The sequence below is a fragment of the Zootoca vivipara genome, chromosome 2 (genome assembly GCF_965207765.1).
Source record: "Zootoca vivipara chromosome 2, rZooViv2.hap1.1, whole genome shotgun sequence".
NCBI lineage: Eukaryota > Metazoa > Chordata > Lepidosauria > Squamata > Lacertidae > Zootoca > Zootoca vivipara.
This window is the reverse complement of record NC_142584.1, coordinates 31,053,757-31,175,861: the sequence shown is the minus strand read 5'-3', so window position 1 is coordinate 31,175,861 and position 122,105 is coordinate 31,053,757. Positions and strand designations below refer to the sequence as shown.

Genomic DNA, 122,105 nt, shown 5'->3' with positions numbered 1-122,105 from the left:
CGCTGAGTATCTTTTCTCGATCAGCCCTCACCTGCGAAACAAAATTTAAAAAAATCCTTCCGGTAGCACCTTAGAGACCAACTAAGTTTGTCATTGGTATGAGCTTTTGTGTGGTAAACCTGTTGACCACACCTATCAGCCAATCACCCATTCCCACCACCCTTCTGAGTAATACCCCTCCCCACCCTCTCACGATATACAAGGGCCTGGTGACTTCTGTTTCAGTGTATCTGAAGAAGTGTGCATGCACACGAAAGCTCATACCAATGACAAACTTAGTTGGTCTCTAAGGTGCTACTGGAAGAAAATTTTTTAATTTTTTTTTCCTACGTCAGACCAACACGGCTACCTACCTGTAACTAGCCCTCACCTGCGTTAGGAGAAAGCTCACCTGGTTCCTCTTAGAAATCAAGCATTAGCTATAGGCCCAATTCTGCAAATAACTTGATGGAGTTGTTGACCTAATGTGCGGCAACTGTAAAAAAAGACACAAAAAACCCCACCTCATGTGAGGGATTATTAGGAAAAGGAATTAAAAATGAAATTGCTAATATGCCGTTATACAAATCTGGCTGCACTTGGAATACTGTAGTTGCCATACCCCAAGAAGGATATTTTTTTTGATATCCTGCAAAAGAAGTTCCAAAAAGGGCAACCGAAAAGATCGAGTGGTTGGAGTAATTCCCAAATGGGGGAAAAATCAATATGCTAAGCTTTTTTAGTTTAGAAAAAAGGCACATAAGTAGATGAAATGACAGATATGTACAAAATTATATATTGTGTGAAGAAAGTGGATAAAACTTTCTCCCTTGCTCATAAAACAAGAATCAGGGCCCAACCAATTAACCTGAATTTTGGAAGATTCAGAAAGACAAAATGAAATACTTCTTCATAAGGTGCCTGGTTAAACTATGGAATTATCTACGACAAGATGACTTACAAATGATTTTAGACTGATTCATGGGTGACAAGGTTATCAGTGGCTACCAGCCTTTATAGCTATACAGTATACTGCCTCTAGTATCAGAGGCAGTGTGATTCTGAATATACGTTGTTGGGCATTACAAGTGGTAAGAGTACTGTTGCCCTCATTGGCATCTGGTTGACCACTGTGAGAACGAGATGTTGGGATAGATGGGCCTCTGCTTTGATTTAGCAGGACTCTTCATTTACATATGAGCCTTCAATCAATATTGATAACATATAAGTGGTGGGTGATACAGAAGGAAGAAGGAAAGATGAATGCTGGAAACTGAATAAAGTAGAAATTAAGAAGGATGTGTGTGAAAATATATATCTTGTCAATTTTTACTATGGCAAAAGAAGAGTAGCTACCACACTTGGTTTATACACAAAGTCATTAATGAGGACAATTCAAATTCCCTCACCAGCCACATATATACTTTAAGGTAGGAAAAGAGCAGAAGGAACTATTTTAAAGGTCTGGCCGTATTCTGAAGCAAACCGTGGCAATTGACTTGGGTAGCAAATTTGGGACAGTGTGCTAATCATCTCTTAAACAGTTCCTTATATTTGTGTACTTTTTGCCTATGTTGCCAGAACATAGGATAGGTGGGTACAATTTTATACATACCAAAATCTCTCGGGCCAATCTTGCCATTTAAAGTTTAGAAGGGAGTGGAGGATGGACCAGATGAATTAATAGTGGGAGATAAATACCGTATGTGGAAGATAAATAGGTTGAACAAGTGGGGAAAGGGTGAATGCATATACCGGTACAGTATATGGGGCTATTCTGTGCAAAGGACCAAAAAGCCAGTCATGAAATACTTTGGGATAGTAATTAAGAACAGGCATAGGCAACCTTGGCTCTCCAGACGTTTTGGAACTACAACTCCCATGATCCCTGACAACTGGCCTATTAGCTAGGGATCATGGGAGTTGTAGTTCCAAAACATCTGGAGAGCCAAGGTTGCCTATGCCTGATTAAGAAGATGATGTACTGTAGGGCTCCAATCTTATACACATTTAAGGGGAGGATGCCCTCCTCAACACAGTATGAAAACATATAGAACTAAACTGCAAGGCGGTATAAGGGAGGGGGGAACATGGGGTGTGCATGAGGCAGGAGCGCGGGAAATTGTGGAGGCTGCAATGAGAAGCAGGCGGGGCGAGGGAGCTGGGAAGAGGTCTGCGCTTCAGGCAGAATTGAAGAAAAACCGAGAGCATATGTTTTTTAGTGTGGAGCCGTGCGAAGAAGGCGTCACCACAACTGAGCAGAAAGGCCTTTTTGCCCAAGAAGATGGAGGGATGCATGATGCGCGCGTGCCTAAGGACCAGAGGAGCGATGCTGATGGAAGAGAGGGAGGCGGGCTTAGCGTGGCTTTTTTCCCCGATCAGGGAAAGGGGCGGCTGCTGCCGGGGACGGAGGGAGGCGCGAGGAGGAGCCGCCTCTCTCTGACGAGAGAAGGCGGGATCAGGACCAGCAACAGCATCAGCTGCTGCGCGGCTCCCTTTGACAGGGAGGGAGGGAGGGAGTAGCAGCCTCCGCCGTAGGGAAGCAGGTGAGCGAAGCCGCCGGGATGGAGCCCGCAGCGCCGAGGAGAGGAAGAGGTGGAGAAGGAGAGGAGGGCTGTTAGCGGTGACGAGCGACGAGGGAGGAGGAGGAGGCTCGATCTGGCCCGCCGCAGGGAGTGAGCAGGTAGCGGACCCGGATCCGGGCGCCGCGGGAGGATGGGCAACGCCGACTCCAAGCTCAACTTCAGGAAGGCGGTGATCCAGCTCACCACCAAGACGCAGGTGAGGCGGGGGGGGGGGGAGCGCACCTGAGCAGGGCCGGCCTGCGAGGGAGGGAGAGAAGAAGCACCCCTTAAATTAAAGGCATCGGCGGCGAGGCTGGCTCACTCCTCAGGCAGGCGAGGAGGAGAGGCGTGCAGGGGGCTTGAAGGAAAGGCCTTTCGAGGTGGTTGGTTGGTTGGGGGGATGGGGTTTTGATGGGCAAAGGGTCTCCTTCCTGGACAGGGACATTGATCCAAGGAGAAGCCGTGGGGCTGGGGTTTGACAGAGGATCCAAGAGGGAAGCTTCTGATGTTGGAAGATCCAACACCCCCCCCAATTTTCTTCCTCTGGGGGGCGTTGACAAGCGAGTCTGGGGTAAGCCCACCATCCTGGGGATCTAGGTGGGAATGGACCTTGTGTACAGGCACCTGAAAAGTACTGGGTTTGCAAGCTCTCTGCAAAGTGGGTCTTAAGTCAGTTTATCTTCACAGACATTGCTGTGTTGCAAACCATTTGCTTGCTGCCATGCCTTTATTTGTATTCCCCCCCCCCCTCTTATCGGTGTGCTATCTCCACAACCCACAGGATTAAACTTGGCCTCTCACATAGGCAAGGCAGCCAAGTAAAACCTGCGGTGCCCACAGCTCCATATATTCTTGAATAGAGGCTGACAGAGGTGGGCTGCCTCAAGGATTTGGGCCTAACAGTCGGAGAAGGCCTCACTGGAGCAGAAGGCCTGAGGAGAATACTGTAGTTGGATGCATAGGAGAAAGTTGGAAGGGTGCAGACTAGTAATATGATGTGGTCAGGCCAGATGGTAGACGCTCTCCCCAATCACAGTTTGTGGTAAAGGAATCACAACTGGAGTAAAAGAATGAGCATGATTAGGACCGAGGCTCAAGGCTGTGCCTGTTTGCAAAATGCTGAATTGTTTTGTTGACCTATATGCATCTATTTCATAGCATCGGGTAACTGAATAAATCATTTGGATACACACATCCTTGATGCATAACTTTCTTTTACCCTTTCAGGGAAGCTTGGGGAATTAGTGGTTACACAGCATATGGTGTTCGGCTAATCGGGTTATGCCTTTTGTTTGCTTGCCCTTAAATTTTAAGTCAGGTGCATGGGTACAAAAAAAATGCTGTTACGGAGAGAAGAGGTAATGAACTGCTAGCCTGCAGGCAAATAGTTGAGTGAGTACTGGAAAGTGCAGCAGCTGTCGCAACTTTAGAAACATCGCATGAACCAGACAGGTTGGACTACGTGAGGTGGTGCTTATTGACAGGGAGACAGGAAGGGCCTTGAGATCTTTTATTTGTACTTGAAGGGTGAAAGTTACAGCTAGTGAAAGGGTCTCAACAAATATATTCAGCAAAATTCTTCTCTTTACCCTGCTTGTTGCATAGTGGCCAAAATGCAACAGCTGGTGAATTTTTGCCATCTCCAGCAAAAAAGCATAGGACTCTAGTAACCATGGTTAGAGACAGGTACAGTGTGAGAATGCAGAGGCTGTAAAAAAAAAAACCACCCACCTCCTTTAGTTGGCATATAACAATGCTGCTTAGGATTGTCAGTGTAAGTATCCTAGTGCTTGGGCCTGCAGATATGTAAAAGTAAGAGATATTTTGAAGCTCTGGTGACATGGATTTTCCAGACTTATTTTGATTTGCTGCAATGTGGCAGTGGAAGGCCTGCTTGGAGCAGAATCATGGTGACATTTTTGCTGTATGGAGTTTATGATAAAAGGAGGGACAAATAGACCTTCGGAGCAGGCGTTATATGTTCAGATCTCATGATATGAGAAAAAAGTTAACTTTCTTTTCTTGTTGGTTCCTTTTCTACAGGTACCAACAAAGGAGAAAAGAATGCTAATAAGGGCACCCATTAGGGATCATGAGAGTCAAACATTCCTTGTCCCATCACCAAATAATTTGATTTGTACCTGCAGGTGCAGTATGCATGTCTAGGCTTTCTTGTGCCTAGTCCCACATTCCTTGTCCCATCACTAAATAATAATTAGATTTGTAAAATCCGTAAGCCAGCTTGAGGTTAGGACAAATATTTTGAAAGATAATGGGAAAATATAAATCAACATTTTAGGTTTAATAGAATATTATGTACTTTTTTTCTTTTAGTGCTAATGTGGTGTTCTGCATTACTGTATGTATGTCCTTCAATTGGGTAAAGGAAAAATTAAAAACTCATGTGTATGCATAAAGAGACTATAACATTTGCAATTTTTGACATCTACACTTAGAAATAAGCTTGATTAAATTCAATGAGTCTTACAACCATAAGTATAAAAAAGTCTCATTGGGTTTCACAGTCTGAGCATAGTGCTATGGTAGTAGTACACACAGTAAGGAAATAGGAGTCTTTTTTTTGCTGACTTTATAAGTTCATTCCTTTTATAAAAGTGAACGGTTGGTGTTCCTAGCTTGGTTTGTTTAAAGCCTCTATAGCAGTACTGGAGAGATTATGCCATGAGGAAAGGTGGGCGGAGGAGATGGAACACCCATATTTACATACTTGAGAAGGGCACTATAGTACCTGCAGGTGCAGTATGTATGACTAGGCCTTCTTGTGGCTAGTCACCAAAATATCGGTGTAAGATATAGCACTGCCTTATCAGCCACATTCTGTATGTAGCATTTTGGTGCTGCTGTTTATTACATCATTATAAGAAAATGTAGATCCTTCATATCAGTCAGGGATAGGTGAATTGAAGTTTGATGCTGTTGCTTTTGACTGTTTTGTCAAAATGAAAACTATACCATGAATGCGCCAGTCATACTGTTGTCCAGACTGACAAAAAAATGATCATAAATACTACATGTACTCACAACACACCCTTGCGTAACCTAATAAATCCTACTATTTCAAATTTCTTTTTGTGAATGTCAGGCTGCAGATCTGAACCAACTGGACTTAGTGCACATGAGTGGTTTCTGTTGTCTGTGTTTTCTAATTGTAATTAGATAATTTTCAAAAAGCCTGAATAGTGACCAAGTACTGTATGAAAGGCTATGTGCGTCTGTAACCTGGGGGCTGGTGTTTTTACTATGTTAATATAATTAGTACAAATTGCAAATACGGTAAGCAGTGCTATCTTTTCCATAGTACCTTTGGTGATAATATGCTGCCTGCCATTGCATTCTGTCAGTGTTGGTGGATTGCTTTTTATATTGCAACTGGAATGCTTGCTCCAGAGAAAATGATAGATTTATTTTTTAATCGCATGCCTTCCTTCTTCCTACTGTCTCCTTTACTGATGGGTAGGATTAGCAAATATAGAGGCATTCATTTTAGGCATTTGAACTCAGCAAGGCAACTGCCTTAGACACGAGAAGCAAAAGTTACCGGTATTTGGGCAGCTATGGTCAAACTAGGCTTTCTTGCTTGACAACATTAAGTACAATTCAGCAGGTTGTTTCCCCTCAAAAAGGGCTCTGGACAGTTACAAAGCATCTTATTATTGCACCAAACTTATAAGTAGGCTAGGAGATGGTGATTTTATCAAGACCACCAACTTCAGCAAGGATTTGAACCCAGATTTCCCATACAAGTCCAAAATTCTGCATTGCACTATCTTTATTAAGTTACCATTATTTGAAAATCTAGCTAATGCTGATTTGGAAGTGTGTTGTTGCCTTTTCCTGTTTCAAAGAGTAGCACTATTCTCTTGTTTCTGCAGATGTATCCTGTTTCCTCAGGAATCTTGTGCAGAGCTGTTGATTCTCTGTAAATTATCAGGTCCACTGGAATTTAAGTAGCTCCTTTCATTTCTCTCAAGTTAAAGCAAAACTGTTAAGACAGAACTAAAATGCACAACACACCACTTGATACACACATTCACTTTCCCTGGATTAAATCTCTTGCTTTATTTTATAGCAATTGTTGTTGTTTAGTCGTTTAGTCGTGTCCGACTCTTCGTGACCCCATGGACCATAGCACGCCAGGCACTCCTGTCTTCCACTGTCTCTCGCAGTTTGGTCAAACTCATGTTCGTAGCTTCGAGAACACTGTCCAACCATCTTGTCTTCTGGCGTCCCCTTCTCCTAGTGCCCTCAATCTTTCCCAACATCAGGGTCTTTTCCAAGGATTCTTCTCTTCTCATGAGGTGGCCAAAGTATTGGAGCCTCAGCTTCACGGTAATTTATAGCAATTACCGGTACTTTAAACCTCAGCTATGTTTCCTGGCTCTAACCCCTTTCCTTAAATACTCAACTAAGGCGGCAATCATGTACCTGCTTACTTGGATATAAGTTCCCTTGAACTCAATGGGCCTGCCTTACTCTGTGGCTCTTACTTACAAATAGATATTTAAATCATTACACTGTAAGATAATAGTTACTTTTGATAATGAGCTCACTTATAATACCCTTGGTCCTCTTAGGCTTTGCAGACATATCACAGCATGTCCGTAGCAAGTGGTTATGTTGTGTTCAGATATCTTTGTCTGCAGTGCCTTTTTATTTCAAGATACATTTTAATTCTAATGGAAGTGGTAGAAACTTTTTGGCACATCAAGGATGGCACAGCTGAACATAGGTCTGGTAGCAGCTTAAGGTAATTTCGTTGGTCTCTGAAGCTTATTTTGGAGGTGACCTAAAAGCATAGTTCTCAAGAATGTTCTCCCCTGCCCCCAACTTGTCCCATGTTTTGTACAAAGAGTATTGGATCAAACATACTCATGATATTGTTGAAACAGTTTACTATACTAAATATGCCAAATAATTATGCCTGGGGAAAGATTCTGTAATGCAAAAACTTGCTGTTTTTTTTCAGCCAGGAAACTATTCAGTGTAAGGTAGAACACCTGCCTTTTCTGCTGAAGTGGCCCCTTCCCCTGGCGGTCATCTGACCAGGACATTCTGCCTAATTCCCCGAACGATATCCAGTATTTCCGGAAATACTGCATTCCAGTGAAACAGAGGATAGATCTGGAATCAAACTGTTTTGTTTTTTTAAAGTTTTATATTCTATACTTTTATTTTACATTATTTACAAATGTAACATTCAATATGGTTTTTATATATACTACAGCGATCCTTACATTTTCGTGGTTCTTAGTGGGGGAGGGGGAAAATAAAAGGAAATTAATATTATGTGGTGGGATAAATAGGTGCACAGCACTGAATTCTCTCCACCCTCCTCATGTAAATAAACACTCTTCCAGTGCACAACCTTCTCAGCAGAGTCCCTGGTGAATCATTGCCTTGAGAGCATATAATACTGTACTTCCTTCTCTGGCTTCCTCATGACCATCTGGCTAGATAAGTTTGCAGAGGAATTTTTTTTTAGGGGTGTGGGGGTTCATTTAACACAATTTAGTGGCTGGAAAGTACCGTATATATCAGCTAATAGCAAGGGGCCAGTGCTCGTATTAACCCCCCCCCCCATCCAACATGGATAGATCACAACCTACCTTGAAAATACTGCTTGGGGTGCATACACAAAATGGCCACCCTTTCATACAAAGTGGCTGTTCTGGGAGTTGGGAAGGGGATTTTGTAGGGTGTGGGACGGACATCATCCTAAGGGTGTGAGAGAGGATACTATGAGGGGGTGGAGCTTAGGGAAGAGGCAAGGCTGACACTTCTTTGATGAGTGCTGTGTCTACTATTCTAATACACTAGATTTGATATTCCTTCCATTAAGTTTTGCATTCTTCTTGCCTTTTCATATCCAGCATCCAGCATCAAGTCACATTTTTAATCCATCTGCATTGTGGGTGATTTGCTCATTAGTTTTTCCCAGGGCCATGTTGAAAAGAGTGTGGTAACTTGAATATTTGTCAAGGTAATGGATGTATTTGAGTTGCATAATACACTGCACCCCAGTTATACCAATCCTATTTATTCTGGGTAGTTGTTACTATAATAATAATAATAATAATAATAATAATAATAATAATAAGCCACTCTGGGCGGCTTCCAACACACATCAAGTCAGGGGCCACTTCTTTTCCTAAATACTCGGTTATATCATTCTGAATGTCAGTGTAAATGCATTTTACACCTGTGCACACAATCCACTAAAATTCCTGATTCTCAGTAGTTCAGTGCCATGAATATGCTTTCCTGCCAAATTTATTTCTGATTGTTCACTCTGTTTTCCTCTTTCCTCGCTGAGAAGGAGCTGAATGCAGACTTGCTGTGTTGCCCATTGGTTAACATGCAAATACTTTCTGGATTAAGGCAATCACCTGTGATTAAGTGCCTACTTTTAGAGAATGCAAAGGGGCTCATTTTATGGATGTTAAGGATGGTGACAGGGAGGTAGTTGACATTAGTACGGTATCTCATGGGAATATATAACCACCATAGAACAAACCTGCTCTACCAGTTTATGCTTTGCTTACCTGCTTCAGCTTTCTGGTCTCTGTGTTTTAGGGACACATCGCCTATCGATAGCTCAGGTGGTACTCCTTCATCACAGCCAGTTATTAATCAGAAATGACAAAGTTTCTTGCTGTCACTTAAACTGTTCTTTAACAATATTGGCATTGGATGCCTTTATCTGCTGTAAAGCCAGGAAATTGGAAGCCAGGAAATTGTCTTTGTTTAAACAAGCAGTCATCTTTCCTCTCCTCACCCTTTCCAAACACAATTTGAAATTGCCGAATGCCCTGAATAACTTGCTATTAGGCAAGAACTGCTGTTTGCTTTTGGAGCTTTTACTAGGTCAGTCACACAAGATCATGATAGAACATTCGTTTTACCTGATGTCTTGACTTGTCCTGCTGAGTAGTATTCAGTGAGTCTGTAATGACTGAAATTTATTTCCTTTATTAGGAGAGAAAACCTCCTTCACTTGGTATACTTAGTACAGTATTCTTAGAGTGACTGTTTGTGTTGGCACAAAATAATCAAGTATGCTCAGTATGACTTTTGTGGTGCCTGTATAATAAACTATATGCATGTAGATGTGCACCCATGTCCAGAACGCTGTGTGTTACTCTGCCTTTGTATATAGCTCTGTTCCCATACATGCATTGGTTTCTATTAAAGTGTCTGTCAAAGCGTCTGTCTTGAAAGCTGCAACGAACGAACAAGAGATGTTGGTGTAGCTTCATAGGGACCTGCCGATTCTCACCACAGCTTCTTGCCCCTTCCCATTGGCCCTAAGTCCTTGCCCTTTTGCTCCCAGCTTCTCTACATCATTTCCCTTCAGTTTTTCTACCCTACTTGTGTCTCTCCAAGATCCTCTATTATTTTATTAACAATGCATTTACATTTGTCCAACTGATCAGTAGTATTGGGTTGATTTGGTTGGATGGCTTTGGATGTTCCTTGGTCATGGACTTCATTCAAATCTCTGCTTGATAAAGTGATCACATCAAGTATTCAACCAGTAACTCAAAAACCAATGTAGGTTATAATTGTGTTGTGGTGTTTTTAACCTACTCTCTGCCTTCTGATCAGCCTTCTGTGGCTCTTAGCTTTCCCAAAAGTCATTCCCATTTCCAGGTTTTGTACGTTTTCATTAAAGACCACCTGACTACTCCCACCTGCCTTCCCAGGTTGTGCTGCTGCATTGGGCGAGAAAACCCCTTTCTATAGGAGTTATGTCAACTGGCACTGGGCTAGTGCTTAGCAGTCATTTCTGATAAATTATTTTTGAATAAGCATGGGTTTGTATTGAATGTCTTTTTTATTGGTCCGCTTTTGCTTACTGATGTGCTATGATTATACTGATGGATGTGTTTTTGGATCTTTATTGTTGTGGGCTGCTTTGCCCTCAACCTTGCTGTTGGAAAAAGCAGCATAAAAATACTGAATCAATTCAATCCTTTGATATTTGTGTCTCTTCAGCCTGTAGAAGCAACAGATGATGCGTTCTGGGACCAGTTCTGGGCAGATACAGCTACTTCAGTCCAAGATGTTTTTGCTCTTGTTCCTGCTGCAGAAATCAGAGCTGTGAGGGAAGAATCTCCTTCAAATTTGGCTACTTTGTGTTATAAGGTAAAATGCATTCTTCTTCCTGTATTGCCCCCACTGTGAAATTTAGTTATACAAATATTAGCTCATTCAAAGGGGAGCATTTGGCCAAAGGTAAATCAATTCAGAATGAGATGTCCTTCACTCTTAAGTAGAGACCACTGATCACGTGGAATGCACGTGGAATGTGTCCAGGGCAGCTGTCTACCAGCTCCATCTGGTACGCAGGATGAAACCCTACCTGCCCGCGGACTGTCTCGCCAGAGAAGTGCATGCTCTAGTTATCTCTCGCTTGGACTACTGCAATGCGCTCTATGTGGGGCTACCTTTGAAGGTGACCCGGAAACTACAACTAATCCAGAATGCGGCAGCTAGACTGGTGACTGGAAGCGGCCGCCGAGACCACATAACACCGGACTTGAAAGACCTACATTGGCTCCCAGTACGTTTTCGAGCACAATTCAAAGTGCTGACCTTTAAAGCCCTAAACGGCCTCAGTCCAGTATGCCTTAAGGAGCGTCTCCACCCCCATTGTTCTGCCCGGACACTGAGGTCCAGCGCTGAGGGTCTTCAGGCGGTTCCCTCGTTGCGAGAAGCTAAGTTACAGGGAACCAGGCAGAGGGCCTTCTCGGTAGTGGCACCCGCCCTGTGGAACACCCTCCCATCAGATGACAAAGAAAAAAACAACTACCAGATTTTTAGAAGACATCTGAAGGCAGCCCTATTTAGGGAAGCTTTTAATGTTCAATAGATGTTCAACAGATGGGCGGGGTATAAATAAATTATTATTATTATTATTAGTTTTTGAAACGACTCCATAATTCCAAATAATCCTAAATTAGCACCAAGGCAATAGAATACTTCAGTAGATTCATTGTTAGTTGCGGTTTATGGTAATCTGAAAGAGGAAATAGTATCAAACTACCAATACCCTGCAGGGTAGGCAAACATGAAAGCTGTAGTTAAATTTCAAAAGGATTAACTATGGCAATCAGTGTTGGACAGTAGTAGCCTGCAAGGCAAGAATAAGAGTGCAAGGATCTGAATTCCAGTTATAAAGCTCACATGTGTTTTAACTGTAGATACCTAGATATGCATATGATCAAAGGATCCAGACAGACTTTTGCTAGTTTTAACTGTGCTCAGGATTTACGTTTACCAGGTGAATTTTAGAATACCATCTTCCTAACCCTCCCCAAGAAAGCAGACCTAAGGGTCAAACTACCGTAGATGTGACCTTAGGTATGCCTCTGAATCCCATTATAGGGACTCTCATGTTCTTTTAAGCCTGGAGTCCACCATGTGGTGTCTGCAGGCAGCATGGTGTCCTTGGACCAAGACCCCCTGCCTCTCCCAATTTTTATTTTATTTTTAAATTAGGATTAAGAACTATTTTTAAACGCTTGGTGCTGGGCCAGGTGAAAAGCAAAGTGCAGGCATTCAACCACCTAGCCTTCTTCCCTCACTTTCCTTAGAGTGCCTTTGGATGGTCCCAGAGGTTTTCTCCAGAGAAAAGGAAAGGCCAGCTGAAGACCAGTGGCTGTGCTTCCAGCCTCTCCCTAAAATGCTTTGGAAAAGAAAAGGCCACCATTATTACCATGGATGAAAAACTCCTTGTACCTGATTGCTCAGAGGCTAAAAAAATGCTGCTGGAAATGCTTTTCTGGTTCTGAACATGATGTAGTGATGATAGAATAATATTGGTGAAAAGGAAAACAAGTTAGAAATTGGTGAAAAGGAAAACAAGTTAGAACTTGCTTTTCTAGTAAATTGCTTGTGCCTCCTGCAATGGACCATCTTACAATGCGAGAAGCCTGGTGATAGGGTCTCTGCAAAGTTTTAGGTGCCAGGTTAAAGCAGTTCTATTTCAGGAGGCCCAGGCACTATGAATGTTGCTATACTATTTCCATTTTCTGATGTGGTTATCTATTTTTAATTATATATATTCTGCCACATTGAGACATATATTGCAAAGCAGGTGATACATTCCTTAAATAAACAAACAACACTTCCTGCCTCAGAAAATTGTGCCCCAGGGCAAGTTCAGTATTTATAAAAATGCACTTTGTATTATTCCATTTTGTATACCAGATTTAAACCCTTGCATTATAAGTTGAAGTGGTTGTTAAAGACTTTGGTTTCATCTCTTCTTGTTTAGGTTTTCTTATTCATTATAGCAGAATATTTGTAATTCTCTGTCTAACAGAGAAGACTTTAACAGCACAAGGGTGTCTTGAACAGGGGATATGCATCACATTTGTAGTTTCCTGCTTTCAGTTATAGAAAATAAGCAAGTGGGTCTGTCTTTTTCCTATACATGTATGTGGCACAGTAGCATATTATGATAATTGCATATCACTAAGATGTATCATCATGCGAAAGGCTGGACTGGATGAATCACAAACCGGAATTAGGATTGCTGGAAGAAATATCAACAACCTCAGATATGCAGATGACACAACCTTGATGGCCGAAAGTGAGGAGGAATTAAAGAACCTTTTAATGAGGGTGAAAGAGGAGAGCGCAAAATATGGTCTGAAGCTCAACATCAAAAAAACTAAGATCATGGCCATTGGTCCCATCACCTCCTGGAAAATAGAAGGGGAAGAAATGGAGGCAGGGAGAGCTTTTACTTTCTTGGGTTCCATGATCGCTGCAGATGGTGACAGCAGTCACGAAATTAAAAGATGCCTGCTTCTTGGGAGAAAAGCAATGACAAACCTAGACAGCATCTTAAAAAGCAGAGACATCACCTTGCCAACAAAGGTCCGTATAGTTAAAGCTATGGTTTTCCCAGTACTGTAGTGATGTATGGAAGTGAGAGCTGGACCATAAAGAAGGCTGATCGCTGAAGAATTGATGCTTTTGAATTATGGTGCTGGAGGAGACTCTTGAGAGTCCCATGGATTGCAAGAAGATCAAACCTATCCATTCTTAAGGAAATCATCCCTGAGTGCTCACTGGAAGGACAGATCCTGAAGCTGAGGCTCCAATACTTTGGCCACCTCATGAGAAGAGAAGACTCCTTGGAAAAGACCCTGATGTTGGGAAAGATTGAGGGCACTAGGAGAAGGGGATGACAGAGGATGAGATGGTTGGACAGTGTTCTCAAAGCTACCGATACCAACATGAGTCTGACCAAATTGCGGGAGGCAGTGGAAGACAGGAGTGCCTGGCGTGCTATGGTCCATGGGGTCACGAAGAGTCGGACATGACTAAACAACACCAACAAAAGATGTATCTCAGGAGAGTTTTCCCATATTCAGCAACAGGAACTTCACCTGCTCTAGTCTGGAATAAATAATGACAAGCAGTGTTTCTTTCAGACATTGAAAATACTTTCAATATTCCCTTTTTTTTTACTCTTTGGTAAATGGAGGAAAGAGGAACCTATTTGTATCTACTGTACCACCAGTACTTTTAGACTGGACTATTGCTAGTCCGCTATGCAGTATTTACTTGCAGAGCACTCTATTTAATATGACTTTACATACCTTGCAAATCACTGGGCTGGATGCATGCTATTCAAACTATGTAAGCAGTCATGTTAAACAATTTCTGATAGTTCTCCAGGAGCTGGAAGCAGCATATTGATCCTCAAAATGTATTATGCATTTCCAATTCAAATATGAGTTCATTTTCAAGAGTAATGTATACCATACTGCGGACCGAAGCTTTTCTCCCACCAAAAAGGTATCTGGGAATATCAGATAATAACTGCAAAAATAGAAGCTGGCATGGGCTGCTGCTGGTAGGGTTATACTGGAGTCAGTGACCTTGTTCCTGAAAAACAGTGATGTTAACTTGATCTCAGGTATTTTTCTTGGAAGTCTGGCATGCCCTCTCCCCACACTTTACAAATATATTGACCAGTTGGATCCATATTTCCCACCTCTTCCATTATGCTTGGCACTTGTTAAGAGCACTTCTCATAGAGCAGCACATTCATCTGTGGAACCTTCAGTCATTTTTCAAGATCAAGGAAGAAAGTAAGATTTTGATTAGGCACTTCTAAGTCTTGAAATTCTTTCTCTTCCCCGGTCTTTACTAAATTGTCACATTTTTCAGTATTGGGTAACATACAGCACTGCATGATCAGATTTAAATGCTCACAAAAGTATTTCCCTTTCTTCTTCTCCCCCCCCCTCAAAATCTGTTCCAAAAGAAATTTGGGTGGGGGAAGGCGCTAGAAGGGCAAGTTCTGTTAAACAAATGGAAATCTGTTGTGCAAATGGGATGGAAACATTGGATGTTACCTATTACGTTCAAACAGAGGCCAGCACTAATAATAAATAAATATGCATTTATTAAATGCTGCTGCTGCAGTAAGCCATTTGAAAACATGAATTATCTGTGGCAATATTTGGTGTCTGCATGCCAGTACTGTAGTTCCTTTCATTTGCTTTACCTTATTTGTTCTAGGCAGTGGAAAAGCTGGTGCAGGGAGCTGAGAGTGGCTGTCACTCTGATAAGGAAAAGCAGATTGTCCTGAACTGTAGCCGCCTGTTGACCCGCATCCTACCCTATATCTTTGAGGATCCCGACTGGAGAGGCTTCTTCTGGTCAACCGTTCCTGGGGCAGGTCGAGGAGGGGTATGTATCTATTGAATTGTACTATTGCTTTCAAACAGATGAAGGAGGCAGGACTTCTTAATCAAAGTGTAATGATTAATTTATTTTAACTACTAAATTATATTTATCTAAAGGTAGGAAAACTTCACCCAGGCCCAGGGATGTCTGCACTGTGTTGCTTGGTTTGCTCTGATCCTGGCAGCATTTCTGCCTTCTAAAATGAAGCACTGAAACACATTTAACGGAGGACTGGAGGCTCATAATGGAAAGACTGGTAAAGCAGGCACCTTGTTTTGTCCAAGCCTGTATCTTTTAAACTATCTTTCATCCATGGGCATCTCAAGGAAAAGCTGGTCATTCTCAAAAGGATACCTGGTGTGGAAGAACTGTCTTGAAATTCATTCTATCTATAAATGGGGTGGAAGGGAAGAAAATTAAATGAACCTGGACTAGTGATGTCCTTGGAAAGACAACGTAGGGTGCTTTTTGTTGCTGAATTTTGCATCTTACTCAGCATCTGCAATAGCCTGCTCAGGAGTAATTTTGGTCTGCAGTGCCAGTGAAAAATGGCAAGGACTGACTGTACTATTGATCTCTTGTTTCAAGTCATGCTTATTCAGAGCCAACAACCACGATCACAATAGTTTCCAGGGTTCAGACATATTATCAGTAGTTTCAGTTGTTGTTATTTACAATAACAACATATATGATCATATATACATATATGATCAGCTGGGATATAGAAACTTCAAGTTATCATGGTCCCAAGCTGTATAGGGCTGTTTTCAAACCCATTTCCTTCACCTGAAGAGATGGCTGGTGGCATTCTTAATTTATTTTCCTCCAAGACTATGTGTGCAGCCCAAGTGTCTGTGGGAATAGGGTTGTGATGGGTGTAAATTGTGTTGAACACTTGAAATGTGTTCTCTGCATTGGCCTTAGAAAATAGGACTTCGAAAATGTGCAGGAACTACTGAAGAGGGCTAACCCTAATGCAACACTAAGTGGGGCGGACTTCTTAATATTGTCTGGAAGCAATCAGTTTGTGAGTTGTTTTTGCCCACTGTCACAGTGGCCTGGGTGGGCTACTTCAGAGTAACGACTCCACACAGCTCTGCATTTTATCTTTTTATTGGTGCTGCGTATTTACAGTGCTAAAGGCAGTACTATTTACAGAGACACATCTTATCCGCTTGAGTCAGAACCTCCGAATGGCGTTTGGCGCGTTTTTCTCCAACATAACAACTTGGGGAGACCCAGCCTCTTCCCCCTACGTTTTCTGCGCAATTCCGGAGTTGGGGGGATAGGTCTGCCCCCCTTGCTTTCCCCTTCCTGTGCCACCTGGGACGATGGCTCCTCTACCCTGCCTGAGCCTCGGACCCCACTTCCTGCTTCCCCACTTGCGTCGGAACTCTCCCTGCTTTCCCCTGCGCTCGGGGATGGGCTGGAACTCAGGAGGGGAGGGACTTCGCGATATCCCCTGTCCCTCACACCCACTTTCCCCGAATGCGTAATAAAAATTATTTGCTTTTGAGTTCTATAATGCCACTCTAGTCTCTAAACCTCCCATTTCTGTCAAGGAATTTAAATCTGACAAAGCAGGGAAATGTCTGCAACCAAATATTGATCATTCAGTCACTTTGCATGTTTCTCATTTGGGTGTTGCTTGTAGAATTTGGAAAATTTTTGTTTTGTTTCACAAACTGCAGTTTTGTAGTCATAAGCAACACAGGATGAAACCGTTTTATGTGTTTTTTTGAGTTGTTGGTGGGATTTTTGTTTTTGCAAATTGTTAAACTGAGAATGCCATAGAAATCTGTTTCCACGCCATATCTTCAGAATGACTTGCTTAAAAATAGTCCCCACTGCCAATTACAGCCTGTGTACAGCATGGTGGGGATTTCTTGCCTCATTTTGCTTTAGGCCTACTATAGTTCATCCTCATACAGACTGTCAACCTATTTAAATGTGTTCACTTTCCAATAACATTTTAAACGATTAAACTGATCAAATATTGCAGTAGTTGAAATATTGGGAATACGGTATGTATGAAAATGTTTTTGTTGACTAAATAACATCAAATAATTTATGGGGATCAATTTATGGGCTCTGTTCTTTTTCAGGAGCTGCTTCTAGGCTAGACCCATTAAAACGAGCAGGAGTTATAAGAGCACAACTGTGATAGTATATTCTGCCTATTCATTTCAGCGGAGCTTAAGCTGGAGATTGTAATTGGTGCTTACCTCAAGAGCTGTGCATTGTATGTTCCACTGAAGGCCACGGCTCTGTGTTAAATCCATCCCATGTTGTCTGTGATTAATTGATTTGATGCTTTTGCCCTTAAGATTCTTAGACACTATTTTTCCTTCTCTGATTTCAAAGCTGAATGGAAGGGCAGCCAGCCGGTCTTCATCTCTTTTGTTTTCTATTTCTGCCCTTGGTATGCTTTTATTGGTTGCCCCGATATGGTACTAGACGATGTCGGATCAATGCAGGTCATTATTGTAGTCTAGCCTGCTTGCCATGAGTGAAGGGCTCTGTGTCATGCACAGGCTGATACAGTACAGGCCTGGCTGTCACAGATAAGCCCCTGTCCCTCCCCCTCTGCTGGAAGAGAGTCTGAGATCCAGGATGAGCTTTGAGTGGCAGTTCTACAGGCCCACAGAGGGGATGTATGGTTCCCTTGGAAACAGCTGCAGACCTGTGACTGAAGCACCAGTGCTGAGATAGAAGAATAGGGCTTGATTTGGATGCCTGGAAGCACTTGGGCCGCTGAAAGAACAGACTTGCTTTGCCCCAGCAAAACTATTCTCCTTGCTGAATAACCCCCTGCCTCTGTAACACGTTTCAAACAGATCATCCAGCAACATAAGAACTATATGCTTCTGTTTAAGGTCTGCTCATGCAATGACTAGAAAAATGTATTTGAAGCCAAAGTGGCCCTGATGTTAAATTATTTGACCAAGGACATTTGGGCTCATTTGCAGCCATTTTTGGGCAATGCATAGTCTACATTAATTTGTACTTTTGTGAGATATTTTTGGATATATTGTGTTCCACTGAGCGAAAGCCCTATATTTTCTATGTGGGGAAGATATTTATAATAATTGTAGATAATGCATCAATAGGTTTTGCAATTCTGATGTAGATCATGGGCGGCACGAATGCTACTTTTTCTTCATATGCATAGCTTGTGCTAAAACATAAGCATTGGCTTGTTAGGCAGCTAAAGGTCCCTGTAGCTCAGCATTTTGTTTCCAAAAGTGGCTAGCCGTATGCCCCTGGGAAGCTTGATGAAGATAGCCATCCCCTCATTGGGGTGACTTGCCTCTAAACATGGAGTTCCCATTTTCAGTTATTATGGCTGGTAGCTACAACCATATTCTACTATTTGCTCTTAACCACACCTGACCATTGTGTGGTTTTAATAACAATAATTCTTGTTAAAAAATTAATTTGCCTGTTACATTTCCCCCCCCCACTCCAGACTTTTATTTCCAGTTAAATAACTCAGTCATTTGCTTACCTATCCAGGAGTATTTGGCTGTGCTTGTGTAATCCCATCATTTTTAAAAAACAAACTGGTAAGGTGCACTTTCCAGTTCTACTCCTCTAAGAATAGCTTTATATTTTATCCTGAGTTTCAGTTACATGGAAACTTGTACATGTGAACTTATTTAGAAAACTAAAAAAACAAGGGAAAGAGCAGCAGCACAAAGCTATTCACTTGCCAAGGAAAACTTCTGGACACAGTAACATGCTTCATGTGGTCTGCAGAGCAAAGGTGCTCAGAAACTGCAGATAGGTAATTTGAGAGAAAGCTGTGGACAATATGTAAAGAAACCCTTTGTTTCAATTCCTACCTTGGTCAGGCTGCCATTGGGTGGTCCTGAGAAAAAACGTGCTTAGACTTACCTCCTCAGCTCGAACATGGAAAAATCTGTGTCCTACTCCTTCTATTTATCCTATAAACACACTTTGTTCACAGCCCTTACCCATAGAAATAGGCCTGGTTCTAAATAAAAATAAACATGTAGCTTCACATAGCTCAGTAAAGGTAGGTAAAGGTAAAGAACCCCTGGATGGTAAAGTCCAATCAAAGGTGACTATGGGGTGCAGGGCTTTATCTCACTTTCTGGTCAAGAGAGCCGGCATTTGTCCACAGACAGCTTTCTGGGTCATGTGGCCAGCATGACTAAACCACTTCTAGTGCAACAGAACACAGTGATGGAAGCTAGAGCGCACGGAAACGCCGTTTACCTTCCCGCCACAGTGGTACCTATTTATCTACTTGCACTGGCATGCTTTTGAACTGCTAGGTTGGCAGGAGCTGGGACAGAGCAATGGGAGCTCACCCTGTCGGGCGGATTCATACCGCTGACCTTCCGATCGGCAAGCCCTTGGCTCAGTGTTTTAGACCACAGCACCACCCTCTCCCTCAATAGCACTGCTTCTTTTAGGGCTTCCCTCTGTTGCATTTTCTCCTCCTCCATAGTTTCAGCATTTTCTGAATCCTCCATCAGTGCCTCTTGGTAGAACCTATTCCAACGCATGTGTTTTGTGTGCTTCCAAAGGAAACTAAGTGATCTAAGTAATGTTGCTTTGCAGTCAGTGTCAAGATCAGATCTAGTATGCTATAACTTATCCATTGATTGGCAGGGAGACGAAGATGATGAAAATGCTAGGCCTCTCGCTGAGTCACTGCTTCTGGCCATTGCGGATTTGCTCTTTTGTCCAGAATTCACTGTCCAGAGCCACCGAAAGAACAATGTGGTGAGTTCAATAATTTGATTTTGTTCTATCCTGACGGGTTAAGGCTGCAGCTCAATAATACTTAGTAGACATGATTAGGATTGCACTGTGAGTTTTGAATAAAGCCCTGCTTAGAATGTTAACAGAAAATATCCACACCTATAGGCCCCAATTCAGCACAGAGCTAGGCATGCTTACCCAACAGGTTTGCCTAACTCTGTGTTGGATGTAGGGCATAGTATGCTTCTCCATGAGTTTGTATTTCATTTGCAAGTAGCATGGTGAACATAGTGCATTTAACATTAGACTGATGACCCAAAATTTGATGAACCCATAAAAATCATAATTGTGAATCTTTCAGATATCTGTTTCTTTTAAATTACGTTTCGGTTTCTGATCCTTTGGCACACCCTGCAATAATATCCAAAAGATTGTTTTTACATTTCTTTCCTTGTCCTTTCTTTCCTTTGTCATATTTTAGCATATTTAAGTAGTAACTCATCTTGAGGCTATTTGGTAACAGGCATGCATAATATGCAATAATTAAATACTGTTAGCAAGGACTTTTTTAAAAATAAAAATGGATGGGTGACTTTGGGCTCTGTGGAAGAGCCTTGGTACAATATGTGTAGCCTGTGGTTTCTTTTGATGGCAAGGGTTCTTGCACAGACCTCTTCGCGTTGGGTGGAAATTACTCTTGTCATAGTGCGTCATTCTAAGGGCCTCCAGCAATATTGAAGAGCTGTTGACTGCAGAATAGTGACTCATGTGTGGGAAAATTAGTGTGACTAATGCTGAATCTACCCCCTGTGCCTTCCTATTTGGTGGGGTGTGCTTGAAAATAGTTTTCTACATGGCTAGCCTCTGAACACCTGCTGTAACTAGAGATGGGTGAATCAGTTTAACATGCCAGTCTCTCATACATTCATAAATCCATTATATTTACTCATTAATCTGTGATTTTTTTAAAAAAATAGACTACCAAAATACAATACTGTAAGTGCATTTCTAAATGGGTTTTTTTTATCCCAAAATATGCTTTTTACACATTTCATATACTTTCAATTCAAGAACTAGGTCATGAAATTCATAGAAGTGCAAATTTAAATATACAATTATTTCCTTACCAGCGCATATTTGTGCCATTTGCTTAAAATGCATACTGGATGAAATTGCCCTCCATCCTCAGCTATAGCAACCCACCACCCTGCAAAGGCTAGCACCAGTTATTGTGTTCAGGAATCTACACTGGATTAAAAACCAAGTTGGTTGTAGGGGTTCGAGAGCACCACATGATCCTTCTGCCTCTCTTGCCCACTACCACTGCATGATGCTTTCAAGCTGCAGAGGAGTAAGTGATGTAAATAGAGTCTGACTATTTGGCCTGTTCTGTCAAATTAGGAAGCTTTTCTCTTTCATGACAGTTTTGAGCTGTTCTTGGAAAAACTAAATTGGAGCAGCCTGGTACAAACTGTCCAAGGAGTGTTGCTGGCGGAGTGTTGTGGTATTGTTGAGTGAACCTTTAACTGGGTTGCTGACACTGTCCCCATTACTGCATCTCGGCCATTGTGATCATTGCACCATCTTGCTTCTTGCATTGGCGTTCTAATTAAGGGAAGGTTAGCTCGGCAGAAGTATCCTTTAGCTTGCTGGACACATTTTCTGCCATGCTCGTTTTTTAATTCTACTGACTGAACTTACATCTGAGAGAGATTTTTAAAAGCTCTGAGTGACTAACAACAACAACAACAACAACAACACAACTTAGGTATTTGATTATTTGCCTTCAGTGAAATGTTGGCTCCATGGGGAGATTGCAGCTGTTGTATTGATCTTAAAAGTTGTACTCCTCTTACAGAAGGTGATGCTCTGCACAATTGTGCCTTAGCAGGCAGGCAGAGTTGGCTGCCACTCCAGCCATTCAAACTGTTGTCCTGTCTCTGTGTTGGGATGTGTCAGATTGACCGTTATATAGTGGAAATTCTGAGGCATTGGGCAAGAGTTGTAAATGCCACTCCGTGTGTGCCTGGGAAAGGATAGCACAGAACTTTCTTAATTAAAGCACCGGAATGATTTGTTTTAATGATGCCAGATGCCCTTAATTTGAGCACGTTAATCTGAGGCCCCTTTTGCCTCAGCTGCTCCTGAAAAGTAAAATAAAACGCCACTGTATTCAATGGCTGCTTGTTTCCATAAAAGTGGTCCCAGTGATTTGTTTGTGGCACAGAATAGAGCGTGTTGCTGCCAAAAAAACAATACTGGGAAAATAAGAGAAGGGCAAAGTAGTCAACCTTAATAAAGCTGGTTACAAAGGAAAAGCTGCTTAAATTTATAACTGTTTTCAGTGTGTGCTGTGGGAAGGGGGTCTTCATGTGAGTAATGATTTATTGGCCTCGAAAAGCTCACGCCGAAAAAAGACAGCAAGAATATGGATGAACTAGTATTGGAATGTGCCCTTTTCTGTATAGAAGAGCTATTAGTGGCTAACTATACTATTGTGGGATCTGTTTGCTACTAAACACGTCTGAGACTACCTGATTTGTCCTGGATGATAGTCCAGAATGCAAGACTAGAAATAACAGAGTCTTGTGGCATCATTTCTTGGACCATAAGCTTTTTTGGACCTGATGCCACCTTCCCAGGTGCATGACGTGCTCATCCAAACAGAAGATTGAAAATAGCCACACATTTTCAGTTCTATTCAACGGAATCATCCCATTAGCACAAGGACTTCCTCCTGCACAATAGGGCTTCCCTCTCACCACACACCCCTGTGCCCCCCTCATCTCCTTTGTGGGTGTGATTGTGGGTGCCAGGGGCACATGGGGAAAGGAAGCCCTGTGGTACTAATGAAACAACTCTGCCTCTCTATATTGTAAACTAATATAAATGCATACATCATCAGTTCCTGCAAAAACAAAACATAACATGGCTGTGTGTTGCGATGTGTGTCATTCAAGACTGGAAGTGAATTTTGTTTGTTCTGCATTTTTCAGTGACTTCACTTACGCCTGCTGGGCTAATATGCAGATTGGAACATGACTATGTTTTGGATTTCATGCTTTCCAAGTTTTGCAATACGGTTCTTGGCTCAAAACCGTACCAAAATTTGTTAACATGTGTTTTAGGATAAAATACGATTAGAAATTTACTCATTGGCATGAACTGTGGGAGGAATTCAATCTTGGGCTATTACAGTTGTTTTGTCAATGCAAACATTTCAGCTTGCCAGATAGAATGTGTTGTTTTTGGGGTTCTCCCAACCCCCACCTCCCCGAGCCAATTTTGAATGAGAGGGAGGAAAGAGGAGAAGCCCTATTGTACAAGTGGAAGTCCTTGTGCAGGCTTCTGATGGGATTCATTAGTTAAATCCTGCTTTGTGTATTTACCGTAAATACCTAGGTCATGTGGCCAGTCATGCTGCAAACCAGAGCAGTGCATGGAAACGCCGTTTACCCTCCCATCAAAGCGATACCTATTTATCTACTTGCACTTCGTGCTTTCAAACTGTTAGGTTGGCAGGAGCAGGGACCGAGCAACGGGAGCTCACCCCATCGCAGGGATTAGAACTGCCGACCTTCTGATCAGCGAGCCCTAGGCTCTGTGGTTTAACCTACAGCGCCACCTATTTTATAAATACCTATTTTGTGATAAATATGTATTTAATTATGTAACTGAATTCATGATATTTTTGTATGGATTTAAAAAACTTTGGAAAAGGGCAGACAACAGACTTCTGAACAAACACATAGTAAATCAGCACCAACTGGAAATAGACTGATTGGTCTATCCCTAGTAGCCCTATATCACTTCTCTGCTGCTTGAACCTCTCAGATCCTCTTAATCTATATAAAAGAGAACCTTGGCATAAGGAGGTATTTACCCAGATCTTGGTTATCCTGGCCATTCATTCAGCTGGAAGATTCAGCAGGAGCCTCTGCTAGTAAAAAGACAAAGTAAATCCCACTTCCAATTTGCATGAGTATCTTTAATCTCCTGACTTCTTTTCCAGGACACAGCTGAGGATATCCATGCAATTGACAGCTGTGAATACATCTGGGAGGCTGGTGTTGGGTTTGCTCACTCCCCACAGCCCAGCTACAACCATGATTTGAACAGGTAAGAACATCAAAAAATACTCCAGAAGAGACAAAAGCAGAGCTGGCAGGATGATTGGCACTATACAGAAATGTGAGCATCTCAATAGGCTTTTCTTTGTAGGAGCGAAAGCTAGGTGCTAATAACCTTATGGTATTGAAGACTAGGACTAAAGGCATTTTAAGAATCTTAATTTCATATATGGGGAGGTGTTTTCCCCCCCTATTCAAGTCTGCATTCTAGATGGTCTCTGATAGAATATGAAAACCAAGGCATCATCGATATATGAAGTTGCACAAGCTAACAGTGCTAATGCAAAGGCTACATCGGGCATTGCATTTTATTTCCCGCCGTCACTGTTTTGCTTAGATGGGCTCCATGGAATAGGGCCAAACAAAAGACACAATGCTAATAGCTACTTATTGTGAATTGGGAGAATGCCTATGTGGCCTGTGGCTCCTGATGGCTAAAGGAATAGCGCTCCTAGAAAAAGCATATATTTGATAAGAGAGAAAAAACTACTCATTGACCACTTACAAATGCCAACATGAAGAAAAATGCATTTAGTACCGGTAATGTATATTAAGCTGGTGGTTGGTGAAAGGTTGCTCAGTTGACATTGTAACAGAGAATCCGAAACTACCCCTCCATTAGCTTCCCCCCCCTGCATTCCTTACAGCCTCAGGCAACTGGGATTTTATTGCTGTTGTGTTTTTCAGGACAGAGCTCCTGAAGCTCCTGCTGACTTGTTTCTCAGAGGTCATGTACCTGCCTCCCTCCTCAGATAGCAGCACGAATCCCTGGGTCCAGTTTTTCTGCTCCACGGAGAATAGGTGAGAGGTAGCTGACTGTATGTGGTGGATACTTTGGAGCAATATAGTTTAATCAAAATCTGTTAGCCTAAGAAGTTCTATAGCAGGCACCCCCAAACTCGGCCCTCCAGATGTTTTGGGACTACAATGCTCATCATCCCTGACCACTGGTCCTGTTAGCTAGGGATGATGGGAGTTGTAGTCCCAAAACATCTGGAGGGCTGAGTTTGGGGGTGCCTGTTCTATAGACATGGTATCTCTCTTCTGCATGTCAACCCCCCCCCCCCTTTGTGGGTGTTTCACTATATCTGCCTTAAGGATATTATCCACACTTGCCTAGGTTTATTTACAACTCACACACGTTGCCCAAATAGGTGATATATTCTACGCCTCGTACTGGAAGTTGAAGTTTACTGTACTCTAATTTCTGAAGTACTGTATAAGAAAGTAGACCGGGTGGACTTTCTATATTGGTTTCCAATTGTGGCTTCAAATATTCTTGACCACTGTACCTTGTTGGTTATACCTGGATTGATTGCTGGTGAATGCCTGCCCTCTGGTGTCCATCTCTTGCAGTCTTCTGCCTTTCAAAAGGCTTAAGCGCCGACTCTAGAATATGACTGGATTTATCCAACCAACACTCCTGAGCTGAGTGGTATCGCTTTTCTTTTGCTACATCAGTTGATGTGATAAAATGAGTTGCTGGCAGCTTTTTTTTATGCCTGCCTTTGCAGATGATTCAAAATGGTGTTTTTTTATTCTTAGTACTGTGGTGGAGCAAGCTCCAGTGACAGTGCTATTTCTGTCCCCATGTAATGGAAGGGAACAAGTGCCAAGTGTGTAAGTAAGTCTTGTGCCACTTAAAAAAAGACTTAGTCATGCACACAAAGCAGTGTTGGAGAGGAAGAGTGTGTAGCATCAGAGAATTAGAACAAAACAAAAGGCAGCCCTTCGTTGTCTACGAAAGAGGTAGTTTTGTTGATGTCCGCTTCTTTCCCCACTGCCCTTAAAAAAAGAGAGAGAGAGAGCAATAAGAGCATTTCACTGCCTGTTACCATGGCAGGAGGAACGTCTCTCTAAAGCAGGAAAACGAATAAACTCCTTTACGCTCATAAAATTGCATGGTATATGAGTGGGTGCTGTTTTTTATTGTCTGTTGTAAATTGCTTTGAGAAAATGTTTTTTTAAAAAAGGGATAGGGTATGTTTTAATTGCATATTGCTAGTGATGTCACAAGCACTTTGCCCAACTATTTTATAAAGTAGAAGGTTGGTATGATAGCGGCACTTAAGTAGGGATGAAATAATATTTTATTTTTATTACAGCTGTGGCACTGTGGGTTAAACCACTGAGCCTAGGGCTTGCCAATCAGAAGGTCGGCAGTTCGAATCCTCACAACGGGGTGAGCTCCCGTTGCTCGGTCCCTGCTCCTGCAGTTCGAAAGCATGTCAAAGTGCAAGTAGATACAGTGGTACCTCGACTACCGAACAATTCGACTTCCGAAGGTTTCGACTTCCGAAGTCGACAACCCCGGAAGTCTTTTTGTCACACGCGCGTTATGCGCCTTTGCAGAAGCAACGCTTCGACTACCGAAGACTTCGACTTACGCAGATGGCCGCGGAATGGATCGTCTTCGTAAGTCGAAGTACCACTGTAAATAGGTACCGCTCCAAGCGGAAAGGTAAATGGCATTTCCGTATGCTGCTCTGGTTCACCAGAAGTGGCTTTGTCATGCTGGCCACATGACCTGGAAGCTGTACGCCGGCTCCCTCGGCCAATAACGCGAGATGAGCACCGCAACCCCAGAGTCAGTCACGACTGGACCTAATGGTCGGGGGTCCCTTTACCTTTACCTATGGGTTATAATGGTTCAATTCAAGTTTATGTTGACACACTTATGGAATAATGCTTCATTTATCTAGATGGCTAGGAAGAATACAGTGGTACCTCGGTTTACAAACAGTCCCGTTTACGAATGCCTCCGTTTACGAACGCCGCGGACCTGGAAGTGTTTACATCCGGGTTCCACGGCGTCGGATGCCCAGAAGCGCTCTATCGGCACTTCGCACATGCGCAGAAGCGTGCCTTCGGGGAGTGAATGCCTCCGTTTACGAATGCCTCCGTGGAACGAATCGCGTTCGTAAACCGAGGTTCCACTGTAATCTAAAATATCAGACGATGCCTCAGAGTAAGTGTCTTTCCCCCCCCTTTCACTGATCCATGCTGTCCCTGAGGCATACAGGTTTCTACCCTTTCACATAGTAGCGAATCAATGCTAACAGAATGCACACCTTATAGAAAGTATGGCTGCCTTTGGAAAGCTTTGAAGAGTTTTTCATCGCCGGTGCAACTTCTTGAGCATGTTGGATCCTCTTCTAGGCATGCGCTTCCACTGTTCACTTCCCTCTTGAATATCGTCTGTGCTTATGATCCAGTGGGCTATGGGATCCCATATAACCACTTACTCTTCTCGGACTATCGTGAACCCCTGGTGGAGCAGGCTGCCCAAGTCTTGATAGTCACCCTGGACTATGACACTTCCACCAGCTCCAGCCCCACAGTAGATGGAACTACCACTGGAACAGTCATGGATGATGCTGATGTGAGTTGCTCCCAGGTTTAGCTGTGTTTCTTCTACTGAGGGGAGGATGGCTTCCATTTCTAGAGAAGTTCGTGGGAACACACTCATTTATTTTATTTATAAAATTGATACACCTCAAAGAGTAACTCTCCAGCTGGAATTTTTTGTGTTCCCGTGTTCTGTATTTTCTGTATGTGTCTATCATGAGACCAGTCTCAAAAATTGCCCAGACTCACACAGGAGTCTTTTTGGTCAGGCTGAAGGGCCTGAAGTAGTTTTTTTTGGGGGGGGGGAGACAGTTTTGTTGCAGATGAGCATGGGGAGAGAGTTTGTATGCAACATGTAGTTTGGGTTTTGGGAGAAGATCAGGTGGTGTCTTTGAGCAAACAGGTAAATTGATTTGTCCCTGTCAAAAAGCCCAATAAATTCACAAAGGGAAGTTCAAAAACTAATATGTATATATCATAAATTCACCACAATGTGTAGCGGGATGACTGACTTCCACTGACGTTTGAGTAGTCTGCCCTCTCTCAGTAGTGCATACTTCAATATAGTGCTGTTTTCTAGAGTCCAGCTGGGTTTTTAAAAACCTCTTTTCAACCTGTCTTTTGCTAAGAGACAATTGTAGTAATTGTGGTAAATCTGAGACATGAACTCCCCATCATCCTAAGAGCTTAGTGGTGCGTTTGTTTCTCCTTAATACTGAACTAACTTCTTCTGAATCCCTGACCTGAATTAATGTGCATACTAACTAACTCGTTTCAGGGCATTTCACACACTGCGGTTGTAGCAAACGTGATTGTTTTGGTTTCACTCTGCTTTTATCCCATGCTCGCTCTCAAAATGAGCAGAGGTGAAAGAATCACTCTAGCCCTTCCTTTTCTTGCTCAGGTGAAGGAGCTAACTGGTCTTTATTGGAGGGGAAGGTCATCTTTGTACTAAAACACTCCTTTTGAGCCAAACTGATGCTCAGTCTTCAAATCTGGGAATGCTTTCAGCTGTCTGTCCCTACATACTTTGTACTAAGAATGATCTGAAAAGTATTGCAGTTCATACTGTTCTGTAGGGCAAACTGAAACCCCAATGTCATTAGTGTTGAAAGGAAATCAGCTTTGGAGGTGGGGGAAGGGGGAGGGCTTATGCCTTTCCCCTTTACAGTCATTCCCCCCCCCCCCAAACCAAATCACACATCCTCCATTGTTCCTCCCCTGTGCGGCCCTGGGGATGTCAGGGAGGGAATTGCTTCTAGCTCCCTTCAGGAGTGTGATTTGGAATGGGGGGGGGAAATGGCCTGAGGAAAAAGGGGTGAAAACTAAAACAACCCCACTGAGAAGTTGCTCTTCTTAAATAGTGTTGGGGCTTGCATGTGCATGTAACATGTAGCTTGCCCCTGAATATAAGAGTCAGAATTTGAAATTGTTGGGTGTTAGCAGAGGTAATCCATTTTATAGGAAAATTACTGCAAGCCTTCTAACTTTGCAGAGCTTTCCACTCCAAGCAGAAATCTTTGTGTGACAATTAAAACCTTGCATGCTATCAATAGTAGTATTGGGAACCACTTCCTATTTTTGTGTGCAAGTCAATTTTTTAGAGTTAATAGCATTCCCTATATAATAAGTAAAGTAAGTAGCCTAGTCTATAGATGCTAAGCATTGACTTTGGGCAGCAGCACTACTGTATGTTGCATCCTCAAAATGGAAGGTGTATCACTTGGCTTGCTGCTAAATTCTATGAATGGAAGCACTTTTGTACCAAATCCTGTTCTGTGTATCACTGATCCCTAACCGAGTGAATTTGTCAAATAAATATTAGAATTTTCTGACAATTTGGTGAAAATGTCAGCTGCCGGAGAATGCAAATAACTTTTTATATGCCCTTAATTACCAATGCAAATGCTGAGATGTGCTATCTCAACTTCCTTTTAATGCAGCCTCCGGGACCAGACAACCTGTTTGTCAATTACCTGTCCAGGATACACAGAGAAGAGGTATTGTGCCATATTCTTCTTTTGACTACTTACTGGGCTAGCCTTGAGCCTATTTACATTATCTTTGTTGACAGGACTTGTTTATTCCATTTACATTATCTTTTTTTTGGAAGGATTTTCAATTCATTCTGAAAGGAGTGGCCCGTCTACTCTCCAACCCACTGGTCCAAACCTACCTGCCAAACTCTACCAAGAAGATTCAGTTCCACCAGGAGCTCCTGGTTCTCTTCTGGAAACTCTGTGATTTCAACAAGGTGCACATCTGTTGGGTCTGCCAAAGAATCAAGAGGGGGAGAGATCTGTGCCTGCTGAAAGCAAGCAATTGAATAAGGGAATATTAGTGATAGCAACTAGGGATGTGTGTGTTACCTAGTTGGCAGTTCTCCTCTTTCCCCTGACCTCCTTCCCCCTTGGCTGGTTTAGCACTGAAAGATGCAGGAATGGGGAATCACTGAAGGGAAAATATACTGATTAGCATCGTTCTTTCATTAACTGGTGACTATGTGGGACCTTATACGTAATCCTTGCTAATACTGCTGGTTTGCTTGCATCTGGTTGGACTTGCAGAGATCAGCATAGGTGTCAACCCAATCCTTATGTGAGTTTCAGGTTCCAGATATGCTGAATCAGCACACCTGACACTTGAGAAGCCTCCAACAGAAAGCAGCCTATAAGGGGGAAAACAGGAAATTTTAGTGCCAGATGTTTGCTGATTTCCTCACATAATAAACTGTTTGCAGAGCATGCTTTTCATTATTCAATCAAGACATTTAACATGAAAATAAATGTGGGATTATCAGTGCAAATCCTGCCATGTCTATTTAGAAGAGAGACTCATTGAGTTACTAGGACTCGCTCCTTAACCTTTTTGTGCTGCAATGCAGTCAGCAGAAAGCAGAGTTCTAAAACATTAAGCAAGTGAAAAACTAGCAGGCACTTCTGAACTTGTTGGTTTGTATGCTATCCCTCCTCTTTGATGCATCTTCATAGGAAGCATCAGCTTCTTTCAGTTGGGCCACTGGGCCGTGGCTGGACCTGTAAAGTAGATAAACTGTGTAAAGGCGTTCAAGTCTTTATCTTTCCCTTTCAGAAATTTCTCTTCTTTGTGCTGAAGAGTAGCGATGTCTTAGATATCCTGGTGCCAATTCTCTCCTTCCTGAACGATGCCAGAGCAGATCAGTGTAAGTTTGGTCTTGTCTGTTCTCAGAACTCAGGCTGATAAGGCTTGCTTCTGCATTCATTGTGATTGCTTGTGCAGTCACAGATACTGGAAATAACTTCAGTTGGGTCCAGTTCAACTGAAGTGGTTGTGCCTAGAGAGTATGTGAGCCTGGAGATGCTGGGGATTAAAACTGCATGCAGCGCAGACGTTCTACCACTGAGCTGTGGCACTTTTCCCTGTGAAACTGCTTGGGTGTCAACAGTGAAATGGGTCTATTTGATCATAAGTTTCTTTTGGACCATTGCACTGAACAGTAGTAGAGTTGATGTGCAGGAGATTCTTCTACAAAATTATTTGCGTTATCTCTGTTACAGTGGTACCTCTGGTTATGTACTTAATTCATTCTGGAGGTCCATTCTTAACCTGAAACTGTTCTTAACCTGAGGTACCACTTTAGCTAAAGGGATCTCCTGCTGCTGCCGCACGGTTTCTGTTCTCATCCTGAGGTAAAGCAGAGTCTGTAACCCGAAGTGTTTGTAACCTGAAGCGTTTGTAACCCGAGATACCACTGTAGTTGATTGAACGTCAACACTGTTCTTCTTTTTACAGCGCGAGTTGGGCTTATGCATATCGGTGTCTTCATCCTACTGCTGCTGAGTGGAGAGAGAAATTTTGGGGTTCGGCTGAACAAGCCGTACTCCGTACGAGTACCAATGGATATCCCTGTATTTACAGGGACACACGCGGATCTCCTAATCATTGTGAGTGTCGCAGTTGCCAGCCATGCCTGTGGGTCATCCACACTTCCCTTTTCCCAAGGAAAACCCACAGTTTAATGCTGAATTAGAACAAACGGCAATTGGGTTTTCCATGGATTGTTATCTATTCCAATTTAGCACTAAAGAGCCGGGTTTTCTGGGGGAAAGCGGCAGAGAAAACAGACCACCGCTCAGAACCATGCCTAGAAAACGCAGGACGAGTGGAAGTGTATATGAGCCCCGTGTCTTGCTAATAAGAAGTGTTGTATTTTAGGAGAAATGGGCAGGAATTTTGTGAACTGCTTCATGGTCGACTTAAAGAATTTCACATGCTACATTTGTCCTTCAGTGGTGGGAAAAGCCAGCACAGGAGTAACATGATAATTCTGTCTGCACCTGTTCATTGCCACTTTCATTCTGTGTTCCAGGTCTTTCATAAGATCATCACCAGTGGGCACCAGAGGCTGCAGCCCCTCTTTGACTGCCTCCTTACTATCATTGTGAATGGTGAGCTGCCAGAGTGAACTGCATTGCAACGCTTGCTTAGTTATGGAGATTTATGTTTAAATCAACAAACTCCCCACAAAAGAAACCTTTGGTACTATAATAGTCCAGCAGCGTTTCTCTCTACGTCTGAAGGAGCAGACAGCTGCTGGTATCCTGCAAAACAGATTGTTGGGTTTTGGCATGTGGTGGAGCTAACCTTCCCTTCCCTCCTCTGTGTCCCCTTAAATCAACTTCATGGCGAGAGAAGAGGGAGGGGAAGTTATGTTGTGCAGCCAAAAGAGCTTGCGCTAGTCGTGGAACTGTTTAGTTGGATGCCACCCAATATATGCAGATGTTATTTCTGGAAATCTTCATTCTAGTTCCTTAAACTCAGTCGGAGAAGACCATTGTGAGTGCTCTCGTTTGAGACACATCCTACGGTAATTTGTGTCAATCTGTACAATAAGCATCAAAGTAATTTTATGTGGAGCTGGAGAAATGGCGCAATACCGTCTCCACTGCAGTAGATGGCATTAGCTTCCTTCCGTAACAATATGCAGTGACTTAGAATCAAGATTTGTTTCATATTAAAGGAAACCTGTAGAATTTTTTGGAGCTGCCTTTTTCATAAATGACTTAATTTTTCTTTACTAGCTCTTGTATCCTGCACCTTTGTTACAGGATTTTGTTCCAAATACCATTTTAACAAATTTTAAAAACACAATAAGAGTATCTTAAAGGCTAAAGTAGTGTCTGATCAGATTTCCTTTATTTTACAAGGCCCCATATGGAGCACATATCTCCTAATTCTGAAGGTAACAGCTATGGAACCCTGTGTAACGAGGCACTGCAATTTGCCTTTCCCTTTATGGAACATACATGTTGTTGTTGTTTAGTCGTTTAGTCGTGTCCGACTCTTCGTGACCCCATGGACCATAGCACGCCAGGCACTCCTGTCTTGCACTGCCTCCCGCAGTTTGGTCAAACTCATGTTCGTAGTTTCGAGAACACTGTCCAACCATCTTGTCCTCTGTCGTCCCCTTCTCCTAGTGCCCTCAATCTTTCCCAACATCAGGGTCTTTTCCAAGGATTCTTCTCTTCTCATGAGGTGGCCAAAGTATTGGAGCCTCAGCTTCACGATCTGTCCTTCCAGGGAGCACTCAGGGCTGATTCCCTTAAGAATGGATAGGTTTGATCTTCTAGCAGTCCATGGGACTCTCAAGAGTCTCCTCCAGCACCATAATTCAAAAGCGTCAATTCTTCGACGATCAGCCTTCTTTATGGTCCAGCTCTCACTTCCATACATCGCTACTGGGAAAACCATAGCTTTAACTATACGGACCTTTGTCGGCAAAGTGATGTCTCTGCTTTTTAAGATGCTGTCTAGGTTTGTCATTGCTTTTCTCCCAAGAAGCAGGCGTCTTTTAATTTCGTGACTGCTGTCACCATCTGCAGTGATCAAGGAGCCCAAGAAAGTAAAATCTCTCACTGCCTCCATTTCTTCCCCTTCTATTTGCCAGGAGGTGATGGGACCAGTGGCCATGATCTTGGTTTTTTTGATGTTGAGCTTCAGACCATATTTTGCGCTCTCCTCTTTCACCCTCATTAAAAGGTTCTTTAATTCCTCCTCGCTTTCTGCCATCAAGGTTGTGTCATCTGCATATCTGAGGTTGTTGATATTTCTTCCGGCAATCTTAATTCCGGCTTGGGATTCATCTAGTCCAGCCTTTCGCATGATGAATTCTGCATATAAGTTAAATAAGCAGGGAGACAATATACAACCTTGTCGTACTCCTTTCCCAATTTTGAACCAATCAGTTGTTCCATATCCAGTTCTAACTGTAGCTTCTTGTCCCACATAGAGATTTCTCAGGAGACAGATGAGGTGATCAGGCACTCCCATTTCTTTAAGAACTTGCCATAGTTTGCTGTGGTCGACACAGTCAAAGGCTTTTGCATAGTCAATGAAGCAGAAGTAGACGTTTTTCTGGAACTCTCTAGCTTTCTCCATAATCCAGCGCATGTTTGCTATTTGGTCTCTGGTTCCTCTGCCCTTTCGAAATCCAGCTTGCACTTCTGGGAGTTCTCGGTCCACATACTGCCTAAGCCTGCCTTGTAGAATTTTAAGCATAACCTTGCTAGCGTGTGAAATGAGTGCAATTGTGCGGTAGTTGGAGCATTCTTTGGCACTGCCCTTCTTTGGAATCGGGATGTAGACTGATCTTTTCCAATCCTCTGGCCATTGCTGAGTTTTCCAAACTTGCTGGCATATTGGGTGTAGCACCTTAACAGCATCATCTTTTAAAATTTTAAATAGTTCAGCTGGAATATCATCACTTCCACTGGCCTTGTTATTAGCAATGCTTTCTAAGGCCCATTTGACTTCACTCTCCAAGATGTCTGGCTCAAGGTCAGCAACCACACTACCTGGGGTGTATGAGACCTCCATATCTTTCTGGTATAATTCCTCTGTGTATTCTTGCCACCTCTTCTTGATGTCTTCTGCTTCTGTTAGGTCCTTACCACTTTTGTCCTTGATTATGGTAATCTTTGTACGAAATGTTCCTTTCATATCTCCAATTTTCTTGAACAGATCTCTGGTTTTCCCCATTCTATTGTTTTCCTCTATTTCTTTGCATTGCTCATTTAAGAAGACCCTCTTGTCTCTCCTTGCTGTTTTTTGGAAATCTGCATTCAGTTTCCTGTATCTTTCCCTATCTCCCTTGCATTTTGCTTGCCTCCTCTCCTCCGCTATTTGTAAGGCCTCGTTGGACAGCCATTTTGCTTTCTTGCATTTCCTTTTCCTTGGGATGGTTTTCGTTGCTGCCTCCTGTATGATGTTACGAGCCTCCATCCATAGTTCTTCAGGCACTCTGTCCACCAAATCTAAATCCTTACATATCTCTGTCCACCAAATCTAAATCCTTACATCCTTACATTTTATGTATGGAACATACATAAAACCCCTAAACTAGTTTTCAAGATATGAGGCAAACTTCAACAAAGTTTCCTGCTTCACCTTTTCCTAGAATTAGATGTAAACTTCTTTATTTTTATTTAAGGTTTTACATTGCTCCCTGTTACAACTGTGACCCAAACATCACAAAAGACTGAGTGAACTAGTAAATAGGTGCCTCCCCAAAATTCACCCCTACTGTGAAGCCTTTGGCTTAATCCTCACGCCCTGCAGTAATTTAGGATGTATGATAACATTTGTTCACATCCATCCTTTGCTGTCTTTACCTGCCCCATGATCCTTCCCCACTGTTAAAATTTAGATACTTCTCTCTCTTCTCTCTCTCTCTCTCTGTTAAAGTGCCATGTATGCCGAAGATAAGCAATCATATAGGAATTACTGTCACCCTAATTTTCTTTTCCCCTTCTTCCAGTATCTCCGTACTTGAAGTCTCTTTCCATGGTAGCTGCTAACAAACTGCTGCACTTGTTGGAAGCTTTTTCAACCACCTGGTTCCTCTTCTCCACTGTCCAGAACCACCACCTTGTCTTCTTTTTGCTGGAAGTTTTCAATAATATCATTCAATATCAGTTTGATGGTGAGTAGCTGCTAAACAATAAGCCGGCCCCATACCCCTTTCTGATTACTTATGCCAAGAATGAAGAAAATGTATTACTCTAACTATAGTAATAATAAAAAGTGTTGTCGCCCCCCCCCCACCCCCACAGTGGCGACTAGACATTTTGTTTTGGCACCCACAACCCAGGTTCCAGAAGCCATTTGACTCCCAGCTTTTCTATCCCAGTTTCTAATACTGCTTTTGATCCTTGTCACTATAGCTTCCATTTTATGCACTGGGCACCAAGGCTGAGAGCAGTGACTAGGCCAAAGTCTCAGTAAGTTGGTAGCCAAGTAAGAAAGCAAATTCAAGTCCAGATCCTGCATGCTGCTCACTAGGCTTCCACTTCCTTCTGCTCTGTTATTGATCTTTAGTCATTTCTTAGCATTGCCAATTGGGTACCCTGTTGAAATTTCTCCTGAGAAAATACCCAAGCACTCATAGTCCTATTGCTGCTGACAATTCCATGTGCTCTTCATTGTGCCAAAGACTTTGTCCTGCCCTAGCTGATGTAGAGTAAGTGTCTTGGTAGGGAGTAAACAACCCAAGAACTGTGATTTTGCTTTGTGGACGAGATCTTGCGCGGTCAGGCGGAGACCCCCCAAACCCCAGATGACGTTCTAAATCTAGGGGATTAAAATTGGCCTGCAATGTAAGCATTAATTTTTTGGGAGTGGAGGGTGGGAAAGCTCTGGAGCCGCCGACTGCTTCCCAGGTATGTCTCGCCTTCTGCTGTGGGCACTGGATGGTTACCTCCTCCTACCTGGCCAATCCCACCCTGGCAACACCTCCCCTGGCCAGATTGGATGACTGGCTGTGTGGGTGGGTGGAGACCACAGGTATCCAGCCCGGGAAGGTGGTGCCAGCCTCCGAACTGCTGGGGGCTGCTTGAGGCTCCCAGGGTGCTACGCATGACCGTGCAAAATGCACACCCCTTTTATATGGGGAACGGTCATTGTTCCTAGAGGTAAGATAGAAGAAAGTAAGGAAAGATGTTCTTGATACAGGACTGTAAGTAGCATACAGCCTCCCAGGCTTATTTGTAGGTCTTTTTCACTCCCCACACCCTGCAAATAAAATTACTTAATCGTGGTTTTTTCTCCCTTCTGCTGCTGTGATTTCCTAGGCAATTCCAACTTGGTCTATGCCATTATCCGCAAGCGAAATGTGTTCCATCAGCTGGCCAATCTGCCTACTGACTTGCAGTCCATTCAGAGAGCTTTGCAGCGCAAAAAGAAAGCTCCCGAACCTATATCTCGCACCAACTCTCAAGACGGAGTGTCCATGGAAGGATCTCGACCAGCTGCACCTGCTGAGCCTGGGACACTAAAGGCCAGCTTGGTAGCAACTCCATGTCAGTCTAACCTTTATTGTTGTATAGTTGCTTAAATAAATTGTAAGTTCAATTCAAGATAATGAATTGGATCAATCTTTGATGTCTTTCCTGATGACAAAGATCATTTAGGGAAATAACTTAAGCTCCATGTTATGAAATGGCTTTGTCAGCCAGGATATTGCCATAGAACCCTCATTTGAACTGGGCTGTTTTGTAGCTGCCCACAAATGATCAAATGTTCAATTCTTGGTTTCCTAGTCTCTAAGCTTAATTCAATTATCGGGGAACTTGCCTACCCCACCCCCCATCATAGTTCTCCTTTTTCTAGAAAGAGGTGCTTTCTGCTCTGGAAAGAGTGGTGGGAAATTATGTAACAATATTTATATAACATTAAAGTTACCGATAAAATCAGATGTTAGCCTTAAAAATTTCAAAACAAAACCAACAGTTAAAAATATACGTTATAAAATACGATTGCATGTGTTACTGGAAATCTCCCTTGGACAAAGGGCTCCCTTGGACAAAGGGCTCCCTTGGACAAAATAAGACTCCAGCCAAGAATATCAGAGCAAAACAGCAGCCAGTAGGTTTGGTCTTTATTAAAGAAAACTACTGTCGCGATGGGCCCCACCTGCAACAAGGTGAAGCAAGATGGAGACCCAGAACAAAAGAGAACCTCCACTTTTATCAGTTTTCCCATCACCAAGAAACACCCCCAAAATACATCATTCCTACATCACAGCTATATAATCAATACCTCACAAAAAGGGAGGGTTCAAGGTTCAAGGTAGAAATCTGAGCACCTTTGACACCTCTCCTAGTCCTCCTAACAGTTTCCTAAGAGTTGATCACTGTCTTTTGTTCGGAGGAGTCTTCCATTGTGAATGAGATGGCTAGCAGTCTGGCACCATTGATGGGGAAATATCCAGTTGGCAGAGCCTGTGTAGTAAGGCTTAGAGGATTATGGCTCCCAAGTCCCCCTTTCGATAGTCATGTGGAAATGTGTGTGTGTGAGATTCAGTGGGGTGGGGTGGGGAAATTCCTACAACAGCATGTTAAAACGAATGTCACATGTATATGTCTTGATATGTCGGTTTAAACATAAGCAAGAAGAACGTACTTAACAGAAAGGCAAGTAGTGGGAGTTGTGACATTTAGTCTAAGTTATATTGTTGACCGCCTCCGAGCCTTGCTTGGTTTCCTCTTAATGCTGTCTTCCAAATTCAGGTATTGACAAGCTCACCGAGAAAGCCCAGGTGTCTGAGGATGGGACGATGCGCTCCCTGGAGCCAGAGTCTGCACAGTCTGCAGCGCAAGGCAGCCCCCCTGGTGTAATCAGTGATACAGAATCTTGGAGTGCGGTACGACTACATGTTGCTCTTGGGCTTGGACACATTCTGATTATTATTGTCTAAACTTGCATAGCTAGTACAGTACTGTAGTTGTAATACGGGTACTGTACTGAATAACAGCATCTGGGGTAGGGGTTCTCAAACTATGGTCCTACAACCATGAGCTTCATTCCGATGGTGTGTCTACGGATTTGCGGTTGAAGAGGAGAGACTGCACATCCATCTTCTTAAACATTCTTAATGATATCTAATGGTATTGTTGTTGCGCCTATTATTTCTCATGTTGTATTTTATTGTACAAGAAAAAGCGGTGGATTCTCCTTTGTGGAGCTTTTAAAGCAGAGGTTGGGTGGCCATTGGTCATGGATGATCTAGCTGAGATGCCTGTATTGCAGGGGATTTTACTAGATGACCGTTGGGGGTACCTTTCAACTCTACAATTCTATGATTGCATTATAATTTGAATTCCATAGAATTAAAATTTTAATACCGCTTATAAGAAATAAAAGAAATAATGAAAACACCATTTAGAAAACCATCTAGCATAGCACATTACAATTTCTACAGCAGGCAGAAAAATCATTAAGTGGTCCATTAAATCTCTCGGCCATTTTCAAGTGGTCTGGGGAAGGTGCAGGAAGGGGGAGTTTAGGATCCACTGATCTAGTGCTATCCTTGATGCAGTTCAAGGACATTGTTGCCCTTGGCATTAAATCCACTAAAGCACATTTGGTAAAGTGCTTGTGTGTGTGTAGAAAATGAGGTGATTCAAAATGGGTTTCTTACATATTGCAGTTAGGAGTCTGCATTTTTCTCATCTACAAAGAAGCTGGTGGCATTTCAGATCCATACTTTAAACCTGAGTAATTCTTTTATCAGCGGGACAAATCTAGCAAGTATCTCCATTTGACACATTGTTGTGTAGATCGTATAGAATTATGCTGCAATAACCTCTTAAAATGTCAGCTTTGTGGACATTTGCTGATGACGGGGTTAAGGTTCTCATGCTCTGGGGGTGGAGGAGGGCATGAACAGGGGCCCCAAACAGGTATTTTCATGGATTTATTTGTGGAAACTTTATTGGGGGTGTCCGTGAATCTACATACCATAAAGTTAATGTGCCTGTAAATAATGCTGGATTGTGTTATCACTATATGGTGACAATAAATAAATCCTGGAGGCAAAAAAAGATAGAGACTCAGGTCATCTTGTACCTTGTTTGCTTCCAGATAAGCAGCATTGCACTTCTGTTGGTTTAGAGCTCAGTGTAGTGTTTCCACAGATGAAGGGTATCAGTGAGGAGTTTTTGCAACTGCCCACTTACACGTACTTGGAAGTGGATGCTACACTACAGCTTTGTCCTGTAGAGGTGCTTTTATTGAGGCTTAAGTGTAGAGTGGCCTTATGTCCAGCACAAAGGCCCTACACAGGAGCTGAAGGTCTCCTAGTAACAAATTTGGTTCAGTATAGTCAGTGAACATCCATGATGCATGTTAAGACACAGCTGCTAGATTTCTTGACCTTAGAGGTGAAGAATACAAGCCCCTGGTCAAGGGAGGTGGGGACTGCCCACACCATCTAAGGCAGAAAGTGGGGATGCTGCGCCAGCTCACAGACTGGCACTGGGAAGAGGCCTGGATTGGGTCCGTTTCTATAACAGTAGCAGGGCTAGCTCAGGATCTACTGGATCCTGTGCCAGCTCAGCTCTCTCCCCCTACCCACCCACCCCATGCCCTGTTTCTAGAATTTCTGCTGCCTTCCGCTTGTAGGATTACCACCAGCAATAGATTCCGCTCACAGTTTTGGGTACTTCTTGCTGGTTGAGCTCCTCCTCTGGAAGAGGCCAGCAGACTTTTGCAGGCCTGGGTGGAGGGACCTCTCTACCTCATCCAAACCCTCTTCAGCACAGCAAATCAGGGGCATTGATTGCTCTGCCCATCTGGAATGGTTAACCTCCAAAGGTGAAAAACTGCAGTAAAAAACCCAGAGTTAATGAAAAGGAATGTGTTGGGGAAATTTGCATTTGCAAATTGTCAGGCAGCATTAGTCAGGCAGTAGTGTGGTGCAGATAAGTTGTTAAGGGATATGGTTGTGTCCCTTTTCCTCAGGAATCATTGCAGCCCCGGCGAGAACGACGGCGTCTGTCCAGTGCATCCTCTGTTGGGCAGTGGAATCCAACTCCTGAATGGGTGAGAGGAGTCTGTGCTCCATGATTCCTTTTCCTCGCACTCCCTATTGATTCAGCAGGAGCTGAACTGGGGCTGCTCCTAGTCAGTTAAAGTAAACAGGCGGTGATTAAGTAAAATGCTATGTGCATTAGAGCAGATGCCCACCCTGAGCCCTTTTTACAGCAAGTGTGATGCAGTGGGGGGGGGGAATGGGATGTGTGCTTGTTCCAAAGTGATGAAGCAGCATTCTACTGCCACCTGGACCTGAGCAGAGAGACACTGCAAAGAACAGCAAGCAGGTGCTACACTTTTCATCCCTCATTGGGGATCACTATAGTTTCTGGTCCTGCTCCATTGCTCCCTTCATTGCTTAATGAAGCAGGAATTATAATGAACTTTGCACACTACATGCGATAAAAAGCTTTTAATATATCAAAATTATTAATAGTTAAGCAGTCTTTCTTAGCTTTTAAGTATACGTTATTCTTTCCGTCTGTGGAAGGGTGGGTTGCTGCGTGTTCATTTTAAATGACGAGGATTTATCCCTGTGGTGGCCTGTGGCTTTCTCTGTCTTTGTAGGGACAGAGTACAGTGGTACCTTGGTTCTCGAACTCAATCTGTTCTGGAAGTCCATTCGACTTCCAAAATGTTTGAAAACCAAGGCACACCTTCTGATTGGCCCCGGAAACAATGCCGACAGCAGAAACGGACGTTCAGCTTCTGAAAAACGTTCACAAACCGGAACACTTACTTCTGGGTTTGCGGCGTTCAGGAGCTCATTTGTTCATCAACTTATCCGTTCGGGAACCAAGGTACCACTGTACTCTTCTTTCAGAAACCTACAGTGTTCAGAGCTTGTGTGGTTATGTTTGAAGATTTAATTCTCTTATAGTTTGTAGGTGCATGCTCTAATGTTCCTGTTCCTGTTAAGGACAACCTAGTTTGATATGCTTGACATATTCTTCATGAAAATGTTCATCTGTATGCTCTCTGAGTTGTTCAAAATCACTGATTTTATCTTCTACTCCTTTTCTTTGTAGGTCGTATCTTGGAAGTCAAAGCTGCCCCTACAGACAATCATGCGGCTGTTACAGGTCTTGGTCCCCCAGGTAGAGAAGATTTGCATTGACAAGTAAGTGTCTATGGTCCTTTGAATATTTGGGGGCGGGGGCAGAGGGGAGTTGTAAAGTGATATGATTTATAAAGAAGTCATTACTGTGATGATCAGGACATGCCCTCTGCTCACTTTTCTATAGGAGTTTGGATAATATCAAATTTGGCAATAATTACCCAAAGTATGGACCCAGGTGGCGCTGTGGTTAAACCACTGAGCCTAGGGCTTGCTGATCAGAAGGTCGGTGGTTCGAATCCCTGTGACGGGGTGAGCTCCCGTTGCTTGGTCCCAGCTCCTGCCAACCTAGCAGTTCGAAAGCACGTCAAAATGCAAATAGATAAATAGGAACCGCTATAGCGGGAAGGTAAACGGCGTTTCCATGTGCTGCTCTGGTTTGCCAGAAGCGGCTTTGTCATGCTGGCCACGTGACCTGGAAGCTATACGCCGGCTCCCTCGGCCAATAATGCGAGATGAGCGCGCAACCCCAGAGTCGGTCACGACTGGACCTAATGGTCAGGGGTCCCTTTACCTTTACCTTACCCAAAGTATACATGCAGTCCCAAACATCAGAGAGAAGGCCATCTTTATTGACTCAGTGTATTTGTAATATGGGGCTCTGCACTAATTTTGCAGCTTCCAAATTGTAAAATGAGCCAAGGGGTCCAGTTTTAGACTGGAACTGCAAGGGGTGAGGGTGGAGTGGGGTTTGTAGGAGACTGAGCCTTTCTCCATGTGCTGTGGCCCCCATTCAGATCACCTGTAGGAAGGGTTATACCTTCACCCCCTGTGCCTGACCTCAACTGTAAATGTATGGTTGCTTTTACAAAAAAAGACATTGCCTTGGACCTCCTGACGCAGAGCTCCGGCGTTATATGTAATTTAGCCCCTTAGTGTATTGTAAAAGCTTGGACCAATCAGTGGCGGAGCTTCATGATGGTGCGTGTCCTGGAGGCAGGGTGTGCCATCCGCAGGGGCATGGTGCACGTCCTGGGGTTGTGGCGCCCAGCGCGGGCGGGGTGGGGAGCTGCAATAGCACCCCACTGGGATTGCGCTGCCGGGGACGGTGCGCTCCCCCCGCACTCCTCCTCCTCCGCCAGTGGGAACAATACACTTGGACTCTTCAATATGTTCTGCAGGGAATTCCTGGCAGTTTTAGAGAATTTCTAATGCTCTTTCATCTTGCCCTTGTCCATGGAACTTGAGTGCACATCAATAAAAGGAAACTCTGTGGGTCACGTTTAGTCTTCTGCAGCATCCATTTAGCATTCTCTCTTTATTCCAGGGGCCTCACAGATGAGTCTGAGATTCTGAAGTTCTTGCAGCATGGCACATTGGTGGGGCTGCTTCCTGTTCCTCATCCCATCCTGATCCGCAAATACCAGGCTAACTGTGGCACTGCTATGTGGTTCCGCACTTACATGTGGGGAGTTATTTATTTGAGGTAAGTCAGCCCAAAACAACCCAAATTCATTTTTCTTCACTGATAGCATGTTGCTGCCGAGTGGCCTGCCTTGTTTTCTGTTAAGTGGTTGGTACTAAAGGCTGCCTTCATAACCATGAGCTGGAGTTAGACTGTTAATTTTAAATTTTGCACAAAGTAGTGGATGCCAAGTCTGTCATGAGTCATGTTGTTAGATTCTGTACAGAGAATGACATTTCGTTCTCAGTAAGATCACTTTGAAGTGTAATCAGGGTTTTATTGGCATCTGAGAGTAACATACATTTTAGTATTGAACTGGACTTAGAAATTGAAAACAAAACGACAATTCAAAATGATGTTTAGATATTGGAAATATATATTCAGATTTACTGAATATAGTATGGAGAGCATGGGGTCAAGATACAGGAAAGTAAATTTAAGAGAAAATCCATAATGGGTCATGTTGCCTTGGGGAGATGGAAAAAAATCCTCTTCATAATAGGCATCTATTCAGCCCTAGCCCATCTATTCAACTTTCGGTTCCGAACCTTTAAGAAATGCTGCCATTTCATTTTTTACATCTTTTACCCTCGGGCATGGGTGCTAAACCTGTGTGTATATTTCCCCTTCTCCGCTAAAGAGGGATATTTTCAGGATTTAAATAATACAGTATATTAAAACACAGAATGCCCATCCTGGCGATATTGAATAGTTTAATAATACTGCCATGAATGAACTTGCAGTTGCTACAACAATTCCGTGTTTCTCATATTATAAGACACGTCTTATATTTATTTTTTCCTGAAAAAAACACAGCATGCCTTATTTTCAAGGGATGTCTTATTTTTTAATTAAGTACCGGTACCGGTATCTGTACAGACCACAGACCTGCTCCCACCGAGTCTTCGCGCGCGGCAGGTGAAGGCTGCATCCGGGTCCTGGGGCTGCGCGCGCGGCAGGCGAAGGCTGCATCCGGGTCCTGGGGCTGCGTGCACTGCGCGCTGAGGCTGCATCCAGGTCCCGGGTGTCCGCGCGCAAAGGCTGCAGCCGGGTCCTGGGGCTGCGCGCTGAGGCTACAGCTGGGTCCCGGGTGTCCGTGCGCGGTGCGCAAAGGCTGCAGCCGGGTCTTGGGGCTGTGCGCGCTGCGCGCTGAGGCTGCAGCCGGGTCTTGGGGCTGCGCGCGCTGCGGCTACAGCCGGGTCCCGGGTGTCCGCGCGTGGTGTGCAAAGGCTGCAGCCGGGTTCTCTGTTATATAGATTACAAGTGGATCTGAGAGGTTGAAGCAGCATAGGAAAGAAATACTTTTAGCCAGCTGCAGCAGAGAGTTTACACTGTATACACAAGTTGTATATGTTTCGATGATCTGCACCACTTTGATTTGTTAACATTTTTTCGTGGAATATTTTAAAGGGGAGGGGGGTGCCTTGGAGGAGAAATAGTTACGAAGCCTCACCACTACTGGTCTTCCACAGTTGTGTTTTGTAAAAGAAAATCTTTGGCATCTTCATTTTAGAAGGATCAGAAAGCAGGTGGATGTAAAATACTTTTATACATCTGAGACTCTGGAGAGCTGCTTCCAGTCTGAGTGGAGCAGAAAAATAATGAAGAAATAGTTGGCTGAGCATCACAAACAGTGTGGCCCTCAGCAACCTGTGTCTATTGACCTCATGCATTTGCAAATCTGTCAAAGTTACGTGAATGTTGTAACTATTCTAGATGGGAGAACGCCAGGATTTGTGCTTGCCGAATAAAACAAACTTCTGTTTCTCTTCAGGAATGTGGATCCCCCTATCTGGTATGACACGGATGTAAAGCTGTTTGAAATTCAACGAGTCTAAGGAATAGGGGAGAGAGGGAGAAACTTGCCTCTGTTAAGAGGGAAACACTGGAAACGAGGATCTTGCTGTGCGCTTCTTCATCACAGCTCTTCCTTCATTTCACTGCCTGCTGAGTGATCCAAAGGACAATCACCTCCATTTACTGACCTGCCACTTTAAAGCCTCTTAAAAAAAAAATTCCTCACCCCCAGCTCCCAGGGAACTTTGATGGAAGAATGTGCAAGAAAAGCTTTGGGTGGTTGCACTGAAAACCAACCCATATATCATCATGCTGTTCTTCTGCTTCTGGGTGGGGTTCTGAACCGGACTAGCTAGAGAAGCGATCTTTTCATTCCCTGGTCAGATTCAGCCTTTAGATTTAAAATATGCTGAATGTAAAGAGTTATATGAAACTGGACCAATGAAGGAAGTGCTACCGCAGAAGGTAGCTCTGTGGTGTTTTTTCCCAAAGAATGTATCCTACCACCACTTTTATGTTGCCCACCTTGCTGGTGTTTTGCTTTATTGTAACTGCCCAGGGTGGAGTAGTAGCTTTTATTAGGTGGCTGTGGGGTTCTATTTATTTAAGTCACTTCAGGTTAATCTTCTGGGTCTGGTTGTTTCTTTCCTGTCACTGAAAATGTGCTTAACTACTTTGTACTGGTGCTGTAATGTAGCATCCACATTCCTCTTCCCTCGTCCTTCCTCCCTTTTAATGGTGGATGTATGTCTAAGATGCATCATCACACTGTGTTTGTTGCAGGAATTGTTTCTGGGGAAGCTGTTCTGACGTGGGACATGTGGCGAGAGGGTGGGAGGGGGTGGACCCATGCTCTTTTTCAGGGATTTAGAGAATCATTTTGTTGTGTTTAATGATATCTGTAGGCAGTAAGACTGCTAGAATGAAGTTTAATTATTTAAGAAGCTGCGCCCTGTGGCTTCTGTTCTGGGTTGCTTAAGCTAGATTTATAGATTCCAAGTTGGGGAGGGGGGGAATGGGAATTTCTCCCTAGCAGAATTCATGAGGGACTGGCAAAGGCTGGTCAATAGACCACATGCCTTTGGAATGTGTCTCTGAGGAATCAACATGAATTTGAAAAGTGTTCTTACAGAGGAATGTGAGTTTTCTATTTTCAGAATTTGAGATTTATGCTTAGACCTGGGTTAGGTAACATGAGTTAAATTAGTTTTGTATCTTATGATGCAAACCAACATCCCCTTGGAAATATGGTCCTGGAATGACAGGTCCATTTCTGGCTGATCACCGCTTGAGTCTAAGATTCTTCAGACTCCCCAGAAGGCTCTCAAAGGGTCCAGGGGCTGCCACCACCAGTTTGGAATCACAGTTTTTGTTCACTATGGGTAGCCCTTTCTCACTTAATAGGGAATGGGAGATGTGTTCTGCAGTCATCACCCCTCTGCCAGCTTTCACCTGACCCTTAACTGGAAGTTCTGCAATTAGGAAGGCATTTTCCGGGGGGTGGGGTCCCCTCTTACGGATTGCTTTTTCTCAAACTTCCAGGTTGTTAAAGATTGGCAACTGATGTCATAGAAATGTATGGCTACGTCTGCAGAATATAATACCAATGTGGTTTGATTATTTTGCTCAAGAACAGAACGTATATCTTAGGTTATCCTAAACAGGGTAGGGTAGGCTAGGCCAGGCAACCCCAAACTTCGGCCCTCCAGATGTTTTGGACTACAATTCCCATCTTCCCCGACCACTGGTCCTGTTAGCTAGGGATCATGGGAGTTGTAGGCCAAAACATCTGGAGGGCCGCAGTTTGGGGATGCCTGGGGTAGGCTATCCTGGACAGAATGGGCGAATTCTAGGTTTTATCTGGAGTTTATTCTAAATATTTAGAAGATGAAAATAGATGAAGAATTTAAAGGACAAATATCCTTTATCTCACTCCTTTCTCATTGGAAAAACTAATCTATTCATCTCACCTTCCACCTCCACTGGCAGACTGATGTTCATACTTTCCCTGGAATGTCTTTGATTTCTCAAATGTGATTTGGTAGTGCTCTGGCAAGGGTCTGGCTGAGTGTATCACATTTGCTCTCTGTACCAGACACTGATTTATCTCATTCCTTTTCACACAGAGACGCTTTTGTGAGCACCCCATATTTTTATTTTGTGTTAATGTGGTTTCTTCCTTGTGAATTTATCTTGACTTTTGCATTCGTTGGTGTTGCAGGTCTGCTCTTTGTTCCATGAAAAATCAGAGTTGCACTGTAAACTATTTGCTTTACATATAGAGATAAAATTATCTTAAAACACCGCAATGGGCTTTCCTCTGTGTCTGTATCTCCAGAAGGTTTATGAGCTTGTTTGGTACTGTTTGATTTATGATGATCTGGCGTCCTTTGCAACATGTAACTTTCCATTAAAGGCATGGCTGCACAGGAGTTCCCGATTCAACACGACTGCTAAACTGGAAGCAGCACCTGGAGAGAGATGGCACAGATAAGTTCAGAGCATTTGCACAGTTCCTTGCATTGATTAACAGAAAGCCATAGGGTGAATGTAGGCTCCAACTGGGTGCCATATTTATTCAAGGATCTTTAAACTGCTTCCCAACAAACGTTTCTGAAGCAGCGTTCAACAGAAATATATTTTAAAAATTCATAAGCAACAAAATATACACAACTGTTTTTTAAAGCGTATATTTAAAATGTCAAACTGTAAAATTCTGTGTAATATCCAGTATGAAATGGCTGGGTCATTTTGACTTCCTTAAAAAGATAAGAAAAGTCATAAAAAGATACTAAGTGTTCAGTAGCTGCTAAAAGTAAAGATGCTAAGCACATGTCTGTTCAGTGGGAAGCTGATTACTTAGAGCTACAGCCACAACACTAAAGACCTGCTTCCCAAGTTGAGATCAAATGTATTTCTGGGATATTCGGAACTCTTAACAACGCCCCATCAGAGGAATGCAATTCCTGAGCAAGGATATACATGGCAAGATAACCCGGGCCCAAGTTGCATAGGGCTTTAAACACTGGATGCAAACTCTTGAACTGAGCCCTATAGCATTTTGGCAGTCAGTGCAGTTCTCTTAGCGGGAGGTGCTATATGCTGTTGGGAAGATGTTGCAGTTAACAGCCTGGTTGCTGCATTCTGCACTAGCTGCAGCTTTCTGGGAATCCCCCACATGCAGTGCGTTGCAGGCATCCAATCTTAAGGTCCCTAACTCCAGTGTCCACTACAGTCTTACCAGATGAAGCTGGTAAAAGGCACTCCTAGCAACCGAGGCTACCTGTACCTCCAGTGATAAAGAGGGATCCAGGAGCATGGCAGGACTCCATTCTTGTTCATTCAGAAAGGAGTGAAGCCCCATTTCTTGGATGCAGGAGCCACTCGCCCACAAGGCCTCTGTCTTGACAGGGTTTAAATATATCTTAGGGGTCCTCATCCATCCATTCCTCCACGCCTGCAACGAGCTTACGGGTTTGTCAAATTAGGGTATGCAGAAGAAGTCCATCTGCAAAGCAATATGGGAAACCAGAAGCTTTGAACATGAACATGTTCTGATAGGAATGTGGGAATTTGAATGGGATGTTTAAAATCCTGATCAGCTTATGCAATGGATCTGTTTGAACTTAACTGTTGTAGGACACGCCCAGCTCCCTGTGCATATACTCCAGTCCAGACAGCCTCCCTTGCATACACAGAGTTCTTTGTTGCAAATTCTATAACCCTTTCCCTGATTCTTCATTTAATAAGAGGACTAACCTTCAGTAAGCTCTTTTGATGGGATCCTGTGCTTTTGGCCATGAGGATTGGGGTAATAATTAACTTTTAAGAGTGCTAATTTATCCAGCTTTTATTTCTTCTGACAGTTCCTGTTGACATAAGGCTGGGTAAAATTAACAGAGATGCAAAGTCCAAACACGTAAGACCTTTTGCCCTATAAGTCCAAGTGAAATAGTCTCCACACTGTTGGACAGGCATGGGAACCTGAGTAAGACCTGCGCACCCTGTTTTTGCCTCTCAGAACTCTTATTTTTTTTTACAAAAGGAAGTCAAGCCCATGCCTCGACCAAGAAATTGCTTGAGAGTGGTTTATTTTGCAAGAGAGTAATAAAACGAGATGTTTACAGTTCCATCTATTAGCCTTCGGCAACAAGAAGGATTTAGATAGTGCTAAAAGATGAATTGATCGCAACGCCGGGAGCAGCTTTTAATCCTTTATATAATGGATCATCAGGCTGAGCCAAGACCTGTTATAATTTAGAGGCAGCTTTTCGTTGTGTTCTACTGGCTTTGCTGTGTCCTGAACATGGGTGAAATGCAGATGGCACATGCAATAAACTTTGAACATTTAGCTAGCCATATTACGGTACTGTAACTACTTAATGATGTGGCTTTTCAAGGTTCGCCACAGTGCTATCACTCTTGCTAAAGATCGAATGCAATGTCTTCAAAACTATACATCACATCTCTTAAAATCTATCTGTTCCTAGTTCAGTATTACTAGATATATCATGGGAACAGAATTAGACTATTGGTCCATACTAACTTAAAAAATGTGTGATTGCATTCTGAACACTTTATACTCCTTGTCTTATTCCATCATGTCCTGGGGACGTCCTCTAAACAAGGCTTTCCGGTGGGAATGGGACAACTGTTGGGGCAATGTGAGTATCCTGAGGGTACTTTGTCCCTTTCCACCCCCCCCTAAAGTCCTATTAATCATTGTAAACCCCTGACAATAAAAGGATAATAGCCCAGTGTCAACAGAGATCAGAACTCAAATCATCTTTCCCTCAAATACAGTAGTTACTTTGAAGACAATATTGGAAAACTGGTGTTACAGATTTCCTGCTCCTTTTCTGCTTGATACCAGGTTATGTTTCAGTCTTAGCGTTACTACCTGCGCTATATAAGCCCCATTGAGGCAACATGAAGAACAGAACTCCAGAAGCGTCTCTGGAACTGCCAGACATGCATCAAATTCAGACATTGTGGTTTCTTAACTCTTTAGATGTGGATGGGTGTTAACACGAGTATTCACTTACCATGTCCTTTTCAAAATGCCTCTGGGACCCGCTTCTCAGTCTCTGAAGGCTGGTTCTTGCACCCCAAAGGATTGACATATTCATGGAAGGTGACAGTTTTTCCCAAGGGATTGTTGGGCCCAGCTCAGTTTCTCATTAATGGTTGTTTAGCATAATTGTAAATAGAGGTTATACTGCAATGTACATAGAATGAGTCAGTTCTATAATAATCTGTTATGGGATGTGCATTCTTACAAGACATTGTAGGGTATGTACCAAGAAGGTTAAATTTGCTTTTGTCCCTGTCCCCCCGTGTCATAAACTGTTTAAACCGTAGCCACAATTTCCACTTTTTAATGTCATATTCTCATAACAGTTACTGGTTTCCATAAATATTTCAGTGAGGTTTTCACTCTGCTGTCAATGTATGGAGGCTTGAGTTGTGTTCAAGCAGATCGGTACACCTCCAGAAGGTCGCCAACGGAATGCATCCTGTAGAACACACCCAACGGAAGCCCGAAATTAACAATAACAAACCAGGTAGAGTAGCCATAAAATGATTTCTCTATTCCATTCTCAAACACCGGATGTGCTCCAAAAGATGGCATGATCCACAACTGAAAAGGGATGTGAGAAGAGCAAAAATCAGAGAATATTTGTCAATCACACCTCAGGGAAGGGGGACAGTTAATATAGAGATACCTCAAGGTATTTTTTGCCTTTGATTTAGGCCCCCACTTCCTGTTCCTCCTTTTCCAGTGGCCTGAAAATCATAACCTTGGTTCCATGTGCTAAGGTTGTCTCCTGCTGCTAGTGTGATCCCATATACAAAGGTCCATCAATCCTCTTGTTTTCTTAGCACCCCCCCATACTGTTTTCCTAGAAAGATATGCCAGAGCTCACCATGAACTTCTCCCTTGTTCTCTTAGAATGGCAATGACGCCCACCTGAAGAGGTGGCAGAGCTGAGCTCCGGCTGGAAAAAAAAGCCCTGCCCTGCCCTTATATTTAGGAAGAGCAAACCATGTTCTCATGCATTGCGGATTTTAGAAGAGATATTTCATGGGTGCCCTAGGAGGTACTAACAGGCACAGTGGTGCCCACAGACGGTGTGTTGGCAAACTCTGCCCTAACTAATATTAACTGCTTGTAGCTTTGGGAATTGTCTTTGTCTCAAAGTAAGAGGGAAAAGTGAGGGCTGGTGGGAGTATACCTCAAGTTTAGAGATGGGAGCTTCTCGTGTTCCTGGGCAGGCTTTGGGGCTCTTCACTACAATCTGCACCTCAGTTTTCTATATGCAGTGAAGTCAAGCACTTACTATGATGTTGCACATGATCAAGAAGCTAGAGATCTCTTTCAGAGCTTTCCTCTTCCAGTTCAAATGGCTGTAGGTCTGCATGTAGGTCTGTGAAGCTTTCCGGATGTCCTGCCTTCTCTCTGGGTTGCAAACTTTTGGGGCGCTAGCATGTCCGCATTTCTCCCCTTCATTTGGATCTGCCTCCTTGTTGGCTGTGGATGAGACAGGTTCCTGACAGCCAGGGGATGCAATCATGTGTTCACTGGGTGGGCTCTGGGTTGAGGTTCTGGAATGTTCAGCCTGGCTGCGACCTTCATTTACCGGCAGTGGCTGTCTATGGAGCCCCTCAATAATGAAGATGTTCTGGGTGATGTGCTGAATGATGAGGCTCACCGAATAGGCGAGGATGATGCCGTTCAACAAATCCGTTGGGTCTGTGGCCACAATGGCCACAATGGAAAAGTAAGAGATGCCGATCTGGCCTAAGGCTGCTCCCATGAGCAATATCACATCGAGGCTTCGTGTTGGGTTTTTTAGTGTGTCCAGCTCTCTCTCTTCTAAGCCATGGGTGATGGTTCCAATTAAGGCCCCTAGTGTCATCACAGGCAACAAAACGATGTAGTAGGAATAATAGAGAATGAATGCTTGATGGCTCGGGGAGGAGCTGGTGGCTTGGATCTGATACGCCATGAAAATGCAGATGCCAGCGATCACTGCGAAGATGCCCAGCAGCGGCCCAAAAATGACCCCATGGGGTTTGAATCTGGGCTTGGCACAAGTACTATGGTGCTGAGCTATGCGCCGGCCCACGTTCTTCCACATGACATAAAGCATGGAGCAGCAGATCAGGCAGTATTCTGTGTTGAAGGGGTACAGCAAAATATAGCCATTCTGGAAGACCTTGCAGCCTGTTGTGTTGGAGCACTTGCAGGAACTGGTCCCATTGCCTGGAATAAGATGGGGAGAATGGCAGGATCTTGTTAGAAGACTTTTATGAAGTTTAGGGACACGGGTGGCGCTGTGGGTTGAACCACAGAGCCCTAGGGCTTGCTGATCAGAAGGTCAGCGGTTTGAATCCCCGCGACAGGGTGAGCTCCCGTTGCTCGGTCCCAGCTCCTGCCAACCTAGCAGTTCGAAAGCACGTCAAAGTGCAAGTAGATAAATAGGTAAACGGTGTTTCCGTGTGCTGCTCTGGTTCGCAAGAAGCGGCTTGTCATGCTGGCCACATGACCTGGAAGCTGTATGCCAGCTCCCTCGGCCAATAACACGAGATGAACGCCGCAACCACAGAGTCTGTCACGACTGGACCTAATGGTCAGGGGTCCCTTTACCTTTACCTTTATGAAGTTTACACATGGAAAGGTGCTGGAACCGAATGCTGATACTCAACCTGCATGGGGCGATTCTGTCTTAATGCATCAATATTGGCACACATTTCTTTTTAAAAGGCACATGACTCTATTTCTGTTCTTGGCTCCTTGTGAATTGCACCTGATCGCTGCTCTTGTCTGTTTAATACTGGCATTTTAAGTTATCAGGATAGGCACAGATCAAGTAATCCAGTGATTAGGCTATAGTTTGTCACACTACGAGGAAACTGGACATATCTGGAGCCACCAATCATGGTACTACTGTTGGACCATTCTCCCTTCTCTCCTACTCATTGAGGTACAGGACTGGAACTCTAAATTCTGCAATAGAGTTGGGAAAGGAAGCATCAGATTGACTGGGTTTCTATTCCTCCTATAGGTCTACAACAGGCATGGCCAAACTTGGCCCTCCAGCTGTTTTGGAACTACAACTCCCATCATCCCTAGTTAACAGGACCAGTGGTCAGGGATGATGGGAGTTGTAGTCCCAAAACAGCTGGAGGGCCAAGTTTGGCCATCACTGGTCTACAAGAAGCAGGACCTCTCCACCCCCAAAATGGTTTTGTATCTAGAAAACCATTTGTATTGTCGTATTCATGTTCTGCTTTTGGGCTTGGCTACGTTGAAAACAGGATGCTGGACTATAAATGATCCATCAGGGCTCACTTAATTTCAGTGAGCAAATAACCCACCCTCCTTTCTAATCACCTAAGCTATCAATAGAGTTCATAACCTAGGTTAGCATCTTATTGCATGTGATGTCTTCACAAACACAGTTTGTGTGGAAATATGCAAAGCTTTCTGCTCATCTGGCATGTTCCCCATTCTACTTCTCTACCCTTTTTAAGAAGATGAAGAATGTATCTTGTTTTTGTATCTCTTCTCCACCTTAAAATAAAATAAAATAGAGAATGAACCTTGCCTTCATCTCTCTGCACGGTATTGTTTTGTTCTGATTCAATTTCCTTGTGAACTGAGTCATCGGTCACTGCTAAGAGCCACAGCAAGAGGTTAATGGCCAAGGTCAGCATTAGCCCACATCTGTCAAAAAAGAAACACAAGTCTTTTATTAATGAAGCTGTATTCTACCTGTTCTCACAGTATTGGTATTCAGTTCTCTTGTTGGTAACTGAATGGGGAACTTGGCTGACCTTTCAGTGTATGAGTCAACATAGCAAAGCTAAGGGCTCACCCACACTCCCGCTTGTCCCATGCCCAGAAAGCACAGGTCCAATGGATTTTGGCTTTTCCCAGGACCCCCCCCCTCTTTTAATTAAAGGCTTTCTTGGTTTACAAAGATATGTGCAATGTCTCTCATAACATTTTTACTAATCAGTTTCATTTGTTGAGACATTGGGAAGAAAAGGGGAAGAGAGGTAGGTGGGGGGAGGGTGGGTGGGGGATGGGATCGGGTGATGATGTTTGTTTCTATTTTGCTTAATATGTGTGGGGGTTTTTGTCAGCGTCGCTTGTGTAGGTTCTCTGCTGTTCGCTTGTGCCTTTGGTGGTGAGAGATGTTGGGGTTGGCCTAGGATATGGTTGTTCCTTTGTGAATGTTGGCTGTGGTGGTCTTTGTTTTGTGTGTGAGTGGGGTGGGTGAGTGTTTTGGATCAGGTTAGCCATATTGATTTGTATGCTGTTGGTGTATTTTTATCATTGTCTTGTTGGGCTGTGTATGTGATAAAGGGGAACGATACCGGGGTGAAGCCATCTTCTTCTATTTGTCCCCGTGTCAGTTTCAACTTATTGGTTAATTTTTCTAGTAGGGCTGTTTCCCATACTGCTTGGTACCATTGGTCCATGTTTACTTCTGACAGGAAAACTCGCTCTCTATGGCTAAATCGGAGCAAACTTCAGTCTGTGGAAAGACCAATTGATGTTTTCTCTGATTCAGTGGTAAAGAGCGGAGTTTACCTGGGGAAAATTGGCAGGACAAGTAGATGTGTGAAAGTCCTTAGCTGTGTGGCTACTGCAATCCAGCTCCATGATCCCATTCCAGTTGTGGAGTCTGGCATCGGGAGCAGAAATCAGCACCCTGAGGGCTTCCTCTTTCATTAATGAAAAGGTTCCTACCTAGCGTGCAAAACTGCAGAATAAACTTTGAATGTAAACGTTTGTGAGTGAGAGAATGAGTAGGAGATGGAGAGGAGGGCTAGCCCAGGGCCGTCTTAAGCATGCCTGGCGCCCTGGCGCGACGGATCCCTCCGGCGCCCCCCACCCCGTTTCCCGACGCAGCAGGTGCAGCATGCAGCGCGGCTGCCATCTGGAGGGCCAGCACCCTGCGCCATCCAGCCTGGCTGCCCCCTGTTGTGACGCCCCTGCGCACGGCGGAGGCGGCCCCAGGCCTGCGCACCTCCGGAGAGCGGCCTGAACAGCTGAGAGGCGCGCCTAGGGCTGCATCCGGCGCGCCTGGGGCGGCCTCTGCCGCGCCTCTCAGCGGGTGCAGTGGTGCCCCTGGTGGCCTGGCGCCCTGGTGCCCCGCGCCACCGGACCCGGGCCTAGAGACGGCCCTGGGCTAGCCTAAGAGAAACAACCTTAATGCCATTTCCTTGAATCAACCTCTGATCATAAAACTTCAGTTAATACAGTTTGGGCTGCAGACAACTAAGTTCTACTCAACGTAGACCCATTGAAATGGCCAACCCTTCGTTATGCCTATTAACTTCTACCCTTAGTAGGGCAACAACTGGATGCAACCCTATATAACTAGTGCTAGATTCTGCATAGCAAAAGCCTCCTGGATCAGGCCGGTGACCTATTTGGTCCAGCACTCTATTCTCACAAGGGCCAGCCAAAAGCTTATTGAATACCAGTTGCCCCAAAGCAGGACTTGAGTGCCAGTCTCCCAACTTGCAATTCCCGGCAACTGGTATTCAGAGGCCTACTCTGATGGTAGAGGTAGAATACAGCCATTGTGGCTAGCAGTCACTTATTGTCCACAAATTGGTCTAATCCTCTTTTGAAACCATCTCAATTGGTGGCCATTGCTACCGTACCAATGGGAGCAAATTCCATAGTTTATGCGACAAAGTACTTACTTTTGTTAGGGGTGGGGAATTGGTGGCTCTATGAGATTAGAGTTGGGGCCATAACATCTGAAAGGACACAGGTTCTTTGCCTCTGTTATGAAGTGAACCCCCACTGCTCCCGTTTCACCATTACGATTTCTAAGGGTTTCATGCTGCTTCTGTTTTCCTACCTTGTGAAGTTGTGGTGAACCTGGGTGCAGTCCTTTGCATGGCACCATATAAAGTAAGTCTGAAATCAATGTAGAGAGGAAAATTAGTGTGGTGGCAAGAATAAAAACAGTTTTGTACAGATAGCCAACATGTAAAAACCACTTAAAGGCTTTCTTACAATCAAGCAGTATATACCGTATTTTTCCGTCTATAAGACGCCCCCATGTATAAGATGCCCCCTATTTTGGGGGACTCCAAATTAAGAAAACACCCCTTAGCACTACCTGTGTATAAGACAAGCCCTAACTTTCAACCTAATTTTTTACTTAAAAAACCCCAAACCCTAGTCTTATACACGGAAAAATACGGTAAATCTTGTTAAATAAAGTAAACACGTTGCTTGTATTTTTGTACAAGTCATAGAATCATAGAATCATAGAATCATAGAGTTGGAAGAGACCACAAGGGCCATCCAGTCCAACCCCCTGCCAAGCAGGAAACACTATCAAAGCATTCCTGACAGATGGCTGTCAAGCCTCTGCTTAAAGACCTCCAAAGAAGGAGACTCCACCACACTCCTTGGCAGCAAATTCCACTGCCGAACAGCTCTTACTGTCAGGAAGTTCTTCCTAATGTTTAGGTGGAATTTTCTTTCTTGTAGTTTGAATCCGTTGCTCCGTGTCCGCTTCTCTGGAGCAGCAGAAAACAACCTTTCTCCCTCCTCTATATGACATCCTTTTATATATTTGAACATGGTTATCATATCACCCCTTAACCTTCTCTTCTCCAGGCTAAACATACCCAGCTCCCTAAGCCGATCCTCATAAGGCATCGTTTCCAGGCCTTTGACCATTTTGGTTGCCCTCTTCTGGACACGTTCCAGCTTGTCAGTATCCTTCTTGAACTGTGGTGCCCAGAACTGGACACAGTACTCCAGGTGAGGTCTGACCAGAGCAGAATACAGTGGTACTATTACTTCCCTTGATCTAGATGCTATACTCCTATTGATGCAGCCCAGAATTGCATTGGCTTTTTTAGCTGCTGCATCACACTGCTGACTCATGTCAAGTTTGTGGTCTACCAAGACTCCTAGATCCTTTTCACATGTACTGCTCTCAATTGTACTGCTCTCAAGTGATTGGGGCGCAATACTTTCCTTGCCCTGGGCACTGGCAATTCAAGCTACGCCACTGGGAGGGAGTGGGCCACTTGTTCTGTGTTTGACTACAGTTACTTGAATGTAACCTTGACTACAGTTACTTGAATGTAACCTTGTTAGCATTTGAACATCTGAGATATAACCAAATTCTACACTATGGGTCCTGAAATCTAGGAGCAAGTTTTGTCTATGTGTAGATAATTTTCGAACTGCTCCAATTTTTGTCTGTTTCTTAGAATTACCAAGCAATGCCAGGTACAAGGCTGCTAGTACTTAATATAAAACTGCAGTTTTGAAGGGCACTTTTGTGTAGGTGGTGATCCTGTGGTTTTCTGCTCCCTCCCTGTGTGTTGTAACTTTGCAACTTTGTGTTTTGCCTGTCTGCCCTCTTCCCACTTTGGGAGTCTCCTGCTTGCTGCGGTGGATAAAATGTGAAAGGACCAGATTAGAAATGGGAGAAATGACAGCTGTTTCTTTTCCCCCTCCTGAAAATCTAAAGCTCTGGGAGAAAACTCAGAAGTTGAAGGCAAGCAACCCTGTGTGTGTGTGTGTGTGTGTGTGTGTGTGTGTGTGTGTGTGTGTGTGTGTACAACTCTTAGAATGGCAGCATATAATATCATTGTTTATACAATAATGTGTATATATAATTTTTATACCAGTGATAAAAGTGAGCTCTGGAGCACCCTTTCGTTAGCAAAGAGGCTGGGCTGTAGCCAAAGCAGGAGCTAATACCTGAATGCAGATGAAGAGGATTCCTATGGATGGGAACAAAAGGGCCACCTGGGATTTACACTGAATATGGATAATGTTGTACCCAATCCGGAACATGTGCAGGAGGACACTGCAAGCGCCAAACAGGATTAGAGAACCTGTATGAACACACAAATCAGCCATATTTTGTTAAGAGCAAGCTAATCAGAACAGTCAGCCTGCGAGGTGGGGGTCCTGTTTCAGCCTGAGCACTGCATTCCCTTCTGGGAAACCAGTGGTGAGTGGGGGACAGAGGCAAAAGTGGGTGGAGCATTGAATGCAGATTTTACCTTTGTACAGGTGGCTGCTTTCTCTGAACCTGAGATCTCCCACCCCTGTTATTAAATCAAAGCATCTTTAAAAAACCAAGCGCAGTGCAAAAGGGAATGCACCAACAAGGTGTGCGAACGTCCCCAGAGTTTGTAGTATGTGTCTTTTTTAATCTGTACTTCTTCTTATGCTGCCTAAAAACAATTAGTGAACCATCTCTACTAGAGCTTCCATAGCCCACCATTAAGGTTTTCCCAAGATGTGACACCGCCCACCTGAGAAAACAGGTACTTGGGTCTATTAACCAGGTAGGCGCCTTAGGGGCTGTGCTTTGATCCTGGTATGTGAAGTACTCTAGAACTGACACATTGTCAGGATGTTGGAGACTGTGGCAGCACTGCTTACCTTTAACCCACATGGGCCCCGCATGGGCATCCCGATACAAGATAGCGTGTGGCTTCCTCCTGGTGAACAATAAATAGCTTGCCATCCAGCCTAAGGCCAGGATCTTGAGGATGGAGAGGAAGATCCAGACGTCTTCCAGCGTAATGACCACCTTGTTGAAAATCATGCTGCAGATGAAGGCACTGCCCAGGAACACCACGTTCATGGCCATCAGTCCTGAGAAAAGCCGCCCAGCCTTCTGGGCCTGCTTGTCACGGAGGAGCAAGGAAGAGCAATGACGGTGTAGCCACGACTTCTCGTAGTTGATCTTCCAGCCCTCTGGGTTGGGGGGAGCAGTCTCATTATCTCCAGCTTCCTGGGGATGGGGTCTCTGACGCACTGTTGCTTTGATATCCATGGCTGAATGATGCTTTGGCTGCTGGGTAGGAAGGAGAGTTTGCTTTTAATCCTCCTAGACCAGGGGTTCCCAACAAAATTTTCTCGAGGACCCCTCATCGAGCCGCTATTGTGACAAGGACCCCCGTTAATTCCTAATCCTAAAATTAAAAAGTGAGAGCCAAATTAAGAGTCTTTTTATATTTTATATTTATACGTTTTTTAGTTACAACAGAGTACTCCATCAGTATACAGTTAGTTTTAATTTTCAGTTCTTAATGAGATGAGTTAAATCTCTCCTTTGAGTCCATTATTTCTGAAATATTAGGTTCCAAACTTGAAACTTTCACTCTGAAATCCGACCGCATGTCGAGCCGATTCCTATATTTGTTTTTCATGAAACACATGGAAGAAAATGCTTGCTCACACCGATATATGGTTGCAAATGGAAGGATCTTTTTCATTGCCTTATCTCCAAGTTTAGGCTGTTCCTCAGGTCCAGTGACCGTAAAACCGATTTCCAAGTAATCAGAGTTATATTTTCTAATTTTTCCAGTAAGCTTAACACAGATCTTGGAAGGGTTAGGTTCAAGGGACGCCGACGATTTAGGTTCAATGGACACTGACAAGATCGGTTCGAGAGTCACTGACTTACTCGCTTGAACATCAAATGCATTCTCTTCCTCTTCATCTGTAGGCCTTTGTCGTTTGAACGAACCACTTTTTAACCCACGGTCCATTTTTAACTACGCGAATTGTAGCTTCCGCGAAAAACAACGCTTTGTGGACAAACACGGCGGTTTTGCAAAGAGGCAGCGCGCGCCAGGGAGGAGGGAGGGGAATGGAGAAGACAGGGGACCTGCGCAGTAGCGCACAAATGAAGCCGACGCGCGCAAAGCATCTTGGGGAGGTGAGCGTTAGTAGAATGCGCACGCTGCCTCTTTGCAAAACAGTAGTGTTTGTAAAGCGCCACCTAACGGCATACAGCAGAACTACTGCCTCTATCTAATTCTAGTTTTGCGCTAGACTCTGCTCATGCAGGAAGCGGCCAAAACAAAAAATCTGTTATCATACGAAATAGATTTAATATATTTTTTATTCTAATAGCATCTTGCGGACCCCTCTGGCATAGCTCGCGGACCCCTGGGGGTCCCCGGACCCCCTGTTGGGAACCACTGTCCTAGACATTTAACAATGGTTGGGTCATTGATACCATAAGTCCAGGACCAAGAGGTGGTTGTTGGGCTAGACCAAGTCTTTACCCCAAAGGAAGCTGCAGATGCTAGTGGAATAGGTTCAGGGTGCTTCGTATGAAGCTTTCTAACACTAAGATCAGCGATCTACCTCCTTCGGCATTGTCTATACCAGATGTGGGAAACCCTTTTGATCCTGAGAGCTATTTCCTCAGGGGCAGCCTTCTAGATTATTATGATTATGATTTGCAGGCACTGCTTTTCTTATTCTAGGTGACTAAATGAGTTCTATCCTCTGTGAAATCTACCTCTCCCTGGATTCCTGTTTCTCTTAAACCCCAAATCCTTAAAAGCAAATCAGAATTGGTCATTTAACATGCTGCTATTGTTTTCCCGACTTAAACACACCATGACGGGTTTTATCGGTTTAATATCGGAAACCGTCCAATTACATTTCAAAAGGAATGTTTAAAATGCATCCATCTTCTTGTCACCCAGCTCCCAGAGCCACAATGTTTCTGGGATCCCTGATCAACCCTAAAGCAAATCCCCAGCCAAGAAGGGAAGATCCAGAAAATGCAGTTTAAGGAATGTGACTTCATACTTCTTACCTCGCACTTGATCACTGGCAGCTTCAGCAGGAAAACTGGAGTCGTGAGAGACTGTCTTATCCTACATCTTCCAGGGAAACATAACTAGAAACAAGTAAGGGTAACAGTAGTAGTAGTAGTAGTAATAGTAATAAAAGGCATTCCTTATCCAGGGCTGCGAAGCCTTTTCCTCTCAGAAGGACTGAGAAATAGTCACAGGCAAGCAGAGCTGCCAATAAAAAGTGTACCTTAGTTTGCATTGATTTTTCCCCCCTTGTTTACTTTGGGGATAGTCGTGTCATTATATTAATTACCAGGCTGAGAGGTTCATTAGAGCTGGAGAGTCCAACCAATGGGATCCAGCCACCCTCATGTACACCTGCCTGGTCAGCCCACGTCAATAGTTTAACTCTGCAGCGCAGGATGTGCTGAGTGCAAAACCACAAAGCTCCATGACTAATGCCGCCGAGTCTGCAATTTGAGAGGAATCCAGGGCGCGAGAAATGGGCCCGTTCTAGGCTAACTGGGTCATCTGAAGTTTAATCGCTGTGGGCTGCTACATGATCAGAATCTCTGGCCCATGTTCTTCAGAGGTTCAGAAGCTCTCCCTTTGTTATCGTGGACTCTTGTTTATTTTCAGTAATCCCTTTGAGGAAAGGTTGCTTGACCAGAACAATGGAAGATTTGCAATTAAATTAAGGAAGGTATCACCATAAGACATTGGTAAAGATGGAGCAAGGATCCAACAGGGTTTGATTTCTTGACATGCGTTGGGACAGGAGGGGAAGGAGGCAGCGGCAGGTGCTCTCTCAATGTCCTAGCAGGGCGTTCCTTGTTATCAAGGCTGAAGCCCCATCTGCAGTATGCATTTTAAGCATTATTGTAGGCCAGGGAATGGCTGGGCACTGCAGAGGGGTGACTGGATACTGATATGTGGGTGCCGGGAGCAGGGGAGTTGGAGGCTGACTTGGAAGAAGGGATCCATGACCTGGGGGAATCTGTAACAGCCAGGAGATGGGAGTCAGAGGGCGGAGAAGCAGCAGGATAGGGGAGTAAAGATCAGGTGCAGGAGGTGGGAGAGAGAGGTCAGGCTGCTGTAGAGTCAAGGCCTTCCACACCTCCTGCCCCCAACGTCTGCTGCTCCACTGTCTCCCAGGACCAGAACAGGATTGAATAGGGAGAAGCTGAAGGTTACATGCAGGTGGAGTCTTTGCCTGCTTGCACACAACAATGTGTCAATAAAAAAATCAGATCATGGGAAGTTTATGTAAAGCATCAATATTTGCTCAAGCGGGTTGCATAGATGTGATCATATTATAGAATATGATATGCCTAGGACACTCCAGTATGCATCGCTTCATATTGCTCATTTTGTCTGTTTGCAGAAAACTCCCCCCCCCCCAGTTCTTAGAATCAATAGTCTCCAGCTTTGGAGGTGATTTGGGTGGTGACCAGGGACGGAGCTTTGTCAATGATGGTTATCCAGTTAGGTCCCTGAACACATTTATGTTTGTGTTTATTCTCTTTAAGCACCAAGTGAAAGTCGTTTTGTTTAACCAAGTTTTAGCATGAGCAGGGGGAAGCTACTGAGAACTATATAACCTTTAGAATACATCTGAAGGCAGCCCTGTATAGGGAGACATTTTAAGGTTTAATGTTTTATTATGTTTTTATGTGTTGGAAGCCTCCCAGAGTGACTGGGGCAACCTGGTCAGAATCCCTGTGACGGGGTGAGCTCCCGTTGCTTGGTCCCAGCTCCTGCCAACCTAGCAGTTCGAAAGCACGTCAAAATGCAAGTAGATAAATAGGAACCGCTACAGCGGGAAGGTAAATGGCGTTTCCATGTGCTGCTCTGGTTTGCCAGAAGTGGCTTTGTCATGCTGGCCACATGACCTGGAAGCTATACGCCGGCTCCCTCGGCCAATAATGTGAGATGAGCGCGCAACCCCAGAGTCGGTCACGACTGGACCTAATGGTCAGGGGTCCCTTTACCTTTACTACTACTACTACTACTACGTACTACTACTACTACTGTTGTTGTTTGTTGCATTTGAGGAGGACACGGGACAGCACCAGAGAGGGAATGGGGAGTGCTTCATATGGTCCTTGGGTCTGAGATTCCTCACCCATGTTTTAGCAGCGTTTGACTGGATTTTGCTATATTATGACACCACTGCTTGTGCTCTCCTTTGTAATTCTGTTAATATTGCCTTTGTTTGAAAGCAACATTGTTTTGAACAATGGTTTCAAAAGCCACGTTGGGGACCAGAGAGACTCCAACCCAGGAGCTGCCTGGTTCAAGCCTTGTTCCCGGGTAAGTTCTGGCAGACACTGTCAGGTAGCAGAAATCAATAGCATCTCTAAGACCCCCCCCCAAAAAAAACATGTTCATATTGCTAAGGGTGCCACACAGCAGTGATGTGCATTTGCCTCTCATTTTCCCAAGCACGCTGGCCTTCTTGCCCCTGTTTGCTGGGCAATTGTATCTGCAAGACCCCTAAGGCCGCTGCCTCTTCTTCTGAGACTGAACTGTAAAGCAAACGCACACATGCTCCACACACTTAGGGTGAAGAAATTGGGGGAGACAGCTTGTGTGGTTCTTGTGTTGTCTATCTAACAACGCTGACATGGCAGCTAAAGTATGAGAGCTTTCTTATCGCTGGCCATTAGCAAGATTAGAGCCATTGTTAAGTAATTAGACGGTGAAAGGTCTTGGCTTTTGTGTTGGCCTTGGTTCAGTCACAAGCGACTAATGAGGCCGCTTAACAAACCTTTTCTGCAGGGCTGGCCTGAAGCAGAACAACAAATGTCACTCCCCACACCGACCCCAAAAGTCAGGTAGCTACAGGTGGCTAAGTTATTTTTGGCATCTGAGGCAGAACAGTTCAGACATACCTCTCTCTGGCAGTATACATATAACAATGCAGTTCAATTCCTTCAGTAGCACCTTAAAGACCAACTAAGTTTTTATTTTGGTATGAGCTTTCGTGTGCATGCACACTTCTTCAGATAAGAAGAATCAGATAAGAAGGTATCTGAAGAAGTGTGCATGCACACGAAAGCTCATACCAAAATAAAAACTTAGTTGGTCTTTAAGGTGCTACTGAAGGAATTTTTTTTATTTTGCTTCGACTCAGACCAACACGGCTACCTACCTGTAACTAATGCAGTTAAATGTCTTACAATTTGTTGGCCTTTTGTGGTAATCCAAAATTAGGGGCCTGAGGGCCACCTCATGTTGCCTAATGGTATAGCTGGTCATCTAGGGCCTTTCTGTAAGTACGGTAAGCATAAATGTATATGTGTTTGTGTAGACATGAGCTGCTCCCCTCCTAGCTCCTAGGCACCCACTCATTTACCCATAAACCGAGGCAAAAACGAATAAAACCTTGGCTGTAGCTTCATACCAAGGGGTGGACATTAAATTAACTCACGGGTCAGCAACCTTTTTCAGCCATGGGCCGGTCCACCGTCCCTCAGACCATGTGGTGGGCCAGACTATATTTTGGAGAGAGGAAAAATGAACGAATTCCTATGCCCCACAAATAACCCAGAGATGCATTTTAAATAAAAGCACACATTCTACTCATGAAAAAACACGTTGATTTCTGGACCATCCGCGGGCCGGATTGAGAAGGCGATTGGGCCGCATCTGGCCCACGGGCCTTAGGTTGCCTACCCCTGAATTAACTGCTGCTGGCACAACTAAATACCTCACAACCTTCAAAGCCCAAATGTGACATGTTAGCCCAAGTGAAAAGGTGTTGTGTGTGAGTGCTTCCGAAATAATACTACCCAAGTGTGCCTGTGGATAGCAGTGTGCCACAAGGGCGCTATTTGAGATGCTCTTCTGAGGTAAAATTCATGACAGGGCAGGGGGAAATGGCCTGTCTGTTAATCATGTTGGATCTTGAAAACTTTATAGGCCGAGAGCAGCCCTGAAATGTACACAGAACACTACCAGCAGCTACACACGAGAGCAGCCTCTGCAAACCTCATGCCCCTCTCCAGAGGTTTTGGACTAGAATCGACTGTTGCTCTCTGGGGTTAGTGGGTTTTTTGGTCCAAAACATCTGGAAGGCACCAGGTTGGCGAACACTGCGCTAGGGCCTCCTGCAAACAAAATGGCATGTAAGGACCATCAGCAAACAGTGTGCTTAACTGTGTCCTTTATAAACCTTCTGCTTAGTTCTTTTTCTAAAATATTACTCCCCATCTTTCCGTTGAAACTCTCAATATGAGGTAAACAATAGATATTTGTAAAAATGCATGATTAAAAAAAGACTTCAGAGATCAGAAGAAGACAGCCAATAAAGATTGAACAGTAACTGGGCAGGTAGAATTCATGAGGTGAAAGAGACCAATCTTTGCAAGCTGAGAGAGAGCCGCTAGAGATGAGGCTAAGCAGGCCTCCCTCAGAAGGAAATTCCAAAATCTAGGTGGAACTCTACAGAATGCTCTCACCTGCATGCCAGCCAAATGCAACTCAGTTGTCTCTTTACAAATGCTTGAGGGAAGCAGGGCTTAACTTCAGAAAACAAAATCGGGTTTCATTGTACATTTGACAATATAACCAGGATTTAGATAACGAACTATGGTTCGCACTGCCCATGGCTATGTATAATGTCTGCAAGGGCCAGGAGCGTAGCATGGGACAGGGCAAAGGGATCATGACCCTGGGCATGGATTTTTGAGGGACCGTGAAGCTGTTTTGGTGATTTCTTCTCAGCAGCCTCAATGTCCTATCCTAGGGTGTGTTCACATTAGCACCTTAAAGTGCAGTGAAGGTGTTTTCCCCTTGATAGGACAGGATGCCTTTACCCTGTGCAAGAGTGTTCACACTTTGACCAGAGGTGAATTAGGAGTGGCTTATGGGCTCCATTTGATGTGTAGCTGGTTTAAGAAACAATGCATTAAACAACGGGATCTCATAATGAAGTACAGGATCCGTATACATGATGGGTGATGTCATGCGAACATGGATTAAAATCCCAGCACTCGAAACAACGTGAGTGCCTATTAAACGGGAATGTGAACACAGCCCCACATAGCCTAAGAGAGGTTTTGGAGGGCATGTAAGTCCCTAAAGTGGGAACCTTCCTTCCATTAACTTATGCTGACTCTTAGGATTCCAGCTAAATTATTTTTCCTACTGCGCAAAAATGTTCCTTTCCTCCAGCTGTATCCATGGAAATGTAGACTCCAAACTTCTATATGACTTTTGGTATCTGACACAGTAAATCAGCTCAAACTCCAACCCAACCATACTCCTCTGCATTGATCATTAAGGCATTTCAAAAGAAGAGAATAAGCTCACCCAAATCAAACACATGATTTTCATTTATTTGTTCATTTTAGATTTTCCAACACCCGCCCTCCATGTTTTAAGCAGCAAAAGACATTTCTTTCCATTGTGAATACAGTTACATGGTTTTTTTTTTTAAAAAAAATTCCTGCCAGTGCATGTAGGTGTGTACCTAGTAAATCTGGATCTACAAACATTTGGGAATGGAATCAGCTGACAGAACCATCACCTCTGCTCTCCATCTTAATGTTGCAGCTGTGGCTTCCAGTGGAAGAACGTCACTAAACCATGCCATAGATTTAGACGGGCTAAATTTTAACCACAAGCGTACAAGTTTCTATCTGGGCTGCTTACATGTTGACAGTCATTCAAAATTCATGGGGGCGGGAACGCTTAAATAACAACCGAAAAAAGAGCAGGGATATTCTAACTGAACGAGCCTCGAGACTTTCCATTGAGAGAATATTCCCTGTACTGTGTAGTGTCTATGAAGGATTTGTAGCATATATGATAGCCCTAGCCAATATGGAAGAGCATTTTGAGCAGGTTAGGCTTTCCAAAGCTTTGCATTGGATTTGAACAGCCTTCCACAACCCTGATGCACTCCAGATGTCTTGGACTACAATTCCCATCAGCCCTACAATGGCAAGGGGTGATGGGAATTGTAGTAAAAAATAAAATAAATCCAGAGGCCTCTAGGTTTGGAAGGCTGGACTAAAAGCTGCTGGTGGTGGAGACTTTGAAAAGCCATCAAATCCTGCCGTACGTAGGACACATTTGCAGACACCTCACCCAATAATTGTCAGTCGACTTTGAAGGCCAAGCAAGGATAACAACAAACACCCCACTTCCTACATCATCTGAGCTGAGGAAGAGGCTCTGACCTTCTAGGCACTGCCAGTGTATTGAGCTCAATGGTGATTGCCTCAATGCCCCCATTCAATCGTGTGTGTGTGTGTGCTGTCAGAATGAAAATCAATAAATATTTTTTCATATAAAAAATAGACTCGTTAAAAAAATTATTAAGCTACCTTTAAAAACTAACATATCTCAATACCCTTTTGAGAGCAGAACCCTTACACTCTTGCACACTGCAGGCCCTGATTCAGGACAGCAAGTAAGTTTCACTGAAAGCTCTGGGACTTCAGCCTTATACTTATCGTGTGAGTTCCAACAGGGTCATACTCCCCAAGGCCGTTCATAGCCGCTGGATTTAGTCTCCGTGGAGGGGGAACAACAGGAACCTACAAAGTCATCCAAACTACTGCGGAGTGTTTTAACTGGCTTCAACATTCACTTGATTCTTCTTTCAAACTGACCTTCCCTCCTAGACTGGTTGACTGAACAGGCCTTAAACCTGACCAGGAATTAGCCTCAGGCTACAAACAGTCCATGTCAGCATTTTGTGGTGGTGGTGGTGGGGAGAAAAGTAATCAAAGATGAGGAACCCTTAGTAGGATGAAGGAAAGGGGGAACTTAAATAGAACGGGAAAACACATACAGAAAATCAAAGAAACAAACAAAATCCCTAGGGTACATGTGGGCTATTGCCAGCCCACTAATCACCAGGGTCCAGGGGTGTCTTGCACATAGAGGCAAGTGGCACAGGGCACCAGGGTGCCAAGTTCGCGCCAAGTTCTGGAGGGCGCCTGGGAAGAAGCAGAGGCCGGATGCTGTGCCTCCTGGTATCAGCTCACTGCCCTCATCCGCCGCGCCGAAACAGCGCCGCGCCCGGAGCCTCCATCTCTTCCCCGCCGGAGGAGCCGCCTTCAGCCGCTGCCTGCCTCCTCCAGCCCCGCAAAGCTGCCGGCAGCGCTGTAAAAAGGTCAGCAGCAACTATGGGAACCGGGGGGGGGGGGGGCGGGGCGCCAGAGGGATCTTTGAACCACGGCGCTGGATAGGCTTAAGACGGCCCTGCCAGGGTCTGACATAAAAGTGAAACTCAACCTTCACCCCCCCCCCATTAAGTGCATCATCCAGTCCTGGGAGGGGCATGATAACATGGGTCCTTATAATAAACTCTTCATTGTTCCGATTAAGACATGATGTAGACTTCCAGTAGGCTAGCCACTGCATGCATTCTGTAGAAGATGCCAAATGGCAGGCAGATGTCCACAATGGCAGCCCACATGGGATAACCGTAGAACGTGAGCTCCGTTTTGTTGTCAAACTGTGGCCGGGCTCCAAATGCTGGCATGGTCCAGAGCTGTTTGGGAAAAGAAAGAAAAACAACAACACGAGAACATTAGGAATCTGTAAGCACCCTCTGTATTACATAGTTTATATCAGCAAGCTATAAAGGGCGGAAACTAGGCTCTACAAGAGTCCTGGAGCTCACTTCTCAATAGCATTTAAAAATAACAGCACAGGAGATGATGCCGTCATGCTGTGTTTTCTAGGCACAGATCCAGGATTTCCAGGTCCACGTCTGAGCACTTGTTTTGGTCCCACTGTTTTCCCTGGGAGACCTGGGTTTTGCCACTGAATCGGAGCAAAGGTTTGTTGGATTCAGCAGGAAAACGCCGGTTTTCCAGGGGAAAGCAGTGGAAGGAGGTAAAACAGCTTGGAAATTCTGGATCTGGAAATCCTGGGCTTGAGCCTAGAAAGCATGGCACAGAAGGAAGTGTGGGTGAGCCCTGTGTAGAAAAAAAAATACAGTGTAATATACAGTACTGTATTTTTCCATCTATAAGACACCCCCATGTATAAGACACCCCCTATTTTGGAGGGCTCAGATTTAAGAAAATGGGGGGAGATGGCCCGGTGTATAAGATGCCCACTAATTTTTGACATTTTTTTTATAAAAAAAAACAAAACCCTAGTCTAATACATGGAAAAATACAGTATGTTTTGTTAGCAGAGAGAGAGAGAAAGCGCGCTGTTACTAGAGTTCCATGTCTCTTGTTAATACCTAGTTCTATCAGAGACTCTGCTACACAGCTACATCTTTTGTCACACATGAAAATGTGTTGGTGTAATTAACATGACCGCAACTGGTTATAAAATGAAATACTGAAGATGTACATCTACATTTACACACACACACACACACACACACACACACACACACACACCCCTCAGAGCAGGAGTTCCTTGCATGCTTTGCCTCTATGTATTTCCCCCCGAAGGAATAAGAAAATTTCCAAATTAATTAGCTGCTTTACTTACAATGGCATTCCCCAAGAGCAGAAACACTGAGATCTCCTTTAGGAATCTTCTTCTCCAGTTAATTTGCTTGGAGGCCTTAAGGGACCGCCTCGCTTCAGAAGTCTGAATGGCTAACCCTGGCAGTGCGCTGGGCGGCAGAGCACTCAAACTCTCAGGGACACGGAGCGATACTGCATTCATATTGACAAAAGTGAGCCCATAGATATCCTTCTGCTGAGGGTCAACTTTGTCTTCCTCTTCTGGGGGTTGCCGGTGCAGGCCTTCAATGATGAAAATGTTTTGGAAAGTGGGCTGAGCAAGCATCAGTAAGGAATAGCTCAAGTTGAGGGCATTTATAGTGTCCCTTGGTGAACTGGCCACTGTGGCCACAATAGAGTAATAGGAAATGGCATATTGCCCCAAGGCTGCACCCATCAATAATGCTACATCCAAAGTTCTGGTTGGGTTCTTGTGATGGTCCATGTCCCTCTTGTCAAATCTATAAACAATGGAGCCTGCGATGCAGATGATGGACATCAGGCTCAGGCAAACGATGTTGAAGCTGTAATACATAGTTAGCATCTGGTTGGTCTTCTTAGAGTCTGCGTTTGAATTCACCTGAATCTCATACACAATCAGGACCGCTATGCCCGTCACAAGTACCAAGAACCCCACAATGGTGCCCAAAAAATAAGTCCTTCTGAAAAGCTTGAACTTCAGCTGGTGGATATGGTTGTCATGGGGATCAATGAGGCGGCCAACGTTCTTCCACATGACGTAGACCATGGCGGAAGCAAAGAGGCTGTACTCAATATTGAAGGGGTACAACCAGTAATAGCCATTCTGGAAGATCTTGCAGAGTTGGCTTTTACAGGCACAGCTTTCTGATGGCGAAGCCGCCCTCATCATTAACAGAGCTGCAACAAAGAGAAAACAAAGCTTGTTAGGGGCTAGTTACTGCTCTTGTTCTTTAAACAACATAGGACTCTGAGAAGAAACGAGCCGAAGATTGCAATATCTATGAATTTTGTTGGAACGGGATTGAAACGAGAGCTGCCACTTCAGAGCCATCTCCGTGATTCTTTAAGTCCTCTCAAATCTCTACAGGTGCTTTGTGCCTTGCATTTATATCTTGCTTTTCCTTTGTGGTGGTCAAAATGATACACACAGATGTCCCCCCTCCCAACAACTCTGAAACTAGTTAGGATAAGAGGTGGGGGAAGGGGCAGGTGTGGGTGTGTGATTATTTTGGGCTTCTTTGGATGTTATCATCCTCAGAGAGGGATACTGAGAGGGGCCCTTAGGTTCACTCACACAAGCCCATGCTCTCCCTCCCAACCCCTTTTTACAGGAGCTAAATGAGAGACGGAATGGCCGACTGCCCTTTTAGAAACAGTTTATTTCCTTGGGGGCTGGGGAGATTTCTTGTTCAAATAACAGCAGGCCTCCTTTGTTGGTGATTCACTCCTCATACTTTCCAGAATGGAGTAAGAAGACCAGGGAAGGGAAGGGAGACATGTTCCTGATGCCTTCCCAGGAACAATCTTTTATTTTGTGAGTTGTGGTACAGAAGGGGGACAATAATCTATGTAGCACCTCACAAAACAAAGAAACACCACCACCACCCAACTAATTTTCCCTGGCCTTAGAATGTTCAGGAGATAGGGCAGAAACAGGGTGGTTAAGAAGTGGGGACCCTAATTTACTCCATGGAAGCCTCCACTGAAGTCTGCTTTTGGGTACACTGCTCTTTAAAATAAGCAAAAGGAAAAGAAAATTGTAAAATGATCCACTATGAAATTGCTGCTCTGTTCACTGCACTGTAGGCATGTCCACACATTAACATTCAACAAGCGTATAATCTGTGTACATAAAGGGCTGAGCTTCACATCTGTAGAATTATTCACATATTAACATTCAACAAGGTGTGCAGTCCATGTACACAGTAACTGAGTTACGCAAGTCTACATTGCTTCATGCAACCACTTGTACATGTGCAGAGACAGCTTGTACCTGAGTTCAGTGTAATGTGTGAGTGAGCAAGCCTTGTGAGTTTTAAGCTAAGTTGTTCTAAACGGGTCGCCTTTCTTGAGCCACTTACCCATTCTGTGTGTAACATTTGCAACTGCGTTCTTTGATTCAGCCTTATGCACTGACTCATCTGTTACAGCTGCCATCCATACTGCTAGGTTGGTGGTCAACGTGAGCATCAAGCCACATCTGTAGGAAGAGAAAGCGTGGAACCATGGAGTTAAACTCTGTTCATTACAGGATTATACACCACTTTCTGGAATAGCAAAGCAATAGGACCGGCCATGCTTATAGAGGTATTGTAAAGATTACCATGACAATAAATGCAAGAGGTGTTTGTGGGGTTTTTTGAGCAATAAGAAAGAGCTCAATATAAAAATTCAAAGCAGCTGTTGTTGCTGTAAACTATTTCCATCAGGAGGGCTAAGACCAACAACGGCAACAGGCAGAGAGAGGAGATCTTCCATAATGTGTCTTCCATCATGGGACCCTCGTACCTACGGGACCGCCTCTCCTGGTATGCCCCACCTTAAGTTCCACAGACAACAATATTCTGGAGATCCCGAGCCATAAGGTGGCTAGATTGGCCTCAACTAGGGCCAGGGCCTTTTCAGTATTGGCCCCGACTTGGTGGAACGCTCTTTCACAGGAGACCAGGGCCCTGCGGGATTTGTCATCTTTCCACAGGGCCTGCAAGACAGAGCTGTTCCGCCTGGCCTTTGGGTTGGATTCAGACTGACCCCTGTGTTTTCCTCCCTCATGGTTTTGATTTATGGACTACTTAAAATGAGGCTGCATTTTAAATTTTAATATTGTATTTTAATCTGTATTTTAATTAATTGTTTTCTTTTCTTTTATGTCTTGTTGTAATTTTATTGGTGTTAGCCGCCCTGAGCCCGGTTTCAACTGGGGAGGGCGGGGTATAAATAAATAAATAAATAAATAAATAATAATAATTTAGTTATCCTTTGGAGTCATTAAAGAGCAGGAACTTGCAGAGGACACCCACCATTAGGGAGAGCAAGACAGCTACTTCAGGCAACCAATTCTGGGATTCATGAGAAGGCAACAAGTTGTTATTTACTTATTATGATTGTATATTTACTGCCAGGGAGGGGGAGAGATACTTGTGGGATTTTCTGACTCAGTTCCCAGAATAACTTGGCTGGTCTTGAGGGGATGATATCATTTGCTGTTCTACCTCAAGCAGCAACATGTCTTTGGCTGGTCTTTTCAAAGAGCCCTTTAGGACTGAACAGGATCCTGCATTTTGTTGCAGATCCCTGTCTTTCACTACTGATGATGATGTCATGGCTAGCATGTTGGGATTCGGGCCTCGTCTCTCTGTTCAGCCAGCCTAGGCTGAGACTTAACAAAATGGCAAAGCAGCATGGATTGGACAGACTCGGCTAGGTGGCCTCGCCTGGATATTTACCTGGTAAGATTCAGGTGCTTGTGGATGCAGTCTTGGGCAGACATCCAGAGGAAGACAGTCTAGAATGGGGGGAAAGTATATATATTTAAAATGGCATTCCAAAGTAGGTAGGAAATGAAGTGCAGGGAATGAATGGAAGAGGCAAAAAAAAGAGAGAGCAAAGAAATTTGATGTCACATTTACTCTTCTTATCCTATTTAGTAACTTCTGTCCATTCACCCAGCTTATAGAGGAAATATTCCTTCCACTTCTAAGCGATGCAAATTTGCAAACTCCCAAGGTATCTGAAGAAGTGTGCATGCACACGAAAGCTCATACCAATAACAAACTTAGTTGGTCTCTAAGGTGCTACTGGAAGGAAATTTTTTTTATTTTGTTTCGACTACGGCAGACCAACACGGCTACCTACCTGTAACTAAAACTCCCAAGGATCACTTTGGGGCCTTAAAAGCATGGCTAGTCTTACTAATATCCTTGCCCTTCCAATATAAAATGGCTGTAGGATTCATTTCCCACCCAGGTGTTTCTACACATCATTCCTGTAGAAGAGTGTTCAACTAATGAAGCAGGATGCTGTGTGGACGGCCAAGTATAAATCCACCACTACACCACTAATGCACAATTGCTGCATCAGTGACATGTTGAAGAATACACTCAGATCTCTCCCCCCCAAAAAAATCCCATAGTCTGGAATTGTCCTGGATCTAATTAGTGACAGATTCTCCTGCGCCCATTAGAATGTTTCCACAGGAATGTTAACCTTTCCAGGTCTAAAAGTAATCCAAAAGACAGATAAGAGGCTCTCCAAGTATATTAACCAGGCAGCTGTGAGGCCACACAAAAAGGAAACAGTGGCATAATTTTATCCAGTCTCCTCCTAGCAGACAAGGTCCTAACTAAGAACAGTCTCCAGTAAACACAAGCACAGCTAATGAGGCTAAAGAACTTGCCACCATCCATTCCTTTTGCTTCCTCATCTCAGCTAAGGTTGCTGCATGTGCTGGGTTCAGTAAATCAGTCGCAGCAAGATCTGAACTCCTGCATCTACCATGAATGATCCCACAGACCAGGGGTAGCCAGCATAGTGCCCTCTGATATGCTTGGGCTTTAACTCCCATCTTCCCTAAGCATTAGACATGCTGGCTGGAGCTGAATGGGATTTGGGGTCCAACAACATCTGGAGAGTCCCAGGCTGGCTTCCCCCACCATAGACCACTTCCTATGTACCCCGAAGAAGAGCCCAACTCACCTGAGTGATCACAAACACACCCTGTACCACTGGAAACATTATTCTGATGGGTGACAGGCACTTATAGTAGCTGGAATAATATCCGGTCTTAAAAGCATCCATTACCAGCGAGAGGACTGCAAACAAGACCAAGCCTCCTGTTTTGGAAAGAAAATGCAATCACATTCTGTGCACACCAGATTCCTAGACTCCTATAGTTTCTCTATTTTGTCTTTTTACCCACAGCCATGGATCCTTTATGCCAGCAGCCCACATAAGGTAACAATAATGGAATTTCATGCACAAGGTACCAGTCTGCTGAAATAGGAGTCTTACTGGGTTATTTTTGCTTTTATAAAATGGAATTGCCTCAAGCAAATCAAGTCCAAACTCAATGTCAGGGTGCAGAATCCGTCTCAGTAAATGGAGCTCCAACTCTTCCAAGTCCTTGAATATACAGGGGTAGGTACTCAGAGCTGGCTCCAGATTTCTGCTGGGCCCCTTGGCAAAAGATCTGTACCGTGCCATTTTCTGTTTGGCCAGACAAGACATCTCACTTGCTTCTGTAATTCTTAAATCCACCCTCCTTAATGCTCTCCAAAGCACCGGAGGAGAAGTGTGTGTGTGTGTGTGTGTGTGTGTGTGTGTGTGTGTGTGTGTGTGTGTGTGTTAGGGATTGTACTGGATCGAAGGCTTTGCTTTGAAAACTCATGAACCTGGGTTAGATGCTCCAGTTCCTGGCATCACCTCTGGCCATCACACCAAATGTGACATAATTTTTTAGCTAGCTTTCTTCTTGGACACTGGAGGTAATGCCCACTAACAGCTCTCAACAGAAGAGTAGGTCTCGCAGAACTTAGAGAACAGTTGAGATTTTTGATTAAATATAGGCAGGACTGTGCTTGGCCACTGTGAGATTAGGTTGATGGACTACAATGGGCTGCTGGCCTGATCCAGCTGTCTCTTTTTATGTTCTTATGAATGTAGCAGAACCCCTTCATGGATTTGCCCCATTCCCATGGGATTAAGACCCACTTTCTCATCATGTTTACGCTTTGTCCTCCCCACCCAACATATAGCTTCCTGCTTACCTCTCAGCCAGATGGGCCCTGCATGGTTGTCCTTGCAAGGAATGGCACCCGGCAGCCTGGAGGTTCTGAAGATGTAGAAGAGCATCCAGGCAATGTTGATCAGCATCACAATGATGAGCATGAAAAAGACATCATAGTCATGCAGCTTTACATCTTGGAAAGCCCCACCGCTGACCAGTGTGCAGGCCAGAAGCACCAAATTGATGGCCAGTAGAATGGAGAAGACACGCCCTCCTTTCTTCCAGATTTCCTTGGAGCTGTGCGGCGAGGGAGACGGGCACTTGTGGGAGCCAATGGAAGAGGTGGGAGATAGCGGGTCAGGTCCAAAGCTGCCCTTGTCGTCCTTGTGGCCAGAGCCCATAATGGAATCCTCACGTCTGATCTCACAGTCTTGCCACATTGATACTTCGGTCATGATTTAATGGGCACCGAGGAGCTGCTGCTGCTGGCCTAAAGGTGGGGGCAGGAACAGAGAAAATGTACACACCTATGTCAGTGAGTCCAGGCATCATCCAAACAGGAACAAAGTTTAAAATTATGGTATTATTAGAAAAAGGGGGGAAATGCACATAAAAAGAGAACAGTAAGACCTGCAAAGGTGGGCTTCGAGGTACAATCTTTCACTTTGACTTGGCCATGAATTTCTCAAGCTGCTCTTTCCACAGCAAGCTCCCATGTTGTTGTAAAAGCCTATTCTGTTATTTTGAGGGATTTGCAAGCAGCAAGAACTATCTAGTTGTAGTACTGCATTGTGAAGAAACAGATCAGCGAGGGGAGTACATCTGGGGTGCCAATTTGAATAAAATATCAATCACAAGACATAGTGCGCACACACCATTTGAATGGCAATGCCCATCAACTTTTTGGTGGGGAGGCTGACCCCTTCAAATATTTGGCTCCTACGAACTCCATTAGCTCCTACGAACTCCATTGAAAATACACTCCAGCAGCTATATTCCTCTACATAACCTGCTTCTTCACAATGCAGCAGTACAGTTGGAGAACTTTGCTTTTCTGTGTATCAAAGAATGAGGACCTTAAAAAGGCATCCAATCAGTAATAGTCTCCAAAGGATTCTTAACCACTTCCCTTCCACCTGCAAGCATCTTACAATGCAAGTCTATGTGCATATCTGCTCAGAAGTATGTCCCACTAAAATCAGTGAGAGTTTGTTCCCAGGTGCAATCGTATGAGCATTAACCTGGGAATAAGTCCCGTTGAAAACAAACTGAACTTACTTTAGATGCATGGGATTGCGCGTGGTGCTGTAGTTAAGATTTGTTACTAATATTTCCAAGTTGGTATTTTATAACTAGACAAGAACTGTAATCACAACAAAGAACAAATGCACCTACCTGTTTTCCGCCCGCAAGTCGACTCTCTTTCCTCACCGCTGTTTTTGCACAAGCTTCCTTTCCCCCCAGCTCACAGATGCCCTGGAATTTATATCTGTCCGGATGCCTCTGTGATTTACACCACCAGTGATAAACTTCTCAGTAAGGCTCACACGATCCATTTTGTGCAGTAGCTAGTTTTAGGGAAGAAAGGATGAGGAAGAGAGGGTCAAGGTCACTTGACAGTAAAAGTGGTGGGAAGGTAGGATCTTATCGAAAAACATACTGTACAGGTCACATTTCATTTCATTCTTCTTCTTATTTTTAAAAAAGCATGACAGCAACAATTGGCCTTGGCTTAGAATCAACCTGCCAGTCTTGAGCTGGAAGTAAAACCTCCTTAGGCTGAAATCCTATACACACTTGAACTTACTGGGTTTTCTGAGTAGGTGTGATATATAAGGATTGCATTGTTGGTGTCTTATTTCCTGCATATTTTTAGAGTTGGGGGCCAGATGAAAAAGAGTACAGGGCTCTTGTGCCTGTAATAGTTATGCAGGGGGAGGGGATTTCAGTATAAATGGCAACAAAACAAAATCACAACCAAACCCTTTTCCACACAACTATTGAAGACAAAGGAGCCCCTTTTCACCTGACTATGAAATGCCAGTGTTGTTTCCTGTGGGTCTGTGTTTTTGTTTGTGCTTAAATATCAGTGTCCTTTAGCCAACAGTGCACAATTCAGATTAGTTAGAAGATTGCTGTTATTGCACTGTAGGGAAGGAGCCCTGGCAATGAGTTGTTCACTGACTTTACTAGATTCACTTCTTTACTAGATTCACTAGATTCATTTACTAGATTCACTTCTTTACTAGATTCACTTCACCATCCACCGTCCACTTCACCATCAAAACCTCTAAGCAGTTTACATCAAAAGATAATAATCCATTACATCCACTTATGCTATTGCAATAGAATGCCATCTGAAGCCATTTGTCCTAAGAAAACTGCAGGAGTGAATCATCCAGTTCCATGCTCAATAAAGTTGGAAGGAAACAAACATTTCTGGACGCTAGTCCATGACAGCTTATGCCACTTATTTCTGGTAGAGTTTCTAAGTGAATTTCATTCTCTGAGCAACAGATGGCGCCAGAAGACCAGGTATTCCCAAAGAGAGCCGGAAAGAGGGAACTAGTGGTCACTCACAGCCCTTTGAAATTCAGTTCACACTGAAATGGTTGATGCAACAAACAGGTGTCTGGAAGCCCATGCGTCGTACAGGCACCACATGCGCAGATGTGGGCACACACTGCGTAGTAAACAGGCATAAAGCAATTCTGAAGAACATTCCTGGAAGACGGCTACTGCTACTCTGAAATTGAGCCTTCTCACTTGGGTAAACACTGGAAGAAGTGCCATAGCACAGCCGGTGGTGTTTTTCATGCAGAAGCTCCCAGGGCTATTGCCCACCCCTCCCAGGTAGGACTGGGAGAGACCCCCTGCCTGAAGGCCTGGACAGCTGCCAGTCAGTGCAAACAATACTGAGCTAGATGGTGCAAGGGTCTAACTGGTTAAAAGGCAGCGGCTTTGCTGCTTTACACAGAGTTCTCGGCTGAGTAGAAATTGTGGAGGGAAGCCTTTTCAAAAGTGGATTTTTGTATGTGGCAACTACCCCTCCCAGAAACTTCCTTTCAAAACAACAACACCACGGTTATCTCAGATTTGAAGGGGGGGGGGGCGAATGTCTCAGGATAGCAGGTAGCAGGCAAAAAGTTTTAAGTCCCTTTAAGCAAGAACTTAGCTATTAAGGCAACAGCTGAGCAGAGAATTCCCCAGTGTTACCAGCCCATTTTGCTGCTAGGAAGGGGACAGAATGAGTGTCTTCTGCAAGGGGTTTGCTAAGGTGAAGTGCACACCAGGGAGAGGCAAGGAATCCTTAGGACCCAGGGGAATCCACAGAAACTAATCTCATGCATTCAATATGAGGAGTTCCTCCCCTCACTGGTCAGGGATTCTCAGGTGTCCAAGTAACAAAGCTCCCTCCTCCTCCTCCTCCTCCTCTCTTTTCTCAGCCAGCTGCTTTCCTGGAACTCTCTCCACTCAGCCTCCATGCCCGTCCTCTTACTATCCCCTCTCGCCCTTCCCAATGAAGCGGCCAGGGAATAAAGCTGCACCATGAACGACCACTACCACCGGGCAGCCAGGGATGGCTACCTCGACCTGCTGAAGGAAGCCACCAAGAAGGACCTCAACTCGCTCGATGAGGATGGCATGACCCCAACCCTATGGGCCGCCTACCATGGCAACTTGGATGCGTTAAGGCTGATAGTTAGCAGAGGGTAAGTCCTGCCTTCTGCCCTGTTTTGACTTTGCTGTGATGCAGGGCTCAGCGAAAAGTCCACGGCTCTTTCCCTTGGCAGGCCACACAGCCTTGCAGGGAATGGAAGCCAGGCAGGTGGATTGAGCTTGCTTGTTTCTCCACCCTTGGGGGGGGGGATGTGTAAATCTGTGCGAGTCTGAATTTCCCACATGGACATGTTGGGAAAGCAGAGGAGCTTTTGACTCGGTACAGCTGTGGTGTTGGGTCAGTGGGCAAGAAAAATCCCTCCCCCATCACCTTATCCCATCTTTTAACCATTGTCTATTTCACTGCCTGTGAATGTCCTGGATTGGTCTCCCTCCCCTGCAGATTTCACCATTAAAAATATCATGAATGGACGGACCGCAGCACAGTGTTTTCTCAATGTTGGTTAAGATGTTTTGTGCCTGGCTGGCAACTCTAGCCCCGTTCTCTTGTTTTATCTGGCGAAGGCAGGGGTTGCTAACCTTCTCCTGTTATGTGTGTCAATAGTTTTAAAGAGACATGAAAGTGGTTTTTTTAAAGCATTGCTTCCTCCATGCACTCACATTTCTATTACCTCTAGGTTTCGTGTGCATTTCGAGGCACTACAAAAACCTACCAAACCTATTAGATGTGGGAGTTGGGTGGAGGAGATCTCTCGACACCCCTCTCTCCCCAAAGCGATTTGTTTTTCGAGCCAACTCTGGCTCCTGAGGCATTGATGGGGATGTATTGACGCTTTTATTATAGTTTGAAGAGCGAATTCGTTATCTACGCACCCCCTCCAAAAGACAGTGTGCTGAGAAGGATGGAGGAGGCCTGCAAAATAAGTGTGCTAAAACACAGGTCAGACCTATGCTCTTATCTTCTGCATCACAATCCCTGACGGTATAGAAGCTGCAAGAGGAAGAATCTGAGAGGCAGAGAGGGATCAGGATAATTCGATCCTCTTCCTAGATTATGCTGCCTGAAGGCAGGGCATAATCTCTGTGTCCCAGAAAAGCTGAACTTTTACAACTTGAAAACAAGTGTTTTGGTTATCTATTGAAGATGCGCATTGTGCAAAGGCAGCTCCATCTATTGGATGAAGGCTATGAGTTCTGTGGTAGTTCTGTGGTGAACAAATAATCTAAAGTGTCCTCATTTCAGCCACCACTGTTCACAAATCAAGATTGGTGTGCTGTTGTTCCCATTCCCCAAATGAACTGAGGCATAGGAATGGAAGTTCACCTGAGGCCAGTCAGTGCAGAGCTCCAGCATAGATCAGTTGACCAGGACCATAGCTAGTACAGTACTGTATGAGGTTTACCAAATTTGCTTAGGCAGGTGTTGCTGGACTATTAGAAATTCAAAGTATTTATTTATTTAAGGTATTCATATACTGCTTAATTGCTGAAGTGTCCAAGCAGCTCTCAGATAGCTCCAGTGTGCAGGAGAAGCACAGGGGCCTATAATCTTTTGGGCCAAAGCACAATGTGCATCCCTTTCAAACTGTCTTTTGAAATCTCAGCTTTCGCACAGAAAGCAAAGGACAAGTCATTCCACTGACTTGCCTTACATTGAGGCTTTTTGATTATCATGATTGCTAATGCACACATTTTTATATGTTTCTCCTCACACTTAATATAACTGCTCTCATTATTATCTGATGGGTAAGCTGCATTCCCCTAATTTTTCATTGTTGGCTGCAGTTCCATACAATTCTGGCACCCCCAAAGGGGCTTAAATGTGAATTTCTGCAGAAAGGTACCTGATGATACATTTGGACTGGAATATAGATGGTTCCCAGATGAGCATCTTCCTTGCAGCTCAGCTAGTGTTTAATGAACTGAAAATACTATGTGCTTGCTGTCAGTGGGGAGGATATAGTAGAGAGGAATGCTCATGCCCTTTTAGTGATGAATGTTATTAGGAAAAGACAGATGAGGCTGGCTCTTTAAAAGGTGCTTTCATCATTGGCCACAGTTTGTCAGAGATAGAAGAAATATACCCTGGCGCTTAATTAAAACAGCACGGAATTTGCAAGAGGGAGGGAGGAGGCCTTGCTGCGCTCAGAGAAGCAAAATTATTGATGCTCAGTATTGACTGGGAAAGTTTACATGCATCTGCAATGTCACTATTCCCCCCCCCCGTCCCCCAATTAACGACAATAACATATCCTGTATTGGCACAGCTGCCTAGCTGCCAAGCAGAAATAGAAAGGGAACTTAACTCTGTTGTAGAAGATTATGAGCTCCAGTCATTTAGGTCTCCTGTTGGACAAATACTTTTACACAATTGCAACTACTGTACTGTAATTCCTGCAGTCATTTATGCACCAGTAATCAGTGGCTGAATGTGCTTTGGTGTGCTAGACTGGAGGATAAATTGCTGTCTGGACTGCTTCCCTAAGCTTTTCCAAAACGGATACAGTGGTGCCTCGCAAGACTAATTTAATTTGTTCCGCGAGTCAATTCGTTTTGTGAAAAATTCATCTTGCGAATCGTGGTTTCCCATAGGAATGCATTGAAATTTCTTTTTTTGCCCATAGGAACGCATTAAATTTCAATGCATTCCTATGGGAAACCGCGATTCGCAAGACGAATTTTTCGCAAAACGAATTCGTCTTGCGAGTCACCATCAGATCGCAAGACACATTCGTCTTGCGAAAAATTCGTCTTGCAGGGCATTCGTCTTGCGAGGTACCACTGTATCTGGTGAATATGGAGGCTATGATCATAGGCCTCACTCCCAAATCTTATATCAGCTGCATGCACCACTTTATCCTCTCAATGTACAACGTAGGGAACAATGAGGCAATACTACTGTCACACAGGAGGGGTTTGTCTGTGTGCGCAGCTCTGCAGAAACACCATGTTTGTATTTTGTGCAGCACCGGCACTGGGTGAAGGCAGGATTGTGGGGAAGACAGAAAGATTTGGTGGTAGATCTGCCCTGTTCATTAGTCAGACAAAAGGCCTCTTTCATCCTCCTGGCTGTGCACTAATGAGGGAAAGGAACACAATCAATGTGATGGTTGGGGAAAGGGAGGCAAGTTGGCATTTGGTGCCACATCCTCCGAGAGAGACAATTGCTCTTTAGTGTGAGTTTTTGACAAGCTCATCAGCAGCAGTGCCCAAGATGGGAGATGAGCCAGCTTATGATGAGCTGGGCTTCACAATGAAGGGTTTCATGAGATGAGGTGGCAGTGAAGTTGCCTTCTCTCCAAGTGGCAGTGTGCTACTTTGGCAACAACACACTCATTTAAAAAATGTGTCGTTCCCCCCTGTTTGTTTTATTCCTGGGTGAAGGCCGGAGATGCTCTCTTTTCATAATTCTGTTGTAGACCAAATGCAGTATGCAGTTCAGATTGCAGGATGCAGAGAGACCCTGATCTTAGCTATACTTCCTGCTCTGGATTTGAATTCATGGTTTCAGCTTGATCCCGCACTTCCTCACAGGAAGCAAACACCATGAGGCAGGCTCTGGAGTACAAATGCATTGAACTCCACCTGGGTGACCTGATCTAGGCAGGGCATAACCTTCAGCTGGTGCTAATCCAAAGTAAGTGGGGAGGGAAACAGCAAAAGGCTTTCAAACAGTTCTGGAAGTTTTGACGGATCTGGGACTCCAAAACCCAGCAACGCCTGTTGCCATAGTGACACCAGTTGAGTGGCAGGTGGCCGGCCTGCCAGCCTTGTATAAAAGTTCCCCATCCCTGATATAGAATGTTTTCACATTAGTGGCTTAACACACACAACAAGGTCGTTTTGCAATCTGCTGTCTTCCTTCCATTGTACCCTTCCTCCACCCCACATTTTGCACAATCTCACAGCTTCTCTCCCCTGCCTCTTCATATTTATCCTGTATACTTGCCATGCATGCATGCTACACTCTCCCATCCTTCCATTCTCCAGCTAGGCACACTTGTTGGTGCTTTTTCCTGCCTTAAACAGGCAGCAGGGAAAATAATATAAGCCGCCTTGCTTGAGCCAGTCTACACCAATTATAAATTTAATTTGACATTTTTATATCGCCTTCTAGGGCAAAAGAGGCAGAAGTCTTTTAAAAAGTTAGACAGACGCCACTGCCAAGATCATTTCCCTGTCTGGCAACTCATGGCAATAATTGATCCTTGCCCAGAATCTGAGTTAATTCTCTTCGAAGTCAGGACATCAGTAATTTGCAAGGCAATATTTTTAATTACTGAGTAGTGATTGTGAGGATTGTAGACATACAGAAAGGAGTGAAAGGGGGGTGAGATTCAGTTTACCAGATGTTGTAAAGACACTTGAGCCTTTATACTCAGCCTTGCTAACTTCTGCCCACTGAAAAAAATCCCCACAGTGGAGGATACAGATAGACACTTACTCCCCACTTAAAGATTACATGTTTCCAAATACTACCCTGTTACGTTCCCCTCCCTCTCAGATTTTGGCCTGTTCTAGGAAGGCAGTTCATGAGAAGCCAGCCGTGCAAGGAGATAGATGAGCACAGAATGTTAGACATTTGTTTTTTGTTTACAAAGTTCCAAAAATGTGTTGGATGCGAGTGAATGTGCTGGCTAGAGCAGATAAAAATAAAATCCACGGTGGCCCAGTGATCTGTACAGACACTTCAATAGAACTCAGTGGTTCCCTTTAATGTAGTTGTAGCATCCTTTTCTGTATTTATTTTACATTTAGATGCTGTGATCCCATACATTCAAAAGTGTCAGGAAGGAGCAGAAATTCAACAAAGGCCTTTTTACCCTGTCACGACAGCATCACAAGGCTGGGAAAAGCTACAACCTTAGCATTTCTGCCTATCACGTGTCTCTTTAAGGCATGGAAGCCATGGCGACAAAAAATGGCAATCCTAAATATTTGTGATTACTCATAAATACTATGTATGCAAATAGTGAGGGCCTGATTTATAGCTGTTGCATCACTATATGTGGCAACAAACGGATGGGGCTGAGGTTTACAGAAGATAAAAAGCGGCTGCTCAATGTAGGCCACTTGTTGGGTTAACAAAAGCAGGCATTCTCAAACTACCTGCTCCCTAGGACCCATTTGGAACAGGCGAAAATTACTGAAGCACACCCATCACAAAATGGTGGCAGATGGATGCAGACTTCAACAGAAGCAGCTCGCCGTTGCTGACATCACTTTCTACTTACACCTACTCCATCTTTTGAAATGGCCTACTTCTTTGCCACAGCAATTTCCTTGCGTCAAGGAGTTCCATAGCTCTACTTACTACAGATATTTGCTCTGGAGGTATGGTGTACCTCAGCCTAACTAGAGAACTTATTTTTCTTTTCTTTTATATTTTTATCATCCCAACTCCGCATGCCTCTCAAAAGTATTTTTGCCCATCTCCTGCCCATCTCCTCCCTTTCTTTCACACTAAACTTGGACCCAAATGCCATTTCACCAGGTCCTTTCATGTAAAACAGCTTTCTTCATTTCTATTCATAAATACATACAGTGCTTTTTTTTCTGGGCACCTCCTTTCGCCCCAAATGTTAAAAGTGTGGCACCTGCTGTAACAACTTCATGGTCAGTACCGACAACTTTTCTTATTTTTTTTTAAAAAAGTGGTCCATACGTACATACCTAATTTTATTTGTACGCTGCTCTTCCACAGTTCAAACTATTCTTGGGGCAGCTTAAAACAGAAAAAAAAAACCTACCTACAACATATCGAAAGTAGTTATAAACAATAAATAAAACATTAAAAAATACAAAACCGAAACCGAACAATTCCCACATGAATCACAACAAAATCGAATATAAGGATGCAGAAAAACAAGAGCAACCACCCCCCCCTAAAAAACAAAACACCCCAGTCAGAGTCCCCTCCAGATATACTAGTCCCAGTTTGTTCATTACTACTGCTAGCAGCAGCAGCAACAACAACAACAACCACCTTTTGTCTGACTTTCTAATTTCCTCCATCACCTTCCCTGGTCCTTTCTTCTCAGAGGAGGGGAGGGGCATTTCTTTCCTCCTCTCCTCTCCTCTCCCCCCCCCCCCGTCTCCAGCCATGGTTTCTCACCATGTAAGCAGTTGGCTGGTACTGCCATTGGTCCATCCAAAAGGGTATGTCATGGCCAAGGAGCAGGGAAGGCAAGTGAGGAAGGGGCAGTGGGCAGACTGTGGCATTAAGGCCCACCTGAAAGCGTCCCAAGGCCCACTGGTGGGTCCCGGCCCACTCTTTGAGAAACAGTTATCTATAGGGTATTTTGGTGGCACTTTTTTTTTTTAAGGGAAGCGCTGCAAGTGCTTTGAAGCTAGGAAGTGGCAATATGTCACAATTAAGCAAACATTGCAGCCAATCAGATTATTATTAACTGTGATTAAGCTTGGGCTCACATTAATTGGAGCTTGCTGCAACCTTACCCCTTCCCATGCACTTCCCCCAGTGCCAGCCGGGAAATGTTCCACCTAGCAAAGGGATTTCCCCTTGGTTCCTGGTTCTTGCTGACTCCTGCTTCTGGTGTTTTTGTAACTGCCGTCAGTCATTGCACCTAATTATGTTTTTCCTGCCTGGATGTTGTTAGCAGGGATTGCCGAATTTCCCATAGAGGATGATCTGGTATCAGTCAAGTGGGAAGGAGGTTTTGGGCAGGCCTCTTCCTCTCCCCTGCATCACATGGCTACTTGGTCTCTTGCGTTCCCTGTAGTCCTGCTCACGCACCCTGTCCCACATGATGATGGTGTCCAGCCGTGTTGCTGAAGCACTTCACATCATACCAGACAGAGGAGGCGGCCGTGCAGTGAGGTTGCAGAAATCCTACGCTGGAGCAGAATGGAAAGCACACCAATCTGGCACATGGCACTGAAACTTGACCTAGTCGTGGAGTCTGTTTGCAGCATGAGAGCCCTTCCAGTGTGGGAATCAAGCAATTCCGGAGCCAGGGCTGGCTCAAGTCGTCTTGCTGCCTGAGGCAGACAAGATGGCGTCCCTCCACATTCCAAGCGCAGAAACCAATTGGAATGGCAGTGGAATCTGATATCAACACTGGGGTTGCAACAGCTTTCTCCACTGTATCTGAGGTATCAGGCCACAGTAGCATGCAGGACAAGCAGTGTGGCAACAGGAAGGAATGGCAGAAGGGATGTGTGCTCAAGAGGAACACTCAAGGGCTGCCCCCTGAGGCGGTCCCCACTCTACCTAATGCCCTGCCTGGAGCTGCCAGCACCCCCCATCTGCCTCGAGTACTAATCCACACCTTACCATTTTAATCTAAAGACCCTTCTCAAACATTGCCTCTCCAATAAGTTATTTTCATTGAAACAAACTTCCAGAGGGGTAGCTATGCGAGTCTGTTGCAACCAAAAAAAGAGAGTATTGTGGTAACTTAAAGACTAAACATCCTATTTAGTAGTAGTGGTGGTGGTGGTGGTAGTTTTAAGCTTATGCTATAAAACAGGCACCCCCAAACTGTGGCCCTCCAGATATTTTGGCCTACAACTCCCATGATCCCTAGTTAACAGGACCAGTGGTCGGGGAAGATGGAAATTGTAGTCCAAAACATCTGGAGGGCCAAAGTTTGGGGATGCCTGCTATAAAAATATGGTTAATCTTTCAAGGCTCCACAAGACTCTTCACTGATTTTCCTTGAAGAGGCCCAGATTGAAGAATGAACAAACCAACCAATCCCTTACAACCTGCCTCAAGAAATCATCCGGCAGCGGCAGAAGTGCTATCCAAACTGAGGCCTACCTTTTAGCAGGAGGAGGCAGGTCACATTGGGCACTAGATTTCAAAATACAATTTAAAGAGCAACAAGCTGTCAGCTGTGTCGTGACACTAGCCACTATTTGGGGGGGGGGCGTAGGTTCCACTGGGATTTTTCCTGCTTCAGGCCCTAACATGTCTTGGGCTGGGTAAGCAAGTGGGTAAATGTAAGAGAGGACAATATGAGGCATGGTGCTTCTTTCCAGCCCTGATACTCTATGGTTTAGCGGTTAGATTTGTATTGCGATTTTCAATAAAGAGGGGCTGCAGTACAATGCGGTGCGAGGAACAGTTGCATTGTACTTCACAGCTCCCAACTTGAAAGGACTGGAAAAAATTCATGGAAGATAAGGCTATTAATGTCTACTAGCCATGATGGCTATGCTCTGCTTCCATGGTCACAGGAAGCAATGGGGGTACCCTCGTGACCGGGTCCTGCTTGCTTGTTTCCCATACGTGTCTGGTTGGCCACTGTGGGGACAGAATGCCATTGGCAGCTAGGTGGCCCATTGGCCTACTCTAGCAGGATTCTTAGGTCAAGTTCTAGGTCAGGGCAGTGAAAAAATGCTGGGTGTGAAGTAGATCTAAACGTTTTGCTTAATGTTTTGGTCGCTAAGCTTTGGTGAATTCACATTCCAACCAAAGGTTATGTGAGAAGCAACCGTCACCCACTTTCCCCTCAGCCCCGCCAAGCTGGGACATTCTGATGAGAACGTGGTGAACTTGCCTGCATTGGCAACAAGAATCTTTGTTATAGCTGCATTTTCCTGCCCTGGACCTGTACCCGATACTGCTTTGTGAAATAGATTGCTTTATTGGGAAACAAGCGACATTTCTCGCTTGCAGGGAGAAAACAATAGGGTCCGATTCCGCTTTTCCGGCTGCTTGCAAGCCTCCACGCCCAATTCCAATGCACATGTGTTCATTCAGAACAAACATAAACAATGCTGCACACGCCCTGAGCTCACAGCCGGCTCCAGCAATTACAGTTTCTGTGTCTCTTTAAGCAATCTCCATCAATAATTCACCCCTCTTGCAATTCATCAAATATTCATCTTTTCCCTGAGTTCCCCACTACCGATAGGCCAGTATCAAGGTGAAGGGATGAGGGCAGGCTGGCGAAGGAGTCGCAGCGAACCTGTTGCCAGCTCCTGGATGATACTCATTTACCCAGGGCCACAAAGCAAAAGGGAACCTGTTCCAGCATTCTGCTGCCAGACAGCTTCATCCTCCCACCGCCTGTCGCTGCTTGCTGGGCCTGGCTGGTTAGATAGGTTTCGCTCTATGTGGGAAATGCAACAGAGAGCTTCTCTGGAGTTGGGTGGCTTAGAAATCTTGTATCGGTCACTCCAGCATCTCATTGAAATAGGGAGAAGGCACGCCACTAAGCAACACTGCTTTTTAAAAACGTGTCTTCTGCTTTTGCCTATGTTGTTAACATGCACTACTCAAAACAACAACAACAACACCCGGCTTTATTTATTATATTTGTATGCTGCCTTTCCTCCAAAGAGAGCAAGGCAGCATACATGTTTTGCAAGTGGACTAGAGAAATGTACTGATGGGCAGCCATAAAAATGTAAATAAATATTAACGGGAAAAGGCAGTGTGCAGGGTACTCCTTTCCCTTCCATTTTAAGTGTCACAACAACCTCGTGAGGTGGGATGCATGCGTACGTAGTTTTATTTGTTTGCCACCTTTCCACAGTTCAAGCCACGCTCGGCAGCTTACAACACGAAAGAAACTTAACTGCAATGTAACAAAAATAGTCATGAACAATAAATAAAACATCAGAACTGATAACTATATATATATATATATAATAAAACCCAACATAACCAAGGCTTATCCATTGAAACTCTGTATCCAAGGACTGTTTTTCTTTGCCCCAGAGTTTTCCATATGAAAACCCAGTATTGACAGTTGTGCTGATTGAGCACTAAAGAGCATAGCTGCAAAGTCTCCTGTTTTTCACGGGAAACCCCCAAATTTTAAACCGTTTCCCGATGGTAGCCCGGATTGGGAAAAATCCCGTAAATCCCCCGGATATCCTACCTGCTAGGGAGACTCCATTTTGGGTCCTGGCACCGCCCGATTTCCAGTGCTCAGACATGGGTAGCGCGGCACCGAAAGTCGCTTCTACGCATGTCCGGACATGCGTAGAAGCGACTTCCGGCGCCGCTGCTGATCCAGCATTTTTCAGCGGGAGACTTGGCAGCTATGCTAAAGAGCAGGGTTTTTTGCAGGGAAAGCTCTGGGGCAAAAATACCACACAGAGATTTCAAGTGCTGGCCTGTGCCTGGAAATAGTGGGGCAAAAGTGTGCATAAGCCCTAAGAGGCAGTATGATTGGCTCAAGGTCACCTGGGTAGGTTAAGGGTGAGTGGGAATTTCAACCTAGGTCTCCTTGGTCTTACTGACGATAAAGTTGGCGGTGCAGGGGACATGCATGACAGCGGGAGTACCTTGAGGGAAAGGCAGGACATAAAATAAAATAACAAAATGTTGTCCGGTATTACTTTTGCAGGACTGAGTCTTGGTTTGCATACTAGCCTGGCTTATAGTGTGCCTGATTATACTAGCCTCACATTGTGCCGTCTTTGCTGGGGAAAGGAGCAAAGGTGTGGCCTGACTACAAGCTCGGTGCTAGCGAAAACTGTGGTTCTGGAGGTGGGCTAACCTTTGCTCCCTCTTGAAATGTGCTCCTGGCTAACTTGTCCTGGATTTCTGGAGAAGATAACCAAGGGCGTTTGAGCAGGCATGAGTGGGTAGGGAGGAGCTGCTCTAATTTGTGCAATACCTCTAGTGCAGTTGAAAAACAGGGATTCATTTCACCTCATGCCCACACAAAAAAGGCCGAGAGAGTGCACAATATCATACTTCAGTATCAGTGCTGCTTGCCACTTTTGCCATCCCCAAACTTCAAATATACCCTCTTTTACTCTGAGGAAAATAAGAAGACTGAACAAGCACAGCAGGTCTGAAGCTAAGCTTTTAAAAAGGCCAATAATGCATTGTAGAAAGAGATCTGTTGACAGGAGATGAAGGGAAGTTTATTGGGTATAATTCTGCTTTCGTGGATTTCCTCCTCCAAAAAATGCTCCAGAATTACTGTGATTGAGTAACACGAGGGCCACAGGTAAGGTAAGCACCAGAATAAGAATGTGTAAACTGATTTGATACATTTCACAAGTCCTAAGCAGCATCTACTCATTAGTTGTTTTGACTACGGCAGACCAACATGGCTACCAACCTGTAACTATCTACTCATTAGGTATACAGGCTTCCTTGATCACTAACTTATTTGTTTCCTGCATTTTAGGGGTGACCCAGACAAATGTGATATCTGGGGGAACACGCCTCTTCATCTGTCAGCAGCCAATGGTCATCTCAATTGCCTCTCCTTCCTGGTGTCTTTTGGGGCCAACATCTGGTGTTTGGACAATGACTACCACACTCCGCTGGACATGGCAGCCATGAAAGGCCACATGGAGTGTGTGCGTTATTTGGACTCCATTGCTGCCAAGCAGAGTGGCCTCAACCCCAAGCTGGTGAGCAAGCTGAAGGACAAGGCCTTCAAGGACGCAGAGAAGCGGATTAAGGACTGTGTAAAGTTGCAGAAGAAGCACCATGAGAGGATGGAGAAGCGCTACAAGAAGGAAATGTCTGACCACTCGGACACGATGAGTTTTTCTAGTTACTCCAGCAGCACTCTGAGCAGGAGGTTCCAGCACATGTCTATGATGACTTCCTTGCCATATTCTCAGGCCACCATACACGGCACAGCCAAGGGCAAGACCAAAATCCAGAAGAAGCTGGAGAAAAAGAAGCAAGTGGATGGAACCTTCAAAATCTATGAGGATGGGAGGAAAAGTGTGAGGTCCTTGTCTGGTTTGCAGCTGGGCAACGACGTCATGTTTGTGAAACAAGGCACCTATGTTAGCCCAAAGGACTGGACCCGGCGCAACGTTAGGGACATGTTTATGACAGACGAAGATACTGTCTCCCGTGCCATAAGTGACCCAGGTTTGCACATGGACTCGGCCCATTCTGAGGTCAGCACCGATTCTGGTCACGACTCTTTATTCAATCGACCTGGACTTGGCACGATGGTTTTCCGGAGGAACTATGTCAGTAGCGGACTGTTTGGGATTGGCCAGGATGACCCCAGCATGCTGGGAGAGGACAGGATGGGTGTTAAACTTCACAACCGCCTGCAGCGCTCGCCAAGTCTCAATGACAGCATCGGCAGTGCCAACAGCCTGCAGGAGAGGAATGTGGAGGAGCTGCCGTGGGATGAGGTGGAGCTGGGCCTGGATGATGATATCGAGCCTGAGACGAGCCCCCTGGAGACCTTTCTGGCTTCCTTGCATATGTCTGAGTTCATTTCAATCCTCAAGAAGGAGAAGATTGACCTAGAAGCTCTTACGCTGTGTTCGGACAATGATCTGAAAAGCATCAACATTCCACTGGGGCCCCGGAAAAAGATGCTGGATGCTGTCAAGAGGAGGAGACAGACTATGGAGAACCCTGATGTCATAGAAGACACTGAGCTGTAAAGCAATTGAGCCCCTTCCTTTCACACTCATGGAATACACACTATGCGCATAGCATAGAATGGTACTTCTTACGTACATTCATATTATGTATTTGAATAACAGGAATTCTCCGATAGATCAGGGTGCTAGGAGAATGTCTGCGTAGCGTACGGCAGAAAATTGCCAACAGAAAGAACTTGACTTGACTGACAAAAAAAAAGAATTTATACAAATGTTTCAATATTTGCAAGCTGGGTACACAAGTTGCCTTGAGGTAATGTCTTAAAATCAGATTCTTTTTGCTACCTAGATTAAGGTAGTGTTGGTATCAATATAATTTTTACCCAGTGAAATCAACACTAAAGTGCTGCCATTAAAGCCACTGGAAGCCATTTTAAGCATTCTTGGCTAAACAGCCAGACAAAAGCTGAGCTTCTAGGGACAGATCTTGGGCTACTCCATACCCTTACAGGACAGGTCTTATTATGGAGTTTTGGGCTCAGGCCATCTGATCGGCAAACTCACAAGCACAGTACTGGCAGAGCCCCCTCCTGCTGCTTCAGATGTTGCATTGCAGGATGTTGCAGATGTTGCTAAAGGAGTGTGTTGGTGGGGAGACTTCCCTTTGGCTGTTGCTTACTGGCCCATAACCCCTCACTATTCTACCTGCCCAACAGCTTGCCGGGCTTGTTGGTAGCTTTAAAGCAGGCATGAGAAACTCACAGCCCTTCAGATGCTACAGCTCCTATAATTCTTGTACACTGGTTATGCTGGCTGAGGCTCATGGGAGTCAGTATCTGGAAGGCCAGAGTCCCCCCACCATCCCTTAAAAGGCAAAAATAGTATTCAGGTGGTCGGCCTGAAGAAAAGATAGATCTGGCTTTGTAAACAGGCTCCCATCCACTCGACTACTTAATCAGTGGCTGCCGTCTGATAATATATTTCTTAGGTGGCATCATGGGAGCCTTCAATTAATCATAGTGTTGGCATTAAAAAAACCCTGTGCCACTTCTTGGTAAACCGCAAGCCTGTTATCCCATTCTTATTCCTAGCCTCAAGTGGTTATTTGTAAAACAGGTCTGAAGATTTAAGTATGCATCTTTACTGGTTGCAAAGAATGGAGGACAGGAACTGCAATCTCCTAGGCAGCTTTGAGAAACTTTTGGTGGAATGCTAGATTTACAGTGGGCTTCTCGCAGATACCGGTAATATTTTTGTGGCTTCATGCTTTTGTATCAGTGATGACTCCGTAGCCTTGCAAAGCTCGCTAATTGTACCTTAATGTCCTTTTACGTTAACAAAATTTCTTTTCTCCGTTGCAGATAGCTGTTTTTAAGGAACAAGAAATGAACAGAAAAACAAAACCCCAGTTCTAAGTTGCCAGAAAACATCTCCCAGTGATCCTAACAGTGGGAAATAATGAACGCCATAATAAAAGGCCCAATTCTAACCACCGCTCAGCTTCCTTTCTCTGCTTTCCTGCCTGCAGACTTTTGCCAGAGAACAGCCTCTTGCTTAAGAGCATTTTGGGGACATGGGTTGCACGACACTAATCTAACCATGCAGTCTTATACATGTCTACTCAGAAGTAAGCCCCATCAAGTCCAACAGGACTTACAGGGCCTGTGGCGCTCCAGCTGTTATCGAACACTTTCCCCTGCCACAGGTTTTCCAGGCCTATCCTATATGAACAGCGACAGATGAAGGAGCTTCATTTGAACCATACCTTCACAACTCTGTGATTACCACCACCAAGATTTGCAATGTCAGTGGAATCCCACCAGTATTGTAACTTTGGCTATCACATTGTGAAGCCACCATGCTTCAAAGCAAATCTTAGGGGTGAGTTGAGCTCACCTGCATTTCCTGTTCTGAGAACACTAGGGAAATTGCTCTACCTTTGCACGGTTCTGACTGCATGACTTGGAGTGGGAGGCAAATGTATGGAAATAGACATGGGTGGAATTAGTTTATTTTTTATGCCTGCCTTGTCTGTTTCTCCTGCTGCTTTCACTTACTGTGACTGGAACGAACACACACACAAACACACACACTGTCTCAAGCCTCTTTTCCCCACAAGGTTTATATTTTTGCTAATGGATGGGCTGGTCTATGTTATAGAACTTCTCCTGGTGATGCTTCTTCTTCAGTTTTGCAAAGGCTTTGTTGCAATGTTTTAACTAAAGGTAAAACAAGCTAAGCCATACCAATGGGACTAGTGAAGAAAACTCCACTGACAAAATATAGGGGCAGACCTTTCAGCACTGGACAGCCTATTGCCATGTGTAAACATAGGGTCCCTCCACTCACAGAATTGTAGAGGGTCATCTAGTCCAACCCCCTAGGAATGCAGGAATCCTGCCCACAGCCGCCGCCCCTGTGCCACTGTCATTTGAGAGCAGTTAAAAGCATCTGATCACATTAGCATGTGGTTTGAATCCAAAGGACCAATACTGGGCAAATTTAAACTGTGGTAAACTGAATTTTAGCCAAGCTCTTTGTTTATATTAGCCATTAAACAAACAACCTAAACTTGGTTGCAATTCTCAAGCCTACTTTTATTCAGTAGGATTTCTCTGGAGCAAGTGTTGTGTGGTTTGAGATCATGGAGAGAAACTGTTTCCCTTTCTCCACTTTACATGACTCTCTTGTGCCCGATCATATCTACGGTGTATATCTTTCAAGCTGCAATCTTAAGTGTACTTGGAGGTAAGCCTGACTGAACATCAGTGGGCGGAATCCAATGTTGTGCAAACTTCCTCTTGCACAATGGGCCTTCATTGCTTCCTTCTCTCTCTCTCAAGTGAACACCCAAATTTTGCTCTGGATGGGGAGTCCGCACCACCCAGAACACAAATTCTGAGGTGTGAAGAGGGCTGGGAGAGGGAGAAGAAGGTGAAGCCCTATTGCATGAGCAGAAGTCAATTTTACAATCCAACAGGGACTCGTTTCTGAGTAAATATGCATAGAATTGGGCTGCAGTTTGGTAAATGTTTTTGCATTTACAGTACTTCTCCTATCTTCTTTGAATGTTTGATATGTTTTATATTCCATGTATGTATGTATGTATGTATGTATATCCAACCTGTAAAAGGACACTGTTGTTTACTGCTTATTTATTATACCATGTGCATACTATTCCCTGCCACTGCCTGATTACAATATTTTTAATAAAGAACCTGGCGTAGTTTGTCTTTCACGATTATAATTGAGAAGAGGAGGCTGCTTCTAGGTATGTTTCTGCAGGTTTATTTTAAATGCAAATTGCATCATTTGGGACTAGAACAAGGGCACTATTTTAGTACAGCCAGATCCCAGGAATTCCAGGTTTTGGCCAAAATGAAGCCCACTGACTCCATTCCTGCTCTGTTTCCAAGCCAGAGAGACCATGCATCACTCACTCCAGGCGCTTTGAGCCTGGCATGAAGCCCCATTTCTCATAGGTAGTAGCTCTACTCAGATGGATCAATAGGTGCTCTGGGATGCATTCACAGACTGAGCACAACACTGCTGAAGAAAGCAAGAGATTCCAGCAGCTGCAGCTTCCTGAAATGCTGATTCTCACAGACACAAGGTGCATCTAGATGGTGGATTTGATTTGTTGCAGACAGCAAAAATGTAGTGATCACCAGAACTTGCATAGTGTTGTGCAGGTCCCAGTATTCAGCTAATCTTGAGTTTCATTGCTATGCAATGAAGGCAAGGAAGTTGAATCCTTGCTCACCCATATAATCTCACTGTGGGTCATTTCACAGAGGTTAAGGTCCGTTTTCCAGAAGTGTATGCTCAATACTGGGAACCCAGCAAACAGCCTTGTGACAGCTTTGACATTGGCCCAGTTTGCAGCTGATGCTAAACCATGGTTTGCTGAACAAATGCTGAGTTGCCCCATTGATGACCAAACAAACCCTGGCTTGTTTCTCTAACGTTTGGGTTGCAGTCCAGCTGTTCTTGCCTTGTGCCTTTGCAGACTGGTGAGCATCTGGGGTGAGGTGGCCACACACACCATGGTTAAGGAAGGTGTGACACTGCAGCTGAGCATGTTCCCAGAACATAACAGCTGGTGAATTGGGACGCTTATTGGTACAAGGCACTGCGTGGCAGATCAGTGTCCCCCAAATGACAACTTGTGAAGCCACATCAGTAGAACTCTTTAACAAATGATAATAGGAATTGGGCTTTCCACCCAGGAAATAAAATGTAGGCTATGGGACCAAATGTCCACAAAGAAATATAATCTGCAGAGTCTGTGACTATTCTATGTAAACATATAACACAGTGAGTGAACACTCACAACTGCAGTCGTCTTGTGCGTGTCTCTCTCTTTTTCCACACCACCAGACCAGTAGCATAGCCAGTCGGTCTTGAAATAGCTCTCAGTAGTGGAGTCCTGGTTTTAACCTTGTTTGCTCCTAAACCACTCCCCGTTAACTATAGAAATGGTAGTGTGATTGCACCCTCTGCTGGAAAAGAATCGCCAGAAATGTCTGACAAGTGTAACAGCACGCCCTGTCATGCTTTCTATCTCTAGGCCGGCCAGCAGCCTAGGCGTGCTCTTTCGGTGTGACTGGGGGTGGTACTTACGAAAGAGATGCAATGGGAGTGCCAGCCATTTGGGGTGTTTTCAGAACTTGCAAATTAAACATGAAGGCGTTTTGTATGCTCCAGGGCATCTCTCCCTTCTCTCCGTATGGAGAATGCTGATAAAGGAATTAACTGGAATCTACAGTACCTTCCTTTCTGACAGATGTGACTTTTTTCTTGTTGCTGATCTGGAAGATATACAGTGCAATCCCATGCATGCCTACTTGGAAGTAAATCCATAGGACTGACTAGAGCATGGGTAGTCAACGCGGTGCCCTTCAGATATTGTTCGACACTGGGCTAAATATCCATTCCTCAAGAGATATAAAAGCAGAGCATGGTGGATGTATAAAAACACAATCTAAGACATTTTGCTGCCTGCAGCAAAAGAAAAGAGGGCGCCCTGACTTAAAGCTTTATCAATTTTATTTCTACTACATAAATGACACGAATCCTGTTAGGCCTCTTAAAAAGGCAGTGCCTTAATATTTGGAAGTGTAACCTATGTGTGAAGGTACAATGATATATATATATATGGGATCCAAATTCCTTAAAAGCACCTCATTAAACCATATTTTGTGGGGTTTGATGTCTGCAGGGGAAGGAGAAGGGATTTCTCGGTACAGCCTAAAGCCTAAATATATGTGTTTGAATTTTTGGATTGGAACAGTATTCCTCACATTAACCTTTCTTTTGGGGCAAAAGTATACAGTTCTTAGATTTCCCAGACTGTGCGGACAGCCCTTAACAGGGTGACCTTTTGCAAAACTCAGACCTTATAGCCTTCTGTCCCTGACAACCTCTTTGCTCCATCTCAGGATTTGTTTCATGACACAATGATTGACATTTGTTATTCCCTCCCCTTTCTCAGCCCATACAATGCAAAATGGAGTGAAACCAATACTTAGCAGTTACTTAGCAGGAGTGTCTTCAGAAGTGGAAGCATTTGAGATCTTAACTGACAGGCTAGCATAAGGAGGGGGTGTGAGGCAAAAAGAAGCTGCGCCCATTGCAGGCAGCATTTGGAAACCTCTGGAGGTGTGTGTGTGTGTGTGTGCGCACATGTGCGTTTGCTTCTGTGAGTCAAACCCTGCCAGCTAAGGGGGCGGCAGACATTGCTGCAGAATTTTGAGCAGCTCTGCAAGAACGGCAGTTCTGCTATTGAGTTGCTTCAACACTGGTGGCCCATTGGTAATCGTCCATTTCACATGATACAGGGAGAGATGAAGAGGACAAATTGACCATGTATTCCAAGTTTAAAGATATGCAGGTGCAGTCCACTGGTTCTGAGAAACACTCATTTTACAACGTGATTTTAAAATTGTTTTATGCTACTTTCCTAGGGTCTCCAGCTGTCCTCAAGCACAGTACAGTGGTACCTCGGGTTGCAAACACTTTGGGTTACAAACACTTTGGGTTACAGACTCCGCTAACCTGGAAGTTGTACCTCGGGTTAAAAACTTTACCTCAGGATGAGAACAGAAATCACACGGCAGCGGTGCGGCGGCAGCGGGACGCCCCAGTAGCTAAAGTGGTACCTCAGGTTAAGAATGGTTTCAGGTTAAGAACGGACCTCCGGAATGAATTAAGTTCGTAACCAGAGGTACCACTGTATATCCTTTTTCTTTTCGTTCAAAGATAAGGCTGTAACCCCTTTGCAATGCAAATGCCCCTGTTCTCCTTCCTCAAAAGAAAAAGATTAGACAGCCTTCCCCAACCTGGTACCTTCCCAGTGTTATTAGGCTACAACTCCCATTAACCAGAAGCCTGCATGGCCCATGGTTAGGAATGATGGGTCCTGTAGTCCAAAGAATCTGGAAGGTGTCTAGTTGGGAAAGGCAAAACCAGGGCAAGAGGGGCCAGCCCTTGCAAGGCGTTGCAGAGTGCCTTCACTTGAAACTTGTTCAGCCATTGATGAAATTGCTGGACTACAATTCTCATTATTCCTGACCTTCAGCTATACTGGCTGGGCTAATGGGAATTGGAATTTTTTTAGGGAAGGGATTGGTCTGGTTGTCCCCTTCGGATACTTCCCAGGCTCATGATTTTTTTAAATTTTAATTTAAGGCTGGGGTCTGGAAAATAGGGCCTGCTTAACTGGTCAAACCTGCCACAGAGGTCTGGCTTCATTAGATAAAATAGTTGGCCAAGTAGCTTTCATTTTGTTAAAGAGATTATTCTACATAGCAGGGCCCTCCTGGAAGGAGAGAGCCTTTGGGGAATCGGGACATAGGTGATGCAAGTATTTTGTGATGAAGGCTTTGCAGGGTTAGCTTTTGAAGGAAAACAGGCGGAAGGTCAGAGAGCTATTGTTGTCCTAATCCTAGCTGGAGACAATACTGTATATGCAAGAACAGAGGAATCTTGGGGCTGGTGTTCTGCTTTGCCTTGGTGACACTCACATGCCGAAACAGGCTCATTGGCTGCTGCTGAAAGGAAGCACAGCCGGTAGGTCAGCCAGGCAGGGCCACCACCACACGTGCTGATTTGCATGCCCAATATTTATGGCTGTAGCAAATGCATTGTGGAGAGGCAGCTTGTGAAACCAGCACAAAGGCCAGTAGAGGTTGCACCCCTTTCCAACACACTTAAGTATTTTGCCTCCAAGGCAGAAACTGCTTCAGACTGTGAGTGGCCTTTAATTGGTTCCTTTCATAACATCGATAAAACAACTGTCCTTTCCTACAGGCAAAACTTCCTATTCCTTCTTCACCATTTCTATATAGACCTTTTGTCGCCTTGGTAAAGTCGTCCCATGGATTTAAAAATATGACTTCTACATATGACACCAGCCAATCTACTTTACAATCCCCCCTCTCTCTTTGTTCTTATTTCATGGGTGAGGGTTACCCAAGACTACCACCTGGGTCTACTCAAATCCAAATCCCTTTCTCCAGCCACCAGAATATGCAACTGTATGGCATGCTGACTATGAAGGTTAAAACAGTTAAAACGACAACACCAGGAAATAAAATACCAGGCTGGTTTCTAAACACATTGTTTTTTCTGGGAAACTACTTAACTACCTGGTATCTTGTTTGAGAAAACAGTACTCTTGATTTCAAGCTCTTTCCAGATAAGTCTCCTTTCGTAGCTGCACAATGGCAATAAAGTTTAATTCTATTTCCTGACCATAAAGGCAAGATATTATCTCTCTCAATGTACACAGCAGGTTAGCTTGTACAATTGTCTCGTATGCAAACCATACATTTAAAGCACATGGCTCCATCCAAAGAATCTTGGTAGAAGTTGTGTACTCCTCACGGAGCTGCAGTTCTCATCTTTCTTAACAAACTACAGTTCCCAGGATTATTTGGGGGGAACACCGCATGCTTTAAATCACACTGCATACATGTGATTTGCTCTGGAGTAAGATGGAAGAAATTGAACCAAATCAGAATTTTAGTTTCAAATTTAAAAGCTGACTAGTTTCCCCAGGAGAAGTATATTCAAAACACGGTGGGAAATGTAGAACTCTGCTTATCAAATAATTTTCTCTTGCACCCATCAATTTTGTCTTTCTTACTGCAAAAGCGGGTCCAGTCATTTCTCTTTGTGGCCTCTCATAAATCAGAAAGAACTCCATCCACATAGAGTGAGATAACAAAATGTAGGGAAAATATATTCTGCTCCCCCATATTTAAGAGAGCATGTTCCTATGTGCTAGTATGGTAACTGGAGTTTTGCTTTCCCTGTCTATGGAAGTCAACTGTGTGCGTTATCACATCACGTCAACCTTTTACAAATACCTGAATCTGGTTTTGGGTTGTATTTTAATTGTTCAAGATACATGCTTAGCACATGCACACTAAAGCAAAGGTAACTAGCTATGAAAGTTTGAGTATCAGAAATTTAGTTCCGTTTTAAAGGTTTGATTTTTTTTGCACATTAAGTTAACTTCCACATACTTTCTATAACAAGCAAGCTTTGGACTTAAAAGTTTTCCCAGTGAGATGTCTGAATGAATGCCCTACTATGGCTCACTTCTTTATGCGTGTGCAGTCACCTAGGGAAAGTGGAAGATCAAAACCTTGCTTGCTGATGTCCTGAAACACTGCAGGTGTTTTTGGGTTCTTCCCAAATTGAGCAATTACAATCTGCCTACTTGAGTATCTCCTGAAGTTTCAGCAGAAAGGTTTGTTTCCTACCACAAAAATGTTGTGCAACCTTGCGGTGTGTTAATCAAGAATGTAGGAGATGCTGCAATTCTGCGTGGTGGGTAAACTGATTATGGAATACTGTCATCTGAATATCTTGTGCTCATCTCCTAGGGATGCTTAAATGTATGGTGCATCTTTTGCCTTGGATGGTGGAGCAGAGGATTGCTTGGTTTATCTCATTCTCAACAATTTCCTGATTCTGGGGTTCTTATGCTAAGCTATAGAAGTAGCCCAAACTGCTGGTTTTCTAAGTGCAAACTTGCTGTCAGCCCACTCTGACACTCCTGAAGATGAAGACTAAGGATATCACCAGGATTGTGATTTAGCTGGCATCCCGGTTTCAGAACAATATCCAAGCGGCTCAAACTTCTCAAGAGAAACAGTATCACAGACAAAGGACTCAGCTACATTAGTCAAAAAACAACATTTTGAATTCGTTATAAATATGCAAGATGGCGCCAGAGAGCAAAACAAAAACAAAAACAAAAAACCCCTAAGCTATTTTTACATAGCTTTTTTTTCTTGTTTGTTATAATGATTTAATTTCTGACTTATTTATAGCATCCCCCCCCCCCGGTGTGTAGATCCACCATAGCTGCCAAGTTATCCCTTTTTTACAGGGATTTTCCCTTATGCTGAATAGGCTTCCTCGCGAGAAAAGCGAAAACTTGGCAGCTATGAGATCCACCCAAAGCAGACCTTGGGTATTATCAGCTGGAAAGTCGAAAAAATGATGCAACCAATCCCAATGGAAGAGAGGATCTATGATGTAATATATAGGAGGGAGAAGAGGGTTGTGGACATGCGTAGAAGCAACTTCCGGTGGCGCGCTACCCATGTCTGGGCACCGGAAATCGGGCGGCACCAGGACTCAAAATGGAGCCTCCCTGGCGAGTAGGAAATCCGGGGGATTTATGGGATTGTTTCCAATCCGGGCTGCCAGCAGGAAATGGTTTAAAATACGGGGGTTTCCCGCGAAAAATGGGAGACTTGACAGCTATGGATATATGTTACCCCTGCATTAAAGAGCTCCATTAGTTAAGCTTGCCAATTCGTTTCTTGCCAGGTCATCATGGCAAGAAGAGCCCAGGAGGAAGGCATCGAGAGAAGCCAGGAAGCGATGTCAATAGTACTACAGAAGCCACAAAATGAACAGCTCAGCTCAAGGTTTTTTTCTCTCATGCCCAAACTGGGCAAACCTGTTTGGAGAGAATCGTGGGGATGTCAGAAGTTGGCAGCTATTCAGACTGCCTCACCTTGTGGGATACTCGAGAGGAAGAAAAGCTGCTGGATCTTGGAAAGACATCTTGCTATCACCACTCCTACCAACACCAAAGTGGCTCTACAAATAAAGGGAGGCGGCAAAAACCATGGTGTACAGAGGATAGTAACGAAACCAGATATTCAGAACCAAAATGTCAAGAATCTATAAGAGGAATGTGCTGCTACAAACACAACCTTAAGTCACAATAAATTTATCCCCCCCCCCAATCGATTCTGGAGTCACATCGACTGTTCTAACCACTACAGGGCAAGCATAAAATCAGTCCCAAAAGGTATTAGGAGCATACCCTTATCACTCTTCTAGGTTTAGCATCTACTGGTCCAACTTATTTTATTTTTAAATGCATTTATTTAAAATCTGCTATACTGTACTCTGAATTCTCTTGCAGTCTGATAACTGAGTTCACAAGGAGAGTGGTTGCTGGTATTTCTCTGAAAGGTTCACATTTCTTTTAGCACCCAGCTTTTATTTATGGCACCAATGGTTTACAAATCCAAGCTTATATCAAAGATGTATCGGACCCCAAAGAATCCTGGCAACTGTAGTTTGTTAAGGCTGATGAGATTTGTTAGGAGACCCCCCCCCTCGCAGAGCTACAATTCTCACCAACCTCTCTCTATGATGGCAAGGCGTCACCTGCTCAACTACATGTTACGCAATGGCAATTTTAGTTTCCTTTTACCCTGCTGTCTGTCAAAACAAGGGGCTCTGTGCAGCTTAAAACAGGGCAGGCGAAAAAGAAACACCTAATCTAGCATGGTTATGTTCTTCAGCTAAATAGGCCTCATTGCTCTTCATTACAGTAGCGTCTCATCCAAACTAGTATTTTCATAGCTCAGTGGAGCTGAAGCACTTGGATGAAAACCAGTTTATTCCAAACACCTAATACAGCTGAGATGAGCTTCAGCCTTTTCACTTGAGCATGAAGGGAAGGGGTGTGGATTTGCAGTCAGGAGGACCCTTAAAATGGGTTCACTTCACGGAGCATCTAACCCATATCATTTCAACTTCACCGGTTGCCAGTTTGCTTCAGGCTCCTGCTGTGGACCTTCAAAAGCACTAAATCAGGAGGGGGTGTGTGTATTTGATTCTATGTATTTTAAAATTTCATTCCATGCTACTCAGAAGAAGAAGAAAACAACTTCACCACGTGCTAGCTAGATCTCCAGGGAGCAGAGCGTTTTTCTCACAGTATTAGCCCTTCATTAATCTGGTGTGATGGAAGCCGCAAAACAAAATGGAGTCACCTCCTTGGCATTCCACCAGTTTCCACCTGACTGGTTCAAGGGAGCACTGAGGTAGAACTCAGGCACTCAGCCCACGTTTCCCGACGCCTCGCTACGTTTCCTGTGTGACTTGGTTTCTTTATTCACAAAAACGAGAAAATCGAGGTATGCTGACGATTAATTGGTGCGTCTAGCAACAGTTGGTTCCACAGTCATGGGACTAGTGTTGTCACTGTGGCATGAGCTTATGGGATCTCCATTCACTCTAAGGGTGTGAGGGATATGCGCAAAACCCGATATGCTCACAGTAAAAGACCCAATTTCTACGTGTTGCTCTTGTAATGCAGGGATGAGGAACTCTGTGGTGACCCCGGTTGCTGTTGGGGGACACCCCCCCCTCATCCTTGACCGTTGGCCATATTGGCTGGGGCTGCTGGGAGCTGGAATCCAACAACAGCTGGAGGGCCACAACTTAGCCATCCCTCCCAGACTGTTTTGTCAGGACAGCCTAGGGGAGGACAGACTTGTTTCAGATCTGTAGTGATCTTGCTCTCAATCCCACTTTTTATCTAGCAGTTCAGTAGGAAGGCGTGGGAAGAAGCTCTGCAATGATCCTTCCTGGCTTGAAATCAAGAGAAGTTTTAGAGGAAGCAAGCAGAATAATTGTGACTCAAGGAGAAGATGGGGCTTGGACCAAATCACTCCACACCCTACATTGTTTTCAACTTGGGATGGGTTTTGGTATAGAGTGGGGATTTTTTTTTAAAGGGGAGGGGCTGAGGGAACTGGTGATTAAGCAAAAGTGAATGCTTGTTGCATGGCACAAATCGGCTAAGGGCCTTGCATATTTTGCAGCAAAGGAAAGGAAATCTTGGGCCTAGGAGACTGAGTGAAGCCCTCCAGGCCTCTTGAGGCGGCCTGTTGACTCTTCCCACACCCTGCCCTTTGCTTGGCTGGAGTGTGACAATGTGCTAGCATTGCCCTAGTAGGATTCATTGTGCTGGCCAGCTTCTTCTAGCACAACAGCTTCATTGAATCTGGCCCTAAGCATTTAAGCAAAAAAAACGGAAATCTGGTCTGGCTTTTGGTGAGTACACTTGATCTTCTTCGGAGTGTAAAATACTAGCTTTGGAAGATTTAATTCTGTGGGTTACTTTATATGTGCCACTTCAAAACTGTAATAGGTGATGGTGTTGTGTACTTATATATCCCCTGCCCCCAAGGTTTATGACAGGGCATGTTATGCCACTTAAAGTGTTGCAACATCCTTGCTTCTGATGCTTATTCTGCTAGCCCTAGGGAGGGGCAAAGAGCTGGGCGCTAATACAGTACCTATCCCTAAGTCATATTGTGGTTTCTGAGATTTACCCTCTTTTAAGCTTTTCATGACAGTCTTAAGAGTTAGAAACCTGGGATTATGTATCCTTTTTCTGTGATGAAACTGAGGAATCCTGGTCTGCACAAATATTTCATTTGGGGGAGGGGGCAGATGTGGAATCATGAAAGAAAAAATGCATGCTTGAATCAGCAATTAAAACTGCAACTATGCAGCAAATAATGTTTTCTTTGGGGGCTATGGTAAATAAAAGTGGCAGTAGAGGGGAGAAATGGTTTAAAAAGTGGTGGTACCAGTTTAGAGTTTTTACATAAGTATGAGCGTTCCCAGTTTTCAAACGAAGTGATAAAATCCATTGCAGATTATTGCCCTGTGTATATTTGTCACCTCATCACTTTGATCGCATTTTGCAACTACCTGTAACATCTGTCTCTTTTAAAAGTAGTGTTTGAGAGCCAAACCATTGCATTAGAATATAAAATACCTCATTTTATTTCTTCATAAACATGGGATCTACTTCGTTGCCCAAGAAATGATTTTATCGCTCCGAAGCTTTGGAAAACTTGTGCTAGACCTTTATGGCTGCATTTTTACCATTTGGTTTTATTCTTGTTATTTTACGGTTGACTCTGGTTTGTGAACTGCTTTGGTGTTTCTTCTTGAAAGGAAAGGCGGCATATAAAATACATAGTAATGAAAATAATGGGATCAGCGTTTGGCATCTCAAAACACCCACTGCTCCTTCATGTAATCTGGAAAATAGCGCTCTGATAGCTGGTCCTTTTACCTGGTCATCATTTCATATCCCCGGCACAGAGTTCCTGTGTAATTCTTGTCTTGGGTGGGTAAAGGGAGCCCATAATCTGATTGAATTGCAAGGATTTAAAACTGCATCTCCCCCACTCCATATTTTCATTGAGTCTCCAGCATGTCTCTGCAGCCGGGAGATCAGATTTGGATATTCAGAGGCAATCTGGCACCTATGATACCTATGACAGGTATGCTTGGTATGATGACTCTGGGAGTTGACTTGCCAAATGTCACAAGGCTGAAACGTGGATACTGGCAGTCTCCTCCCTTTTCACAGATACTTACAGCTGGAAAATTATGGGCCAGAGCCAACAGAAGTCAACTCTCTTACGAGAGAATTAGCAAAACATGTGAAGGAGGGGAAGAGAAACTGGTACAGTACAATCTTATAGATCCCTCCTGCTTCTTCTTTCAGGATCAGGTGTGGGTTCTGGAAATCTACCTGCTTTGGCCATTGAGAAGCTACAGCAGAGAAGCTCAGCACCCTATTAACCCTTTTTAAGCTGAATGGGAGTTACTCCCAACTATAAGTATACATGGATTGCAGCCTCAAGCACCTAAGGTTGCCTGCTATGGGTAGCACAGATCCATAAATTCTGCCTTACCTATCCCTGTGGGCCACACAGGAATGCAAGGGAGAACCAGCCACAGAACAAACAATGTGGAGCTGATGGGGATGGAAAGATGCCAGTTTTGTGCCAAAGAGCCTTTCAAGGAAACACAATTGCCTGAACCACTAATAAGCTCTTGGCATCCCAGCTAGAGTCACTCACTGCATGTGCTCACCCTAGTCATTTTGGTGTCTCCTCCCTGTGACTCAGTCCTTGCTGATATCTAGCAACAGAGAGTGCTTCTAAGCTAATTATACACATTGCAACTGGAAGTATTTGCACCAAGCTGGAGACTCTGCAAGAGTTCTTTCGGTCATGCAGAAGTGCCCGTGGTAAAGCAAGCCACTCCCCTCCTCATTTGTTCCCAGGTCTACCTTCTTGTGGCCATAGGGGTTTGGGTAAAACACAGACACGCAGAACTAAACAGAGCTCATTAATGGACAATATACTTTAGTCCATGCTAGCAGATGAGTTAAAGTTTAACTGTTAAACCATATGCAAAGTTGGATAGAAGTTATGGTCCCACATCTTTCCCAGAGGTCTGTCTGTTTTTGCTTTTATGTTTATGTTACTTTTTGTTTTGTTTTGGTGATTGTGTGGAACTCAGTTCAGCTACTGATTGATTGATTGATTGTGTGACTGCAGTATGTTGTTTATTTCTTTCATTTATGGATCAGTGGTCTCGTTAGATAGTAAAATTCATATTAAATTGCTGTTTTAGAGGTTGTTTTTAAAAGTCTTTGATCCGTTTTACATTACTTGATCCATTTTACATTACTTTCTATGGGAAAGTGCCAATTGGTTTTGGAATGCTTTGGTTTTGGAACGGACTTCCGGAACAGATTAAGTTTGAGAACCAAGGTACCACTGTAGTGCAAAAGTGCCTGTCCGGATGGCAATAATGCAGTAAGTAACACGGAGGAAGCAGAGCAGAACAACTAATAAAGCAGAATGATGTGCGGATGGTCCAGAGTAAATCCACCACTAATGCACAATTATTGCATCAGTGGCGTGTCACAGAAGACACCAGCCAAAAAGGCAAACATACACAAGGCAGGAGGGGCCCTGAGACTGGCTGACTGAGATGGGGAGATAATGTTTAACAGTGAGGAAGCCAAGGCTGCAATTTTATGCATGCTTGCTTGGGTCAGTCTCAGCCTTACTTCAGAAATTAACAGGTAATAACCATTGAGTAAATGGAATAAAGTGCTGCCTGTAGGCAGCCTAGGATTTATCTGCAAGGCTGTCGTCCTCAAAACATTAGTGTGCAATTTACTTCTACTGAAGCTGGTTACCGTATTTCAGATCCCAAATAATTAACTGGAAGACATAGCCATCAAGGAGACTTATAACCCACTTCCTTTCTGCAAAACCAGGACCCACAAGGAAATTAAACAGGACACCTGGCATTTAAGGCATCTTATGGGAAAGCTGTTGCCCTAAAAGTTTTATGAATCTTGCTGGGAGGCTCTGAAGCTGCTTACTTAGAGCTCAAGGTGACATTTGAACTTTTCACTCCCAAGCAACAATGCTTCACCCACCCACCCACCCCATTTCTTCTTTTCTTGGGAAAAATAGTTATGGTCACCATTCTGCTTTTATGCCTCCATGTATTACTAATGATAATAAAAGTTTTAGTCTCTCTCTCTCCCCCTCTCCCCCTGTGGTATTTATTGCACTCTTAGTTATCTACCCAAATGGCTTCAAAGCTGTCTGCTTTGGAAGACAAATACCGGTAAGAAAGGAAGGATAAAAGCCAGAGAGAAATGTGTGGACTACAAGCAATCCTGCGTGACACTGAGGTAGCTTCAAGCAAAAACCATTTTATTCAGCAGTCATCCTGATTTATTTGCAAAGAGGTTGGAAGACACAGGTGTCATCCCACACTTTCTGGTTCATTTCTCCTTCACTTGCCTTACAGCAAAAAGCCTGAACTTTTTGGGAAGAAGTTTTGTTGCAAAATTCCTAACCATTGCACAATCCGAGTTTTCTGGTCTGTGATTGAATCCCATCAAAAAATAGCGGTAGTTTGGAAGCACCTGTACTGTACCTTCTATTGAAATAATTGAGAGCTTTGCAGAAAATAAAATAAGACCTAAATATGGTGAAACAAAGAGGAGTGAAGCCCGAAAATCCACTTGCTGGATTGCAGACACGTAACATTAATGGTGAAGGAATTATATACAACAGCTCTATAAACTACAAGGAAGGAGAAAGTACCAATAAACCTCTCTGCCTGAAATTTTGGACAACATTAAGATCCAATAAAGATCTAAATTCCAATTTATGTTCTGCATGTAGTTTTGAGTAGACAGAAGTTGTAGACATGGAATCAAGTTGCTATCTATTTCAAAGAGTGACTCCATTTCCCCAGTTACATTATGGATTATTATGGCCTTATATTATTGTTTATTTTATTTTATTTTATTTATTGAATTTGTATACCACCCTATACCCAGAGGTCTCAGGGCAGTTCACAGAACAAAATCAAAATATAAAACCACAATATATATAAAATATATAAAAACAACACCCCCCCAAACCCCCACATTTTAAAATGGCATAGGATGTTAATCAAAACATGCAAAGGAACCTTTTTGCCTGGTGCTTAAAGGTGTGTAATGAAGGCACCAGGCAAACTTCCCTGGAAAGAGCATTCAACAGACAGGGAGCCACTGCAGAGAAGGCCTCTTCTCGTGTTGCCACTCTCTGTACCTCTCAAGTAGGAGGCACACAAAGAATTATAGATATTTCAGGATGGAGATAGTCAAGAGATTCTTCTCCTGTCCTCCTCAAAGAGAGTTGAAGATAGCAGAGTAAAACCATTGATGCTCACAGTTGCACTCACTGGTTTTCCTCCCTGGCATTTAGGCTCAGGATAGCATCATCATCAGTCACTTGCCAAGGTCTACAGCCCTGCAGAGAGCCCATCATCAACACTAGTATCCTCCTGGTCTTGCTACTCTTTCATCTCTGGCTCTACCTAATCATTGGTCCCCTTTGGATATTTAAGCAGCAGGAATGAAGCGGCAACCATTTCTCTTGAGTCCAGAGGGTGAGGACAAGCAAAAGGGAAGAGATGTTTAAAGGTGGGTCAACTGAGAGAAGAAAAGAGAAAGGTTGGCTGAAGGTATCTTGGCCAAACCTGGAGCTGGCACTGACACCGCTATTGCCTCTGGCCAAATGAGCTTTCAGCGCTTCAAAACCCTGCTGAACATCTTTGATCAGAGACAACTGAAGGAGGAGGAGTGGGGTGGGAAATAAGTGCATGTGCCGCTGACAACCTATCAATCACATCAAATCACATCACCACTTGGTCTACAATCCCAGACAGATATGTCTGATATTTCCAGTTCGTGTTTTTTTTGAGCAGAAACTAACTGACCACCCCATGCCTGTGACCTGGAAATGTCTGGTGGCTCCAACATACACTTAGATCAAGTTTCAACCAGTTAAAGAGATGAACTATTGACTTCTGCGGCACATTATTTCAGGGTGAAGCCCAACTTGTGCATGTGACAAATTAGCTGGATGACTGTTTTGCTGCACAGCCACCACTAATGCCCAGAGATCTTCCTGTGTGATGAGGACCAAGGCAGAATTCTGGTTATGTTACTCATTCACTCCTCGAGTTCAAAGATGGGTAAGGCATAAAAAAGCACAGAGAGACTTCAAACGAGAACGACAACAACTTTCAGGAGGAGGCAGAGGAAGGCACAGGAATACCATCAACAAGCCAAACCAAATACTAGTAGCTCAGAACCTATTTAACATCCCATATTTTCCAGTCTCATCAGCAAGAGAAGGCAGAACAAGGGGAAAACCCCTTAAAACGCAATCAGTACATTATTTAATGGTAAACTTCAGCATCCTAGCAAACTCTTTTTTGCTGCTGTTCTTGATCTTGCATATTCCAAGCTCCACTTTAAAAGAAAAGGAGATAAAGAAGTTATCCTGCTTCACTCACCTTGCTCCATCATCACTCTTCTTTATGTTCCGCTGATGCGTGCTGGTTATCCCTACAGAAGTGATGTCTGGTGTTGCTTGCAGTAGGCGTATCAGGTAGTAAGTGGGATAAGTAAGAAAGCACAGGTGTTTGTCTTCAATCCAGGCTGAGTAGACGATCCAGGAAGCTGTTTGATGATGCAGCACTGGGTAACTGAGAGCAGAATGACTCTGGCAGGTGCTTCTATATTCCTGACAAGATTCCCTGCCTCCTGAACCACAGCCCCACCCCTTTCCATGACCTACAGAACTTCTAAGCTCTGCCACTTGATGCTGGTTGGCTGTGATTGGGCAAGACCTGTTGAAAATTCTCTCCCATCTTCCTTCTACACTGAAATGGAGAGAGAGGGGGAGAAAAGAATTGTGAAATAAAGTACATTGCTTTTCTGTGTGGTGTCTAGATAAGAACTCTGACCATTGATGCAAAGGGAACTTCACCCTGGAGCAAAGCAGATTTATTGTAGAAAGTAATGCTAAAACACACTGGCTTCTGTCACTAGGTCATCTTGTTCTGCTGTGACTCTGAAATGGGTATTACTCGCCTATAATAAATTAAGCATTAATTTACTGTATTTTATTTTACTTTGTGCTGAACTGATTATAGAAATTTGATTGACTTGAACTGGAACGATTTCAGCCAGGTGAAATCAAAATAAGAGCAAGCTTCATTTCAAATGATATTGGATGTTTTTATGATAGGTTTTTGGATTTTCTTGTTAGCCATTTTGGATATATGGCCTCCATGGATAAGTGGGGTACAAATCTATTAATGAATAAATAATAAAACCCTATTACTAAATTCAGTTTTTCATGGGGGGGGGGAGCGGCAGTGGAGAAATTCTACATCGGGGTGGATGACTTGCAGCTCTCTAGGTATCATTGGACTCAATCAAACAACCTCTGGAGGGCCGCCGAAAACAGCCACCTTTAAACAACTGTGTGAAACTAGAGCCAATATTTACTCTTTATTGTTTAAAGTTGAGCTGAAGCCCAAATGGCAAGGAGTTGGCTTTGCAACAAAAGGGAATTTCTCCATCGATATGATAATCTCCCATTGATTAAAGCAAAAGGTTTCTGGAGAGTGCATTACAGGCAACAAGGAACCTCACACAGCAAAAACAGCCCTTTTTGTTTTGCTACTTGGGCATGCATTTCCTTTGAGCAACTAGGAAAGTGCGAGCCACCTCAAATGTTCTCTGCAAAATTTTCCCAGCCACAGATCTTGCCCAGTCCTATCCTATCACCTGGCCCCCTGAATTATATGCAGTGAGAACTGGAAAATACACTTTCAACCAGGGTGGGGAACCTCTGGCCCTCCAGATGTTGCACTCCAGCGCCCATCAGCCTCCACCAGCACGGCCAATGGTCAAAGATAATGGTTAGCTGTAGGGGCAGGCCACAAGTTCCCCTGTTTTTGCACTTTAGAAGCAAGTTTGTGGCTTGCTTCAGTTCCATTTGTTCTTGCTGCTTTATACCGCTAGAGGTCAGTAGGGAGCTTGAGCTGGACCAGGACTTACCAGCGTTCCTGGGTTTGGCCACAACAAAGAAAATAACAGCATGACCATCTACAACAGGCATCCCCAAACTGCGGCCCTCCAGATGTTTTGGCCTACAACTCCCATGATCCCTAGCTAAAAGGACCAGTGGTCGGGGAAGATGGGAAATGTAGTCCAAAACATCTGGAGGGTCGAAGTTTGGGGATGCCTGATCTACAATATGACACCTGACCAGCCCCCCCACCTCTGAGGCTGCATAGACCCCCATACATTTAAATCACTGCCCTCAAAGAATTCTGGGAACTGTAGTTCACACCCACACGCAAAACTATATTTCCCAGCACCCTTAGCAAACTACAGATCCCAGGATTCTTGGGTGTGTGAACGCTCTCTGAATGTGCATGTGTGTGCACAACTACATGTTACTCATGTATAGATGGCTTCAGCTCCAGTATCTCACTTTAAAGAATTTAACTGGAGGGGATGAGAAGAACAAAAGATGGACTGCTTAGCAGTGTTTTTTTTCCTGGGGGTACGCAGGAGTATGCATACCCCTAAACATTTTGCGAATCTTTGTACTTTTGTCCATTATGAAATGGTGATTTTCTTGAGTCAAAATGAGAGTACCCCTAAACATTTCTTTTAGAAAAAAGCACTGCAAAGTAGTATTCTGTTTCTAAAATGAAAAGTGCTGAGGTGCTAGCCTACATGATCATAGCAGTAGTATCAGTCAATTCTTTATTGCAGTCCAAAGACCCAAAAGGATAGTGGTAGTAATAATTTGTTTATTTATTCTGTTTGTATGGCCCCTTGATCACATAAGCTCTTGGAGGGTTCATGAGTTCTCTGGTACCATACTACAAACCACTGAAATTGATATCACACTTTTCTTTCTTTTTTTAGATTTATATACCACCCTTCATCAAAAGATTAAAATACAAGATAAAAATGCAAATAGTGAAAACAGAAACAGCAAAACAGAAACAACTAAATTTTTTGAGTGTTCAAAGTTCTTCACACACATTAAGGAAGTCTGTGGTGCAATGGGTCATTGTGTCTGGCTGTTAACTAGAAGGCTGGTGGTTTGAGCCCACCAAGACATGGCTGTGAGTAGGATTCCTGCATTGCAGGAGGTTGGATTTGATGACCCTCAGGGTCCCTTCCAACCAACTCTGCAATTCTATGGTTCTATTATCCTGGTGGCGCTGTGAGTTAAACCACAGAGCCTAGGGCTTGCTGATCAGAAGGTCGGTGGTTCGAATCCCCGCGAAGAAGTGAGCTCCCATTGCTCGGTCCCTGCTCCTGCCAACCTAGCAGCGAAAGCACGTCAAAGTGCAAGTAGATAAATAGGTACCGCTCCGACAGGAAGGTAAATGGCGTATCCGCACGCTGCTCTGGTTTGCCAGAAGTGGCTTAGTCATGCTGGCCACATGACCCAGAAGCTGTACACCAACTCCCTCGGCCAGTAAAGCGAGTGGACCTAATGGTCAGGGGTCCCTCTACCTTTATTATCCTGGTAATCCGTGCCAAGACCCTATATGTGGGGTGCTACAGGGTCCTGTCTTGGGCTTGGTGCTGTCCAACATCTTTAGAAATGATTTGGATGAAGGAATTGAGGGAATGGCAGATGACACCAAACTGGGAAGGGTGGTGAATACCTCAAAGACAGAATCAGGATTCAAGAACAGGCTGGAAAATTCAGTTGGGCCAAAACGAATTTCAACAGATGTACTGCTAAATTAATAATGCAAAGGGCTGCCCTGTGTGCCTGCTATTGAGCAAGAATTTTGCTAGTTCAGTTAGCAAACAGGGTAAAAGGGAAATTAAGAAGGTACTGAAATGTCTTTCTTCTGGCTTTTGTGAATGAGGCACACAATTTTGAAATGATTCTCTAGTGAAATTTAAATAAGCCCTTGCTCAAAATGCCCACAAGCAACTACTCAGAATTTCTTTTTTTTAAAAAAAAAAAAATAGAATGTGCAACTTGCAGTTTCTCTGCATTCTTTCCTTACTTTTCTGTGTTTTGAAGAGGTTGTTTGAGCAATCCCCACTGGCCCAGATCCCACATTGTGAATGCTGTACTTTCTACTACGTCAGTGTAATGGTTCAGGGCTAGTCTACACATTGTAAAAACTGAGGTGCTGACAGTCATATATTGATAAAAGTTATTTGGGTGCCAGCAGAAAAAAAGCCCTGACATCATCATCATCATCATCATCATCATCATCATCATCATTAAAGCAGCAGAATGAAATGACAAAGTCATAAGGTAGAAAGAGTGATTATACCACTTTAAACTGTAGATGCGGCTTCATATTTTAATCCTCCTTACTGTTAAGAAAAAAACGCCACTTCTCCCTGAAAGAAGCAGTCTTAAGTCCAATTCTCCACATTTCCACATCAGTTTCCTTTAAAACAAAAACACTAGCATTTTGGTATGAAATTTCCCCTAATATTTATTATTTGGCCAAGCCTATTTCCCCTGATATTTATATTTCCCCAAATATAATGCATTTTTATACGTTCGAAACGGTGACCATTTTGCACGGGGGTCCCATTCCTGGCCCTCACACACATTGGCGGAGCACACATAAGCCCGCTCTGCCACACCCTGCTCCCATTCTGCCCTCTTCTGGGTCCAAAAGGACCTGCGCGTTGGCGGTCACACATCAAATGGATGTGCGCAAAATGGTCGCCATCTGTATTTTCACCAATGTGTAATTTTTTTAAATGGAGATTTTACCTTAAGAAATGCATTTTTGTGCATATTACCTGATGGTGAAATGCAATGCGAAATTCGGAGAACAGCTGTGTTTCTTTTCACAGGCAGTTTCTGAAAATGTGAATTATGTAGGTTTGCCTTTAAATGTGAAGTGAATTGCTCTCCCATCCATACCGCACACCAAATGGTCATCTCCTCCAACCTCCAAGTTTCAAAAAAGAGAGAGGTGCCTTGTTAGGCACCAAGTGGATGGAGAACCTGATGCCCACAAATGCCACCATTGAGGGTCCCAGTCCTTGTTCATCCTTCCTTGAACGGGTGTTTTGATCGAGATGTTTTGGACTGTTGTTGTTTAGTCGTTTAGTCGTGTCCGACTCTTCGTGACCCCATGGACCATAGCACGCCAGGCACTCCTGTCTTCCACTGCCTCCCGCAGTTTGGTCAAACTCATGTTCGTAGCTTCGAGAACACTGTCCAACTGTGAGAACACTGTGTTTTGGACTACAACTCCCACAATCCTTTCCCATTCCCTGTGCTGGTCACACAACTGGTGGGTGTTTGAAACCAGAATGTCTGATGGGGCACTGGATTTGAGCACCACTATGGTAATTTTAGAAAAAGAAAAAGAAAAGAGAACAATTAAATTTAAATATGGTGGAATGCTGCTGGAAATCTTTTGGAATGATTTGCTGGGTGTGGGAAAAGGGCCCAGAGGAATGAGGAAAGGTGAGAGGGACAAGGGATTTCTCTCCAGCATCATTGAAAGGAGTTGACAGATAGGGGCAGAGGAGGTGATGACTGGTGTAATTTATTCCGCAATAGATCTCCTCTTCTGGACAGTGTTCATTCCTTACTCTCCCGTAATACAAGCGAGGCAATAAGAGCTGATGATCAATCCCTATGGCACCACACAGCATTTATTAAAGCATATTGAACTGAGAGACACTAAATGTTACATCATATGGATCCTGTATGTATGTTTACTTGGAATTTAAGCCTCACTGCACTGCAGGAGGGCCTTTTCTGAGATGATATTTACTAAATGCATGCTCCACAGAAGTTAAGCCCATGCTTAATCCTCTCCCACTGAAACCAATTGAAGTTTAAAAAAGTACTTTGACTGCTCGGATTGATTTCCAGTTGAATGCCTACAGGCAGGGCCTGTTTTTATTTTTGTAACATGTCAAATATAAGTTTAAGTGTCCTGTGAATAATTAAAGAGAAACATTAATAGAATTAGCATAAAGGTAAATGTAATAATAATAATAATAATAATAATAATAATAATAATAATATAGTCTATAGCATATTGGTGAATCAAACACATCTAGCCCCACCCTGCTCATTTGCCTACCCAGTTGGGAAACAAGAAGGGGTTGGCTGGGTGTGGGGGAAGAGGGTTGGCAAAGGGATTGGTGGGTTGGTGAATAGAGCGAGGCGGGTTGGCAGCCCCTAGTAATATTGTGTGTGTGTGTGTGTGTGTGTGTGTGTGTAGATTATGCAAGTATTGTTTGTCTTTTTAGTAGAACCAGTAAACTTCTCATTCAGAACGAGTGAGGCAGGAATTAGGGGGGAAAATATTGCGGATAAACTTGACATTGAGATTTTCAGATAATTTCATCCTTAGTTTGGTGGCAGCAGGGAATTTTCAAGCAGCTCTTTGGCATAGGTGCTGCTGCTGGGTAAGTGCAGGGCATGTGAAACCAAATTATAATTCCTAGGAGGAGCAATGCAACAGAATGCTTGCCCAGCCCTTTGGATGGTAGTGACGGTGCACTGTCGACATTGTGAGGGGTTATTATTTGTTGCCATAAAACACAGGGCTGGCTGGCTTCTTTCTCACCCGAGAATGTGCAAGAGAAATACCAGTGTCAGCCACACTAAGTATGTTTATAACCTGCCTTGTGCAAGCACACGTGTCACCTAAGTCCAAGGCGCTCTCCTGCACAGTAACAATCCATGCACGTTGATTTTATAGGCACAGAGAAACTATAATCTAATCTCTCCTAAATTCGAAAGGTTTCTTCTGTGGCTCTTCTTCCATGTCTGCTTGTCAATCAATCAGTCAATGACTTCGCAGCGCCATAGACTTTAGCATGAAGTGCAATCCTATGCATGTTTACTCCTAATGGGATTTAATAGGCCTGGAACCAGCCGCTGGCATGGCAAAGCAAACAATGGATTCCCTGGGAGGGCTTAATGACACAGCTAACCCCACAGTAGATACTCGGGTTTGGTGGCTTTGCTGAGTGGAGTTCTGGGTCTGCTTTGCATATGTGCAGTGGCTGGTGCTACCCTGTTAATGATGCTGGCACTGCCCCTGACCTGCGCATCTCCACACAGGGCCAGCCACAGGGTGCACCAAGTGGATCCACAGCTCTCCTCAGCACAGCTACATCCAGGTTGCCCCCTAGTCAGTCATTGCTGGACAGCGAGCTCAACTGAAGTGGCATGGTGGGCGGCCCTGACCCAACTTGTAGACTAATGGGTGACAGTGGATGTAGGGTAATGATTGCTGCACCCAATATCACATGCACACACTCCAACATTTCTCTGATGAAAATAGGGCCATCCTATTCCATAATAATAATAATTCTTATTTTATTACTTGTATCCCACTCATCTGACTCAGCTGCCAGAGCCACTCTGGGTGGCTTCCAACATAAGGGCTGCCTTCAGGTGTCTTCTAAAGGTTGCAAGTTACTTATCTCCTGGGCTCTGGGGATGCATAATTCCATACCCTCCAATGTTTCTCCGATGAAAATAGGGATGTCCTAAGGATAAGCGGGACATTTTGGGATCAAATCAGAAACCAGGATGGCTTCTCTGAATCCGGGTCTGTCCCCGGAAAATAGGGACACTTGAACTCCCCATAAACAAATCCAACTGAATGCTAGATAAATAGGTGATGTCATCTAATCTCCCTGTAAACTTTGTGCCAACAAACCAGGAGGAATGTTCAATAAGAGTTTGCACCAAAAGTGAGCTCAGACTGGAAGTATGCAGAGGAGCTGCATCCAAATTAGGGCTAGCTAACCGTTTTTGGTCTGAGGCCTACATTGTCCCCTGGCCATCTCCCTGGGGACTGCATGCCAAAGGGGGTGTGGCAGAAGTGCACAAAGAGGGTGTTGCCAGACATATATTTAATCATTCAACAACATTTCATTAATTTAAATTCATTAACTCTTAAATCATTTGGGGACTCTTGTTTTTATTATATAGGCACTGTCAATGTCCTCAAATCGCAAAACGATGGATAATTAATTTCCTGATTCCAGTCTTGATCAAAGAAGTACTTGACATTTGTAGGGTGCTCAGCAAGCGCTTAGCGCAGAAAGTTGGCTTTGTGAAACTTCCGGCACGGCAGAACAGTGGCTGCTTTGATGTGCAATCTCTTCTGGGACTAGCCAGCCCACCGCTGGTCATTCAGTGGGCAGACAACGCCTCCCAGAAGTGCTCAGACAAAGATGACTGAGCGTTGCAAAAGCGATCATGAATGAGGAAGTCGCAGGTAGCTTACTGGGTATGGTGCTGCTGTTGTTGACAATGGCTGGAGAGGGAACATGACACTACCACCCCGGATTAAAAACCCAGCGGAGAACATCACACCACAGTACTGTATATTTTTTAAAAATGTTGAGGGAACTTGGGGATCATTAAAAATAATTGGGTTCTGGGTCTGGTCCGTGTATCAAGTGAATGGCAGCCTTTTATTATATGTGCTAGTTGTGGGGAGCTCAGGCACTGATCCTTGGTATGGGAAATGGGGTGATACAATCATATCCCTATGTTTTTGTGAAATGTTGGAAATGCAGTTTCAAGTCACAGCCGGCAAAGTGTCAAACGTGGGCACTTTACCACTTGGGCAGAGTTGCACACCAAAAATTGCATATTAGGATAAATTTTTTACTAAAATGCTGGTGGATTTTCTGGAGTGTGTGTATAAGAAACTAATGCAGATATGCGGAGAACTGAAAGCTGAAAAATGAGAACCCAAAATTAATGGATTCATCCACAACCTTAACTTCCTTTGGGAAATGAATGGTAAAATCTGGGGGAAAGTTGCATAACTCTGATTTCCTTTTCCCTCACCTTCAGTATGAGGGTTCTTTGGCTAGGCTTATTACAGGCAAATTAGATGGATGTCATTAAGTCTGGCTTGCTGTTCCCGCCAGCACCCTGAGCAAGCTAATACCTGCGCTTCTTGACTTTTCAGCTACTGGCTTGGAAAACATGTCAAATTATTCCAAACGAAGTATTGCTTTAGCAGCTGTCATTGGAATGTTAGATGATTTATTTTAAAGCGACCAATTTGCTCTCCTGTCCAGGCTGCACTTGAGGCAGGTTCCCCTATTGCCTGCCCCTAGTTAACACTATTGAATTAGGGCAAGGTTCCCTCTGGCTGTTTGCACAGCGTCACAGAGACCTTTGGGGCTTGCTGGACCTGTTGTTTCCAGCAAGAGATGGCGCATTGCTTTGCATTGCAAGTAAACAGTGCTTTCTGTTGTTGCTCTATAAGCAGTTCCAGGACCATATGTGATGACTTGTGGGTGGAGCACGGGGAGAAACAACTCGCAATACAAAGGAAGGGTGACATCTAGTTGTTTTGTTTTAGCATAATGGGATGAGGGTGAATTCTTTAGGGCAGACCATAAAATTAAGAAGGATAATAAGGATCCAGCTGCTATGTGGAAAGCTAGTAGGGAGATGGGGAACCTTAGGCCCTCCAAGTGCTTTAGGGTTCCCATCGGCCTCAGCCAACATGACTGTGCAAGCCAATGCAATTCTGGGCTGCATCAATAGGAGTATAGCATCTAGATCAAGGGAAGTAATAGTACCACTGTATTCTGCTCTGGTCGGACCTCACCTGGGGTACTGTGTCCAGTTCTGGGCACCACAGTTCAAGAAGGATACTGACAAGCTGGAACATGTCCAGAGGAGGGCAACCAAAATGGTCAAAGGCCTGGAAACAATGCCTTATGAGGAATGGCTTAGGGAGCTGGGTATGTTTAGCCTGGAGAAGAGAAGGTTAAGGGGTGATATGATAGCCATGTTCAAATATATAAAAGGATGTCATATAGAGGAGGGAGAAAGGTTGTTTTCTGCTGCTCCAGAGAAGCGGACACAGAGCAGTGGATTCAAACTACAAGAAAGAAGATTCCACTTAAACATTAGGAAGAACTTCCTGACAGTAAGCGCTGTTCGGCAGTGGAATTTGCTGCAAAGGAATGTGGTAGAGTCTCCTTCTTTGGAGGTCTTTAAGCAGAGGCTTGACAGCCATCTGTCAGGAATGCTTTGGTGGTGTTTCCTGCTTGGCAGGGGGTTGGACTGGATGGCCCTTGTGGTCTCTTCCAACTCTATGATTCTATATTGCATTTGATAGTGCAGCGACTCGATATCCACTGGGTTCCCCACCCCACCCCCAGCCATTGGAACTGATGAAAATGTCTGTATCATGACATTTGCCATTGTGCATAACAACAACATTTATTTATTTATTGTTGTTGTTTAGTCATTTAGTCGTGTCCGACTCTTCGTGACCCCATGGACCATAGCACGCCAGGCACTCCTGTCTTGCACTGCCTCCCGCAGTTTGGTCAAACTCATGTTCGTAGCTTCGAGAACACTGTCCAACCATCTTGTCCTCTGTCGTCCCCTTCTCCTAGTGCCCTCAATCTTTCCCAACATCAGGGTCTTTTCCAAGGATTCTTCTCTTCTCATGAGGTGGCCAAAGTATTGGAGCCTCAGCTTCACGATCTGTCCTTCCAGGGAGCACTCAGGGCTGATTTCCTTAAGAATGGATAGGTTTGATCTTCTAGCAGTCCATGGGACTCTCAAGAGTCTCCTCCAGCACCATAATTCAAAAGCATCAATTCTTCGGCGATCAGCCTTCTTTATGGTCCAGCTCTCACTTCCATACATCACTACTGGGAAAACCATAGCTTTAACTATACGGACCTTTGTCGGCAAGGTGATGTCTCTGCTTTTTAAGATGCTGTCTAGGTTTGTCATTGCTTTTCTCCCAAGAAGCAGGCGTCTTTTAATTTCGTGACTGCTGTCACCATCTGCAGTGATCAAGGAGCCCAAGAAAGTAAAATCTCTCACTGCCTCCATTTCTTCCCCTTCTATTTGCCAGGAGGTGATGGGACCAGTGGCCATGATCTTGGTTTTTTTGATGTTGAGCTTTATATTTATTTATGATATTTATTTATAAAAAATATTTATATACTGCTATTCATTTTTTTAAAAGATTCAGAATGCTTTACAATAACCATATGTAAAGGACAATACATACCATATGAAAATGTTAAAATCAGAAAGTAGCCAATTACAAATGAATCTAAACTTATGAAGGGTTCCATTCCGGGATCTCCTGTAACGGCAGAATTGTATATAGTCAAATATACATTGGGTTCGATGGTGAGTGGGGTTGCCAAGGTCATTTTTCCTGGAACCCCACCCCTTTTTATTTTTTATTTGCCAAGTGTATAAAGCTGAATGTGCACAAGTTGAATGTGCATAATTTGTGAGTTACCTATACAGTCATACCTCGGGTTACAGACGCTTCAGGTTGTGTGTTTTCGGGTTGCACACTGCGCCGAACCCGGAATTACCGGAACGGGTTACTTCCGGGTTTTGGCGCTTGCACATGTGCAGAAGTGCTAAATAGCACTTTGCGCATGCGCAGAAGCACCAAATTGTGACCCGCGTGTGCACAGACGCGGCACTGCGGATTGCGAACGCTGCGGGTTGCAAACGTGCCTCCCACATGGATCACGTTCACAACCCGAGCATCCACTGTACTATGGAAATATGCCTGCATAAGCCTGATGGAATATAAAGTTTTCAGTAGGCATTTAAAAGTTGAAACAGAAGGTGCCTGCTGAATCTTTATTGGCAGAGTATCCCAAAATGGCTGCCATGCTCTTGTGTTAAAATATGGGAAGTCCCTGTTATAGTTGGAGTCAGGTCCAAAGGCAGCCCCACATAAAAAATGTATCGCAGTAACCTAGCCTTTAAGTTACCAAGGCATTGAGTACAGCGATTAGTCTATCCCTGTTCACAAACAGCCCCAGCTTGTGAATCAGACAAAGCTGGTAAAAGGTAATGTTCTATTTTCTCCTTTACTGAAAGGCTTGCACCTACCGTAGTTCCCAGCTGACAAATGTCTGGGAGGGTGAATATGTAACTACCACAGCATTCTTAATATTATAATTATAGATAATGATTTCAGTCGTATTAATGTTCAGGTAATTGCACCTAGGATTATTGCCGAAAAGAATATTTTATAAATATAAAGCACCACCCAAAGATGCTGTTTGTCCTAGTTTTAATTAGCATATCAGGGGAATTTTTTTGATAGGAAGGAAGGAGGAAAGGCTTAATCTCCCTTTTCTCACACCACAGCCCTAATCCAGCTGAGACCAGTTGGTTTCCCCAGACACAGAACAGGGAATTCTGAATTTCTTTCCAGTCTGTACCACTTATTTAAGAAGCCCTTCTCTGGGTGTCCTCAATAAATTCATCCCATAGGGTGGTCAGCCATGCATTGCCAAAGTTGAGGATTTGCCATACTCCTCAACCATCCTGATTTGAGTGGGACGTCATGGAATTACAGAAGCCAACCCAGCTTCTGATTGGATCCTGGAATGCCCCATTTTTTGGTTGGGCATGTGTTAGCGGCTCGCGCTAGAGCTCTGGACCAAAAGATGCCCGTTCTTTGGTTTTGAGCTCTTGCGTGAGTCAGCTGGCTCCTGCGAAAGCTTGGAGCCAAACGAGCATCCCAATTTTAATCAGTGGGATGTAGGAGATTATGATTTGTGACACCAGAAAAAGTAGGCGGCAAAAGATGACTCCAATTTGCATATGATAGCTTAAGTGTATGAATACCAATTTTGAAAGAATTTCTAACATTTAAATAGGAATATGGTACTACATTGTAAAAGAGTAAGAAATGGGTCCGTAAATGCGTGTTTGGGTTAAAAGTGGCTCCTGAGTCTCTAAAGGTTGAAGAGATCTGCTCTAGAGGACACTTTCAAACAGAGGTCTGCCCTCTACAAAGTAGGGCAAGGGGACATCATTTGAACTGAAGCTGGTGGCCAGGAGGAGGAGGAGGAGGAGAGTTTGGACTTGATATCCTGCCTTTCACTCCCCTTAAGGAGTCTCAAAGTGGCTAACAATCTCCTTTCCCTTCCTCCCCCACAACAAACACTCTGTGAGGTGAGTGAGGCTGAGAGACTTCAGAGAAGTGTGACTAGTCCAAGGTCACCCAGCAGCTGCATGTGGAGGAGTGGGGAAGTGAACCCGGTTCACCAGATTACAAGTCCACCGCTCTTAACCACTACACCACACTGGCTCTCACTAGGGGAAGGCCTTTTCAACACTTCTGGTTGTAGAATTCTCTCACTAGAGAGGTTGTCCTCCTGAGACCCATGCTGTGGCAAAACACCTTTTTTATTTTCTCAGGGTTTCTTTCAATGCTCTTTGCACTATTTTCTGTTGCTGGCTTTATGCTGGTTTAATTCTGATCAGATTTTATGCTTGCATTCTGCTTTTTCACTTCATGGAGGTTTTAACTTTTGTTCGTGAACCAACCAGAGAACTTTTTATTAATGGGCGGTGTAGGGATGTTGTAAATAAACACGAGCAGAGTTTTGAATCAGGTACTTCAAGTCGGATCTAGTTTGACCCGGAGTTCATAACCCGGCAGGCCTCAAGCACACATAATTGCACTAATGGATCCATAACCTCCTACACGCCTGTAAATGAACCAGTCTCTTCTCTTCTCCTGCCAGTTTCAAATGGCACCTGGAAATTGAGTCTTAAATATAAAGGGGGAAATATGGTGCCCAGAGAGGAAGAATCCTGGGTTTTAGCCAATAATCCTCCAGCTTTGCCAAATATTTAGCAGCTGCTGCTTGCCAAGCCTAATTAATGTGTCCTGATGACTAAGTTAAGCACCTACTGTTTATCTTTTACATAATCTCAGCTCAAGGTATGTGAGCGAGCCATTGACTTACACTGGTACACTTTCTTCAGGGATATGTGCAGGGCCAAACTAAATGATGTGTAGCCAACTGGGCCCCAAGTATGGACTGAGTACCTAGAATTAGGGGTTGAAGGCTTCAAACTTTTCCCCTGATCTGGACTGGGCAGCTATGAATGGTGTCATTGAAACAAACTGGTGTTTTCCCCCTTTTCAAATTGCCAGTGCAGGGGTTTGATCATAATCAGGGCCATAACAGGCAGCAGAAAGTAAAATCCCCCGACACCCCCCCCCCATCTGGATCTGCTGTCCCATCAGCACTGGCATAAAAGGATGCATTTAAGGGCCTAGATACAGAGCTAATGTATCGGCTATTTTGGCCCTATGCTCACCTAACAGGGCCCAGTTCCCATTGAGTTACATATTGCTCTGCTGTTGCCATAGCTCTGGGGTCTCTGAGG

At 44.1% G+C, this 122,105-nt stretch overlaps 4 protein-coding genes across 12 annotated transcripts; 2 read left to right on the top strand and 2 right to left on the bottom strand.

Moving 5' to 3' along the window:
- Positions 1-2,428: 2,428 nt before the first annotated feature.
- Positions 2,429-46,964, top strand: HID1 (HID1 domain containing). 2 transcript variants are annotated; one of them, XM_035104414.3, is made up of 19 exons: positions 2,429-2,760; positions 10,560-10,709; positions 15,108-15,278; positions 19,917-20,030; positions 24,022-24,128; positions 24,827-24,940; positions 27,299-27,521; positions 29,431-29,487; positions 29,601-29,741; positions 30,578-30,668; positions 31,259-31,410; positions 31,836-31,914; positions 35,283-35,447; positions 36,595-36,822; positions 38,032-38,165; positions 40,265-40,345; positions 41,365-41,456; positions 42,721-42,879; positions 44,633-46,964. In XM_035104414.3, the coding sequence occupies exons 1-19, from the start codon at positions 2,695-2,697 to the stop codon at positions 44,694-44,696; spliced, it is 2,388 nt and encodes a 795-aa protein (XP_034960305.1). In that variant the 5' UTR covers positions 2,429-2,694; the 3' UTR covers positions 44,697-46,964. The 2 variants fall into 2 exon arrangements, with proteins under 2 accessions (XP_034960305.1, XP_088517657.1); XM_088661531.1 differs by lacking the exon at positions 2,429-2,760 and adding an exon at positions 2,965-3,114.
- OTOP3 (otopetrin 3) lies at positions 46,151-60,725 on the bottom strand. 7 transcript variants are annotated; one of them, XR_015948026.1, is made up of 8 exons: positions 60,288-60,725; positions 58,109-58,644; positions 57,416-57,552; positions 55,545-55,603; positions 53,268-53,386; positions 50,997-51,922; positions 47,939-50,296; positions 46,151-47,126 (listed from the first exon to the last, which is right to left on the bottom strand). XR_015948026.1 is itself a non-coding variant. In XM_035104415.3 (7 exons), the coding sequence occupies exons 2-7, from the start codon at positions 58,503-58,505 to the stop codon at positions 50,126-50,128; spliced, it is 1,809 nt and encodes a 602-aa protein (XP_034960306.1). In that variant the 5' UTR covers positions 58,506-58,644; positions 60,288-60,725; the 3' UTR covers positions 46,151-50,125. The 7 variants fall into 7 exon arrangements, 3 of the variants coding, with proteins under 3 accessions (XP_034960306.1, XP_034960308.1, XP_034960307.1); XR_015948024.1 differs by having other exon boundaries at positions 47,945-50,296; XR_015948023.1 differs by having other exon boundaries at positions 46,151-48,163; positions 49,701-50,296.
- Positions 60,726-65,648: 4,923 nt separating this feature from the next.
- OTOP2 (otopetrin 2) lies at positions 65,649-108,737 on the bottom strand. Its single transcript, XM_035104410.3, has 8 exons — positions 108,403-108,737; positions 75,859-76,031; positions 74,504-74,953; positions 73,434-73,570; positions 72,185-72,243; positions 70,820-70,938; positions 68,740-69,635; positions 65,649-67,777 (listed from the first exon to the last, which is right to left on the bottom strand). The coding sequence occupies exons 3-8, from the start codon at positions 74,916-74,918 to the stop codon at positions 67,607-67,609; spliced, it is 1,797 nt and encodes a 598-aa protein (XP_034960301.1). The 5' UTR covers positions 74,919-74,953; positions 75,859-76,031; positions 108,403-108,737; the 3' UTR covers positions 65,649-67,606.
- On the top strand, positions 77,565-93,610 carry USH1G (USH1 protein network component sans). 2 transcript variants are annotated; one of them, XM_088661530.1, is made up of 3 exons: positions 77,565-78,176; positions 89,208-90,697; positions 91,746-93,610. In XM_088661530.1, the coding sequence occupies exons 1-2, from the start codon at positions 78,013-78,015 to the stop codon at positions 90,442-90,444; spliced, it is 1,401 nt and encodes a 466-aa protein (XP_088517656.1). In that variant the 5' UTR covers positions 77,565-78,012; the 3' UTR covers positions 90,445-90,697; positions 91,746-93,610. The 2 variants fall into 2 exon arrangements, with proteins under 2 accessions (XP_088517656.1, XP_060127837.1); XM_060271854.2 differs by having other exon boundaries at positions 77,834-78,176; positions 89,208-90,505.
- Positions 108,738-122,105: the final 13,368 nt, after the last annotated feature.

What these genes read in the sequence shown, in the direction of transcription:
- OTOP3 (XM_035104415.3), bottom strand. Translation starts at nt 58,505, where the DNA reads ATGGATATCAAAGCAACAGTGCGTCAGAGACCCCATCCCCAGGAAGCT. An exon ending in GTTCACCACAACTTCACAAG is followed by an intron (nt 53,387 to 55,544) that starts GTAGGAAAACAG and finishes CTTTTTTGACAG; the next exon opens with ATGTGGGCTAATGCTGACCT. An exon ending in TACCGTGCAGAGAGATGAAG is followed by an intron (nt 51,923 to 53,267) that starts GCAAGGTTCATT and finishes ATCTTATTCCAG; the next exon opens with GCAATGGGACCAGTTCCTGC.
- USH1G (XM_088661530.1), top strand. Translation starts at nt 78,013, where the DNA reads ATGAACGACCACTACCACCGGGCAGCCAGGGATGGCTACCTCGACCTG. An exon ending in AGGCTGATAGTTAGCAGAGG is followed by an intron (nt 78,177 to 89,207) that starts GTAAGTCCTGCC and finishes CCTGCATTTTAG; the next exon opens with GGGTGACCCAGACAAATGTG.
- HID1 (XM_035104414.3), top strand. Translation starts at nt 2,695, where the DNA reads ATGGGCAACGCCGACTCCAAGCTCAACTTCAGGAAGGCGGTGATCCAG. An exon ending in CCTTACTATCATTGTGAATG is followed by an intron (nt 31,915 to 35,282) that starts GTGAGCTGCCAG and finishes CCCTTCTTCCAG; the next exon opens with TATCTCCGTACTTGAAGTCT. An exon ending in GAGAAGATTTGCATTGACAA is followed by an intron (nt 41,457 to 42,720) that starts GTAAGTGTCTAT and finishes TCTTTATTCCAG; the next exon opens with GGGCCTCACAGATGAGTCTG.
- OTOP2 (XM_035104410.3), bottom strand. Translation starts at nt 74,918, where the DNA reads ATGACCGAAGTATCAATGTGGCAAGACTGTGAGATCAGACGTGAGGAT. An exon ending in GTGTGTTTGTGATCACTCAG is followed by an intron (nt 72,244 to 73,433) that starts GTGAGTTGGGCT and finishes CCCCCATTCTAG; the next exon opens with ACTGTCTTCCTCTGGATGTC. An exon ending in TGCTCTTGGGGAATGCCATT is followed by an intron (nt 67,778 to 68,739) that starts GTAAGTAAAGCA and finishes TTTCCCAAACAG; the next exon opens with CTCTGGACCATGCCAGCATT.